The sequence below is a fragment of the Aspergillus thermomutatus genome (assembly GCF_002237265.1).
Source record: "Aspergillus thermomutatus strain HMR AF 39 chromosome Unknown NODE_9, whole genome shotgun sequence".
Classification (NCBI taxonomy): domain Eukaryota; kingdom Fungi; phylum Ascomycota; class Eurotiomycetes; order Eurotiales; family Aspergillaceae; genus Aspergillus; species Aspergillus thermomutatus.
Genome location: NW_020798057.1, coordinates 1,307 through 135,549, shown reverse-complemented (window position 1 = coordinate 135,549; position 134,243 = coordinate 1,307). Strand labels below are relative to the sequence as shown.

Below are 134,243 nucleotides of genomic sequence, written 5' to 3'. Positions count from 1 at the left end.
ATAGGCTAAGCTGAGTTCATCCAACCATAATGAAGAAGTCCACAAAGGACCAGTTTTCTGGTAACAGATCTCAATTTTATGTTCCTGAGAGTCCTGCGCAAGTCTCGCTTCTCACGTCTCTGTCCGAAATCCTACCTCGAAGCTCTGTATTTGCCAATATGCGGTGGTTGCTGCCATACTGGGCTGCAGTCTTGATAAGCTTTCGGGATGATGCTTAAGATCATGCACGGATTCTTAGTCTTGGGCAATCTGAGCTTCGAAGAGTTCAAATATTTGTTCCAGCATTGATATTCTACGCGATCATTCGATATTCTCGCTTCTGAACAGAAATCAGCCAGTACTGCCATAAAAAGCAAACAGAAGGCCAGTGCGGGACAGATCGTATACATCAAAATGGGCCCAAATGACGCCATAGCGTGGTGCGATTCACCATCTCGCCTTATTCAGTAGCCACAGAAAAGGGTATATTCTGCTCCTCCTCAGCATCCTCGAGCCATCGGCCACAGGACGAATGTTTAGTAGCATGCGCTGGACCACGCCCAACATGTGGAATAGATATTAAGCCGCTTCATCTTTGAACTTGCATGCCATATGCAATTTGCTGAGCAGATATGTGATCAATGACTTGTGGGACCACATTTTCCCCAGAAATCGAGTCCCATGAGTCCTTGTCAAATCCGCCATGGCCCTGACTGAAGCGCAACTTCACACTTTGACTACGGTCGAGCGTGTCGCTTCGGTGCTTTCCATCCTAGGGGTCATCACGATCATCGGCACCTTTGCCTTTTCGCGGCATTTTCGCAACCCAATGCACCGTCTGATCTTCATCAATGCGTTTTATAACTTGTCTGACTTTATTGCGACGATGATCGCCACGAGCGGGCCCGCGGCAGGCAACAGCTCGGCCTTGTGTCAGTTTCAGGGCTTTTCTCTCCAGATGTACGTTCCGATAGCTATTCTTGATTCGATGGACAACTGATAACGAAGGGCTGCTCTGACTTGATAAACAGGTCTCCTATGGCAGATGTCCTCTGGACGCTGGCGATGGCCTGTGATGTTTTCCTGGTAGTCTACTATCAATTCGATGTGCAGGCATTGCGCAAGCTTGAGATATGGTATATTGCTATCATCACATCCATTGTATCTATTCCGGCGATCGTCTTTCTATTCATCCATACACCGGAGAAAGGGCCCATGTATGGTGGCGTAACTGTAAGACCAATGTCCGTCTCTCCTGCCATTCAGCTGATATTAACAGTTACAGCTCTGGTGTTCGATATCTCCCAATTGGGTTGTCTTCCGAATCGTGTTCTACTACGGACCAATATGGTATATCCCTCTCTTCTAATAAGCCTATGGTTCCTACTGGGCTTGCTAACTCTGCCCTTCTTCCAGGTTCCTCATTCTGATCGTGTTACTTTTCTACATCCTCGTCGGCATCAAAGTAATCAAACTTCGGCACCAATTCAATCTCTCCCGTACAGACCACATCGCTCTGTCTTCCAATATTTCCTCCAACAACCACTCCTTTGACCAGCAGAAAAACACTGTCGCTGTCACTGTCCAAGTCGATATCCAATCCCAGCCCGCCGACCATGTTCATCCCTCTCCGACCGAGCACACGTCTCACTCATCGCGCGTCAACGCCTCCTCCCCCAACGTTCCCCTTGACCAGAAACGATCCAAGCATTCCAACGTATCTTTCAGACAATATATCCTCATGCCAATGGTCTTCTTCCTTGTCCTGCTGGTCACATGGGTCGCTCCGACGATCAATCGGATATCCGCCCTTGTGAACCCGAGCCATGCCTCGTATCCGTTGCTGCTGGCCGTCGGAGCAATGGGATCGCTGCGAGGGTTTTGGAACGGAGTCGTGTTTATCACACTTGGAATGAAGGGCTGGAAGAGAGAGATGAAGCTGAGGTTCATTGAAGCGTGACTGTTGTCGCGCTTATGGCAGGACAGGCTGTCCTCGTGTACTTATACTCATTTCATAGTGTATATATCATATTGGATGAACTCAATCACGAACGTAATAGGAAGATTCCTGTATACCGGATAAGTTAAAGATGATCGGCTCACATCTTGGGCGACAAAAAGTTTTTTTCGGGTTATCTTGGAAAGGTATTGGAGTCCAATAAGTATCGACATCTCGCAAATTGGGGCATATTATTTCCTGGATACCCAGCATCGACCCGAACTCATAATCAATTCTGGTTAATTTCGAATCATTCAGACCAGGAACTGGAAAAGTACAGCCACCAGGAGTTTTATTGAACTACAAAACACTCAGAATAGCCAGCTGAAATAATCAGTATAAGCACCGTACATGATTAGGGCATGAGGTTAGACCGCTTCGTGTGGATGGAAGTATTCCCCACAGCCAGACTAGATGTTAGACCCTGATCGGCTGCTCCAAGACCATTGCTCGGAGAATCAATGGCAGTAAACACCTTAACGCAGCGGCTGACTTGAACTCTAGTCATCAATATTGGACTCTATCATGGATTTGGCGTGGCAAGCACTATGTCCCGTGTGTACATTGCTGCCCTTAGCCTGTACTCGATTTACATTCCTCCCCTTGATCAAGCAGAAATGAAGCCTACGGACGTTCAATTCGTCATTGGCCTATCCGGCTACTTTGTCAAAGACCTCGAGGCCGTTCGCTGGAGTCCAGCGTATGATCCTTTGAGTGACAACATCTCACCATGCACATCTGGTTTCCGGAGCGTCGTACAAGCCGGGCAAGTTATTTCAATTATGCTGCATCTTCCCCGCGGCGAGATCGCAGTAGGTGACTGCGTCGATGTCATATTTTCCGGCGCTGCATCCCGAGACTCCCTCTTCATCGCAGAAGAACACCTCCCTATCCTCGAGTCCGTGGTGAAGCCATGGCTGCTCAGCTGCGACATCTCGAATTTCCGACAGAACGCAAAACAGGTTGGCTTTCCCTGGAAGAGATTGCAGGATCGCAGGCTTCACTCCGCGGTTCGGTATGGTCTCACGCAAGCGCTCCTTGCAGCCACCGCACTGGTCCAGCGCTGTACCATCGCCGAGGTGATATGTCGCGAGTGGAGTCTCGGCTCAATTGCAGATCGTCCCGTTGATATTCTCGCCTCCTGCCACCGCAATGACACGCTTCAGCTGGACCGGATGATTATGAAGAAGGCCCTGATGCTCCCTCACGCCTCGTTTGTACACGTCTCCGACATAGGTCCCCAGGGTACACTGTTGATGGACTACGTGAGCACCGTCGCCCGTCGAATCCAGCAACGCGCTCCTCCAGACTATCATCCCCGTCTACACTTCGACGTCTACGGTACTCTAGGCGACGTCTTTCCGGAGACGACGCAGCTGGCCGAGTTTCTAGGTCGGCTACGTCAACGCGCTCGACCCTACGCTCTCCTCATCGAATCTCCGATCATTGCGTCCTCCAGATCGGCGCAGATCCAGCGGTTGGCGGACCTTCGCGTGTGCCTAAAGCGGAAGGGCATTGATGTCAAAATCGTCGCGGACGAATGGTGCAATACGCTGCAGGATATACGGGATTTTGCGGACGCGGACGCGGTCGACTACGTGCAGATCAAAATGCCCGATCTGGGCGGGGTCGACCAGAGCATCGATGCGGTGCTGTACTGCCACGGCAAGAAGATCGGGTGCTGTCTGGGAGGATCTGCGAATGAGACAGATGTGTCCGCTCGCATCACGGCGCATGTGGCGTTGGCGACGAGGCCGGATTTCTTGCTGTCAAAGCCGGGGATCGGGGCTGATGAGGGGTTGATGATCCTTACGAATGAGATGCTGCGGGGGATCGCGTTGGCGAAGAGAGGGCATTGTAGACTGTAGATTGATGCAATCAATCTATCCCACGTATAATGGTATTGGTGAGGGATGATAGTGCGGCAGAACGTGCAGCTGGACTAATGCATTACCCCCCTTGGATAAATTCTGGCCCTCCACTTGATGAACCGGTCATCTTGTTCAGGCCATATGGCTTCGATCCACACTTAATAAGAGGGTCAACAGACTGTCGATTGTGGGATCTGACCCACGCCTTGAGTGCCCGGCCCATTACGTGCGTTGAGCATTCCTTTATCTGTAACTTGCGGAGCTGCCAACTCATCCGCCAGCACCTCTGTGCATTAGTCCGTAGACTCGCCCTTGATGGAATGCTAATATTCAGATGGTAAATGCAATAGCTCAATTAAACCCATCCACTCAAGCCGCTGTCGTCAACCAAGTCATTGCTCTGCCCCTCATTCTCGCAAGCAGCCTTGAAACCCAGCCAGAATCAATCATGAAAATGCTTCACACTAAACCCAGCCATAGAGGTCCCCTCGTTCGGGTCTGTCGGGGACCTGGTCCAATTCTTCTTGATCCGTGCCCTTGTCCACTCAGGCGCAGGGATGTTGATCTCATTGATCCCCTCCTTGTAGTAACCCAGTCTCCGCAGAAGTGGGCTGTCTACCGTCCTTAGATTCAGCCGATCACTCGGACGGACAAAGTACAGCAGTCCCAACCGATCCAAGTGTTGCTGATCATCAGGAGGGGTTATGACGCGGTACACCCCGCTCTTCAGATATCCATTCGAGAGAATGGTGAGCAGATCGGCAATATTGACCGCCATCGTCCCCGGAGGAATGCGCAGGTATTCCCACTCGCAGTCATTACACTTCTTGACCTGTAACCCCGCCACAGGCTGCTGGAAGACAAAGGTGATGGTGCCGTTGTCCGTGTGGCCTCGTGAATAGAGGCTCTTGTACTTCTCGTTCTCGTCAGCGGAGCGCGCACGGTAGCACATGTATCGCAGGCCACTGTCGCAGTTGGAATCATACATGTGGCCCTTTTCGAGTTCGTCTTCGGGAATCTCTAGAATAATTGCTAGCAGGCGGAATAGTCTGTACGCGATGTGTTCGTGCACATGGCGATGGAACCTCTCGATCTCCGCCCAGTGTCGCCAGATTACGTCGGGGTGGATTCGGTCATATTGCGGGAGGAACTTCATGGTGTTGTAGAATTCGATGTTATCGCGTAGGCCTGGGAGAATTTCGATCGAACCAAGAGGCCGATAGCCGTTATAGATCCCTTCTTCCAGTGCGGCCCGGAAACTGCGCCTTTCTTCCTCGGGGAGGGAGAAGAACTCTTTGGCGATGGCGAATTGGCGGTCCACTTCTCCTTCGGTGAGCCCAAAGTTGGTCACATAGAAGAAGCCTGGAGAGTCAGTAGTCAGTAAGAGACATTTAGGAAAGGAAACCTTACCAACTTCATGAAGCGCGTCCTTGAGCTGTGCAGCGAGCTTCTCCTTACCCCCTGGCTGATCGAATTCCGACAGATCAATGGTGACGAGATCCGCATACTTGACTGCAATACATTCAGATGCATATCCAGCACTCTTTGTATGAGACAACACTCACTGTTCTGCTTTGTCTCTGATGGATGAACATATTGCTCCAGAGCCTCGGTCGAGGCAGTCAGAGGGAAGTTCAGCTGCGCCGTCTGAGTGGCCATCTTTTTACAGAAGATACCTCGGTGCATGGCTTGGCTTGGCTCGCGGAGGGAGTGTGTCAGTTATAAATATGCGAATAGAATTGGCATCACATGAGTCTGACGCCCGTATAGTGTCCCTGGTGTCGTTGCCCCCACCTTTCATCCCCTCCTGTACCGTCCGGTCATAGTAAGCCTATCTCGGTCATCAATATCTAATGGGCAGCTTGAAGCCTATCGCCCTGGAAAACGACACTAGAACCAAATCCCCAGCCAGCATATTTCAAACACTCGGTGGATGAAGGCTGTACAGCTCAAGAGTTCTGGTCGACTTTGCCAGTCCAGATTCGAATCGCCAATCAAGGATCGGGATGACGAGAAGATGGAAGACGAAAAAAAAAAAGAAGAAGAAGAAGAAGAAGAAGAAGAACTGAACGAATTAGTAAAAATAAAAGAGGCGCCCAGGCGAGGAGTGCCAAACTTGACGATGGGCGGAGGGAAAAAAAAAAAGACAAAAAGATTCGTCCCCGGGAAGGCTCGAACTTCCAACCTCCTGATTAACAGTCAGACGCGCTAACCAATTGCGCCACGGAGACTTGTTTGTTGAAGAAGACGTTTCTAGAATGCTTTGTATATCAAATCAATCTTTTGCATGTACTCCAGAAGTTGCAACTCATTTGATTTCCAATAGAAGTCAAATCCACATAGCAGCCTGGCGTCACAGCCCCTCAAATACGTGCCTCTCCTAGGATCTTCATAGCCAAGGTATTATGCAGAGCAATCAATTCAAGTACACTAATTGTGTGCTCAGGCCCTCTAACCCCAGGTCAATAACAAACGTTTGTCACATCACCATTCCCCTGACAGAGTGCAAGAACCATGGTCTGTGACTTCAAAGGCTTGTCTATACACCACTAATATATTAACAGCTCTATGGAAGATGGAGAGAATAAGCAAAGATATAAAGCTGGCGTAAGCTTGAGTTAATTATAGTAGTAGTGACATTGGAAACATTTAGTGTCCGTTATCTGAAATATATATCTACTCTTAATCTCATACAGCGCTTATTGAAATTATTAAAATTCATATGCCTTATCTCTGCATCCTGTCTGCCCTGTTCATGGCCAGGCCAGGACTCCAAGATCCAGAACGCATAAGCTACCTACTACTTTACTGTTGAAACGGTCAACCAAGTCAGGAAGCACTTGGAAGCCACTGTAGTTCCCCCACGGGCTAGTAATAGTATATCTCTAGTTCTCTACTTGTGTTTCTTTCCCCCCATATCTTCATTCATCATTTCAGATCTCCCATGCGAGAAAATAGTTGAGCTTGACTGATACTATACACGAGACATACTTTATTTTAGCATCTAAGAACTCAGAGTCTGTAGCGAGACTTTGCTAAACAGACATGCCAGGCATACTTCTGCCCACTGCCAATAACAAACCAAGAGCATTTAATTTCGCAGACATTGTGCAAAGAAATGCAAAGATAAGGACAGTTTAGATGATATGCTAGCCTAATCACCACAAGCTAGTCTGCTAGGACACTAGGTGTAAACAGGAGTATGAGCAACCCATCCGCCAGTGGTGTATATCCACTCGCAGGTACTTCTCATCGTCTTAAGGATTATGTGCAAGAGATGGAAATGATCATGAGACATCCAGGCAGCAGCTGGGCTCATTTCCTGTTTGAAGCCTCCCTCCACATGCCTGAACTATAGAGGTATGCCTGTACCCTAGTACCAGCTTTATTTGCCCAAACATAGGCATAGAGTACTTTCCTACCGAGATCAAGGGCTGCCATTCGCGTATGTGATGTAGCAGTTTCAGTAAAGTCTTCTGACAATCCAACCCTGCTGAGGAGGACCAGGTCTGACTTCAATAATAATTCCATCGGGTATTATGGAACTCACGCCCATGGCATTGCTAAGCCATTGCGCGCCATTTTGCAAATCACCCATGAGGCCTTCGCCTCAGTTCGAGCCTGATTCTTGCTTTTCACATAGCACACCCTTCAACGGAGCTCTGATTCCGGACTGATGGGTTAACTGATTCTGCTGTTTGGAAGGACCATGATAGCACAACCTGGCACCGCCAGTTCCATCTTAGTCATTCACAATCCAATCAGCATTTTAAGCAGGTGTAAATTGAATCATGTGCAGCTTTGTGGCGAGTCACAATCCATCCTAAATAGAAATAGAGGTAATCGAGGGAGGGGAAAAAAGGATTTGCTGTGGAACTGGAAACCCCAAACTTTAGTACAATCTAGATCTACATTAGCATAGATCTCAGCTCTTTAGAATAAGTTTCATGACAAGCTTGTTGGCTGCTTGGTCATTACAGAAGAAGTCATTTGTTATATTAGTCCAAAAACCATTCCAGAACGAACTCTTACTATACTCCACTCGAACCCTTATAATATACATCACAATAACATCATAAACTGCAAATAAGGAAAAATAGTACAAGGTTTCAGATGTGGATTGTTATTGAAGATTAACTTCCTTGTAGGTTTTGGCTGAATCTTCCACCATTAAAAGCCTTTGTAAAAAATGTCATGTTCAATAATGGTCATAAGGCATGGCACTCTTTGTTACTGTTGAGGTCATTAGATCTATGAAACCTTGGTAGCTCACGATCTTATGGCCTGACATCTAGCCCAGTCTAACCTAAGTTCTACCCCAGATCCCGAAAACTTTGATTTCTTGTAAGATGCCGAGATGGGTCATCATCGAAACACGGCCCGATTCCGGGTCAGCGCAGTTTATGGTTAAGACTGCGATGGTATCTGATCATCTTCAATCCCCTAGCTTTCAATCCCTGATTAATGAAAGCATCCTTGGTGATGCTCTCGCAGTAGTTAGTCTTTAGCTAATCTAAGAATTACACCTCTGATAGCTGGATACTGCCGCCCCCAACTATCCCTATCGAAGAATTATTCAATATGGCGGTCCTAGAAACAAAAAAATGCCCATCCTATTCTATTATTCCATGCTAATATATTATATTCAAGCAAATATCTGCTTTAAAAAGTCTGTTTTCTCTTATAGTAATAGTCCTGGTTCCCCCACAGCCAGTGGAGGCCATGAGGTTCCCAGACCCAAGGTTCAACTATGAGTTTTTAAACTATATCAACTTTAATTCATGTTCTTGGAGCTGGAATTGCCATAGCTGCTGGCATCAGATGACTAGACTTAGCCTCTAATTATTCCTTATTGAAAGACCTAGATAGTATCATTCCAATTATAAGACCTGAAAGAGCCCCATATCAGTATATTGTTGTCACTCTCTCCCTGTGATTGGGTAATTTGCGCTCCTGCTGCCTTCCCTTGGCCGTCGTAGCCGTTTCTGATGCTCCCTCTCCGGAATCGAATCCTAATTCCATTTCCCATGCCATTGAAGTCCAAGACCAACTTGTCTATCAGTCTAGACCATGGATAACATCACTTGCCATGCCATTGAGATCCAAAGACCAACTGGTCTATCCAGTCTAGACTTTGGAGAAATGGCTATTTCTGCTGTATGCTAATACGTCAATATGAGACGTACTAACATGGCGGACTCCAGACCTGAAGTCTACTTAAGCAGGCAATAAGCCCTTCAGATTCCAGGGAAGCAAGCCTCTGAAAGATTATCATCTAGGTTCATTTTCATTGAGAAGACAAAATGCAACTCAAAACTATCCTCGCTGTCTTGGCCGTGGCCAGCTTGGCCTCTGCGGCTCCAGAACCCGAAGACTTGGAGAAAAGGGCCTGTACTGGAAGTCACAAATTCTGCTGTACTACGTGGGTCCCATTCAATTTCTGGTTCATTCGGGGACTGGGAAATGGATGCACCAGTATGTTGAACTATATAACCTTCAAGTGAAACATGACAAATTCAGACGCCGCTACCACTGCAACCAGCTGTACTCCTGCTACCAAAACACTGGTCTGCTGCAACAATAATCTTCCTCTTCAGGTAAGACATTCCCTCTACTGTCTGTTTTTGCATTGGCTACTGCTAACCATGTTAAAGTCTAATGGAGACCTTGTCTGCACTGCTTAAGTGCTTAGCTACAGTCCAAAAAATTTCCTAGTTGTTTGTGCCATTTAGGTTAGGGAAGTTGTACTTGCCATGAGTGAAGGAGAAAAAGATAAGTAAAGGAAATTAAAAGTTTGACTTTGTCATGTATCTCATGGAAATGAAACTTTTTGTAATATTAATATCTGGTTGAAAGTTTCCAAATTTATGTGTATTCCTAGTTAGGAAGACATGTTTAAATGTTGCAACGCCCAGCAGTGCATATATTTTATCCTAATCCTCCCAGATGAGCCCCTCTGATTCTTTGTTTTTAGCACTATATTCAGAAATTATTCAAAATGCTTTATTTAAGGTCGTGTAGTAACCAGGATAATATGGCACCTAGTCAGGCTAATCTCATTCCATTAACCTGGAGTTTATGATATGATGAAAAGTAATAAGCTTATTACAGCCTAAACAATCACAGATTCACGATGCTTTGGCTTGCTTAAGTCTATGCTTATTTAGTGGTGTGAAAGTGCCTTGCAATAAAGGCAGAAGACCGCGAAGTCTTATACTAAATATGGTTCAAGCTCTCTGTGATAATCTCCGTGTAAAACCTCATTTATACCTTGATAAGACGGGAGTGTAAGTGAAAACACTCAGCATTAGGTGTGCTTACTTTAAAGACTAATGCTCATTTAGATGCATTCATTTCCCTTTCTGTCTCTGATCAAGTTCTCCAAGCCTTCTGAAAGCACGCGATATCTCCAAAACACTTTGGTGGACATGATCTGTGAAGCATCAGTAACTGACAAGATACTGCAGGGATATAGTTGAGGGTCTACGAACAGGAGCCAATCGCAATCCAAATAAAGTTCATGAAGAAGTAGTAGAACCAAAAGTAATAGCCCTCTGGCCGACAGAACGACACACCGTGGAAATAGAGGTCGAACATACTCGTGGCGTAGTAAAGGACATCCCCATAGACCTGTCCGAGTGACAGAATGAGCTGGAGGGCATGGCGGAGGGGATGATTGACCGCAATGCAGTATGCGATGAAGAATGCGAGGGGTCCCCAGCAGAACTATGGGCAACTTAGTCGCGAGCTAGCTGACTTTTAGTGATCTCAGAACATACCGCCGTGACTGCCTCCATGGCGACGAGGAATGAATCTGAGGTCAAGTAACGCGAGTCAGAGAGGGAATATTCTTTCCACAGCTGGCCGAATAACTCCTGGGAGCCGGCGAGGGATTCATGGTGGACAACGAAGTATGCTTCAAAGACCAGATGAATAAATCCGGCTATTGAAATTCCATCTTCATCAGTACCAATTCAATATTGTCTAATTAGGATAACATACTTAAGCACATCCATATAAAAGCCAGTTGATCTGACCGACTCGCGGCAGGTCGCAATCGCCGAATGACAATGAAAGCTATCCCAAGCACAGCGGCCCAGAGGAAGCCAAATTGAGCAATCAATGACAAGACCGAAGCCTCGTTGGCTGCATAATGCGGCAGACGAATAGTAGGAGGGTAATAATGATGGGGAATTAAGTTCGTCATATTCGACCGGTTATGCAGTGTTTCCAGGCCAGTGAAATGGTGGACTAAGACAGGGGCATACTCCAGGTACTCCAATTGACTCTACCATTACCATGAAAGCAATATCTGTGGATTGCTTAAATATAACCTATATTAGGTGCTTGAACTTGGACCTCATCTGCAACCGTAGTCCGCGGAGCCCGAGGCTTGGGCTCGGATACTGAAACTGCCAGATCAGACCACTCAAGCATGAGCAAGAATAAGCTTGGCCCGGAAGGTAGACAGTGTATCCGGTCAGTATAGTTTGCCCCTTTTTTTAAGGTACCAACCAATACGTAAGATTTCAGATTCTGCAGTGTCTGGCAGTGCCTGCTGTCATCTGCTCTGTGCCTTGGTGATCTAATCTATCAGTAGCGCTCTTGGGTCAGATCAATTTTATATTCATGTAATCTCGTAGCTTCCCAAGCAAGCTGGGCCGCTAACTGAATGACGGATATCCCCTGGTGAGGCCTTCCTGTATGTCTCTTTCGATCTAGGTCAGCAGTAATATTGTTGAGGCTAAGACACAAAAGCTTTACGAAAGGAATACCATTCTACCTCGCATAACTCCTTCTCATCTAAGGTGGCGAAGCTGAAACAGTCTGTGGAGGGTAACGTAATCCACGGCCGAGCTACGCATACGGCCGAGCTACGCACTTTCGCCGTCGCGTCAAAATACTATACTACCAATATTTTTCAACGCGTCCTTCTTCTAGTTATACCCTATAAATGTCTCTTTCTCAAGAGAATCAAATGCAAATGGCTGTCTCAGCTATTAAAAACAAAAAAAATTCAATCAAAACGAGAAGCTGCTGGCATATTTGGTGTACCTGAAGCTACGCTTCGCAGTCGGCTGAGAGGAATCAAACCACGATCAGAGACACGCGCCAATGGCCATAAACTGACTGCTATTGAAGAAGAAACTCTTGTCAAGCGACTTCTAGATGCAGATAAACGAGGTTTTTCAATTCGGCCAGAGTTTCTGCGTGGAATGGCACAGATTTTACTTCGTGAACGTTCCCAAGATTCCACCGCAGTCCTTGGAGTCAACTGGGCCTATTCCTTTGTTAAACGCCGTCCTGAACTACGTACAAGATATAATCGAAGGATTACGTACCAGCGAGCAAAGCAGGAGGATCCAAAGGTTATACAGCGTTGGTTTGAAACTGTACATGAAGCTGTTCAGGAACATGGCATCCATGAAGATGATATCTGGAATTTTGATGAAACTGGCTTTGCAATGGGACTTTGTATAACATCCAAGGTTATCACTGCAGTGGATCGCAGTGAAAGACCCCGTACAGTTATTCAAGGGAATCGTGAATGGGTTACAATCATTGAATGTGTGAGCGCAAAGGGGGTTTCTATACCACCAGTTGTCATCTTGAAGGGGAAAGAGCAACAGGCTACCTGGTATCAAGAACCGGCAGTTCCTCAAAGCTGGTCAATTGCAAAGAGTGACAACGGCTGGACAACCGATATAATAGGCCTTCGCTGGCTTCAGGAGGTGTTTGAACCACACTCCAGGCGGAATTCAACTGGTGCAAAGAGATTGCTTATTCTTGATGGCCATTCTAGCCACCAGACTGCAGAATTTGATGCTTTCTGCAAGGAAAATGCCATTATCTGCCTTTGCATGCCACCTCATACCTCTCACCTTCTGCAACCACTGGATGTGGGTGTTTTTGGCCCGCTAAAACGCGCCTATGGGAAATTAGTTGAAGGAATGATGGTTGCTGGAAACAACCATATCGACAAGGAAGACTTTCTACATCTATATCCACCTGCGCGTGAGAAGGTCTTTAATCAAAAGAATATACGTAGTGGCTTTGCAGGCGCTGGTCTTAAACCTTTTAATCAAGACCGGGTGCTTGAGAAAATCACCTTTCAACTTCGTACGCCCACACCACCACTGCCTGTTGAAGGCTCAATCTCTTCTGCTTTTCAAACACCGCAGAATCCTCGGCAGCTAGATCACAAGATCCACAGCCTGCAAAGAAGTCTTCAGAAAAGGAAGCTTTCCAGCAGTCCAGTATCACATATCCAACATCTTGAAAAGGCAGCACAAATGGCAATGAATATGAACCTTCTTCTGAAACACGAAATTAAGGTTCTACAGGCTGAAAACGAGCGGAAAATGAAAAAGAAGGCAAAGAGGTGTGCTAATCTCGGTGATGAAACTCTTTTATCTGTACAAGAAGGTCAAAATCGCGTTCAGCAGCTTGATATACCGCGAAATGAGCAGGTTTCCGAGTCTGCACCTATGCCTCGCCAGCGAGCTCCACCACGCTGTAGTGGCTGTTGGTCTATTGGACATACAATAAGAAGTTGCCCTATTAAATAGCTATTTATTTCATATTCCAGATAGTTTAATTTATTGGTGTTGATAGTTGAAGAGCTTTAAAAAACGTAGTGGGAGCGGCGAAAGTGCGTAGCTCGGCCGTATGCGTAGCTCGGCCGTGGATTACGTTACCTAATCTGTCAGATAAAGAATGTCAGATACTAGTAGGTTTCAGCCCACTAGAAATACACATTCGCCACAGTATAGAGGTGAGCTAGAACAACCCTTACATGCAAGCTTGGCAGTACACAGGTTTTCCAAACTTGCTCGGCTTTTACCAATTGGACGCAATTGTATTTACATTGGAAGCTACAGCCGTAAGAATTGGAGAGGAGCATAACGGAACTACTCTGCGGAGCACCACAACTGACATATCCATTAATTTCACCATATACCCCCTATTTGAGATGAATAGCAGAATACACCGTTTAGGAGCTAGCTAGCTAGTATCTCTCAAGGCCATAGGAAGGTCCCACAACTTCAATTTCTCTAGGTAGTCATCGAGTCCAGCCAAAATCAACTAGAGACCTGTTCCACTCTTCATGGTAATCTAGTCGGCGATATTATCCAACTGCTCGGGAGCCGGTCTGAGCACGTAAATATTCCCACTTGGTGGTGGGGGGAGCTGAGGCACAACTGCCTGGGCTTCACTGTCTCCTGCATCAGCTGCTGCTTGTACATTATCAGTCGCCGCGTACGGCTTAAAGTCCAGTTCCTCGAATGGCCACGCGCTCTCCCCTTCTACCGCCGCCTTCAACAGGAAATCCGTTGCTCCAAACAGACTCTGTCCATCAGGCCCCTCATAACGGTATAGGTCTACGCCGACCTTCTTGGCCACAAGCGCAAAGCGAAGGTGTGCGCCAAGGTTGAAATTGGAGTAGTGCCAGCTGCGCGTCCTCGCCAGTTCCATTGGTTGGGAGCCATTAGGCCGGATCTGAGCATCAATGAGAGATTTTGCTACTTGGGATGTCTCTTCCGAGAGAGCCGCATTCCCCATGAAGAGAGCGAGAGCCGCAATCTGCATGTTGGCGAAAGTCCCGTGGTTATTCTCTTCGGCTGCCTCTTCCTTCCCAAAGGGCGAGTTGACCAGCCAGTCTAGAAACTGACGGTTCCAGGTCATGAACGCTCGCTGATTTGCTCCTGTCCAGCCTGGAGCATTAGTCGAGGCAAGGATTGCGGCCGCATCCACAACGTTGGTATACTCCATGCTGAAGTCGATGATGCCGATTGCGCGGCCGGTATTGCGGCAAGGGATGATCTGTGCGTGGTTCAGCTGAGGCGTCATGGCCGTAGCGGGGTCAATGAACCAGGTCTGCAGAATAAGTGAGGCATGTTTGGCGTATTTGACCTGGCCTGTGTAGTACCATGCGAGGGATAGTATATAGCTGGATCTAAACATCTGATCACGTCCGCTGTGGTCGGGGTATTTGTCGACTTCGGGGTTGCGTTCGCCATCCCGTTGTACGTAGGGACAGCCATCAGTGGTATTGCTGGGCCACCAGTACGGTGCTTGGGATGCGTAGTCGTGTATCGTGCCGTTAGGTGGTGCCTGCGTTTTGGAGGTCACAGTCCACGGGCCCTGGCCTAGCCAGCTATCTGCTTCGGTGGTGAGGTGACCAAGAGCGGCTTTGAGTGACGCGTCGCCGGCTTGGATGCGCTTTTTATTCTCAACGAGGCGGAAGCCGTCCATCACAACGGTGTTTGGGACGAGGTCCTGACGCCAGTGGCCATTGGGAAGGTTGAGGGAGCTAGAGAGCGATATGAAGAGGTTGAGACAGGAGATCCAAAGGAGCTTCATCTTGGACGATGGCAAGGAGTAGACGTGTCAAGAGGTGAATCTGAAGAACTGATGAGCTGAGTCTCATTCTCTGAGACTTTCTGACATACAGCTCCAGTAAATCTTGCGTCTGGAGCTCTATAAGTATAGCCAGCCCTGCATCTTTCTCCAGCTCGTAGTGTACATGCTTATGGTTGGTGGAACAGGATAGGTTATTCTGGGACCTGACCGATGATGGAAATACTACATTTTTCCACTACTTGAATCACGGCAGAGAAACGACAACTAGACATAGCGTGGTAAGCAACTCGAAGGATGTTGCATCGAAACTTTGAGGCTATTAGAGGCTAGCTGTCGGTATGTGCGGAGAAACTAGGGTTCTCTATGGGGAAGCAGGGGAGATGTGCTGACCCAAACAGGTAGTCCTTTAGCCCCATTAATGCCCAGACATCGCGCAGGAACATTGAACTTAGCTGAGTGGTTCAATTGCTTCTAGTGCAAAGATCATCGGCACCCCCGCAAGCAAATGTTACTCTACTATGCGGCTAACAGAAGCTTCGTAGATTCAGCGTTCTCTCTGTTGGTGGAATATATATCCCCGGGCGAGAACTCGAATATGTTCGCAGATGGTTTGTGGCACTAATGGTGTCATCACATAATCCTATCTAAATGCTCTTTCTTCATTGATGTAAACGAGATCATCAGTATGATAGGTACTGTCCCACCTGTGATATCTCTCCCGCGATGCTCGGGTTTCAGAGCCGCTGAGGAAACGATGCTCCCTTCCTTCCAGAATATTGCTGCCTCAGGGAAGTCTCCCTTAATCTTAAGTACTGTCTCACGATGAAGACATTAGAAATTTTAAATTCTGGGACGAGACTTGGGGATACAGATATAGCGGGCCTATGCCATACTATTTAAGGCCTCTATATAACTCGACTCCTTGAGTCGGATCTTTTCAGCACTACACTCACTGCTTGTCTTTTTCAGTAATTCTCTGAAACAAACACCATGGCGATTAAGAACCTACTACCTCTCGCTTTCTTGGCTCTTGCCAACTATTCAACGATGATAATGGCGCAAGGCTCAGATTGCGCTCCTGGCGGCACTTTCGATCTATCCAAATGGAAACTGCAGCTTCCGATTGGCTCGAATGGATCGCCAGACTCTGTCTCTGCTTCCGATCTTCAGGGCTGCGACGGTTATAAGTCCGAGTACTTCTTTACCAGCCTTGACGATGGTTCCCTCGTTATGAAGGTCCCGGGTTCTACGGCAACCTCTGCTTGTGTCACTACCCCCAACAGCGAACACTGCCGCACAGAGCTTCGTGAGGATAGCCCTTCTAAGTGGAGTCCTTCTGACCCTACCAACCGGCTGTTTGGCGACTTGATCGTGAAGCAAATCAAGGACGACCGAGTTGTGGTGGGCCAGATCCACATCGATGGCTCCATCTCCACGAAGCCCGTTTGCGAGCTTTACTACAGCTCCAAAGGGGATCTAACGATGGGTGTCAACCGATGCCGCACTTGCGGGCAGAATACATTCAAAATCGGCCACATCCCTGTAGGCCAGAGATTCACCTACGAAATCCGGTACGAGAGCAATACTCTATCTGTCAGCATCAATGGCCAGGATTTCCAGAAACTCGACACTTTTGACCTTGGTAGCCCTGATAGCTACTTCAAGGCCGGCAACTATAACCAGGGCGATTGTCCTACAGAGGTTCACTTCTTTGGTATTCGCGTTTCTCACTAGAGCGACGTCCGCCATATGTCGGATTTCGGATTGTGTGGGATACTTATTGAGCCGCCAACCGACGAAACTGTTCTTCGTCTGATCCTCTGAAATTGGTCAGGACTACTGGAAAGTATGTCAAGATTGTTGTCATGTGGGATAGCTGGTTAGCAAGGGTTTCAATTCTAGCTATCATCAAGCCTTTGGTATTGTTGGTCCTCCTGTAAACTACAACCAAACATGATTCCCAAACTTGAGTAACCAGAAGAGGACTCTTGAGAGAGCTAATTGTCGCAAGAAGTAGCCCACCAGACCAGTAAGCGTGATCTGGCCGGGTCAGAGAGAGTGATATCTTCCGAATTAACTGACATATCAGATTTACACCTCAGGATTCAAATTTCGCCGAGTCAGGTCGTCTACGGCAGCGACGTCGCAACCCTTATCAATGGTTCATAGAAGATGCATCTCTACATAATCTGTTTAAAGCCATGCTTTGAAGTTGCGTAACCGCCCTACCAAGTTCATATATAACTCAACAGGACTTGGAAATCATCGACATGCCTTTGGGGTTTTCTGGCCTGTGCATCAAACACGTCGCTCTTTCGATCCTCCCCCCCAGTATCTGTCGCATGGGTTAGATGACGTGAACAGCAAAAAGCCCCCCTGATCCCTGCAGCCGCCATCTAGTCGAAACCTTTCCATTTATCACTTGACGACGGCGTCATTTTTAAACCTATGTACTTTGTTTATTGTTACTATCTGGTGATATTATAACAAAACACCAAATGCATATGCGGATGGTGTTTCAGAATAATGAGGTATCATCTCAACGAAAGCACGAGTTGCCATCACGGAAGTTGATATCAGCAGATGCATCGATTTTATAGGCTCTTGAGTTAAAGGTTAACTCTAACATCCATAAGTGGTAGTAGTACTATGTAGGCTACTAAGTTAACCCGACCCCACGGTCCCGGCCTCTTTTAGGATCCTCGGCCTGAACACTATCTAACTCTGCCTATTCTGAATTATTACTAACTTTCCCCAGGGATTATGGTCGCAAGGCTGAAACTTAAAGAAATTGAGGCGCGGCGGTGGATGCAGAAGCGACCAAAGTTCATAGAACTCTATCTAGGGTCCGGAAGGTTGTTGGTTAATCAAAGATTTCCGCTTGCAGCCAAAGCTAGAGTGATGGTTGTCCAATGTTTGCGGCCTTGACGTCCGTATACTGGCCCACACATACTGAGCGAACAGCATGGTAGGACTAATGCGCCATAAAGTCTACCCTGCTCCTGCTCTGTACAACTTAGCTTGTTTAGTTCATCATAGAAGTCAGGCAACCAACCCACATGACAGCATGTGGGGATGAATGCACTTGCTTGGCCTACGCAAGTAGTAAAGATCAGTTATATATTCATATTTCAGAGTCGGCAAAACCTGGGGTTCTTAAGAGGTTCTTGAGAGCCATTTTCCTTCGGCGTATTCTTTTTACCAAACAGCCGACTGCTAGCCTCTGTTTCTTCTGACATGACTATCAAGTTGTGGAATCCTACAGTGCCGAGCAGATTCGGCTTTCGCAGTATCAATACCCCTTGGTTCATTCTTAGCATCACTTTCGTGATCTAATCCATCTGAAGCAGAGATCGTAGTTGAGCGAAGCTTACTGCTACACAAGAGATTGGCAGCATTCAGAAGTCTAGACTCTTCAGGTAGATTTACAGATTATTCTCTGTCCATACAATGGTCCTGGGTCAGTTACCCAGACATCATCAGATACAATAACTTCTAGCACAGGTGCACATGACAGTATCAAGGCATAATTATGACACCCATCACTTTTGTGTTTGGTTCCAGTTGAGTAATGAGACATAAGTAGCACCATAACCTTGCTGCAAAAGCTTTCATGGTATATACTAAGTACTTTGACATGTAGGCCTCTTAGAACTCATGACTGGATATACATTCAAAACTCATGGAAACGCGGCAGACCTTCATGCCAATACCACCACCCTTACCATCACTCATCCAGAATGGGGTGTGCATATAACGAAAGCGTCCGGTGACACCCAAGGATGGGTGAATGTTCCAATGATGATTCTGATATAACTGGATGGGAAGAGACTGAAACTCAGCAAAGTCAAGGTCACATATGCCACAGGGTGGAAACCATATTTGATGCCATTCAAGCCTATATGGGACAAACCAAGATACTCGATAAAAGCGATTTCAGTCTTGTGAGCGAGAAGGTGACCACGGTAGAGTTCGAAGTTCCTGGGTCTCGGCAGATTAAACAAGGATTTGAAATTTCGTTGCTTATCACTATACCCAGTGGGAAAGATGGACATGGACGCTGGGCGACAATTGCTTCTGTCGGAGCCTACCTTTCCCCTGTATAAGCTGCCTAATAACTATATTCATACTTCCCGATCGATAACAACAGTTCATAGCACACAGCAGTACTTATCGAGCTATTCCTACCAACTATTCATGTAGGTTTCTGGCGCTATCTCTTCAGGTCAGCTGATAATCATGTAATGTCGTAGCTAAGGTAGGGTAGAGAGAGCCTGGGAGTTGAAATAGGAGGCTTATTAGAGGCGGGAGAAGACGTATCAAATGCGCAGGAGAAACAGTGGCATTCTCGGCATGACTACCAAACGTCTTGATAGCACCGACACCCTTCATCAAGGCGTAGTTACCTCCTCTAGAGACAGAGTCGCCTCAAGGCAGTTACAAATATCTCCAGATCACTATTGGGAGATGCTTGTATCATCCACGAGTAGAATAAATCCAGCCCGTTTGGTTCTCTAATTGCTGGACAGTCAGCAGGATTAAAGATATTTCCTTCATTATGACTGACATGAAGGGCTTCCCATCCCCAGACCCCAGTTTTGATCAGACATAGCTATTATGTCCAAGATATCACCCACCAATGCAGCCGTTGATGCAGCTTGATGAGAGCTGAAGTTAGGTGAGCAGAGCAGAAATAAAACCTTAATCTTTATTAATATTGATATTAATGACTTACACGATGCCTTGCTCATCACCAGTTCCATAGAGCGTAGCATAGTAGAGGACAACAGAGGCATCTGCATCTAGGTAAGATCTTCGCTGTGAAAACAAGTACAATATCATCACCATCCGCCAGATAAGGTACTTCGAAGGGATTTTGATGTCTACACTGCAGATGACAAATGCGTGGCTGAATGAGCGCCGAGGTTCGTGGAATTAGATGATACGTAGTGGTACAAACCAGTGTATAACCTTGTCAATGATTGCCCCTCTACGCGATTGGGCCATAAAAGCTAAACTTGCCCGCCGGGTCATACTTCTTCTTCAAGGCCCGCAGGCGATCCTGACGCCACTGTTCACTCCCGTACCACTGCTGTGGCGTCTCATCCCCATAGGCATAGTTGACATAGGCGCCAATCTCCTTCAGCCCACTGGCCTGGTAAAGGATCTGACGGAGCTGATTACCCAACTGGGCGGCCTGATTGTCGATCTCTGGACCGGCGGGCGCATAGGTGATGAGCGGGGCGGCAAGGAGGTTCTCATTCCGGAAGGCAAAGGCACTGGATTTGCTGTTGATGGCCCGGACACCCTGCATGGAATAACCCTCGAACATAAAGATGGAGTTGTTGAAAGCCGAGGACCCGCGGGTGGCGGAGGCGAAGATGTCGTACGCCTTCTTCTGGGCAGGGACATCGTATCCTTGGAGGTAGATGGGGAAGCGGGGGTTGACGAGCCCGGCCTTTTGGCATGGCGGGGAGGTCGTGGCAATGCCGGTCCATCCAGCAAGATCAGTGTAGCTTCCTCCGAGAGATTCGGCGGACAGCGGGCCGATGTCGTGGAAGGGCTTTGTGTAGGCTGGGTCGACTGTCTGCACTCCTTCCTGGATGATGTAGAATAGGATGACGGGCTAGAGGCTGTGTGAGAGACAAGGCAACAACTCAGTATGCGCGGATATGGATTGAGAGTATACTTACGTTGTTCGGGTCAGCGGTCGGGATGTTGAGCCAGTACGACCAGTTGATGAGATCCACGGGCTGCGTGCCGTTCTTGAGGAGATGTTCGTTGGCGGCTTGGTAGACGGCCTCGACTTTATCACCACTGAAGATGAGCGTGTCGATTGCCCAGTCGGAGTGCTGGATATCATAGATCTTTGTGGTCACAGAGGTCACAATGCCAAAGTTATGACCCGCACCCTTGAGCGCCCACCAGAGGTCGGACTTTGCGTCGATCGTCCTCAAGCTGCCGTTGGCCAGGACAATGTTTGCGGAGACGAACTGATCTGCAACAAGCCCATGGTGTCCCTGAAGCCATCCGTGCCCACCTCCAAGGGCAGGTCCAAGATAGCTGACGCATTCGCATGTGCCCGTCACAGTCTGCTTTCCCGCGGCCCAAAGCTCGTCGGTGACGGTTTTGGACATGGTGCCGCCTCCGATCTTTGCTGTTTTCGCATCCTTGGAGATTTCCACGCTGCTCAACTGATTCAGGTAGATCTCGATGCCATGGTCCATCTTGCCGAGGGTGGTAATAGCTCCATGCACGCCATTGTACGCCAGGAAGGGCAAGTTCTTCTTGTTGGCGAATTTCACCTAAAATCACCCCAATTAGCAAACTATACCCATTGCCGATGGAAACCTCGGTATAGAAGCACAAAAAAGAGAAAGCAGCAGGGGCGAAAGGACAGCTCACCGTCTCAACAACATCGTTCTCCGTCCCAGGAACCACGACAACATTAACTTTGGGGGCCTCCAGAACAGACCACCGTGTGGTCGCCTGTTCAAACTCAGCCGACCCTGGGAAATAGATCTTGCCGGTGCTCGAGAGCTTCGCTCCCAGCTCCTTCAAGTCGGCATCTCCGCGCGGGCAAATGCCCCCGAGCCCATCGCGGGCAACGGGCACGGTTAGGCAGGTTGCGGTTATAGCCCAGGCAGCCACCGCTGCGAGGGCCTCTATCTTGACATGCATTGGACTGGCAGGGGAAAAAAGAAAGTTTAGATGAATGATGAGCGAGGGCCAAAAAATGAGAAGAATTTCAGATAAACAAGGTGCACGACTGATTGGCCTCGATCGAGCAGCGATGTGACGTTAAGTACAGGGGCATGTCGCACTTTAAACCTTCGTAGGGATGCAGTACATCCTTGGCACATCCTGGTGGCATGAGGGCGCAGGCACCAATTAATAACGCTTCATCTATTCCGCGCAACGGATTGGTACAACTATGTTAAACCCTGTCATATCCCTGCTAGCCTGATGCTAGATCTTGAACAACCTAACGATATCGGGTATCGCGATAGACTGGATGCTGGCTACTCATCCGTCTATCGCCGACACCCCTGCACTTCTCTTGGCTTTGGATGAACTCGGCAATGACCACGAGCCACAAGGGCTGGGCAGAAGTTTATTCATGACCGGGATACTACGATGAGCTAAACATACTTTTTCTATTTTTTTTAACTCTTTTTTGCTTGTTTTATACATAGGGGAGGCTAGATCCAATGTTGTCACTCTGCGTTCTTGTTAACCCGCCAGTTCGCCATGCTGACCCCAAGGCTTCTTTCCTTCAATGTCGACCAGTTCTGCAGCAGACGACGCTGCTCAAGCAGCCTTGCACGAGTCCACGGTTGAATCATGGACGCTCTATGCAATTGGCGTTACTGTGACGCTGATCCGAACGTATTCCCGGGTGAGAGCCGCGGGATTCAGACACTTACAAGCCGAAGACTTCCTTGTGTGGGTTGCAATTGTTCGTGGCTCACTCATGAATGTATAAATACTTCATTACCTTGCTAATGCCTAAGTCTGAGCAGCTATTCTACACGGCGCAGACGGCTCTTGCGTACAGCGTGGGCCATGACGCGCATGGCCTCGCGAATAATGGCATGACCGACGCTCAACGGGCTGCCTTGTCCCATGATGATCCAGAATACCGATTGAGGTGTGTCTAAAATTGGCGACAGGAGAAATGCGATGTTATGAGGGACGATCTCACACGTATTCAGGGTAATCGGCTCGAAAATTCAAGTCGCTGGTTGGACTACATATTCGGTGTTGATCTGGTCGCTCAAGCTGTCCATGTTGGCATTCTATCTTCGACTTACAGTAAGCCTTTCAAAGTCCATTCTGATCACCCTTGCTCACTGCGCTCGACAGGAGGGCCTTGGCAAGCGTTATCGCAACCCCATCTATGTTGGGTTTGCTCTTGTCGTCGGAACCTTTCTCGTCAGCGTAATCACGATCTTCGCGGCATGCCGGCCGTTCCACAAGTACTGGCAGATCAAACCAGATCCTGGCAGTAAGTCTTTCGCCTGATTGTGGACTCGTCCGACCAATCCCTCTCTGACAAATCCACTCGCAGACGTCTGCCAGGCTGCCGTCTCCAAGCCTATCATCTGGGCCACCTTTGCCTCCAATGTTTCAACTGATATCTATCTCATCTTGATCCCCATTCCCATGCTCTGGAAATCCAGACTGAAGCTCTTGAAAAAGGTGGCGGCGACCATCGTATTTAGCGCTGGTTTGTTCGTTCTTGTGTGTGCTATCCTTAAGAGTGTCTTTGTCCTAGTGGTGAGTCGTGATGTCACCTTGCCACCCCCGGCCGCGAGCTAACATCCCTAGGACCCCGTCAATGGCGCACAGCTCGCCGGCGCATGGGGAACCCGGGAGACCTTCGTCGCAGTGGTGACAACGAATCTGCCCATGGTGTTCCACCTTTTCAAATCCTGGCTCTCCCGACTATTCGGCAGCGCGTTCGGCAGCTCGCAGAAGACATACAAGTCGCCGATTGGCTTTCAGACAATCGGCGGTGGTGCTGGTGAATCCTCCACGCGGAATCGTCGAGGTCCTCAGACCGTTCATCCTATTACCGCCAACTTGACATTCAGCGAGAGTGAGGAACGGATGATTGACGATGTTAAGTTGAACAACCTGGACGCATTTGGCTCACCCGGCACTGGCAGCGAACGTCGTTCAGGCGGCATTGTAGTCTCCAATCAGGTTGAGATCACCCATGAGGATAGAAGCAGCCCTCTCAGTGGGCATGAGCAGCGCCGTAGGGGGGATTGGTAGCCAAAGTCTTTACTCCGTACAATAGAGGATATCAATATAGCCTTGCATTTCAATCAGCAAAGCTATCTCACTCGTTATCGGCGCTTGGGCTGATCGACTAACATCCCATCCTTTATCGCAATGGGTCTGTTCTTTCCACAGGCTGGCTTGCCTTGACGATAACTTCGTCATGTCGGATTGACCAGTAAGATACAAGTTAGAATCCCCCTGTGGTCCTTTCAGCAACCTTTGTTGTTTATTACTCATTGCATCTGACGGTGGACTATCCTGGCCTGCCATTTCTTCGTCGTTCCGTTCCACTATCAGGGGATGTCAACACATAGGACAGTTCTTCACCAGGAGAACAGAGTGAAACTGTACCCAGTAATGCATCGTCATCGCCTGTAGTTTGCCCGGGCAAATCCATGCTCCCACCGTCGCAAGGGGCGGCTTTCCGAGACACTGGTCATTGCATTCGCTAATGTATTCAGTGTTGATGGCCAGCCCTACAGCTTGGGACTTTGGGACACTTGGAACGATGATGAAAGGAACCGGATTCGCCGACTTTCGTATCCCAATACCGACATCTTTCTCATTTGCTTCTCTGTCGTCAACCGACAGTCCTTCTCCAGCGTGGAATACTACTGGTGTGATGAACTGCGGAGTTACTGTTCTGGGGTTCCATGGCTGCTAGTTGGGACCCAGATCGACGCAAGGGACGGCAATGCTGCTTCACAAGTCAAGAAAGACAGGATAAGACGTGTAACGCGTAGAGAGGGTGAGAAGATGGCTGGGAAATTAGGAGCTGCTAAATACATTGAGTGCTCTGTTCAGAATCAAATCAATGTTAAGGAGCTCTTTTAAGAGGTACGCAGTTCTCAATCATGTTGACGCATCCAACTCATTGTTAAAGCATGCATGAACTGATAATACTTGCCTTGGACCAGGCAATCCATGTTTCCCAAGAGCCAGTGACTCCTGCAAAGGAAAAGAGCAAATGCGTGATAGTCTAAAGGATATACTTCTGCAAGGGAAGAGCCGGATCGTCAAACTCTTGTTAGTCCCATTTGTTCAATAATTTCACTGTTACTTTACCACCAATCTCATGCAACCTTCATTCAATCCCATTTCTCCTGCGCAATCCGCCAAAAGGTGCGCCACCCGGGACACCATAGACCCAGCCTGACAACTGCAACGTCCCCAGCAGCAAGAAATCCTTTGACAGATTAAATGTCGTTGTTTCCACCAGAGATACATTTATCAAAAGGCAGGCCGACAGCACAGTACGCGTTCTCGTTAAAGCTGCTGACCGAGCCCAGCTTCAACCATCCATCCCAGGTGCCGCCGTGATTCAGACGCAAGCACTGGGTGCCGCAGATTTTCCCATTCTCCGCGTTCTGGATGTACTTCGCAACAGCATCTTGAATAGTAGCTTGCTGGGCCGCCGTATCGCAGTGCTGGCCAGTAGCAGAGAACGACCACTTGACATTATCAAAGGTGCCAGTCATATGTCGACAACTGTGCTGCTGATCCGAAAGGCCCTTGATCACGCCTGCAAGTCCCGGGGAATAGTCGATAACGTGGCTCAGGATGCCCAGACATGCTACCGTGACGAGGACAGCCTGACCCACATTGCTGGGGGTGCGCTTGTCAAGGGCTCGTCTTTGATGCCGGGCGAAGGCAAGGAAGGCGCAAATTTCGAGATTGGCACGAAGTAGGTGATTAGGAACACAGTCTTCGCGAGTAACGTAGTAATGGAGGGCGTTGAGAACGATAAGAGTGTATAGGAGGATCGGGGGAAGAGTTCGGATGCAAAAGATATGGAAGTCCTGGAAGCTAGGCATTTGGGGAGAAGATTTTGCTGCTTTCAATGTGAGGAATTCTGAATGTGTTTCGTTTTAAGATGCGAGAAGCTCTGAGTTGGTGATGAGATGGTCCACCGGTGCACTAGTCATTCGCTGAAGTTTGAGTGGATCAGAGTCGACTGCTGAAAAGAGAATAAGAGTGTCTTGAGTATTCGATGTCCCTACTGAGTATTTAATATCCTTAGAGAGGTATATGCTGTTTAATATTTGTGGAGGTAGTGGCAGTAGGTAATACGTGCGGTGAACAGTAAAAAAAGTGATGTGTCCTTTTTGTATAAATAGTCCGCCATAAAGATAGACCGTCGACTTTTGTCTCACTCTTAGTCTGTCCAGGCCTCCAGGGGTGAATCTAGGGCGGACACTGGTATCTTGTTTCCTACTTTTACTACGCCGTATATAGTTCTCTGGACAGACTGAAAATGTCTAATTAAGCCTCGTCTAATATCCATTAGCCACCCTGCCATGGGTTCTTTGAGAAAATGCTCGGCTCATTATAACTCAAACTGTGGAGGCTACCAAGATTCAGATGCCAACTCCAATGTTTCTCCTGCCCAGGCACCCCCTCGTTAATACCACGACCAGTAGAGGTACCTCCACTGAGACTGATAATCCGATACGAATGTAAGAGAAAGTATCTCCTTCTCAGTCGAGTGATTGGCATCCTTGGGTGGTGATCATGGCTATCATCTAGAGGCATTTCACTTTGATCTTTTATTAGAAAAACTGCTTATTGCTTTTATTTTTACACTCCAGGGCAGCACTAGACTTATGTGCTCCTGAACAGGTTTGTGATCATCACTTCACAAAGTGTAATACTGACTTCTTCGGGCTAGTCACTTTTCCCAGCTTCTTCACACTGGGGACTATGGGATTAAGCGGAATGCAATGGTCACCATGATTAACCCGTCAAACAGCAGATAGAAGAAGACAGCGGCGAGGCATGCGGTCTACCGATAATCAGGGCTCTGCCACGTAGTGGCGTACACCTCCCCGATGCCCATGGCACCAAATATCCTTCTCATGTCGCATCCCAACTGTCAGTCTAGGTAGGTCCATGATGTCCAAGGCGACAATGGGATAGAATTCTTTTAAAAGGCTCTCAACTGCGACATTGAAGTAGCCTTTGAAATCCCGACCAAAAACATCTTCATCTTCTTCTCCAGGCGTGAGCTCAGATCGTGGATAATGAGCAGCCCTCGAGACCGCAACCACAAAGGGGAGCTGCTCCCGATCTCTCAAGGGCGCCGACGAGGGAAGTGGTGAGTTGAAGACCGACTCCAGAGCCGCAGGAGTGACCATAAGACAGGCCGTGGTGGCAAGTCCACACGGAAGCTCCCTCCACATCTCGTCGAAGCGCCTTTGATGGTAATCACATTCCTGTCAGCTGAAATACTCTGACCAGAAAGAAAGACTAGCTCTTACCGAGCAACCTCAACCGGCGACGCGCAGTCCAATGAGGGATCCTCCACCCAACGAAACCGCAGCAATTCAATAGCCCGATCTGACTTGGGATGAAACCCGCGCTCGTCCGCATAATCATCCTCAATGATCTGGTCCCAGCGCCGGCGATATTCGGCCCACCGGGCATCATGCTCGGGCCCGTACGGTGTAGCGCGGAATATCACAAACCCCCATTCCGACCATCCACCTTGGTGGAATTTGAAGACATTCTTCAGGGTGTCGATGTAGGGAGCCCAGATTTCGCGATCTGCAAGTTTCTGCTCGTCTGTTTTGGTGGCTTCTTCCGCCAGCCGTTGGGCCTCTAGGGCCTCCCTGACTCCCTTGTGCACTTTATCTGCGAAAGCCTGGTATAGGCCTGCCTCCTTGAGGCCGTTCAACAGGGTGGTGTGTTGTTCCTCGGTGAGAGTCTCGAAATCCTCGGCCGCGCAGTTCATCACGCGCTCGTAGTCCCAGCCAGGAGGATAGAATGACATGGTTAAGATGCCTTGTCAAGTCGTGGTTGAGAGACTGTCGGACTGAGCGATATCGGATTGACGGAGGGGCAAATCCAGTGCGGACACTAGAGTCAATCCAGTCAAGACTCAAGGCGCTATTGGGCGATAATCAAGAGTCAAGACTCCAGAGTCATCCTCTAGATGCCGAATATCTTTATCAATGCTTCATCTCAAACAACCACCCATCATAAATTTACTCATCTTCAGAGGGCAGCTCATCCAATGGCCAAAGCAGAGCAAATGATGCAGAGGGATTGGGGACGGAGAATGTAAGTCCTAAATATTGATTTACTAGTTATTCTCAAAGCAAGGGAATCTTTTCTCTGGCTGTCTCTTTAATATCTGTATCCAAGAGGAGTACTATACTCCGCATTCTCTGGGGGAAAATTGCCTGATTCGAGTGAGGGGACAAACCCCGCATACCCTATCCGTAAAGAGGGATAAATGCCCGTCGATAATTTGCTACATGGTCTCTGCTATCCACACCTCTATACAGAATAGCAGTCTGAGAACGCGTTTCTGCATACGAATAGCAGGAAGAACAGCATGTCAGCCCCGCACGCAGCCACAACAGCTTATAAAAGCTCAATGCTCCCAACCAGCACTGCCCCAAGACAATCCTCACTCTTCTCAGCTCAATAATCGAGTCTTCCGCCACCATCACAAACACAACATGACTGTCACAGCACCCAAAAAGCTCAAAGTCGCCATTGCTGGCCTGGGCCGGATGGGCGCCCGACACGCCCACCATTTCTACGCCTTGACCCCCCGCGCCGAGGTCATAGCCGTCTCCACGCCCAAGCAGGAGGAACTCGACTGGGCAGCTACCAACATCGAAGGGGCAAGACGGTACCTCAGCTACGATGAGATGCTAGACAGTGAGAAAGATCTCCAGGCTGTGGTGATTGCCTCGGCGACAAGCGTGCATGCCGAACAGGCGATCAAGGCGATCGAACGCGGTCTGCATGTTCTCTGCGAAAAGCCGTTGAGTATCAGTGTTGAGCAGGTAATGCATCCCCCTTTCAGCACTTGAAGAGGTCACTTGAGTTGATGGCGGTTGATCGGATGTATAGTCCCAAGCCGTCGTCGACGCGTACAACAAGTCCAAGAAGAGGTACCCCTCGCAAAAGGTCATCTGCGGTTTCTCCCGCCGCTTCGATGCCTCCTACCGTGACGCCTTCCAGAAGGTTCAAGAGGGCCTGATCGGTCGGCCTAGTGTGTTCCGCTCGCAAACATGCGACAAGCTCGACCCCACTGGCTTCTTTGTCGAGTATGCGCAGTTCTCCGGGGGAATCTTCGTCGAGGACTCGGTGGTCAAGTCCGTTTCTGCGGTGGGTATCACGGCTGTATCGCCGGAGCTGAGAAAGTATAATGATCGGGATAATGCGTTTGGGATACTGGAGTTCTATGATGGGAAGATCGCGCAGTTGTTCTGCAGTCGGATGATGGCTGCGGGACAGGAGGATAGTAAGTTCTTTTCTTGGCCCTCGACTCGAATCTCTGAACTTTACGAGGCAGTATCTGACCCGGGATAGGTACCGAAATCACCGGCACCACGGGCAAGCTCGCGGTCAATACTCAGCCTGCCCTGAATCTCGTCAACATCTTCGAGCCGACGGGTATCCGACGAGAGATTCCCCCACACTATTACGGTCGCTTCCGGGATGCATTCATCACAGAAGCAAACGAGTTCACAGCCTGCTGTCTGGATGATACCGAGCCGCCAATGAAGCTCGAGGGAGCGGTTTCGGCCGTGAGGATAGGGGCCGCATTGCAGGAGAGTCTCATCACTAGGAAGAAGATTGAGTTTGACGAGCAGGGGCAGCGAATTTAATGCATTTGATGGCTTGTAGTCAGTTTCAGGTACACGTCGCTTGATAGAACACACGAAACTTTAGTCTCATTTAGAGTGGACCAAGAGGCCAAGCTGCCTTCATCGTAGCATTGAAGCCAAGAAGAACAGCACCGATGAGTCAAAGGGATCCTGGGTTTATGGATCTCACTATTTGTCTTGTGTATCGTCATTGGTGGGATGCCGATGGAGCTCGTATTCGCCCAATATAGTGTTGCCTGGATTCATCAACGACAATCTCATCAAGTAGTTATGCTTATCTCGACGCCTTCATCAATCCATCGGTATCATCGTCACATTCACGGGGAACTTGGTTTGATCTCTAGTATATGCTCAATGGATATCCAAGCGCAAGGGGAGTCCAGGTCTTCCGCGTTGCGTCTTCCAGACCTCGAGGCTTCAAATAAGGCCAAGTTCCCATCTCGGCAGAAGTTACAAATACAATCGGAAGAACAAGGAAAAATCATGACTAATCAGAGACACAAACGACCGCATACCAAGTCTCGCTGGGGTTGCTACAACTGCAGAGCGAGGAGGGTGAAGGTACGTTTGATCCACAGAGTTCGGGAACGATGTTCATGTAATGAGTGCAGTGTCAAGAAACCAAGCCGGCATGCGAGAACTGCATGTACCGAGACATGGAATGTGTATATCCATCCAAAGTCCGGGAATGGGTTGGTGCAGGGAAGCAAACGGCCTCGCGACGGGATGCTTTGGTGGTATCTTCACAGGTTGGCAAGCAGGTGTCGCTCTCTCAAGGACTCTCTGTCAGTCCATTCAGTGGTGATGACCTGCGATACTTCCATCATTTCCTCGTCGTTGCGCGCCCCCATCTGCCCTTCGGGAGCGAGGGTACATGGACGACCGAAGTACCCAGATATGCGCATGAGGTGATTATCTTGCCGAGGTCTCATGAGCTCATAACTGATGCTTCCACGGTAGTATCCCCATCTGATGCACGCGATCCTCTCCCTAGGAGCTACTCACTACTCCCTCGTCTCGCCTAATGGATCGGAATACTCCCCTACGGCGATCGTCCACAGAGGAAAGGCACTGAAAGCGTTATCCGCGGCGATAGCAGAAGGGCCAGAATGCACAAAAACCGACATGGACGTCATATTGGCCACATGCTATGCCCTTGTATTCCAAGCATATCACATGAACGACGGCCTAGTCGACTTCGCCGTGATGGTCCGCGGCTGTGGACTCATCACCTACTGCATCCTTGACAAATACAAAACAAGCCAGCTATTCCGTCTCCAGACAGAGGATGAGGCTCTCGAGATGGTCTCGGGACTTGCCGACGAACCCGTCAGCAGTCCCCTCATGATCAACAGCCTTCTCGTCGCAATAGACATGGTACAACCGCTCCTGCAAAGCACCACACATCACCACTTCTTTCGAGCGTTGCGGGAGACACTTGCAGCCCTAGGAGTCTCCAACAGGACAGCGTTTATCAACCTCACCAAGATCTATGCCGTGTGGTACCAAGCCGAGAACCGAGAATTTCTCACGTTCATCGCGCCCGTGAACCACGTCTCGCGTGCGTTGTTCATGTATTTCCTTGCCATAGAGCTCATGATGCAGCCGGTTTATGGCAGGCTGCGTGAGCTGAGCGGCACCACGTTCCTGACAACTGACACGGTCGTACATCAGTGGGCTGATAGCATATACCGCGAGCTGCCAGCTTCGATACGCGAATTGGTAAAGTTACCGATGCAGATCATAGCTGCAGATGGAAACTCTACGAGGAGTGGCGGCGGTACGCGGTCTGAAGGTGCATTCCGCAATCTGCATGCTGAATTCTTTGACATGGAGACGAGTGCGTGGCTAGGGTGCGTAAACCCTGCAGGTGTTTCGGCAGTAGAATGAACTCCGTTGATGCAGCAGTATTGAGCAGTACATGTCATCTAGTAACAGCTTCTAAACAAACAACACAATAATCAGTCGAATATCATAGACATCATTGCATAGTTGCCCTCCATATGAACCCAAGGCATGAGATCTACAGTCAGAGTCCTACACCATGCCTTCAAGCTAGAGATTGCTCTTCGGTGTCTCGTCGTCTGCCAGACTTGCGCAGGGAATATGTTTGCCCCTCCTCCAGCCGAGGCATTGTCAACCATCGTGCCGGGTGGAACCAGCCCAAGACCATCAAGGCGACGAGCATGGGAACAGCCTCGAGCACATACAACGGCCATTCATGCGTAAACGTGTACGAATCGATGCCAAACGCAAACTCAAAGATTCGATAGATAGAGCGGACCTTTGACCGTCAGCATGTGCACCATACCAAAATGGCCTTGCCTGGCTAGCATTAAACCCAGCACTCACCATGATGAAGAACCCAGCAATATAAATCCCCACCATCACCATCCTAACACCATGCAGCAGCTGCTCACCCTCCACCACCGCCCTCCAATGAAACCAGCCCACAATAACCAGGTACACGGCAAACGTAACAACCTGCAACACCAACCCCCCAATCAACACCCCAATCCCCGCATCCTTCGTCGACCCTTCCCAGTTCCCCGAGGACGCAATCCCACTCCCCGATCCCTGCGTGAGTACACTGACAATGTCCAACGTCACAAAGATCCGCGGTAGCCATCTCACCGGAAACCCACCCAGGAAGCTCGCGGGTTTCTTGCTGCTCCCGTCCGCGGAGCTGGTCTCCAGCTTCCCAAGGAGCATGTAGAGACTCGCGCAGACGAAGACCGGTGCGATGACGATGATGGTATTGGAGACGGCGTACAGGCCGATATCCTCTGGTTTCCGGATGCTGGCGCATCGGAGCGCGTACCCTGCTACTTCGAGCGCGGCGCCGATGACGGCGGGGATGAAGTAGTTGGTCCGTGGAGATTGCGCTTTCCGCGGGAGGATGAATGTCATGTACGACTGATAGATGAGTGGGATGATGTAGATGATTGTGAAGAGGATGGATGCGCCGAGGGAGGGATCGTAGAAGTAGATTTTGTTTCCCTTGTCCGAGGCCATGGCGATACGGGGTTTTCCTTGTGACTGAGAGAAGACGATGAAGCTGAAATAATTGACAATCTCGTAAGAGCCCTGCCCTGAGCTGGATTTTATTTCTTGAAGCGTTTATGGACATGGAATTGAGGCAAATATATGTAGCGAAATCTTCCAGCCATTTCACCTGGTTCCGGTCTAATAACAAACGGCATACTCAATGCTGCTGCCTTGGGACATCCAATTCAAGTCGTTCAATACACGTACTCGCATTCGCTCTCATTCTTGAGATTTCACCCCCGTTCAGGGCGATTCCGCTCCCTACTGCGCTGGATTCCTTCATCCGCGACAAGGCGGAGCGCAGAAAACACGAGGGATGCGAAAAACTGTAATATACAGTAACAAGATCAGCCTAGCTGTATTGCTTAGCAAGTAATCATTGGCTGTAGAGGAATAAGCTCATGCAGCTATGCCAAATCAAGCTCGACTTATATCTTGGCATACCGTCAGGGCTCTGGCCTATATTTACCTACTCTTGGCATAGAGCCAATGTAGCAGTCGAGTCAGGCTGGCTTGTGATTAGGCAGTAATGTTTTCTTGCCTCGCCTAGCATACTGGTGTGTCGATTGATAGATGGTTCCAAGCAAGTCAGGCCTGGGCCTCATGAAGCGCACAAAGTGGACCTTAATGTCATGTCTCTTACTGTCTTACCTGTCTGTAGAACAGAGCAGTATGCTGCTAGTTGTGGACAATATGCCGAAGAAAAGACTCAGCAAGTGCTTATAGATGGCTAGGCCATCTAGGAAAAATGAGTGAGGATATCTGCTAAGTGGGACATGGGAGTAGGCCGAGGAAGCGAACTATAGATGGCCTAAGCCATCTCGAAGGCAAGCTTTGTTCGGTCTTCTTAAGATGCGGCGTAAGAGTCTCGGCTAGAATTGGTGTTCTTGCGGCAGTTATCCCTCTCCACTGTCGTCCCGTTTGCCTGATGGAAAAGTCAGGAAATATCCCCGAAGTGCTTGGATGGAGTCAAACTCGCAGGCTGCATGTGTTGCCTCGGCGCGAAGCACCACCTTCATTGTCAATTCTCATTGATCGATAAAGGGGTCAATCAATGGTTTCTAGCTATCCTCGTCGTTGATGTTTCAATTCGTTGGTTTGACGCATTTATCTGTTCGTCATCGCTGCCAGTGACAGGTGGATTTGCGATCAACCTGGAGAGAAGTGGAAACAAGACAACAAAATATCCGAACTCAGCTATTCTCCCAGTACCATGGGCGATTTGCTTCTTGGAGGCAAGCGCACCGCAATCATGTGTTGATTTGACCTTCATGTGTCTTGATGATTACCATGTCACTCATCTGACCAGTTTAATCATCTTCACGTCTTTATCGTCGATCAAGGGGCCCTAGAAGGACCTTCCTGCCTCCTGCGTAGAGGAGCGAGTGTTGCTAGAAGAGAAATGCCGTGATTTTTGCATGGTGACGAGGAAAGTAGACTGTGTGTTTATATTCCTTGCCGAGGATTATGTTTACAAAGAGTACTTGATAGCCACACACATTGCAGTAACAAGATAACGATACTACGGTGAGCTCCTTTACTGTTTTATCTATGCCAATAGAAGGCTGCATGGTTGACTGTTTTCAGGCATGGTGCATAGCTGACAACTGCTCATCCAATTCCAGGACTAGATAGATAACCGGTTAGCAGAACAGATTGCCGGTCGAAGAACATCATGCAGGAACTAATTTCCATGATAACCTGTTTCGTCCGAGGTGGTGCACCAAGGCTAAATCTGATCGGGGTCGCCGTAATTTTCAAAACACGAATGCAAATCCTACTCAGAGGGGATGGGCTCAAAGTGTAAACTCCTACTGCAGAACCAGGAAAAGAGCGATTGCCAGGTATCCATTCTTTCCAGTCGATCCGGTAGGGTCTGAATTTCTCTATGATTGTTAATAACCATGGGTTCCTGTAACCACTCTTCTAAGCAACCGCGTCCTTTTTTTCTGTACATTGCAGTTTTCCATAGCAGTCAGTCATGGGGCTTGATTATCTATTTGTGTGAGTATCTCGAGATTTGCCAGTTGCAATCAATTGATACTGACAGACATCTCCATATCAGACATGTCAAATTCAACCTTCCACCGGCACTGGTGATGACCGGTCTGTACTGGCCATTCTTCACCCGACTAGACTTTTGCAGGATTACCTTCTTAATATCGGTGTGTCCTTCACTGGGGACATTCGAATGATATCTGGGAGTAACTGACTTGAACAGGTTGCGCTCATAGCCACCACTCCATGGGACTCGTATCTCATCCGTCACAATGTCTGGACCTACCCGTCTACCGCAGTAATAGGAAAGACAATATTCTCCGTCCCGGTTGAGGAAGTCTTCTTCTTTATCATTCAGACCTACAATACCAGCCTGCTTTATGTGATCCTGACCAAGCGCTTCGTCCTGCCAATGTACCTGCGAGAGGCGGGCACCAAGTTTTCGATCCGGGTGCGCAATTCAGGCATGCTCGTCTTGGGTGTGATGCTCGGTCTCGGTATGGCGTGTACGTGGTTGCAGGGGAGATACACCTATCTCGGTTTGATCCTGACTTGGGTTATGCCCGTTGTGATGCTTCAATGGCGAGTCTCGTTCACGTTGGCCGCTTACACCGACTGACGGGATTCAGGGTCATCGCATATCAGTTTATGGTTGCACTGCCTCGGAGAGAGATCCTGCTGTCCATCGGTATCCCTACATTGTACCTGTGGTATGTGGATCGGTTGTCACTGCAGCGTGGGACATGGGTCATTGAGAGCGGCACAAAGCTCGGAATTCAACTATGGGATCACCTCGACGTAGAGTATGTATCACAATTCTCCCCATTATCGGCATCACTGACCACTGGCCTGCACAGGGAGGCGCTCTTCTTCCTCCTCACAAACACCATGATCGTTCTGGGCCTTGTGGCGGTCGACCATGCCGTTGCAATTGCGCAGTACGAGATTGCCAGTGGATCTACGTCGTCGAGCGAAATGCCGTCGTTTCAGAAACTGTTCTCCATGTACATGATTGACAGACGCATGGAGCACGACGAGCGTTTTCTGGAGTCCCTGGCCGATGCTGTGCAGCGCGTCGCGTCTCGCAGCCAGAGTATGTACATGGGCAGCGCCATGTTCCAGGGTCAATTGCGGATTGACCTGATCTTCCTGTATGTGTTGCCTGCATTCCTGCATCGTGCAATGTGCTCATGACAACCAGGTACTCCTTCTGTCGCATCATCGACGACCTGGTCGACGAAGCGCCAGACCGGGAGACTGCCCGTCGCTCCATCCAAGAGTGTTCGCGTCTGCTCCATCTCCGCTTCAACCAGGTCTCCCTATCCGACAAAGAACCAGCATCCACGGGATCGCTGGTCTCCTCCATCGAGCTGCTACCTGTCTCGCGCCTCTCCATCCAACCGCTCCTCGGTCTCCTCCAAGGCATGCGAACCGATCTCACCTTCGACAGCGACAAGAACGTCCACCCGATCGCGACCGAAGCCGACCTCGAGACCTACGCCTACCACGTCGCCGGCACCGTCGCCGCCTCCGTTTTCGAACTGATCTTCAGCCACTACGGCTACCAATCCGGCACCGATCCCGCATCCAGTCGCCAGATCATCGCCGCCGGCGAGCGCATGGGCCAGGCCCTGCAATACGTCAACATCGCCCGCGACGTCGACCGCGACGCGCAGATCGGCCGCGTCTACCTCCCCACAACCTGGCTAGGCGAATTCGGCCTGACCCCCGCAGATGTTCTCGCCGACCCGACGAACCCCGCCCTCGATCACCTGAAGCGCCGGCTGCTAGATAAAGCCGACGACTACTACCGCGACACGGTGGATGCGATCGACCGGCTGCCGAACGAGGTCCGGGGTCCGATCAAGACCACGCTGCAGAGCTACATGGGGATCGGGCGCGCTATCCGCGAGGGGCGATACAGACACCGGGGGAAGAAGCTCAAGGTCCCTCTGTGGAGGCGCCTGGTGATTGCTTATTCGGCTATGTCGTGAGGACTCCGTTGTCAGGCTTTGCGATAGATAGATAGATAGCATTGTATGCTTGTCATGTTAGGCTGTGCAATCAGACTTCCATTGCATAGTAGCTTCATCGATCGATCTATGACTCCAATTCTCTGTTGATATGATTGTTATCGCAAGACGCGACAATGACGTATTCGCGCGGGAACGCCCTTGATGGCGCGACTGATTTCTGGTTCGAGTGCACAACCGAGAGTCAATCTCAGCGATCGCGCAGTGCCAATGGACGATCGGGATCGAGGTGGTGGAATATAGACATTGTAGTGCACGTAATTTTCAATCGTTGAGGCGCAGTCATGACGTATTGACCGATTGCACCGATCTTGAGGTCGATCACTGCGTAGACACATTCGATCGCCAATGAACTCTGTGTATTTAGCTGTCCATCTCGATCTTCATCTTTGTACTGTATCCACGACCCACGTGCTGATTCCACTTGGGTCTCTCACGCCTCCAAACCCCGATCATACCGATCTCCATTCCCCAATCCCCAGCATATTTGGCATGGACAACCATGCCACCACAGCTGTAGCTCGATCTGCTGCCCTTATACTATACGACCATAGACTACTCCCGTCGAGGATCAGACAAATGCATAGGTTGTTCTGGATGGAGAGAAAGTCTTCCCGTCCCCGAATGAACTCTGGATTGCACAGGTCTAGACCACCAGTGCTGACTCGGTGAGCTGTCGGCGTAAACCTGGTTTTGATATTCGAAAACTTTATTAGCAGTGTAGGATGCAATGCCTCGAACCCTTGCGCTGGTTGGATCATATACAGATCTTCGAGCGTGCAAGGCACAGTACTAGATCAAGGGTTGGGTTTGGAATAAGACTTGCTAGAACTACCTTTTTGGATCGATTGGACTTTTCGTCTATATGATAATATGACTATGGGGCGCATAAAATACCCATTGATCAAGTTGATGTGCTGGATGCTGCAAGCGGCAGGTTGTAGAGATTGGGTAGAGATTGGAACCACCAGGCCGTAATTTATAATTCCATTCTGCAGATGTTGAAATTTGCAATCAAGAGCTACCTACAGCCATTTCCACTTTCAGTTGATCGATTGCAACTAGCTGCGCTGGAATTATCTGCTTGCATGCGATGCTCGTTCTGATAAAATGTCAGGGACCCATCTTCTCAGCTTTCTTTCTCTTCCTCGGAGTGAGAGTGCGTGGATTAACGCGAGACTGGAATATAACTATTGATCTGGACTGTCAGAAATATCCAGACTCTCCATAGCGGCCGGAAATATGCCCCCCTCCGTCATTGTCATCGGTTGGTAGCAGTCCGATATCCATATGGCCATCACTGAATTCTCTAGGCGCCGGCGCAGGAGGCATCACCACCGCCGCCCACCTCGCAAAGCACGGCTTCAAAGTCACCGTCGTCGAAAAGTGCAGCGATGTCGGGGGCCGGTGTTCCCTCATTTACAACAATGGCTACGTCTGTCCATGCGATTCGCCTCGCAGTGAGAAGCAAAGTTAACAGCTGGTAGAGATTCGACCAAGGCCCCTCCCTCCTCCTGATGCCCGAAGTCTTCATCAAAACCTTCCACGATCTCGGCACATGCCTCGAGGCCGAGGGCGTCAACCTCCTCAAATGCGCCCCCAACTACCGCATCTGGTTCTCCGACGGCGACAGCTTCCAGCAGTCCACCGACCTGGCGCAGATGAAATCCGAGATCGAGCGCTACGAGGGCAAGGAGGGGTTCCTGCGCTTCCTGGCGTTCATGCAGGAGGCCGGGAGACACTACGAGTCCTCGCTGACGCATGTGCTGCGGAAGAATTTCCCCGGCTTTGCGAGTATGCTGCGGCCGGAGTTGCTGGCTGCGTTCCTGCGGATGCATCCGTTTGAGAGTATCTGGGCCCGAGTGAGTCGGTACTTCGAGTCCGATAAGCTGCGGCGGGTGTTTACCTTTGCGAGTATGTATCTGGGGATGAATCCGTTTGAGGCGCCGGGGACGTATTCGCTGCTGCAGTATTCGGAGGTGGCGGATGGGATTTGGTATCCTGAGGGGGGGTTTCAGAAGGTCTGCTGCATCCGTCTAGGATTTACAACAGTTGGCTGACCTCTCAGGTCCTGGCAGCATTAGCGACGGTAGGTAAACGTTTAGGCGTCGACTACCGGCTCAACTCGCCCGTCGATAAAGTCCTGCTGTCAGAAAGACAAGACAGAGTAACAGGCGTCCGACTCGCCTCGGGAGAGGAGCTCCACGCCGATATCGTCGTCGTCAACGCGGACCTCATCTACGCCTACAACAACCTCCTCCCGCAGACATCCTACGCCCGCAGTCTCCAGAAACGCCCCGCCTCATGCAGCAGCATCTCCTTCTTCTGGTCGTTCGACCGCATCATCCCGGAACTACAGCAGCACAACATCTTTCTCGCAGACGAGTACCAAGAGAGCTTCGACGCGATCTTCAAGCGCCAGGAGTTACCCAAGGATCCATCCTTCTACGTCAACGTGCCGAGTCGGCTGGATCCCACGGCGGCACCGGAGGGCAAAGACTCGGTGATCGTGCTGGTGCCCATTGGCCATTTGACGCAGGGCCCTGCCTCGGCTCTGAGCACCAGCCCCGAGAATCTGGATGCGCTGGTGCATCGCGCGAGGGAGTGCGTCTTCGCCACGATCGAGGCGCGGACGGGCGCGAAGAATCTGAGAGAGCGCCTGGTGCACGAGTACGTCGAGACCCCGCTGACCTGGAAGTCCAAGTTCAATCTCGACCGCGGCGCGATTCTCGGGCTGTCGCATTCGTTCTTTAATGTGCTGAGCTTCCGGCCGAAGACGAAGCATGTTGATATTCATGGGCTGTACTTTGTGGGGGCGAGTACGCATCCCGGGACGGGTGTGCCGGTTTGTCTTTCTGGTGGGAAGGTAGTGAGTGATCAGATTGTTGGCGAGTGGGCTGAGGGGAAGAGGTCACGGCTGTTGTCGCATCTGGAATCGATACTGTTCCTTCTGATGCCGTTGCTGTTGTGTGGCGGGTTGTACCTGATGCAGTTGTCTTCCTGACCTCCTACAGTTGATGTAATCTACCTCTAGAAGATATATCCTGGACTTGAATTCAAAGTAACTGTAACCATTTTCACGAATGTATACAATGCTATAAAGATAGCATCGGGTACTTGGCGTCGAAGTATGATACAGTCCAAACGACGTGAAGCTATCTACATTTGATGCCCGTCAACTGAACAACTCGGAGCACCAACACGCCCATACCTAATCACCCAGAGGATAACAATGCAAAATCTGTCCATCTGTACGAGAGTGAGTACTGGTAACACGCTTCCAAGTGAGGAACTTTCAAACTTACAATAAAGCGAAGCATCCGCACTCGCCAGGAAAACGAAGCTCGTCGCTACCTCGCTGGGCTCGCCCGGACGACCCAGGGGATGCTGCGAACCCCATCCCTCCATCTGGTCTGCGTCTCGAGTATCAACCTGAATCGGGGTATAGATAGCCCCGGGACTATTCAATCAGCACCGTCACCGCGCAGGTAGAAGGCTACTCACGCGACAGCATTCACTCTGATGCCCTTGGGGATCAACTGCGCCGCCAATGACCTGGTAAACCCGACAATCGCGCCCTTGGTCGCGGCGTAGTCGACCATACTGCTCGAGCCGCGGAATGTCGTCACGGAGGTATTGTTGATAATCCTAGAAACCTTCAGCTCCATCTTGGTGCCATTGTAGCTGTAGACGTACGAATCACCCTTGGCCATATGCGGCAGCGCAAACTTCGTCACCGCAATCATCTGAATGATGTTACTCTTGAACACGTCCTCGACTTGATCCAGGTCGATCTGCGCAAAGTCCTTGCACATGTATTGCTTCGAGGCGTTGTTCACGAGCACATGGATGTGTCCGTATCTGTCCCTATTAGTCTGGATCCCACAGAGCCGCAGAGCACAACATACCGCTGGACATGCGCCTCCACAGCCCTGCGACACGTCTCGCGGTCCCTCAAGTCCCCGGAAAACAACACGCACTCCTTGTTCTCGCCTTCGACCAGCCTCTTGGTCTCCTGGGCGTCCTCTTCCTCCTCTGGTAGGTAGACGATGGTGATGTTGGCGCCTTCGCGGGCCATGAGCGCCGCCACGGCGCGGCCGATGCCTGAACTGTTTGCGTTTACCGTGAGATTCGTGATGGATTTCCTGCCAGGAGGTGGATGCATACTCTCCGCCAGTGATCAAGACCGACTTGCCCTTGAGTTTCCCGGAGCCGACGTACTCTTTGAAGCCACCCTGTGATTCGAGCTTGGTGGGTTCGCTGGGTGGCATCATCTCTTTTTCAAGCCTGGCGTCGTAAATGTACTTCAATTCAACATACTGGACTTGCATACCCCGGTTTCTCCTGGCTTTGAGCCTTGTCCGGGGCTCGGAAGGTGGTGTCTTTGCCCATTTGTGACATTTTGGTGAGCTTTGAATTCAATTGAGTTGAGGATGATTGAACTTGGATTATAGACACTAATTGATTGTGAGATATATACAACGACGACGACAATGGCTGTGTATCCAGAGATGTACCTCTCTATAAAACAGGGTCAGAACATGCATACATCATCGTGTGGTAAGCCCATCTTCACCGAATTGAGTTCAGTCGCAAGTGGCGAGTTGTTCGTCCATGCTCTTGCAGTGACATCACTTTCCTTACATGATCCACATTATTCTTTGCTGTTGATTAATATTGACTCTTGGAGGGCGTTGCCCATTCTTCTGCTATTACTGCCGTCGGCAAGGGCCAATAAGCGTACACAATTCCTTACAAGGATGTTCCTGAGTACCAGACAGTGGCTGACAGCAGAAGACTTGCATATGATGAAAGCGCTCATCCTGATAAAGCTGAAGACAGACAGGCTTCGACTCAGCGAGGACAGCGCAAGCATGATTAAATATTATGTAAAATTTCTATAAACACATGGTCATACCCTCGTTGAACTCCGGACATCAAGTCACATGCGGAAAGACCCAGCGAGGAACTCATGACAAATCTATATGCAAAATGTCGTATCTATACAGGAAGCATGTATATGCAGAGATGCCAACAACAAACAGGAACAGTGTGATGGGAATCGTTAAGGAGTGATGGTGGTTTGGGTTAGGGCTTGGAGAGTTGCTCTCTGCGGAAGAAGAGGAGGAATCCAGCACTGCAACGATAATCAGTCATGACTCGCAGGGAGAGAGATAGACCGAGAAGAGAAACTTACCAGATGAGCAGCTGGAAGATCAGGGCGATCCAGAACCACGCGTTCGCCACGGCACTCGCGCCGAAGGTGGGATCGGGCGAGATAGGGCCCGGCCCGACGTTGTTTGGCGCAAAGGCTCGGGCGCAGATGGTGGCGATGGAACCCAGCACTTGGCACACGATGAGGGTGAAGCACATGTGCATGCGGGTCAGGGTCTGCAGCAGGATCATACCGAAGCCCAGGCCCTGGATTGCGTCCAGAACGCCCAGCCACAGCCAGACGCTGCGGGATGCCAGGGCGCCGCCCGTGTACCCGCCTCCGACCCAGGGGAGGTAGTAGCCGATGCCAGAGATGCCCCACCAGATCTGGGCCCAGCGAGGGGCTCCGAGACCGCAGGCGAACACGGGGAGGATCCAGCTGTGTTGTTTGGAGAGGTGGCTGAGGATGAAGAGGAAGGCAGCCCAGACGAAACCGAAGAAGACGACGCAGAGAATGACGATTTGCCAGGTCTTCGCGTGGGATGAACTCCAGAGAACTGCAAGAGGCATCAGTACAATTCACTGGGATGGATAAAGGAGGTTGACTTACAACTCCAGTTACGACCGTACGGAGCACTGAGGAAGAAGTTCTGGATGATGACGACGGCAAAGTTCCAGAGGACAATCTTGCGGCGGAACACCGAGCGATAGAAGGACGGGACCTTGCCAGGGCTCTGGCGATAGTAGTTGGGAAGGCCAAAGAACATGAGAAGACCGACGGCCCACAGGAACACGGCAATGGGCACACAGATGGCGGTCATCTTCCAGGTGTTGGCGATGTTGGTCTCGGAGGTGAGCATGCCCTGGCTCGAGGCCTTGGTGAGCGTCGAACCCCAGTACCATAGCGCAATGACATATGCTTGCTGCGTGCCTTGGATGACACAGGCACGGAAGACCCATTCTTTGACCGGCGCACCGCTTTCATCCCCAAAGTTGAGGGCGAAGAAAATCGAACCGCTGGACGAAGCGGCGGCATAGAAGCCACTGCCGACGTTCTGGATCCAGCCCCGGCTGAACTCATTGTGCTCGAAATGGGCGAAGCCAATGAGCAGAAATGCCAGGCCGTAGAAGAACCAGGGGACCGAAAGACAGACGACCGACTTGAAGTAACGGAAGACAAACCACCACAGAATCGAGGTAATCAGGTACGTGGTCGCGATTCCGTACAGCTTCTCCGCGGTTTGACCAACCTCGCCAGTCAGCAAGGTGATCTGGTACGAATTGGCCGCAATGATCTGGCCCAGACCCAGGAAGAGGGAGTAGACCGGCCAGTCTCCGATGCGCAGCTGCATCCACTTGCGCAGACCGGTCGGAGGGACGTAGTCCTTGCCCAGGAGAAATTCGTCATCCTCCTGGGACTGCTCATCGTCGGGACTCATGCGCGACGAGGCGTCATCCCCGTAGTAGGAATCCACAGGCGAAGGACCACGCTTACCGCGGAAGACAGATGGAGCGGGCGAGGCCAGACGGCCCAGCTTGGCATCACGGAACTTGTCGAACCATTCCTTTTCACTCTTGACCAGGAACTCCTCGATGCAGAGCTGCGACTCGGAGTTGGACCCGTTCAGGATTTCCAGACTCTTTTCGAATGAGCGAGCGTAGTCGCCATGGCTATCAGTGAAGAAAGGATCCACCTTTTGCAGCTTGAAGTCCTTCTTGTCACCAACGATGGAATCGACGGACAGCACCGAGGCACTGCTCATACGATTGCCAGCTTCCAAGAATGGGCGGGTGGGGGGAGCCAGGCCCATATCGGAATGAATCGAGGGGCTCGAGGGGAATTGCGCGGAGCGGGTAAGTTCTCTCGGAGTGGCGCGTCCGCTTTGGGACAGGGGATTGTTCTGAAGACGACGACCTTCCTCGGCCTGTTCGGGAGTGAGAGTGTATTCATCCTCGCCATAGTAGGCGTCAATGTAGTCATCGTCACTCTCCTCCTCGATGTCGGAAACATCACCGCCGTCTCTGCGATCGGGGACAGCGAGGTCCTGTTGTCCATGCCGACCAGGCCGGTTGAGGTGACCAGGACCGGAACGGACACCAAGCGACAGTTTACGGCTCAATCCCGGAGCAGGTTTCTCAGTCATCTCCCGGCCCGTGTTGGTGTTGTTGCTGTAGGAAATGATGGTGTCCCGCTGCTGTGGGCCAATCTCTGCCAATTGCTTCAGGTTCACGTAGCTGGCTTCGCGAGAGTGCATGCCAACTGGAGTCTGGGTTCCACTGGCGGGTAGAGATGGGCTCATGGCACCCAGTCCACGAGGAGTCATGGGGCCGCTAGGGGTCATGGGACGATTATGAGACTTGGCAGCCTCCTTGTTGTGGATACGGATTGAGGTAGACTGCAGGATCTCAAGATCCTCGATCCACTGAGCGACAGGGAACCGCTGCTTGGCTGAACGAGCGCGCATCTTAGCGCGGACCTCTGGCTTTGAGTTCAAGGCACCCTCGATCGCAAGCTTAAATTGATGGAGCAGATGAGCAGTGGTCATTGACTCCACGTTAAACCACCAACCAGGCATCTGACCGAGACCACCGACGCGTGCACCGATACCAAGAGCACCCTTACGGCCGAACTCGACAGCGACCAGACCGAACGGTTCGTCACGGGACGGAATGAGGGCGAACTCGGCACCGGAGAAAATGTAGGGGGGCAAAGCAGTGAACTGCGGACGAGAGAAGACACGGCCGGGATAGACCTTCATCATACGATCCAGCTTGAGGGCGGCAAACTTGCCGTACAGATCGATGACAGGGCCGACACAGATCAGTTGGACGTTAGGGCGAGCCTCAAGAACAGCGGGCATGACATCCGCAATCAGATCCACACCCTTCTGCATGGACCATCTACCAACAAACACGAGGAGATCAGCGTCCGGGTTTTGCTCCAGGCCAGCCCATTCTTGAGCCTGGCGTTTGAGCTCCGCACGACCAGCTTCGAATTCCGCATCGACAGGAGGGTCTTCACCCTTGGCGAGGGCCTGCTCCCTGTTCCACTCGCCAATATCCGATGGATCCGGGTTGGGCAAATTGCCGACCTTCTTGAGACCCCAGAAGATGGGGTAGCGAGCGTACGACCGTTTACCGTATTTCTTGGACACACCGACGGCACCAAATCCTTGCTGGTGGACACGCAGATAACTGGCACCGGCGTGGAGCAGATTGAAAACCTCACCGAACTGAACGTAGCGACGGGTGGTTTCCTTGTCCAGGTTGAAGACGGAGCAAACCTCTTCCTTTTCCTTCTCGGTCCGCATAGGCCAGAGACCCTGGAACTCGGCGTTGTGGAGAGACAGACAGGCGGGGATTGTTTGCGGTAGGAGGTAGAGAGGCGCCAGGGATCCGTGGTAGTCATTGATATGGTACAGGTCGATGGGGAACCGCTTGATAGTCTGCGCAATGCACTGGTTCCACGCGGAATAGTAGATGGCACTGTCCAGGTCATCCATGCGCGCTGGGTAGGGTTCCGACTTGGACTGCTGGCGGAAAACAGGGGCGTCCAGCAAGACGTAAGTGATATTCTGCAAGGTGTGGTATTGCACCTGGACTTCATACGGCTTGCCCAGAATGGTGACGATCATGGGTTCCGCTGGCCGGTCGACGGGGTAGTCCACTCCGCCGACGCAGGGAACGACCCAGATGAGATCCTGATGCCCGAGGGTCTTGCCCATCAATTGTGCCATGACACCGAGACCACCGATCTTGATCTTGATGGCCCAGTCTTCGATATCATATTCCATGGTGGCAATGAGCACCATGCGTCGTTTGGAAGTCGCAGCGGCGCCCGCCAGATCCGTCGAGCTCTGGATGAAACCGGACTTGTTGGCCAGACGCATCAGGGGGTTCAATGCCTCACCGTCGCCATTGCGAGCACGCTTCAGCTTCCGGCGGAGGGCCAGGGGAATGACGGAGCGCTTCTCGCTGACGCCGACCTGGTTGAACTTGATCTGGTAGAAGGATTTCATGAAGACATAGACGCATGCCGCGCCTGTGAGCAGGGGCACAATCCAGAAGAGAATGTACATGGCCATCTGCGTGGCTTGATTCCCGGCGGGGATCAGCTCATACCGCATGGTCGCGTCGTTGATGGAGATAATCCAGGAGAGGTGAGGTGAGGGCGGAGGTTCGGTAAAATTGATCATGGTCGCAGACAGAGACGACGGGGGCATGCGGTCCAAGACATGGTCACCGTCGACGTCGCCCAGGACCCAGCTCTGGTCCGGCTTGCCATCGGGGTTGATCCCCCAGACGTTGATCTGTCCCTGAGCGGGCCACTCGTAGGTGAAGTGGTGCTTCCAGAATCCACTGCTGGTGTCTAGCTTGGCCTTATTGTCGAGGCCGCCATCGTAACCGAACTGGTTGTAAGGACCGTTGAAATGGATATGCGGGAATCGTCGGGGCACCTTGTGGTTCCAGCCCACATCGCCTTCCTGGTAGTAGTCGCTGCTACCGGTCAAGCCGCTCCAGTATTCCACGCGGACGTGTTTGCCTTGCCAGCGTTGGTCTTTGGTTCCGTGCCACTCCAGTTCCTGGATGGTGTCGTTACCGCCATTGTATGTAGTCCAGCTCGACCAGGTCGTGCCCCAGTTGGTCGAGTAGCGGTATTTATCCGCGCCTGCGGCGTGGTGCTGGATGAACAGCGTCCCGTTGTCATTTTCATGGAGCAAACTAGTCGAGTAGTTGGCAGTGGTAAAGATCATCGGATTGTCGACCTGGCCAATGCGGAACAGGAAGTGGTCCGTGGCGTTGGTTGAGGCGTTTCCATTCACAGTCTTGACATCCTTCACGGTAACTCGGTGGACGCCGTTGTAGACGTTGGTCAAAGTGGCTGCCCACATCCATGCGCTGGGGATCTGAGCCGTCCACGAGGTGGTGGCGTTGGAAATGGATTTGCAAGAGACGGAGCCAGAGGCGATGGACGGGACTTTGCGCGACTCGGTGGAGGACGTCAGGGAAATAGAATTGGTGACCCCATCGCAATCCATCTCCTCAGAGAAATACAGCTCAATGGGCACGTTCTCAGAGGCATCAGGTGCAACAGTAGAAGCAATTGGACGGTCGTGCCCAGGGGTGAAGCCGGTGATCATCGGGCGGGGCATGACATGCAACTCCTTGGGTACGTAGGCCTTGAACTCGAACGCATTGAGGGTCAGATTGGGATAACAGCCCACGGCTGATGTGGCATTCCCAAAAGTTCGTTCAGACGGGCCGGCGGTCAGTTCCAACTCATCGAAGGGGTAAAACAAGTTCTTGACGCGCGTGTTGGCAGGGAAGGGAGCGATCAAAGCCTTCTTGGAGTCGGTGCAAGTGAATTTGTAATCGACCGTGTGGTTGTTATTCTGATAGACCATCCAGACAGGCGAGTTCTTCGCATCGGACCCGAAATCCTGCACATCGAGATCGACTTCTCGACTGACAGACCACATTCCCGTCTCGGTGGCGGTTTCGTTGGAACCCGGGTAGTAGACGTCAACGGTGGACTTGGACAGGTTGTTCAGGGTATACCCGTCATTGAGAACAGGGAATTGCTCACGCAACTGATACATGTGCTTGAAGACATTGCGCACCGGGTGCGAAGGGTCCCGGTGGTCATAGGCGACTGTATCATCGTGACAACCGTTCCTGCCATCGACAATCGGCCAATTGTAGTACTGGGAGGAATTCAAAGCAAAGCAGCCGTGGTCTCTCCAGGCAGTTGCCGGGGACATGGCCTGACGACCGTAAATATAGTTGGAAGCGGTGGCATCAAGCACATAGAAGGCCTGCTCCTCACCCCAGAGCATTAGAGGGATACCGGGCAGCAGCAGCGTCGTGATATAACTACCCAACAGCTGCCGCTCAACTCCCCATTGCACAGTTGGCCAACGGAAGACATCCTGGTTGGTCGCACCGTACATGTGCCGGGGGTCGAATTTGCCCGTGTTAGCATTGACGAGGTCGTTCGACCGCAGCATCTGCCGCCACATGTCGACCCAATCCAGGGGGACATCGTAACCCGCGGCGAGATTACCATCCATCCCCAGGAAACGGGTCAGGGTTCGGTAAACGGAATAGTGGAACGCAGCACTATCCAGGGCTTCATGACCCGCCTCGCGCAGGAAATTCTGGGCGCTGGACTCGTTCGTCATCTTGGGCCCGTCGGCCGGGTTAGAGAGCCACTGGTTCTGCTGCCTGCCTCGTCCCAGGTAGATCGAGCCGAAATAATCACCACCCGTGATTTCTCCGGAGATGAAGAAGTTGTCCTTACCCACGGCGCGCGCGCATTCCCGGTAGGCCATGGACATCTCGCCGAGAGCATCGACCGTCGCCTGGGTGGCTTTATCGTACCGGAATCCGTCAATATCGAGGGAGGCGATGATCATGCACGAGTGACGGATCAGCCGCTCTCGCACGCTGGGGTACCATTCTCGCAGACGATCCTGCACGGACGCGAACTTGGCCAGCTGACGTTGCCAGTCAGGGAACACACCGAACGCTTCAATGTCTCCGTACTGGTCAAAATCGCTGTTGTAGCAGCCCACCAGCTGATCGGCATACTCCGCGGCAAGCGGGAGACCGTCTTCGTACCAGAAACGGGGGTAATCGCACGTCGCGTTGTAGTCATTGCCGATGTCAAAGTCAACATACCGACGATCGGTTTTCCACAACGCCTGGTGCTCCTTGACCGAGAATGGGGTGGTGGTGTTGAGGTAGCCGTCGAACCCAATGAGATCACCGAGGCTTGTATCGTGTCAGTCCGGATGCAGGAACTTTCAGATCCAGGAAGAAGATCCAGGAAGACTTACGTAGCGATAGTGTTATCGAATATCACATACATCCCCCGGTTGTGTATTTCAGTGATGGCGTCACGCCAGACTTGAAGGTCACCAAAATGCTGGTCCAGGAGAGTTGTATCCAACGCAGAGTAACCATCCGCGCCCCAGGGCTGGTTCATGAGGATCGTTCCAGCAAGATAGATGCCCTGTCGACGTCAGCATCTCTCGTCCCGCCAGCTATCACATTCTAGCAGGAAAACCCACCTTGATCCCCATTCCCTGTAAATAGTCCAAAGTAGCGACCAACCCGGCGACATCACCGCCATGGCGCATCTGGTTGGAACTGATATCATGCTCGAATTGCGTCCCGTTGATATTATCATTCTCCGGGTCACCGTTTACGAATCGATCCAAAAACAGTGTATATACAGGAAACCGCCAGTTCTTGGGGGAGGGGAAGTATTTGCCCTTATGGTCCGGCCATTCTCCCCAGTACTCCGCCGGGTTTGTCGCGGCTTTATTCTCGTTGAGGTTGTACCTGACCAGACTCTCGTCGTATGGCCAGCATGATGCGGTTGTCGTCAACCAGGCCAGCAACGCCCCGGTCCATCCCCACTTCATCGTGGGTGGTGGATTCTGTTCGCTGCTTCTGAGGAATGCGGTGGATAAGGATATGTGGGAATCGACTCATGCACAGGAGGCGGGGGATCGCGATATGGATATCGTTATATACGTAATGTGGTTTTTTCTTCTCTTGTGACCTTCAGTTCTGATCTTGTCGAATTTCTCCTGCGATTTTTCTGTCTTTTTCCGTTTGGATCGTGGAGGTCGGATGAGCTGCTTATTGTACTGATAACGAGCGATCGACAAGGCGATAACGGCGGGTTTAGCAAGGCAGCGAAAATGGACAACCGACGGAACGAAAGGCTGGATGGGAAGCGAGTGAGTATTCCTCTCCAAAAGACAGAAACAACAGAAAACGAGAGACAGAAAACAACGAGGGTTAGGAGACGGAGGAGGGGAGCTGAGGAGGATGAGGGATAGGAATGGGAGAAGAAACGGAGAGACGAGGTTTCTAAAAAAGAAAGCGATCAAACAAATAATCGGGATTTCAATGGGGAAATAATAATAAAACAAAACAGACAGACAGAAGACACACTGACCAAGCGAAATTGCTTTCAATAGACTATTAATATCATCGCGAACTAAGATGGTGATGGGATTAGTGTAGCTGGTAGTAGTATCTCGTCGTATTGCGACTACACTATCTCTCCTATTACTCTGATCCCCCCAGTGGCTACGACTTTGTCTCTCCAGCGAACTGGGTCTTGGAGCCGTTATCAACTTGGAAGTAGGAGTAGCAAAGAAAGAATCAAGAAGAAGAGGGGGTTCAGGCTTCAGCACATGGTTATGGTGTCTTACTTGTATGAGCTGTCCTGCTCCATATAAGATCCCCTGGACCTTCTCTTCTGCTCTTCGCATCGTTACAGTCTTTTCAGTTTTCAGCCTCGTTGGGTCCCTCTTTTTCTCACTCCCACGTTTACTTTTTCTTTTTTCTTTTTTTTTTCCTCTCTAACTTGAATCCTGTAGGGTGGGTGCGAGCGGCTCCAACCGTCTATCGGTTCAAGGTTGATAGAGGTCGTGGACCATGAAAGCCACAAGGCAGAGCCCCAGCAGACAACCAATCCGACTGTTCGGACTTCTGGAGACTATCTTACAAGAGAGGACAGAGGCTGAGAGCTGAACGCTCAATCCAAAGAAACAGAGCTGCCAAGGACCAAACAAGCCAGAAACCACAAAAAGCAATCCAGAAACCCACCCGGAGAGCTCAGCCTTTTTTAGCGAGGACGGAGCCAGTCAATCTCGTAAATCTTACCACATCCACAGACCCTTCGATGGGCTCTTCCTTGGGTCAGTGTGGGTATGGAGTGGAGCCCAACGGTGATATCTTCGAGTATGGTCCGAGATTTGGCTCTAGGTTCATGGGTTGTGTCCAATGAGCTCAAGCCACTTATAAGGCGCAGAATCGCTTCTCAATACCGCTCCGTACGGATACTAAAAATACTTTTTCTACCTATTCAAGGTCGTCGAGGGTTTTTTCCCTTTTGTGATGTGATGAGTGATCGCTGAATCTTCGGTGATGGCTGTTCCGGCCGATCCGTTGTGTAACTTTTTCCGGGAGAGAACCCTTCGTTTAGCTGAGCTGAGTTGCGTCCATTTTTCGTTCAGATTACAGCATGTGGACTATTTCCTCAGATCGTCGATGTTGATTGAGAGTGAAGGAATAGATTCTCTACTATGTCCATGACAGAGAACATTGGGGACTTTGAGTCCGAAAGATTGAAATGAATGTCTTACAGTAATGTCCTGGAAGATATGACGGGCTTTCCTATTGGACTTTGACGTACGAGTCTGCAATGACAGCGCACATATCTTGGAAGATGGATGTCCGCTTGTCTCATTATCAGGTCCATAACCACGAATCATGGTGAGAGGTGAGGTTGAACAGCAGCTTCGGGTTTCAATCAGGGGTAATGCTGGTCTGGCAGTCCAATGAGATGGGGAGAACAAGGGCTGCCAAGCCTGTTATCTTGTCATCGTTGCATCCTCTGTATCATATTATTGAGTCGATTATCCAGATACATTCAGGGGTACCTCAGCTTTGCAAGAGATGCGTTTTATATTGAGTCTTTCCTGAGCATACCTTGGAAATGGACTGCCTTCTGGGAGGCATGTTTTCATGAGACATCTGGAGCAATAATTGTTTATCAACCGGATCTCCGTGTCCAAGTCGTCTAGGGCCTACAATACAATTGTTATCAGGGACCACATTGACTAATTCACTAATTGGTTGTGGCGTGACGGTGGCGTCAGAGTCGGTCAATGTGTCAACTCCAGACCCTAGCTCTCATAGTCTGTTCGTATCTTGAGTTCGATGGGTGCCACAGACTACTATCTCGGCTACTTTTCCTCCGTACAGTATTCTAGGCTAAGGAACCTTTGCAGGTTTAATTTCCCATGACTGTCGACATTTGAACCATACAAACTTTCTATGGGATCTCAAAGACTCAAATACAAGATCTGGATCCTCTGTGGAACCGAGAAAGCCGAGCTTCGGTCCGAAGTGGATCCTGGTGAATCATTTCTCAGACATTTGTAAATAGTTGCAGAATTTTTCCAAAGTTGACCTGGTCATAGGAACACTAGGACAGGATGGGAAAGAGGTAATCTTGTAACTTACCATACACCCAGCACACATATCAAGATGTCACCTAAATGGTTGGTTCATCGGCTGATACTGGAGTATCTCATTGTATTGTATCAGATGGTTTCGACTTGTCATCATACAGTACAGGAACAAGAGGATTGACTATGCTTGACTGAGCTTAGCCTAGTAATTTTGTCTTGACTATTAATAACATAAATTAAGAGCAGTTCCTCCCTTGCTGGGGGTAAACTCCTCCTCTCAGCAATTATTATGCACATTCTTTGGGGATAGATGACAGAGATGATGCATCATGATGACGAGCACTCTGGAGATGTAGAAAAAATTCAGGAGAGCCAGCAGAAGATATATATTCCTCATAGTTAACACCAGGATTGACTTCATGGCCCAAAAGAACTCGCTATGACTAATCATCTGAGACATTGTTTCTTGTCTTAAGACTCAATGTCTGATGAGATACTTTTAACTGCCAACTCCTTCCAGGTTATCATGCTTCTCTCCTCTTTCTAGCCAAGATTTATGTTCCTGAACATCCCATCCATACTGGTGCGCTTAGGCTCAGTGTGATGATGTGATTACTTATGTGACACGACAGTAGAGCCTTCTCTGATTGACTGACAGATAAACAAACAGCCAGGTACGGATACTCAGGTTAGAGTCAGGTACCAAGTAGTTTTTGCCACAGTGGACATCACGGACTTCAGCCACTGACATGCTCTATGTAGTATGTACGGAGTAGTAGACTAAGGTATCATTCGACCACTGAGTGAGAATGACTTGGATGTGATCGAATGAGGTGACTTGCGGGAATTGCTAGCCACAAGAGGAAATGTGGGCGTGGGACTCGAGCCATCTGGAGACGGAGAACTCGCCTTGGATTCATAAGGTATGATCTCCTGATGCGGATAGGATCTGCTATTGGACAATCAGTGGTTCATGAACACCCGACTGTCAGGAAACAAGAGTACAAGACGGACAAACGGAGTACCCCGTCACGAGCACAATCAACGATCAGGTTATCCAACATTCTTAAACAATCTTCCACTGCTTCTCTCTAGTTTCTTCAGGTGCTCTAAATTGAAATAACTACACTACTCTGCGGAGGTGCTCCGAGTCAACATAGCTTAAGACTATATTAAGAAATCGAATTCTGGTCCGGGTATGCGGGTTTCTCCCGGCAGACCCAAGACATGTTTTGGCAGGACTCAGGTACCACTGTCCAGGCACCGAGCGTGCTTTGATCGTCCTCTCCTCTGCATCAATAGTGGATAGATATGATAGAGCTCAAATTGAATACACACCAGTCCTCCGTACTATGTAAAGGAAGTCTGAAGAGGCAATACAACATCCTCAACTCTGGCAAAAAGATCACATGTCCATCATCGGCCCAGTGCGCCATGGACCAAGAATCCTGGAGAAAAATCGATAGTCATAGAGGGTTCTGATGGGTTCCCCCACAATTCCACTCTTTTAATCTAAAGTTTCTGCAGACAAGCAAGCAAGCAAGCAGGAAATACTCCCGTCCGACTCTCCTTTCCGTTTCCTCCCCCTCTTTCGCTCCCTTCAATCCTGCGTTCGAGACCCTCTTTTGCCCTGTTATCTCTCTTTCTTCTTCTACCTACCATCGTCGTTCGTTCTGTATCCTGCCTGTGATCAGGCCTGTCGTTCTTTACTCTATCGTCCCTCGTTATTTGAGTCTATTCTTACAAGTTCTTCTTTCGCCTTTTCTTCTAATTTTCTAGCCTTCATAGCCATATCCGTCTGCGCCAGTGGTCCTGGGACATCTCGACGAAAATCACCGATTGATTCAACATTATTGCATCCAACGTGTCTGGAACTTGCCAAATAGGGGAGGATCTGATTTTATTGTGGGACTTTTGGATTTCAATCGAAACGAGACACTGTCGCGCCAAGGCTCAGAACATCGCCATTCGTTGCATGATACCCCATCACTGAGTCAGCCTTCAGATTAATGTTCCGATCATGAGTTCGCTTTCGGTATCACGGCGGTGCATGCACCTCCTCTCTCTTACTCTCCTGGTCGCCTCGTCGCTCGCAGCAAACACGGCGCAATGGAAACCCAGAGCCATCTATCAGACCATGACGGATCGGTTCGCCCGCACTGATGGGTCGACGACGTCGCCATGCGATCCGCGCGAGAACCTCTTTTGCGGTGGGTCATGGCGAGGAACGATTAACCATCTGGATTACATCCAGGGGATGGGCTTTGATGCTATCATGATCTCGCCGGTCATTAAGAATGTGGAGGGCCGGGTGTGGTACGGCGAAGCCTACCACGGATATTGGCCGCAGGACATCAACAGCCTCAACCCGCATTTCGGCACGCAGCAGGATCTGCTGGACCTGAGTGCAGAAGTGCATAAGCGAGGCATGTTCCTCATGATGGACACGGTCATCAACAACATGGCCTACATCACGAACGGCAGCGACCCGGCCACCCATATCGACTACTCGACGCTGACGCCGTTCGACAGCTCCAGCTACTACCACCCCTACTGTAAAATCATCAACTGGAATAATTTCACCGAAGCGCAACTGTGTCAGACTGGTGATGAATTTGTGGCGCTGCCCGATCTCTTCACCGAACATGATGAGGTCCAGAGCATGCTTGAGAAGTGGGCGCAAGACATGATATCAACCTACTCGATTGACGGACTGCGCATCGACGCGGCCAAGCACGTCAACACGGGCTTCCTGGCCAACTTCGGCAAGGCCCTCAACAACACCTTCATGACCGGGGAGGTGTACCAGAAAGAAGTGGACATCATCTGCGACTACAAGAACAACTACATCACCAGCGTTCCCAACTTCCCTGTCTACTATTCCGCACTGAAGACCTTCACCGACGGCAACACGAGTGCCCTGGCAAACACAGTAGAAGTGATGAAGAACAGCTGTAACGACGTCACATCCATGACCACCTTCATTGAGAGCCACGACGTAAGCCGTTTTGCCAATTTCACCGAAGACATGGCGGTAGGGACCGACCCATCCCCCCAAAGACCCCGCCCTCCCAGCTGATGGACTGAACCCTCTGTTTAGCTCGCAAAGAACGCGCTCACGTTCAACATTCTCTTTGACGGCATCCCGATCGTGTACCAGGGGCAGGAGCAGCACTTTCACGGAAACTATAACAACAACAACAGCAACCGCGAAGCCGTCTGGCTGTCCGGGTACAACACCGACGCCGAGCTGTACAAGCTGGCCGGCAAACTCAACCGGATCCGCAAACACGCATACAACCTGGACAACGGCTATGTCGATATACAGTCCTACCCGATCTACCAGAGCGACCGCGAGCTCGCCTTCCGCAAGGGCGTCGAGGGCCGCCAGACCATCATGCTCCTCACCGCGCAGGGCTCCAACAGCAATTTTTTCAACATGACCATGCCCGTAAGCTATAACCCCGGCGTAGTGGCGATGGATGTCCTCAACTGCGTCAACTACACCGTTGACGGGGCCGGCCAGCTCACCGTCTCCATGGACAAGGGCGAGCCCCGCGTTTTCTTCCCCGCGAACCTCATGGCCGGCAGTGGACTGTGCGGCTACGCCGAGTCCAACATCAGCTATGTACAGCTGAAGACGGGCAAGCCGGCAGCGTCGGTATCGTCCGGTTCTGCAGGTGTGTTGTCGATGGTGACGGCGGGGACGCCTCTGACGATCCTGTTCTCTGTTTTTGTGTCAATAGTCACTGGGTTGGGGTTCTTGGGATGATTTCAGCATTTGATTGTGCATACCTTGTCTATTTATTCTTTTTCTCAGGGCAGTGTAGTATGGTAATGTTCTGTAAATGCATGTTTCTATCTTATTTAAAGGAACATACGGAGGTATATCCACAAATCCTTTCAGCCGCACCCTCGTTGCCTATCTATTGGACAAATCCCTCACCGAACCTCGTATAGATACTTTCACTCGCAGCCTCATCTGGCCCAGGCTCACAATCAATGTGCTGAGGGCTTGGTCACCCTCGTGTTCCAGCGGCCCGGATTCAATCTCGCCGAGAAGGATCCGACTTCGACTAGATTGCCTGATCAGGCTCCATCAGGGCCGTCGAATCACAGCAGAGTGATACTGTCTTGCATGTTGGCCAATCACTGGCATCTACCTACTCGTATCGTATCTATACCATACCAGCTCGTACATGTAATACCGTGTCGGGTATCTCACCCGCTCCGTCCTTGCTTATTGGATCCCTGCAAGCCTCTCGTATTCAAGCAATACCTACCTATCATTATCTGTCCTCTTATGAATATGATACCGACCTAGCCGCACAAATAGTTTTATCGCACCCGGTTAGATAATGATTACGTAGCTGACAATGGTGCTGAATCTACTCCGTGACAGACAACTAAGGTATCTAGGTACCAGGTACACCCCTGCATAAGGTAACTCCTTGCATGACCTCGAAACAGGAGTCGTACAGTCTGTGCCCAGGACAAGGGGCCCGAGGACCGTAGTACAATACAATACAAGACAATACATCAGTGAGATGGTCGACGAATCCATCACTTCGGCTAGTCTATCACCGGACCGGATTGGACCGCGCAAGGGCAAGCGAATATTGCACTGCATTAATTATGTGGATGGTAGGGACAGACAGTCTAATGCGAATTGCAGATCCTCATATACGTACAAAGCAGGTACGGTACACGGTACACTTCCAGTCAGGGAGCTGTGTTCTTATCTACTGCAGCTACTGCAGCTACTGCAGCTACTGCAGGCGACTAGGCGTAGTATGTAGCTGCCAATCTGAAATCAACGTTCACAGCGCCAGAATAGCGAGACCCATGAGCAGAGAGCCGGCGGGGATGGCGAGCGAGCCGGCACCGTTGGAGAGGGTGGTGCTGGGGCTGCTGGTTCCCGAGGCGGTGGAGGAGGCGTTCTCCTTGCTCGTGGTGGAAGACTTGGTGATGGAAGCTGCGGAATGAGAATGTTAGCAGAGTCGTAGGAAGAAGGGCAGGCGACTAACCAGTACCGGAGGCGGAGGTGGTCATGGTGGAGGCGGTCGCGGAGGTGCTGGAGGCATTGGAGGTGGTGGTAGAGGCCTTACCGGTGCTAGAGGAAGAGGATGAAGTCGAGGTCTCGGTAGCGGTGGTGGTAGAAGCAGAGCTGGAGGAGGTCGAGGAGCCGGAGGACTCGACGGTGAACTGCTGGGACTGGGCGAGGATGCCGGTGTTCTGGGGGTCCTTGGAGACAAAGTTGACCTGGTAGCCGGAGCTGATGAAGATCAGTATTTGGAGGGTGTATGGTGAGGAGGAGAGACGTACCCGCTGTCCACGGAGAGACCGTCAATGGTGTAGGAGCCGTCGCTGGTCTTGACGTTCTCGGCGACCAGCTTGTTCACTGGCGGGTAGGAGTTCATCTTGACGAGGTAGATGTCGAAGGAGGAGGGATCGGAGCTAATCCTTGTGAGTATCCAACCCGGGATAACAATGGAGATTTGACCTACCTGACAGAGCTCCATTCGACGGTGGTCTTCTCGCTCAGGTCAACATCCTGATCCTTCTTGGGAGAGGTGATGGACAGAGCGGCAGCAGAGCCGACCAAGGCAGTGAGAGTCAGAGCGAAACGCATTGTGATGGTGGTGTGTGGTTGAAGAAAGTCTATCCGGATGTATTAAAATTAGATATAGCTGTGGTAGACAAACGAGTGACTGGTGGTGAAGTGGTGAAGTGGTGAAGAAACTGAGAGAGCCGAGGACAAAGGGAATTTGATATGTTATATCCAGCATCGAGTGGTAGCACCGTAGCAGTATCCAAATTTATAAATAGCAGAGACACCCATGATTATCTAGCCATGTCTTACTCCTACGACTCTGCAAGCCCTATCACAGCATCAGGAACCAAGGGTGAGTCAAGCTGTGAACCACTCCTCTTATCGAGGGAGGTATCCATCCATTGTGATAGTTGAGATGCAATCGTTGGATCTGATGGAAATCAATCAGAGGTCTGTTTTCAGTATGTTTAATTTGCATACAGAAAGCCAACTCATGCTTACAGAACCTCCATCATATGTCCGATTAGTAGACCCTGAATGTATCCACAGGGCGTTTATCCATCAAGATCCTTGCTTAATGACCCTCGTCCCCTTCAACATCCTTCGATTGCATCATAATCGCCGGCAAAAAACCCTCGCGTGTACTAGGGCACTACAGGATTCCTCCATGCTGTCGACAAATTTCCGAACCTCCGGCCACGAACTAACAGCAGCTGCAGGATTTCGCGTAACAAGGGGTCGGGTTACCGCGTCTTGCCTCTTCAATCAAGAGCAGTGCATCAAACAATGTCTTACAATGACTACTATCAACAAGGGCTGTCAGCGAACACCTGGCTCCAATGCTCCACTCTATCCTGTGTCCTGTTCTGCCCGGACTGTCAGTGGGGATTGGATCCTGATTAAATGATGTTCCACAACGGATTACCAGATTGGTACAGAGTATACTAGGGCTCAAGGGTCTGTGGGATATGCGACAATAATAAGGCAATCATCGATTTGCTTGGTTCCTTTTTGAGGACTATTATCCTTTCGGACAGTGAGACAAGACCAATGAAAAACCTAGTCCTGCCCAGTTTTGGGCTGCCAAGAGCCAGCTATTTTCCGACCCACACTTTGCAGTTAGCAATGATCGAGATGCAGAGATTTCTTCGAAGATACAGAGTCTTGAGTATGAGAGAATACTGACGGACTAATCCGTACAGTTTCCAAGGTCGTAATCATAGCTCTAAGCCTCTAAGGAGTAAGCACTGTTTATCATGCTTATGCAGGGTATCTTGATTGAGTTGCTCGATATCAAGTATCCGTTGAACTACGATTGTGTCTTGGTTTAACCATTATTATTGCGCTATTGATGATCAATAAACTGATAATTCTTACATCGAGGCAGTAGTGTGTAGAAAAACTTGGATAAACTGAGAGCCCTGCGATAGTGCATAGGGCACACAATGCGACCTATTTATGGAGGCGATCTTCTGGTACTCCGTACGTTCCGAAGATTGAAACCCTTCAGTGGCTCAGTATTATTATTACGATTGGATGCTCCACCAGTCAATTTTCAGGTGCAAAGTGCAAACAGTAGTTTCCAGGTACATCCGCAGTTCTTCGGGCTATCCGTGTGGCAACTGCCAACTTGCGAATTTCGAACACCTTTTCTGTGGCGGTTCCTTTCGGCTTATTCCGCCTTCAATCGATATCTCCTGTAGGACCTGTCCAGTCAACTGTTTGAGGCTGAGATGGAATTTTCGGAGTAGACTCGGCCGCGTGCTTGCTCAAAATGGATACCGAAATAGCTGTATAAGCAACTAGAGTTGGCTTCTTTGCCACGATGACATTCTTCGGACAGAGGGGTGTTACTGCAAAGTGAGAGATCAAGTCAGGGACTGTGCAAATCCCCGGTCTATGCTGGTTGATTATAGAGTTGTTGACGAAGACTGGACTAATGACTACCGAACATGGCCATGCCTGTCATGGAACTGCGGAACAAGTATTCTAGAAACTGATACTCGCCTGCTCACCATGATTTGATGCCATTCTTCCATGCTCACTTCACTGACTGGCCAGTGAGCCAGATCTCAATATAGTATTGGATTATGCCGTTCCAGCTGCTGTAATGATAAAAGAACCAGAGATTCGAGATATTGCGACTTTTTTGATAAGAAAAGTTGTGGCTATTGAGCTGTATTCCTGCTACTGATGCTATGGGATGAAATATATATTGATGCATCTTTCAAGACGCTTTCCAAGGATGCTCAAAGCATTTGCACCCATGGCCATTCAAGAGGACATTGACATGATAAATTAAATGCATATGCTGGTAACCATGTCTCTATGCGACAGAGGACAAAATTCATTATTCTATCTGACGCACGCGAAGGCATTCCCAGGTGTATAATGAGGGGTTTTGACAGTCCTCTAGAGGATCTCGGACCAGTCGGTTATCTTGGCACTGATTGATGGTGTGCTGCCTGTTGTCCTCGTACCATTACAATGAGCAACACTCATCAAAGAGTCCGGAGTACATGATTCAAACCACTGTCCCTTTTGAAAACAGGAATCAAGAATCACAATGTCTTCGTCCATTCCACCACTCCCTCCAAACTATCATCTCCATGACGGCTACCCCGCAGTCCCAGATTATCTCCACCTCCGCGCCGCTTCAGGCCTCACCCCCAAGACCATGGCACAAGGGACCGCTGCTGTCCAGGGCAGCTGGTACGGCTGCTACGTGACATTTGAAGATGAATCATCAGGAACCTCGACTCCCGTGGGGATGGGCCGCATTATCGGTGATGGCGGGTGGTATTTCCACATCGCCGACATGGCCGTCCTGCCTGATCATCAGCGGAAAGGATTGGGAGATATCATTCTCAAGACGCTTCTGGCGAAGATCCGCAGTGAAGCACCCGAGGGGAAGCCATATGTGAACCTGCTTGCTGATCCACCGGGGAGAAAGTTGTACGCGAAGAATGGGTTTGTGGAGTCGGCGCCGAAGGAGGTCGGGATGATGATGGTTATGGAGAGGAATGAACTATCGAAGTGATTGAGAGCTCTTGCATGTGGGTAACTGCCTATAAATGAAATGGCAATGTTTGCTGATCCCGAAAGGTCTCTTTGGTCTCCCCATTTCGAGCTCATTGTAGAGATCGTGGACGTTGTGAATCTGTTTTGTTTCCAACTGGCTAGCCCAAGGGAAAATGTCAATATCTCAATACTAGAAGCCGATTAGCTGTTATATTCTGTCCACGTTCTGGGAAATTATGGACGGCTTGCTGTCAAATTGGCCAGTGATGAGTAGATACAAGAATCCAAATCGACACCGTCAAGTGCCAGGGGTTAGGACAGCAATCTATGCTCCAGGAAGAGGTGACCGACACAAAGGTGGCAATGGTTTGGAAAGCATACCATAGACAACACAGCGGTCGCCCAGTGGGAGGTCAACAGCCTTAAATCGAAAGGCTTCACGCAGGCATGGGACTCCATACTCACGCCCAGTTCAGCAAATTTGGCAACCCTGACGTCCCAAAAAAACAGTCTGAAGCTGCACCTCTTCCGGCTATTCGTGATGCTACCGACCACCCGTGAATCTGTCTTGCTGCTCATGTTCCTCTCCACAGCACTAGATGCACTTTGCTTCATTGGCCGAGGAGGCCACATGTCCCACGCTGTAGATATCTCCGTTCCTTTCCTAGATAGCTTCGCAATCCAGAGGACACTCGCTCCGTTTGTTTTTCCCTGCATAATGCAATCGATGATATATTCAGCGCTGATTCAGCCATTCAGCACCCGCCCGCTCCAGTCAACTCTCGATTGGTGATCTGAGAAGCGCATTCCATGTGCTCTACACAAAGCAAACCGATGCACCGTTTCCCGGCAGCTCAGTAAACGAGCAGGATAATCTCGCCTGCAGCGAGTTGCAATCCACACAAGACGCAGGTCCAACAAATCTGACGATCTGTCGGCAAACATATACACCTATACCCCCTAGAGTATGCGATACTCACCGCGGCCAACCGCGCCATCCATGACCCCCCGGAACGTAACGCTAATATTTGTTTTGGCGGCTCCAGGATTTCCTCCCAGCAGTCAATAGAGATTATTTCGAGGCCCAAGTTAGTGAAAGTTGAACCATGCACACATTTCTTGCCTCCAGTCCTCGAACCTCCAGCTGCGGGCCCGCTAAACCCCGCAATATATCAAGATCAGCAACCCATTCTCCCTCATCAATCATGGCTACTTTGGTCTCTAGGTAGTACGCCTCCATCTCACGATAACTGGAGGATTCAAGTGTGGTGCTAGAGCGAGGTTCGCTTCACCTACTGCATGGACTGCTGCTGCTGCGATGCGCTGGATAGAGGCCGACATGTTGAATAGAGTGGGGTGTTGAGCTTGACGACGGAAGATTTCGATCGAGAGCATTTTACGGCGACCTGATGTTATTTGGCGACTTGTGGCTGTGCTCATTCCAGCGCTTAGCGGAGCAGGGACAGAAAGCATTCTGATGCTGATAGACAAGGCTGACATAAATTGGCTACACATATAGCAATATCATTAGTCTTCATTTTGGGCGCTATACTACTATTCATGAGTAATTCATCCATAACTTCACAACAAAGAACTGGGACTTTGCATAGGCATAGGGTTATCAATGATCACTAGGAAGACGTCTTTAGCATTTTAGTTATTTAATCGTTCCATGTTTAGAATGGTGGCTATCGCCCCAAAAGCCCTGCTAGTGTTCATGATAGAGCTTTGATCAACCTACAGGATGTGTAGTAGGAAATATATACCCAACACCACGTCACCTTGGCTGTATTACTCAAGAGAGAACCAATATCTAGCCACTTTGGGTCACCAATCCAAGAAGTATACAGCTCTTTATCCTCACAGCAGAAGCTATACAGGCTCTCAAGGCACGCCAAGTGGGTTGACGTAGTATCTATGATCAGGGATATATACCTTATTAAGGAATCTTGCTGCGTAGCCTGAGCTAACAGGCAAAGCCGCCTTTCCACAGTAGATCCAGTTTTCTGCACTAGATCAAGGACTACATAGTTGAACATCATATGAAGATAGAGGCGGCTTGTGGGGCCGACTATAGTGCCAGACTACTGGCTGTCGGCCCTGACTTGGCCTCAATTGGGCACTGTAGTCTGTGGCAGTGTAGCCTGTAGGGATTTAAGAGGGCCTGATAGTGTGGGCACTGTTACATAGAAGAGTCATTACCCCATCGGCTCTACTCCGTACATCTAGTGAATTTACCTCTGTTTAGTGAGTTTTGTAGTATTACTCCACAGTGAGGATCATGGTGCCATTTTCACATGATTGTCTACTCTACTAACCCTGATCTAAGCATACTCTGGTTTGACCACACATACACAAATGTATTTCTGTTGTATCAAGAATGCCGTTAGGTAGTTGTCTGGTCTCTAGATCTTATAGTTATATAGAGTGATCTTAAGACATGCTTGACATTTCCTCTATGGCATAAAGGTCATGATTCTTAGAAGTAAATCAAACATAAGCTTCGTGATCCTGGTCTCACTATGGTTGTCAGCCTCATGCATCTAAAATTTGATCCCCCTAGAACCAATCTGCTAAATCATGATCATTAGTACTAGCTGGCTGCTGCTGCATGCTACTTGAGCTAGGACAAGGCAGCAAAGCCAACTACTACTAGGTCAACATGCTGCCAAGCAATAGATGAGATAACGCAACTATCCTATATCTCCACTCCTGATTATACTTAAGCACTTATAATCTCTCTAACAGATACTACTATATACTAAGGATATTAAATACCATATAGTATCGATATCAAATACTATATAGTAAGGATATTGAATACCATAGTATCGATATCGAATTCTCATATAGTATTGATATTGAATTCTTATATAGTAGGGATATCGAATGCTATATAGTTAGAATTTATTGATTTATCTATAGAAAGAAAGGGGGGGAACCCCACCATAGGTACTGCGTATTTAATATATATATATTAATATCCCTACTACATAGCATTTAATATCGCTACTAAGTATTGGATATCCTTACTATATAGTATTTGATATCCCTACTATATGGGAATTTGATATTGATACTATGGTATTCAATATCCTTACTATACCGTCCCAAATCACCTGACGAACGGTATCACCTGACGAACGTTTTTCATCTATACACCGACTTTTTCGATAGATTTAGATAGACCACAATACCATCAATATGGACTCAATTGAAGCAGCTCTGGCAGAGATAGAATCCTTGAAAGCAGGAGAAAGATCAATTACACGAAAATAGCGGAAAAGCATGGCGTCAGCCGGGCGACATTTTCAAAACGTCACCGCGGTGTACAGGGCTCTCGTCAAAACCAGTATGAAAAGCAACGAGTTCTCAACAACCAGCAGTCAAAAGAGCTGATTAAATGGATCAATAATCTTACTGAGCGTGGCTTACCACCATCTCAATCAATGTTGCGAAATTTCACAAAAGAAATTACTGGAAATAAGCCTGGAAAATGCTGGCCGAACCGCTTTATCACGAAACATCATGATGAGCTTGTTTATTCCTATACAACTGGAATTGATGTTTCGCGCAAAAGGGCTGATTCTGCCTACAAGTACGCACTATACTTCAAGCTTATGGCCAAAAAGATTGAGGAGTACGAGATTGAACCTAGAGATATGTACAATATGGATGAGAAGGGTTTTCTCATTGGAGTACTATCAAAAGGCAAAAGAATCTTTTCACGACGCTGGTATGAGAAAGGGGGATCCCAACAACGAATCCAGGATGGAAATAGGGAATGGATTACTACAGTTGCCTGTATTTGTGCAGATGGGACAGCTCTTCCACCTAGTTTGATTTACCAGGCTGTTTCTCAAGATATGCAAGATACGTGGCTTCAGGATTTTAACCCTGATGACCATTACTGCTTTTTTACATCTTCTCCTAGTGGCTGGACCAACGATGAGCTAGGATATGCGTGGCTTACAACTTTATTCGATCCGCAAACAAAAGAGAAGGCGCGAAGGCGTTGGCGACTTCTAATTCTTGATGGCCATGGCTCCCACGTCAGTATGAAGTTTATTAACTTCTGTGATGCCAACAAGATCCTTCTGGCTATCTATCCACCTCATTCAACGCATAGTTTGCAGCCTCTTGATGTCAGTCTTTTCAGCCCTCTTTCTCGAGCATACAGCGACGAATTGGAGCAATTTATGCATCAATGTCAAGGATTAAGTCATATTACAAAGCGAGATTTCTTTCGGCTGTTTTGGCCAAGCTGGAATAAGGCTTTTTCAAGCAAAAATATCAACAGTGCATGGGAATCTGTTGGTTTAAACCCTTGGAACCCAGAGGTTGTTTTAGCGCGCTTCACCAGGAAACAAGATGAAAGACCCTCTTCTAGTGAGTCTACGCAATCTGTCTTGAAGGCAGAAGACTGGCGTCGCATTGAGAAGCTTCTGGAGCAAGTTGTTTCTAATGTTTATGATGTCAAAGTGCGGAAACTGAATGATACAATAATGCATCTTTCCACGGAGAACATCCTTGTCAAAACACGCTGTAAAGGCCTAGAAAATGCTCTACGAAATGAGCAGAAGAGGCGACAGCGTGGGAAGCCTTTACAGCTTCAACTTCAAGCACCAGAAGATGGTAATGCCATCTTTTACAGCCCTAAGAAGATTCAACAAGCGCGGGGCCTTCAAGCAGAGAAGGAGGAAACAGCACGCCTTGCCAAGGTTGCCAAGGAGGAGGATAAGATACGCAGGCAGCAGGAGAAGGAAGAGAAACAACGCTTAATTGAAGAACGAAAAAGAACTAGGGCTTTTATTAAGAGTGTGCGGATACAGGAAGCAGAGGAAAAGAGACGCCAGAAAGAAGAGGAGAAGGCCACAAAACAAGCTGCTATGCAGCTTCAAAATGATATCAGGCATGCTAATAAAGAGATGAAGAAGGCCGCAGTGCCCAATACAGCAAATAAAAAAGAAGATATTAATAAGAAAAATGTGGAAGAAGTGGAAGAGGCACCTATTGCTGTAAACAGTCGTGGAAGGCAAATACGGCTTCCCCAGCGGTTTCGCAACACCAAAAATTAGCTAGATAGCTTTTTCATATATTGTATTTTATTCCATCAAAAAATTCAATCATTTTATCATTTCGTTGTGGCTGTATGGCTTTATTTCTATACTCTAGTTGACCTTGAAAAACGTTCGTCAGGTGAGACCGTTCGTCAGGTGATCGGGGACGGTATAGTATTTGATATCGATACTATATGGTATTTAATATCCTTAGTATATAGTATTCGATGTCCCTACTGAGTATTTAATATCCTTAGAGAGGTATATGCTGTTTAATATTTGTGGAGGTAGTGGCAGTAGGTAATACGTGCGGTGAACAGTAAAAAAAGTGATGTGTCCTTTTTGTATAAATAGTCCGCCGTAATCTTGGCAACAAGCCGGTCTTTTTGTACTTTCTGTCGCCTACGCGCTTTTTCAAAAGGCTCGCCAATAAGTCTGCCACCTTTATCATCGTCTCAATGTAAATATGGATCCATTCCAGAGACTCCCGAACGAGATTGTCGTTCAGATCCTAAAGTCATGCTGTGATTTCACCAGCCTCGACGGTCTCCTGCAAATGTCCCCTGTGCTCAACAATGTGTTCAACCTTTTCTATGCGGATATCACAGAGGCAGTCTTAAAGTCTTGTCCAATGACCGGGCATGGGATTGAGGAAAACTTCTAGTTCCTCGTTGCTATTTACTCAACCACCCCCTTCAGACCTTCGACAATTCTCGACTTTGTTCAACGCGATCCAGGAGATCCCTTTCCTCCTGCCTTGGAGGCATTCCAATCATTCCGATCACTGGACTCAGTCGCGGCACTCAGGCAAGCCGTATCGACAGCGGCCAAGATCCATCGTCTAGCTTGTGCCTGTCTTGACACATTTATCCACCGCATCCAGACAACGACGCCATCCCACGCAACCGTGTCCGATGGTAAACTTTGGGATTGGCTATGGGGTAAAGCGCCCGACCCTCCAGGAGAGCCATTCCAATCCAAAGGCACCCATCACCCACACTGGGTCGAGCAATACCGCGTCCATCGCGTCTTGTGGGCCATTCAAATCTACACCGAACTTTGTGCCGCGGCAGAGACGCGCTGGTCCTGGTTGCAGGAAGACATAGATCGACTATTCGACAAGTCCGTAACGATGGCCCATTCAATTCCTCTGCGCGACGACGAAGTTCCCGCAATCACCGAGTGCTTAGACGATTTATCCCAGACCCCCTTATCACCGGTCCACGTCAAGTTTCCGGCACTGACTCGGCTACCCTCTCCGGAAAGTCTGGCTGTAAAGTCATGCTGGGCTTTGCCTGGTTTCCCCCAAGAAACAACAAGAATATCTCGTCAAAAAACAACAACAATTTCTCCAGAAAGGTATTCCTGGGGAAGGTCGATAGCCGCTGCGGGGAATCGCGGCTATGGAATGATGTTTTATGGCCGGATTGGCGGCTCATGGAATAATCCGCAGAGTGCTCTTTGGCGATGCGATACCCGGGCCTTTAGGCGTCTGGGGATTATCTTTTGGGACCAGTGGCGATTGTATCAGATGGAGTTGATCCACCAGCCAAGTAGAGTCCTTTCTCCCGAAGGCGAGTACGTCGGGGGGAAGGATGAGAGATCCAGTCTAGCCATCGCGTACGTATGGTTTAGTCTGGCGAAGAACGGGTATTTGAGGGAGCATCCTATCAATCCTTTTGCTAGCGATCCACTGAATAAATGGCTGTGTTGATTCCAAAGCGAGTAAGTAGAACTGACAAATCCATGAAGTTTTTAGTCAAGCTCATGCATCATCAACAAATAAAAGATGACAATGTGACTAGTGTTGACTTTCTAAATCAGGATAATGACGATCAACTAGAGTTGAGTGGCAAAGAGGCCTGCAGGTGAGCCGTTTAGTGACTGAGGCCTTTATTTTGGCATGTATATCAGCTTGGGAGGATACAAGTCTATCTCTTGAGAAGTCCTGCATCCTCCTGTAGAACCCGATTCAGGCCATCCCTCTTCACACATTTCTCAAAAGAAAATGACCGAGCCAGCTCCTCCAGCTCCTCCTCCGTTTTACCCCGGAACAGCTCTGCAAACTCCCATCCCAGATACTCACTCAGCAGACATTCCCTGACCACTCGCTCGACCTGCCGGTCAAACGTCCAGACAGGCGGATACTTCTTCTGCAGCAGCTCGGCCCCAACCATTTCCCGCAAGCCCCGGAGAAACGGCTCATAGACGTCCTTGACACCGTCTTTATCCGTACATCCCCAAAAGTCCAGCCCGAGACGCTGCTTCTTCGCCACAAACGGCGCAATGAGCTTCCTATACGGCGACTCGGGATCAACATACACCATCCCCTGGTACCCGATATCCTTGTACAGCCAGATACTCCAGCTAATCCGGCTCTCCCCATATATCCTCAGCTGCTCCCTCAGCACGCCCAACCTCGCCTTATTCGTCGCCTCAGCACCATCTTCCCGCGCATCAGGATACACAGGCCCAAACTCGCCGTTCCAAATCGGCACCCCGCGCTCCCGCATAAACCGCACCTTGCGCTCAAACTGCCTCCGCAATTTGGCCTTTTGCTCGTCCGTCCCGGCATACACCTCCTGCCCGGGGAACCCCATCTTCGCATAATCATGGCACGCATAGACGGTGTTGGGGAGGACGGCGGCGAACAGCGAGAAGTCCATCGCGTAGGTATTCCCGTCCACGAAGAGGATATGGTCCGGATCCACCGCGCGGATGGCCCGCTCGACGCGCTCGTACCACGCTATCAGCCGCGTGTGCTCGGGGTCTGCGGGCTCGTTGAGCGGGTTGTACCCCGCTATCACCGGATCCCCCGCGTAATGCTTCGCGATCTCGACCCACAGCTCGACCATCTGGTCCTGGAAGACCTTGAAGTCCCAGAAGAGGGCTCGGGCGAGCCCGCTGTCGCTGTGCCAGTCTTGGTTCTGGCCGCCGGGGACGGCGTGGAGGTCGAGGATGACGTACAGGTTGAACTGGCGGCAGATGCCGACTATGCGGTCGAGGAGGGCGAAGCCGGATTTCTTGAGGACGGTGGGGTTGGTGTCGTCGATGAAGTGGCGGTAGTTGAAGGGGAGGCGGAGGCAGTTGAGGCCTAGCGAGGCGTAGAAGGCGGCGTCGGACTCGGTGAAGGAGTAGTGGATCAAGCGGTCGAAGAAGAATTGGGCCTTTTTGGGGCCGAGCACGGCGCTCATCTGGGCGCGGTGCTCGTGTTCGTGGCCGCTGTAGCCGGTGATGAAGTTTTCCATGTTGAGGTAGCCGCCCAGAGCTGCGCCCTTGAGAACGACCGGGTTGCCGCATGCATCGACGATGGATGTGCCGGAGACATGGAGGAGGCTGCCTTTGAAGACGGGATTAGTATGCGTGGTTGAGTCGTTGGCGTGGGGAGACATGGCTTATAGACTGAAGGTAGAGTAGTAAGTTAGTGATGGTCACTTTGGGAAAGGGAGAGAATGGGAATCTGGCTTGCTTTGAGATGTCGAGTCGAGGGAAGCTTTAACTATCCCTTAATGGCGATTCACGTCACCCATACGGTCTTTTCATCTTGTATACTTCCCTCATCCTTAAGAGCGATACTCCGCGATGCTGTGGGGTAAACGGCAACCACAGTCATGCGACATTCTTTTCCAACACAGTTTGATTTTCAGTTGTCTGAAAGACTTCTGGATAAATGAGTCCGGGATGAATCCACGGCTAAAGCGCTCTGGAGTCGGTAAGTCTATCATGCTCTGGACAGTGAGCTATCGTCCGAACCAGTCTTGATTAAACCCGAATGCTCGGCTGGCTACACAACATACAGATCTCATTGATGATGCTATGAAGAGAAAAATATTATAAATCGTCCAAAAACTGTACTCGCGCCCACAGTAACTCCAATATCGGCCGCATAGCCCTGCAGTCCGCGGACTCTCCCTCCCAAAACCGGTTCAGATCGATCGCCAGCGCAACCGCATGTTTCCAGTTCTCAGGCAGTGTCAAAGGCGATGGCACTCCCTGTTCCAAAGAACACTGTACCACTGAAGCTGCAGCTAGCAGGATCGTGGCGCTCCGATTACAGGACCGAATCAGACACACTGTGCCATGGTGCCGATGGTAGAACCCCGGCTGATTTACATACATTCTCTCCGCATGGCGGTGGAGTCCTTTCTGGAGGAGGCTGCGCACTAAGGGACTCCATTCAGGGGTATGCTGATAGTCTGTCCGATTGATCGCAGCGTCTACGAAAGGCCAGTACATCGTCTCGTAGAGGTTGAGGAGGTGTCCCCTCAGGATGAATCGGCAGATATCGTCGTCTTCAGGAGGAGCCTGGAGTGAGAGGATAGCCGGCAAGGCAGTAACCCATTCCTGAGCCTGTTTCTCGTGCTCCTCCGTCGCCTTCGCCAATTCCTCCAGTATATCAGATTCCGGTGGAACTGGCATGTGGAGCATGGAACTGGCGACGCGGAAGTGCAATCGCCGAAGCGAGATCTCGGACAAGTAGAAGTACCAGGCAAGACGCTCGCGCTGTGCAATCTCATCGATGGCCGTCGCGGTAGGATCAGAAGCAGGAATCACCTCGTGCGATTCCGGCGGGGTAGGGAAGAACGACGGGTAAATCGCCAGTTCTGCCTGCGAGAGAGAAAAGTCTGGCGCTTGCAGATCAAGGCGAATCTCTCGTTCAGATTTCCAGGCAGACCAGTAGATGGCTTGCTCGGCAATGCGGTCGCTCTGCTGTGGCAGGCCGGATCGTTTACTCGGGCGAAGAAAAGAAAACTGTTGACAGCACGCCAGCGCCTGTAGGAAGTATCTCCACGCATGCTCCCGCTGGAACATACTCATCATGTAGACCCCGGATAAAAACAGACATTGAGCCTCCCTCAAGCCTCCGGAGCAGAGGATGCTGCCGATGCGTTTCCGGGCGGCCGCGTACAGCGATTGTGCGGTCTGGTAGACCTCGGTACCCGGGTGAGTCTGGCACTGGTCCTCGCCGAATGGAGTGGCTAGTGTCCCTAATGCGCAGACTAGCAAGGCCAGGCACGAGTCGGGCGACCAGTCGATCCCGTGCATGGAGATGCGGGTAATGAGACGGCGGGTCTCGCGTTCGTTGAGGATCGGGTTCTTGACGTGGACATGCGTGAAGAATCGGTCCACGGCTGATCCGGTAAATTGCGCATTGAGATCAACCGCCGGGAGATTGGTGGTGTCGGACCATGCCTGCGATAGCTGCTCCTGCGTTCCGGGGGTGGTAGGATCGAGCCCGAGACATTGCCACTGAAGGACGTTCTCCAGCGGTTGAACAAGCACCCGCGCCGGGTCTACCGGCTCGACTTTCGATGTTACCGTCGAGGTGAGCCGCACGTTCTGTGGCGATTTCGGAGGGAAATCAGTAACATCGTGCTGGGAGCGCAGGATGTGCTGTTCGATCTCATCCAACCGCTCGAGAATCCTGAGACTTGCCGGGTCATAGCTGGAAAGATCCACGGGCGATTGGATGCATTTCGCCCCGACCTTTAGGCAGAATGAACAGGATGGCTTGAGGTTGTCACATTTGGTGCGTCGAGCACGGCAGACTTGACAGGCTGTGACGGCGCGCTTCCGAGGATACGCGGCAGTGCCTCTGGGGGCGGGTCTTTTGGACGTCCTAGCTGGGGTTGGATCTGGACTCTGCGGGGAAGATGGCATGTTGGTGAGAGTAGTCTATTTGCGTGTCTGGTAAGGAAGAAATAGCGGAGGAAGAGACCATCGCGGAGTATCGTTCTGGACGGACTCTTATATCGTGGCCGACTATCGTGGCCGACTTAAGGTTCGGTGGAGAATCGCTTTCTGGGGGACAGCAATAGCCACGAATCAGCCACACGGAGGAAGCGGGACAGCGCGGAATGTCGCTCTTTGGATGGTCTGATTCTCTGGAACTCTGGATCGCATAAGAACTTGGCAGATCGGGCGTTCTTTTGCTGGATATTTGGAGTAATCCTGTAAACGAAGGACTTTGACTCATTGGAAGGAGGGATATATCCTCGCCCTGAGGTTTGTCTGGGCTCACATATAGTTTAAACTGTTCAGATTAAGACTGTCCACAGTAGTCCCCTCAATGCCATTGATATCCTATAAGCATAGGCTGCACAGTTCGTTGGAGCCTATATCATTACCAAGTCGACGACTTTAACTACTACACCATAGATAGTCTATATCCTACAGAGGATGGAGGGTCCTTGTTCAAAACCAGCCATGGGCCATCAGCCACCATCCTCCTGGATAGGGTTAAGCGGCATTTTGTCTAGCCGAAAATGAGAGTTCCAGCTGATTCTTTTTGTAAGGCAAAGTTTGATGCTTGACTTTCTCGGTTTTTCCCCACATGGACAACCCCAGATCATCCGGGGCATCATGCATGCATCTGGCCATCTCCGTTGCCCTTAATTACCCGGAGAGGGTGCAGTAAGTTTACCAATTGACGGCTGCTTAGTTGGAATGGTTCCAATGACATCTTGAGGGCATTTGACCGGCTATTCCCTTGACGCCATGCGCAACATTTCCTGCATAAAGAGACGGTATCTCTCCCCATTCTGCTGCTGAAGATCTGTTTCATGCCCACCAGAACTTGATATCACAAAGACAACATGGAAGAAAAAGATCTCTCTGTTCAGCATGACGAGGCTATTGGTCCGTCTTCAATTGCCGAGAAGAAAATGCGGACCACAGCCGACAATGACCACGAGCACTCTCTGACTCTCCGGGATGTCTGGAAGCACCATAAACCACTGATCGGCTGGTCATTCTACTGGGCCATGTGTGCTATCGGCTGGTATGCCATACCTATATACATGCACTTAAGGGAAAGACTGACCATGACACCAGGGGCTTCGACGCTCAAATCAACGGCGCCATGATCTCAGTCCCATCCTTCCGGCGCGACTTTGGCTACATCTTCGACAATGAGCCGGTCTTGCCTGCTGATTGGCAGACTGCCTTCAATGTCATCAGCTCGGTGGGAGGGTTCTTCGGTGGCTTCATCTGCAGCTGGCTAGCCGATCTTGTGGGAAGAAAACCTGCCCTGCTGGCCGCCATCCTCCTCTGCGCCGGTGGCTGTCTTGGAGAAGTGTTCTCGGTCACCCGAGTCGCCTTCCTCATGTCCAAGCTCATCCTCGGAGTCGGTCTCGGCTTTTACCTTACCCTCGGGCCCCTAGTATGCAGCGAGATCGCCCCCGTTGCGATACGCGGCCTTTCCACTGCAGGCATCAACCTCGGCATCGCTATCGGTCAGCTCCTCTCCAACAGTGTCATCAAGGCTTTTGGCTCGCGGACCGATCGCTGGGCGTATGCAGCCCCCTTCGCCATCCAGATGATCTTCACCGTCACTCTACTTGTCGGGTTGCCGTTCGTGCCTGAAAGCCCATGGTACCATGCTCGCAAGAATCAATCCGAAAAGGCGCTCAAATCTCTCCAACGCCTCTGGGGCAAGGACTTCGATGCACAGACGAAGCTTGCCGCGTTGCAGACTACCATAGAGGAGGAAGCGCTGCAGAAGAAGGCCAGCTTCGCGGACTGCTTCCGCGGCACCAATCGTCTGCGCACGGGCATATCTGTGGGGGTCTTTGCGTGCCAGCATCTTGTCGGCATCATCTTTGTCCTGGGCTACTCGACCTACTTCTTCCAACTCGCGGGCCTGGACGAGACGCACTCTTTCGATCTTGGTGTGGGTGTTACGGCCTGCGGAGTCGCAGGTAACATCACCAGCTGGTTTGTAGTGGAGCGCGTGGGCCGACGCCGGATCTTCGTCGGCGGCATGGCGGTCCTGACGCTCGTCCTCTTACTGATCGGCATCATGGATGTTGTTCCTACCGGCGCCGCCAAGTGGGTGCAGGCATCCTGCACCGTCATCTACGCGTTCGTCTACTTCCTCACCATTGGCGCCATCGCGTTCGTCTTGCTAGGCGAAACCTCGAGTCCGACTTTGCGTGCGCGCACCACTGCCTTGGCTACCGCGACTCAGGCTGTGTTTGGAATCGCGATGAACTTTGCTGTCCCGTATATGGTCAATCCGGACGAGGGCAACTTGAAGGGTAAGGTGGGGTTTGTGTTTGGTGGGTTGGCTGCTGTTGCTACCCTGGGCAGCTATCTCTACATCCCGGAGTTGAAGGGCCGGACGTTCATTGAGATTGACACCATGTTTGCGAGACGTATTCCGCCACGCAAGATGGGTGGTACCGTGTTGGAATGAACGCAGATGCCACGATGTATAAATGCTATGGCCATGGCAGAACTGTGTGTCCTTTGTGGATTCAAGAGAGGTCTCTTATCTTTGCTCTGAATATCACACCCTCTGTATGTTAGTTCCGTGCTACTCTCGAATAGGATGCCACTGATTAAAATGTAGATCCGGAGCGTTGATGCGTAATCTCCTCATCCACGTGGTAGTGGTAAGGATGCTTGACTCGATTTTGAATGGCAGCTCAAGTACAATGAAAGCCTGTTGATAGCATTGCCTGCCTGTTCAAGTCGCCATACTTGAGCACAACCTTTTGCAATGAATGTTCTTAACCATAAAGGTCTGTCTGAAATACTTGTGAAGAGCGTGGTCGACACCCAATTTGAATGAGCAAATTGATGACGAAATAAGCATGTAAAAGCTGTCTTCTGACCAGCTTGGTGCATCGTATTAGCGACTCGAAGATGCGCATTACACTGTCCAGTATGGTCGTCTGTCAATGAGATGAGTCAACAGTAGCCCTCGTACTCTTGAACTTGCGCGGAATTTCCATCCCCAGTATCGTCTCCTGCTGGTTTGCATATAATATATCTATATCGGGTACTCTGCGGCCTTTGATCAGGGAACATGCGATCCGATAAACCGAACAATGGAAACTAGCTCGCGTTTCCCACTGGGAATTACATGACCTCCCGAGTGCCAGATAATCATCTGTTCAGTCACTCCGGAACAGCTCTGAACCAGCTTCATTGCTGTCTCCTCCTCAACCACTGAATCCAAACTTCCCAGGACATGTAATGACGGAGTTTTGATTGCTGGCTCATAGAACGCCCGATACGCCGGGTGCTCTGCTCTGTAGCCAGCCACACTGACGACAAATTTCAACGGTGGATGACCTCGAATCTTCTCCCGGACTGTCTCCAAATCCATACCTCCCTCTGTCTGAGCTTGGTCTAAGGCTTCTTGCCTCCCCTCTAGCAACGACGCCATCATAACAGCTGCCGCTCCACCCTGACTGAATCCAATCATTCCATCGACTGGCCCTTCTGCTTCAAGTACGGATGCAAGCACGTCCAGTCCCAGCTCTAGGTCGGTATACAACCCATCAAAGGAATCAGGTTGATTCCACCACGTCCACTCACCATATTCAGCGCGGAGCTTGGTGGCGGCGCTGGTGACGACCTTTTCCGGCGATTTCTCTAACCTGAACGGAGCAGTCGGATAGAGGAGTTCAATGCCCGGATATGCCTTTCGGAGGAGTCGCTCCAGGGGTTGACACTTTGTACGGAATAGCTCTCCGGACTGCTTGGATCCTGAGCATGTTAAGGCCGATCGATAACGCTGAAGTTTCCTTGGTGTCTTACCGTGGACCATCAGGACCTTCATTGTGCATTTAGCTTCGTGGAAGATTTAGGTTATATATGACCAGGGGCTGATGAACTGTTTTGTGTCCGTGTTAAAGCGAGGTATGAGTAAGTAATTGAGCACTGCTAATAAGGGCAATTGAGGGTTTAAGGCTAGAACCGATGGCGTGGGATAGTTGACATCGGCGACCTATTTGGGTATAATGCGGCGTGGGATTCATGCAGATAATCTCAAGGCCGAGTCGCTAAAACGCACTTATATCGATCTGCATTGTCTAATAAGTATTTTTCCATGCAGGTCAGTTGCATAGGAATCCAGGTGGCCTCAAGATAGTTGAAAGGTCTCCAATATCCCGATTCAGAACTCCGAGACAACGCCGGACTAGATGAATTCTACTGCTTATGCTTGCCATAGAGAGAGCCCTATTTTCGGAAAGTAGAGAATATTCTGATCAACGTGGTCCGTTATCAATTATTTGCCGGTATGAACAACGCAGCCAAGCGAGACGTAAGCCAGAAGGATGTAAGCAGTACAGGCAGGGGGTCCGTCATTCGAGCTTTCCTGTTTCTTCAGCGTGACCTATGCGAGCCCAACCAGACGTGAATATTTCCATCTCGCCACTCTTGGGTCTGAGTCGAAGAGAGTGAATAATTTAAATGATTCAACCTTTGACCGACCTGTACAACTCATCCGATGCCATCCCTGCAGGTGCCACGTCAATGCACCACTAGTACTAAATCTCCAGATACCCAACGATCATCGCGATTATCAACCGCGCAACAGTGATCCCGCCATGGAAGTCGACGCAGAAACCCTCTTCAACGCCCTCGGAAAGCGCCACGAAGACGCCTATGCTGATAGCCCCGGGCTTGTCCAAGTCACTGAATATGTGTTGAGCAAGCTTTCACGCGGTAGCCATGTCCTTGACGTGGGTTGCGGAACCGGCAAACCGGTCGCTGCAGCGCTCGCATCCGCTGGTCACGCCGTCTACGGCATTGACGTTGCTGAGAACATGGTGAAAATAGCAGGCAGTCAAGTTCCAGGAACGTTTTCGAAAGCCGATATGCGAACGTATACTCCTCCAGTCAAAATGGACGCTGTCTTTGCCGTCTACTCGCTCTTCCAGATCTCACCAAGCGATGTCCATAAAGTGGTGTATCGGTTCGCCGAGTGGTTGAAGGAGGATGGGATACTGGTACTTGGTGTGGCGCCTTCCTCGGCCCTTACGGCAAGAAATGGCGTACATGACCCCGTCTGGGATTGTGTGAGAACTGAACAGACGTGGATGGAGAGGCCGGTGTACGAGCTGTACTTTTCCCAGACGGCTTGGCTGAATGTGCTGCGCGAAGCAGGTTTTGTCATTGAGTTGGAGAGGATGTTCGACTACATACCTAACGATCCCAAGCATACGCGGCTTGAGACTCATTATTTGATTGTCGGGAGGAAATGGGAGCCACACCCGTTGCTGGGACCGTATCCTTTGCCTGATGGCCGTCGAGGGAAATCAATGCGCAACGAGTCGGCTTGGGGACAGCTGCAGGGGCATCTACGCGTGACGAATGATGAGAGGACAAAGCTGTCCTCTGTGCTGGAGGTCCATCAAAGGGTATTGGATATTGGTGGTGCACTGAAAGGTGAGCTATGCATGCATTCTTTTCTCGATATATGCTGACTTCAGACCATCACAGACTTCCTTGGTCAGGAATCAGCAAGGAACAAGTTGGTGGAGACTTTGCCTAGCGCTTTGATTAATTTGCTATACCCAGATGCCCGATTTGAAGCGGTCATTGCAACCTTGATTCTCGACTACATTGATGATCTCCGCGGTTTCTTGCTAGAAGTGGTCCGCGTGGTTAACAAGTCCTCATCGAATGCGCGGGTCATTCTGATCCAAGGGGCACCATATAATGAGGTCCACAAATTGATGAATACAATGTGTACTCCATTGAGCGGGAAGAACGCAGGACCTGCGCATCAAGGATTGCTCCTCCATTCCGCCAGCAAGATACTGGCCGAGATGGGATTCGGAAGGACTTCCCTCCACCCTCTCAGCACTTCGTATTCCTTTAACGAGGATAGTTCATCCGATCGGAGCAACAAACTCGCCGAGATGTTCCAAAATGTCTGGTTCACTGGCGAGGAAAAGTACGAGCAGATGAAGCAGCAGCTGGTCTTTCCGATAGAGAATCTCCTGCATGACCATCCCGGCTTCATCCAGAACGATTTAGTGATCATGGAAGCCGTACCGGATGGCAACTAAGTTTATAGGGGCACGATTGAAAAAAAATACCTCGATTATCTTTTGAGGGGGACTGCTTAATTTTCCAAGGCAACATTCGAACCACGGGATTCATCCATGAAGGTTGCAATTTGTCTTCAAATTTGTAAAATCAGGGGCATTGCTAGTAGCCATTCTGAGAGTCGAGACAATAAAACATAGTGCTGACACAGGTCAAATCAATCAGCTCTTTCATAGGGTATCATAAAACAGATTCGTCAACTTCTCTTAAGCGATCGAGCAAGGGTCCATTCCATAAGCATCATTCACAGACAGGCAACCGGGCCAAATCTTCACAAAGATAACAGACAAGGTCAAGGCATGATGTGTCGTCAATATGAAATCAAGTTAACAAGCAACTAAACTCAGTTCTCAAAAGCAAGCTCTATACGGTGTCTGCAAAGTGAAGACATCTTTCAACTGGTCGGAAAGCTTCTTCGTCCCCTAAGGAGTATTAGTTGGGCCGCCTTCGTCTAAAGACGACTGCAGCTCCTTTTACCAGCTCGGCTTCTGTGGAGCCGGTTCTGATCGTCAAGACACATCACTATGAACTGTGACGACAACATTCTCTCAACAGAAGACAGATTTCATCATGGCCAAAGGGCGCATGTTGACCAGGTATCCACAAAGCGCACTCGACCGTACTGCTTCCCCTGTAGATCGATTCGTCTTGACAAGACGCTCGAGAATCTCATTTTCCCCTAACAAGTAAGCAAAGAGCAACGGGGTGTGCCCATCCCAATTCTCAGCGCGTGGATTAGCCCCTGACTCCACAAGCAGGCGGGCCAAAGACTCTGAGCGCATCTCGACAGCAACATGCAGAGGGGTGAGTCCTTCCTTGTCTTGGATGTTCACATTTACACCCCTCTTGATGAGGAGACGCACCATACCCTCTTGTCCTGCTTGTACAGCGGCGTGGAGTGGAGTGCGCCCTCTCGCGTCTACAGCATTTACATCGTCTCCGTGTTCGATGAACGTGATGGCAAAGTTGGGATATCCAAACTCGGCTGCATCGTGGAGTGCAGTGCGCTGTTGGCGATTGATCTGCTTCAGAGGCTTTTCGGGCTTTTCGGGCTCTTCAGCGCTGGTTTCGTGGTTGAGCTTGTTCTGCTTCATGGACTCTTCGAGCTCTTGAGGGTCGGTCTGGTGGAAGAACATTTCCTTGAATCTGGACTCCATGGTGGAAGATTCGATCCATTGACTGTGTGAGAAACTCTTTGTGGTTATCACGGTGGAGAAGATCGAGGAGAGAGAAGATTGTGAAGAGGGGAGTCATCTCTTCCTGAGGATGTAGGACTAATAGTGACGTATATTGGACTTGGTCTCAACGTCATGTGATATCATTTACCCTATATCAGAATTCCCAGCCATAACAGATACTCGAGATGTCATAATAACGTCTTAGACAGGACAAGAACATAATGTACACATCGAGATTGAAGCTGTAGACTGGAACCCTCCACTTGGCGCGGGCCATCGTTGCTCCAACGTGGCCTTTTCACCCACACCGCAGAACAAGTCACGTGTGGCTCGCGTTTGTCAGCAAAATACGAGAACATCTACGGATTTCTACATCTGGAAATTGACATTACAAATCATGTTTTGAATTGTCAACGGAAATTCTATGGCTTTGTAATTCGGATGGATTGAAAGCATCTGAGCGGGGCGGATCTCCTACTGATGGCGTGGCTGTGATGTCGGTGAGCATTCGGGATAAGTATAAATAACGCTGGAAGCTTCCTGCATTTAAACAAAGACAACAACGATAAGGTCTCCAGTCTCAAGGAAATTCAATCACTACTTCCTCCACTTCAAGATCGAAGCAAAATGACCGCCTCTCTCTATACCTACACCGTCCCCACCTACCTCAAGGGCCTGGAAACCCTCACCCTCCTCCTTAAAAAGGCCGAAGACTACGCCAAGGAAAAGAACATCCCCCTCTCCGACTTCGTCGAGGCCCGTCTCTACCCAGACATGAAGCCTTTGAGCTTCCAAGTCCAATCCGTCAGCAACACTGCCAAGAACTCCGTCTCCCGACTCGCCGGCACCGAAGGCGTGCCTATGGAAGACAACGAGACTACCTTTGAGGAATTCTACGCTCGCATCGACAGGACTATCGAGGTGATCAAAGCGGTTGATCCTAAGCTCTTCGAGGGCAGGGATCATGCCGAGATCCATGTGAAGTTTGGCACGTATGAGGCGACCTTTACCGGGGAGTCGTACGTGAATCGGTTTGGGCTGCCGAATTTCTTTTTCCACTTGAACATTGCGTATGCGATCTTGAGAAGCAAGGGGGTGCCGATTGGGAAACTTGATTATCTCAAGTATTTTAACGCTTGATCTACCATGGTGTTTTGACTTTTGAGCAACTGGAGTAGGCGGGATGAATCATGAGTCGTTATACATTATTGCTAGATTCTGAAACGAATATGGTATAGTACATTGCTTGGACAAAGATCAAATGACCGCTAGATTCTCCCGTCAGTAGACCACTGATGTTTGATCAGACATGGCCTGTCCTCGTTAGTGGCAATGGCATGAACAAGGTCAAGAGTCAAGACTTACGTCCAAGAGGCTTAGCTCTCTTCGAGATGGACCTAGCCTCATGCTGCTTATGCTTCGCCCGTCGCGCCCTGTCAAAGCCAATCAGTGCTCGCCTCCTGAATACATACCCAGCAAGCAACTTACTCTTCAGCCGCCTCGCTCTCCAGTCGTTTCACATGGTCCCTGGCTTCGCGCACCGCCATCCGGGATTCCCGCAGGGCCCGATCGGCCGCTTTCTCTGCGGACTCAGCTCGGAGAACCTGCTCCTTGGCTGCCGCGATGGATGGGTCTTCCTGGTGTCGGCCGAGCAGACTGCGACGGTGGGTGCGTCCGCTCGAGTAGCTACCCGAGGATCGGCGAGAGGAGTGGCTGGAATGCGAGTTACGACCGCCAAATAATCCGTGGCTGCGTTGGTTGGGCTCCTCGATGCTACGAGCCGAGGAGGAGCTGGAGACTGAATCGCGGTGGAAGAGAGGCATGTTGTTCTTACTGGGTGAGGTGGAGGGCTCGGTTGGATATGATTGTTTTTCGTTGACTTGATGATAGAGAAGGACGAAAGCTTCATTTTCATGATGAACAGATTGTGCGATATCTATATAGACAATTTGCATCCGGTGTGACGTCAAACCGATGATCGCACAACAGCCACCATCATCATCCCTGTATGTGTAGTGGTGTATTGCTATGACCACTGTGAGGGCGACGAAACACATATGCGCTTCGTCAATTTGACAGCTGTGAACTTATCATCGAGACTTCCTCATCAAATCCCTCCATTGCTCGATCGTCTCCGATCTTTTGCTTTCCTGCCTGACATCATGACTGTTGGCCTTGGGGTGCTCTTTCCAAACAACCGCCGGGTCGTATACCGAGTAAGTTCACTATTCATGGCGCGGCTTCGACAACGAATTCGATGCAAGGAGACTGTATATGTTTGATGGATCGATCCTAGCAACAAGGGCCATTATCAGTCATTGTCGACGATGACGGGACCGTGGGGGTGGCGAGTGTCACGGTGATCGACAAAGATGCCGTCACTGACAACGCAGCGATCAATCGATTGTCAGCAACGGACCATCATAACCTATCAGAAGGATAATTAGTTGAGATGAGCGAGCAATAAGAGTTGAGAGTGATGAGGCTGTGACCTCGAAGTTTCCTGTTGTTTTGATGTTGACGAGTGCAAACTGTGCAATGTCGGTGAGTCATGTGAGCGAAACGCCTTGCAAGGCTTATTCACGTGATATTGTGCCTGGATAGTCTGCCTGACAGCCTGAGGAAGACCAACTCGGGAAATCAACTCGTCAAGGTAGACACCGTAGCCTTATGTGCGACATCCCCAAAGGACCAAGAGTGACCCACATACGAGCCTTCAGACCTACTTAAGACCATTGGACTCGAATCACAATGGCTTCAATACCATCTTCATCTCATCGCTCACTTTTATCATGGCCTCCAACAGCGCCCTCTCTCAGACTATTCAATCGCTGACTCTCAGCAAGATCCGCGAGTTGGAGAAACTGCGTAACACTTATCAGTCGCGTAAATTTGAAATCCTCAAATCGTCTGCAGCGTGTGACGATCAATTCGATAGATTGAAGCATTTACTCGCTGGCGCCAAGGAGCTCTATCCCGGCGCATCTCGGGATGTTACGATCGGTCATATCGAACGATGGCTCGATCAAGCCAGATACGACTCATCAATCCCCTCGAAGATGATAGAGGGGTTTGAAGAGACCTTGATTGCAAAATTGGACGCCCACAGTCGAAAATTGGGTCTTGCCGATCTCTATGCGCGCTTGCTGACCGAGTGGATGAATCCTTCTTCAGACGATACGAGCAACCCAAAAGCCAGGGATGATCCTGACGATGAGGATTTTCTCGTTGTGGAAGAACGACAAAAACAACGTCTTCAGCAACTATGCGACCAGTTCGAAGCGGTCGTCTTCAAGCCACTTGAGACCAACGAACAGGAGATCCACACCTTCCTAGAAGACCTCTTCCTCGGGGATGAGCAGGAGGTTGCGCTGAAAAAACTACGGCATCTTGTTAAGGACCAATGCGAAACAATGTGGACAGCTGAGGAGCCCTTCAACCACACTTCTTTGTCCAATTGCATTCATGGCCTGCTGACTGCTGACTTGCTGCCTGACGCTAAGCGAGCCGTGCTCAAAGACTTCCTGAGCAACAAAGTCGCTATGACTGAGATCGCAGATGTCCTGAACATGCGATTCGCAGACTTGAAGAACTGGGACTGGCACGCAGGCGAAAAGGGCATTCCAGTCTTACCGCGTCAGCAAACGAACGGCAAATATCGCGTCTGGGTCGACGAGGATGTGCTGCAGACCATCTTCGCCGAGTTCATCGCGATCAAGTTCTGCAGCGCACTCAAGCAGTTGCTTAAAGGTGTTGTTACACATAAGGGAGTCTGGAAATTCTCTCCAAGTCCGCAGATGACCGAACGGGACTTCCTACGCCGACGTTACTACCTCAATTCCCCTCTCAGAGTCCATAGCGTGGACAAGCAACGTGAAGCGGAATATCAGGAGACGTACTTCCTCTCATACTTGCCCAGCTCGGACACATCACTCTTTGAGAACGGTCCTACATATGACGAAGGAAGCAACGATGAAGACGCTGGCGCAACCCCGGCACACAAGGCCGCGCCCGAGAAAAACATCAAGCAGCGGATACTGCGCAAGGTTGCGACGGAGACTCTCCTCCACCAGCATCTGTACGGTGAGGCAGCTGTCATTCAGTCCGATATGAAATGGTACGGGACCGGTCTTCCGCACAGCACCCTCTTTGCCATTTTGAGATTTGTCGGATTTTCCGAAGAGTGGATCAATTTCTTCACTAAATACCTTCAGTCGCCCTTGAACATGGATCGGGCCTGTGATGGTCGGACCCCTACCGGCCCTCGACTGCGCCAACGCGGCGTGCCTCTGGCTGGCGGAATGGCGAAGCTCATGGGAGAGCTTGTCCTCTTCTTCATGGATATGACCGTGAACCGCGAATGTGGCATGTTGCTGTACCGACTGCACGACGACCTGTGGCTCTGCGGAATTCCAGCCAAATGCGCCCAGGCATGGGAAGCCATGCAAAGATACGCCCGAGTCACCGGGCTGGAGTTCAATTTGGCTAAAACCGGCTCCGTCTACCTCGCCGAGTCCAGAGACGCCAGCATCGCTGCTCGACTACCCAAAGGGCCCGTCACGATTGGATTGCTCGTGCTCGATCCCGACTCTGGTAACTGGGTGATCGATCAGACACAAGTGGATGCGCATGTTCAGCAATTGAAGAAACAGCTTGACTGCTGTGATAGCGTCATCTCCTGGATCCGCACCTGGAACAGCTGCATCGGCCGCTTCTTCACCAGCAATTTCGGCCAGCCGGGCTTCTGCTTCGGACGTGACCACGTCGATCTCATCCTTGCGACATACGAAAAGGTGCAGAACACGCTCTTTAACACCGATGGCCGCGCATCAACGGTCATGGAGCACCTTCGGCACATGATCGAGGCACTTTTCGGCGTCTCCGACATCCCGGACGCATTCTTCTTCTTCCCGGAGCAATTGGGCGGACTCGGTCTGCGGAATCCATTCGTCTCAACGCTCTTGGTCCGCGATGAGCTCCGCTCTACCCCGATCCAGCTTATAAATGACTACAAGGAAAACGAGAGAAAGGCATACCTCGACGTCAAGAAGGAGTTTGAAGAGCTGCCCGAACGCGAGCGCTTGCGCCGGTACAAGCTGATGCAGCCAGATGCGGAGGCTCGAGCAACCGCGGACATAGATAGAAGCTTGAGTACCTTCATGTCGTTTGACGAATACGTTCGCTTCAGGGAATTCACCGACACCCACCTGGCAGCTCTGTACAAGAAGTTGATGGATGTTCCGGAGGAGATTGATATCGAGCTTACGGAAGAGGTCTCGACTGCGCTGAGGAAGGTGCAGTCTCAGATCGATTATCCGGTAGAGGATAATGAACTTAAATGGCTGCTGCAGCTATATGCCGAAGAGCCGCTGAGACGGCTTGGGGGGTTGAGTCTGGTGGACAAGCGGTTCTTGCCTGTGGGGGTGTTGGCGATGGTCAAGGGGAAAAGGGTCACCTGGCAGATGGCACTGTAATCTTTCACTGACTGTGATCGATACTTGCTTAATGGACTATTTGTACCCTGTATTTCCCCGCGTCTGTAGAAGCTTTGCCTCATTCTCGCCTTTCATGCGAAGGTGGTAGCATAAGGCGCCATTCACCCTATACTTTCCCATTCCCCAATGCTCTCTCCGAATACCATGCGCATAGCCCAAAATGCCTGTTTACACCTTAACCAAACCTCCATTCTCCGAAGCTATCTCCGGGAAACTGTCCTCACTCTCATGCTCTGTGGTTTCGGATAGCTTGGCAGCTCTACAGCAGAGATTAGCACAATTACTCCTCACCACAAGAGTCACTCACTTTTCAGCCCTTTCCCTCTTGTCCAGTCTAACCGTCACAAAAGTCGATATAATAAGTATAGCTGACAGAACCGTCACCGTGATGAACCCCTTCCGGTACCTCGGCGCCTCGACCTGCTGCCACACAACCTGCGGCAACCACGCCTGAAACACATACGCCATCTCATTCATGCTGCCTACCACCAGTGCCCGTTCCTCGTTGTCCTCGGAGCAGATCTCATGTGCCCATCTACTTTCTTCAGTTTGGTAGATAAGCATAGAGACCCGGGGAACGTACGCCATCAGAAGACCACTGAGCCCATACCCTGCGCCGGCAATAATGTAGCAGGTCCATCTCCACCCGGTGGGAATATCCCATATAGCGAGGGAGGTGTACGAGACAATGTTTATTATCTGCATAGTCAGTGACTGGAGTTATGTACATCAGTGGGAGCTTACCGCGCCGAATATGACCGGTGGCCATCGTTTGCCGCCGAGGATGGAGTCAGACATCCCTATCCAGTCAGAGGTTATCAAAAAGAGAGAAGGGAGTCTGCCTACAAGCGTAGATTAGGGTCGTCACAACTTGAACGGCCCCGGTAGTTGTCGGATAGGCATTAATCTGGCCGACGGAATACCTGGGGTCTTTCGAGGATTTGAGGTATCTGTTTACTTGATCGGTATATGTATGTATTGAAGCGGGCATAATTGCACTCACTGCTGGAATACAGGCTGGCTCCCTGCAGCACCGTTGTTGAAGCACCTGGCCGTGTCAGCGCCATTCCGACTCGGTCGATATAGACGTACAAATATAGCAGTGTCAGTAGATAGATATGCCACGACGAAAAGATCTTCTTCAACTTCTTCCTGGTCAACGGCCCTCTATTCTTGCGTCCTTCAAGCTGCATACGATTCTGTGAAAGGGCGATTTCCTGGAACACGTTAGCATGTCTCAAGCTCTTATGTCGGTTACTCACCTCCTTGGTCAAGTACCACGGGTTCGAAATCTCCGGGACGTCGGGCAGAATGAAAAATCCACTCAGCGCGACGGGGAGAGAGATCACACCGTCGATGATAAACAACCTGAAACATCAGCTTGGCTTCGTGGGAATGAGTTGCAAACATACCATTGCCAACCCTTGAACCCGCCCCTGCCACCAAGATGATACACACCTGCCATCAGGTAGCCAGAAAACATACTCGCGATCCCACCACTAGTATGGAAAATGCACGATCGCTTCGCCAGCTCGTCTTTGCGGTACCACGAGCCAATGATGTACTGCATGCCGGGGTAGAATGTGCTCTCTGCCAGGCCTGTTGCTGTCACTATCATCCGCCCCTGCCAAAGGCAGATATCACGTACCAACAAAAAAGCGCAGGACATATAATTGAGTCACGGTGTTGCAGCGTGCCATTGCGAAGGTCAGAACCGTCCATAGCAGCTGTCCAGCGTGAGTACCGAGCAGTCTACGAATGCGTAGGAGAGGAGATAATACCTCCATAGCCGGAATCCAATATCGGGGCCGGATGCGCGTCAGGAGCAAATTGCTTGGAATCTCGCCAATCACATAGCCAACCGTCCAGCAGGTCTGCATGTAATTGAGCTGGTTGCCATACAGGCTGAGATCTTCTTTCCTGCGCTCGGTCAACGGATGGTCATCGAGGTTGGAGATAGCACCAACATACATCCCAGAGACAAACGCATTGTTGATGTTGACTTGATCGAGATACTTGATGAAGTACCCTTGCACCCTCCCGTCAGCTTGATCACATCATTCACGGTTTGGTGTACTAACCAAGGGAAGCGAAAGTCAATATCGCCGTATCCAGCTTGAACAGCAGCTTGCGCTCTTCGGGCGACTTGTCGAATGTGTCCCAGAGGTAACTGACCCATTTCCTCTTGGGGAGTTTCTGCAAAACGTCGACGACGACTCTTTCGTCGACGACCGCTGGTGAGGGAGCCATGGTATGTGGACGGCTGTAGAGCAGTCTTGTGTGGCTCTTACAAGTAGCAGAAAAATGGTTCTTCAATCTTACTTTGAGGAATCAACGCATTTTTAACGGTCACTGTCTGCTGAACAAGCTTTGGCACTCGTTGAGCACCCACCTTTTATTACGTCCAGTCGATGAGCTTGATTCTATCTCGACTCTACTAGGTAGGCCAAGGTGGGGATGTTGTAGCTAGGTAGATTCCTCATTGTCATTAGGGCTTGCGCAATTGGAGCTGCGATAGGCATAGACACGTTGAGAGTATTCATGTCAAGGAGAAGGCCGCGAGAGGGTTGTTGACTGACTCGTGGTAAGTGGCGAGTGGCCAGTCCGTCAAAGCTCGCCATATGATTGTTGGATGATGCCAACCACACCAATGCAAATCGCTCCTTAGGTTCGAACTACGTGCATGTGGGTTCTGGGAAAGTAGGCAGGAGGTTTGGGGATGGATAAATACTAAACTTGATGTATATGCCCTCCATGACTGGATAATCTACGGCAGATGGTTAGAGAAAGCTTCCTGGTCTCAGGAAGGAAGCGACTACCCTCGGCTGTCTAAATACAAGTGATAATGATACCATGTGGCCTCAGGGTCCATTCTGTAGCTCTGTACCTCATTCCTTGCAACTCAGCTACACACCTCTAACGCCGGGAACTCGCCCACCCCACTATCTCTCCTCGCTCCACTCCCAAAGAGCTGCTTTAGTCGCTCCCTCTGTGCTTCCTTCGCCTCCTTCCATGTCTTAGTATGTCCCTCAATGGCTGCTAGTCCGCGAGAAGCCCGAGCCTTATTCACCCACTCCAAGATATCGGTTACGTAGTGCTCCTCCACATCCTTGAGCGAGTGGAATCCCCGCCCGCTCCCCTTCGCCTTGATGCGACCAAGATATTCCGCCCTCATCTCTTCGGCGGGAGGCAGCTGAGCAATGCCAGAGAAGACGGCTGCGACAGCGATGGCTTGGAACTCAAACAACGTGAATGTTGCGGTGTAGTACGGAACGCCTACGAACACCAATGTCGGGTCGGGAATGTAGAAGATGTCCTTGTGAAGGTTATGCACCTGTGTACCGTCCGTCACAAGGACTGTTTCATTTGCATCCACGGGAGATGTGTCATCGTCGTGGTATTCCTGAAGAAAGGGCAGAGTAATGTGGTAGCCAGTGCAGATAATTATGCCGTGAATACCGCATAGCTTCTCACCAGATTTGAGGTGGACAATCAATGGCAAATGCTCATCGTCCAGTAATGCCTTGTCGCTTTGCAACTCAAATCTGGCAATCTCGCTGATTCTTACTCCGTTCTCAGGAAGGACTGAAGCAGCCAGGTCAAATTCACCGTTGCGGGTGCTTTGATATACGCTATTGGCAACTGGGCCTATCTCGCGAGCAATATCTGCCGAGGATACCCCACCGCCGATAAGGAGGATGTTCTGTAAAATCTCAGCATCTTTGGGAATTTTCACGTAACCACGTAGCCTGACAGGCTCACCTTGCTTTCAAACTCGTCGGGCCTTCTGTATCCCTTTGAATGAAGGATTCGAGACGGCCATAGTGCCTTCGCCTCCGGTAAGCCAGGAAACTCGGGAATACGTGGAGCGTGGTAGTGGCCAGAGGCGACGACGACTGCGTCAAATGCCTGCAACAGTCAGCCCAGTCTACAATGCAGCTCTGACATGATAGCTCTTACTTCGCTTTGCTCCTCCTCTTGCACGACTTCACTTCTCTCATCTTCACGAAGCGTGGACCAAGTGACCTCCCATCGGTCCTGCTCCTTGCGCAGCTTTTTCACCCTTGCACCATAGATAGTAGCACCGTCAACGCCGGCCTTCTTTGACGTATCTTGAATGTATTCCTTCATGACAACGTGACTTACAAAGTCGGGTGTGCCTCTTGGCCAGGCGTTAAGCTTTGTGCGCATCAAGGGTGTGGAGACATTGTTCCTGAGCCCTTCGTAGCATGGACTACCCAAGATCAACTAATATTCTCTGATAAATACGGGTCGAACCTACCCAGGAGGCGCGTGTTCCCGGACACTCTTATCCCTAACATCTGATGCGGCATCCGCATATTGTTCAGCCCGGGAAGGTTGGACGGACGGGTAGACAGGCTCAAGGGGCTTGCGCTCGTCGTACAACCTGTAGTCTCCTGTCAAAATGGCAGGACGGCAAGCTCACGATGATACATACCAGACTCCCCCTGCGGCATGATTCCTCTCAAACACTGTAACCTCAATTCCAGCAGCGAGCAGATGCCCGGCCGAGACAACGCCGCTGATTCCTGCTCCAATCACGGCCACGTGATGAATTTGACGGCGAGTCATTGTATAGACTGTGCTTCAATGTTGCTTCATCGGCGAGTCCTCGACAGAAACCCCTTATGTGTGCGCCTCTAAGCAATGGCAGGTGATTTATTCTCGATTGCACCATTGGTGATGCGAATAACGATTGCGCAGACTCCGCTGAAACGGGGAATTCGGAAGTAGATTGCCGTGCAAGTCAAGCCTATCTCCTATCCGATGGGCAGGAAGTTGAGTTGCTTTGAAATCCACTTTTCTCAACGCAATCGTATCCCTGAATGAGGATATTCGGATCTTGTCCGCATGACGGTCGAGACTGATGCGATTTGAGGGGCTCGGGAAGATAGGGCAGGATGATAAGACGAAGTGAGGGGAAGACAAAGCCACGAGCGTGTTAAATATCGCGGATGATACATGGTGTGAAAGGCGTAATGGGTGGTGATGATGATGTGATCGCATATACAAGGATTGCCCGAAAACGCACTTGCTAATCAACTCAAGCAGGGATGGATTCAGTGTGTATAATTAAGCAGGAATCGGCACTGTCTTGCACCAGTATTCGTCCGATCTCGAGACTTGTTACGCTCAACAAAGACCGGCGTCATGGCTCCTACCGCAATTGACCCCCGTATTGTCGACGTCGCAGAGCCAAGAAAGGAGACTCTTCCTCTCCCTCCCAACGCTCGGCAAAGACTCGAAAAGGCTGGCATTGATCTGTCAGCCGGATATCCGTACCGGCCTGCACGGCCTCTCTACATAGATGATGTCTACAGCATCCGAAACTATGATCGCCCGCACGTTGACGTGGGATCCCGCGCCGATCCCGAGAAGAAGGCTCTGCTGTCAGCAGCGAAGGAGGTCATTCACCTCACCAAGCACATCGGAACCGAGATCGTGGGACTGCAACTCAAGGATCTCAACGACAAACAAAAAGACGAGCTGGGCCTCCTGATTGCGGAAAGGAGCGTTGTCTTCTTCCGAGACCAAGATATCTCCCCACAGCAGCAGAAGGAGCTGGGCGAATGGTTCGGTGAGATCGAGGTCCATGTACGTCGTTGCATCATCTTTAGCAAGTAGCCAGGGGACTGTACTAATCCTTGTTTAGCCGCAAGTACCACATGTTCCAGGAGTACCCGGTGTCACTGTATTGTGGCCGGCCCTGCAGGCAGCGGAAACTCCGGCTTCATTCCGCCGGCCCGGAGGTGCTTCCCGCTGGCATACAGATCTTGTGCATGAGCGACAGCCAGCGGGTGTCACCCATCTGCACAACGATACGGTGCCCAGCACTGGAGGGGACACACTATGGGCGAGCGGTTACGCAGCTTACGAGAAGTTATCACCATCGTTCCGTCAATTCATCGACGGCAAGACAGCCATTTATCGCTCGGCCCATCCTTATTTGGACCGCAAGCATCCGGAAAAGGGCCCCATTTATGTCGAGCGAGAGCACCCTCTTGTCCGAGTTCACCCTGCAACGGGTTGGAAGACTCTTTGGGTAAACCGAGCCATGACATATCGTATCGTAGGCCTAGACAAAGCAGAAAGCGACGTCATCCTCGGATATCTGTGCGATGTATATGAAAAAAACATTGATATCCAAGTTCGGTTCAAGTGGACACCAAGGACAAGCGCTTTGTGGGATAACAGGTAAGTTACGAATAAGCTTCCTGCCATGTATGGCCTTTGATGACTGATTGTACAAGGATCACCATCCACAACGCCAGCTGGGATTACGAGGGAAAGGAGCCGCGGCATGGCACTAGGGTGACCGCTCTGGCAGAGAAGCCGTTCTTTGACCCTAAAGCGCCGACAAGACGAGAAAAGTTGGGTCTTCTGGGACCAGACGAGATCGAAGAATTGGCCAATCGCTTAGCCGGACAGTAGTGTAGGCAGAAACTTACTTTAACGCTCGGATGAATTTTGACGCCTTTTGGGGCTGTGTGATGCCCTGAAACTGTTGATGCTGAAACGCTGGAGTAAATCACTTCGCGCGTAGAATTGATTAAGGCCTACTGAGACTGCTGTCTGTGCTGGTTTTCTGCGTAGCCGTAGCAAATGCTCGTTGCGTGCACTGACTGGTCAGACCGGTCTATCGGTAGACACAGTCAGCACAAGCGAGTTTATAAGCTTAGTTCCGCCGGAGGACATAAGCCCAATGAAAGACTTCAGGGCTGTGTGCAAAAGAGAACGTCTGGCCTTGTGGTGCTTTTATAGAGGTGTGTGACACGATGGTCCAATATTTCCCAGCATAACCGAGATTGTCAAAGCGAATGTTTGAATATGAAAGCGCAACCCAGGTACTGCCCTTCTGCGTCAGCGGGACAAGGTGCAAAGCCAACAGCTCCACTGGAGATACCGTGAGTTCTCCAGTCTCGTTCAAGACCTCGCTTATGGTCGGGCAGATTGATGATGTATCGGATTCAGTTAAGAGGCTCACAGATGGCGACGTCGCAATGGCATCGCTCGTGCTTTTATCGACGAGAACATCAAACGGCGCATAGCGTGCCAACTTAGCAACGTCGCTCCACGATCTCAGGTCAATTTGAAGCCAATGCATTGCCTGGTCTGCGTTCTTGCGACTCTCAAGTTCCTGGCCGAGGCGGACAGCTTCTGCTGAGAAATCCACATTCTAATCGGAGACGGTGGAATATTAGTGCAATTCTCCAAAAGTTTACCAAGGCAGAGGACGCACCACAATGCAACTTCCCGGCCATTTCCGCTTATGAAAGGCCTCACATAATCTAATGCCCAGCTTGGAGATGCCTGGACCAATATGCAAAGCACGCGGGATGGCATGGGGTTGAGGACGACGCTCCAATTCGGACAGGGTAGTCTCGATCAGGATTTCACCCGAGTTCAGCCATTCTCCGACATCTTTTCCAGTCGCGAATTTAACGTCCCAGTATGCGGCCTCATCATAGTCCGGAGCGCCTGTGATTCTGGGATGCTCTCTTCGTGTTGACGGTGTCGTCATTCTCTGACGTGGATAAGGAAACACGGTCGCGTTGCCGGAGTAAGATGTCTGCCAAGAGGGTATTATCACGTGACTACATCAATATCCTTCACACTCTTCAAAGTTCTCTTACGGTTGCTACAAAAAAACAAAGATCGATGAATCTATCAGGCACTTGGATATATGTGGGCTCAATTCTTCAAACTTCGGAAGATTTCCCCAGACTTACTTTCTGTCCACATCTGGTCTAACTTAATGTTGCAAAAGTGCTGAGCTCTTCCGGATGGAGATATATCTTTGAGCCCTATATATACTCATATCGACGATCGTCCATATATCAACCGCATCATCAGCGCCGTTTTTGTAGACATGACTTTAAACTACCCCCACGGTTCCAGTGTTCCGAACAGTCTTGTGCTAGTTTATATGAGGGTCGAAACTTACTCACCTCGATAAGTTGTCATTTTCAAACTGCCACCAGATACTCGAAGTGAAGCATGACGATGCCCCCTTTCCCATCTGATTTGGATCCGTGCAATATGAGCTTGTCATTCCAACTACATTTCATTGAGCGATGGTATCACCGGAGATAAAAACATCAATCAGCCTGATCGATCGTTGAGTGGAGGGTGAATGCAGTCAAGATCATATAGAGTACGCCTGTATGCCGAGTCTTGCTGTAGCTTGAATGCTCTTGGGAGAACTGCATCGTCATTACACCAGACCTGACGAAGAATTCTGCTGTCATCTGACCGCAAAAGGTGTCTCGATCACCACGGCCTACAATCCGGTATTTGATAGACCATTACATAGTTGAGTATCCCAACAATGGTTTCACTAGTACTGCTAAGATGAAGGATAGGACTCGAGAATCATTCTTTAATCCTGATTCATAGAATTACTGTCTTCCGGAACAGATCTTAACTGTCAAGGACAGCGAAGCAGACCGGTCTGAAGGGCCCATGGGGGTGTAGCATGATACCTGAGTGAAAATCTGCTAGATTCTTGACTAGAATGTGCATTCCATGCCACTCCGGCAATGACGACATTTCCAGAAGAGCCCGTATTGACTCTGAGCGGCCTTTTGTGTGGAAAGGAAGGTGGAGATGCTCTTACCATGATGATACATTTACGCCAATCTTCTGGGTTGAGCTGTCGCTGCATTTCCGAAACTAATGAGCAATCATTGATGCTGGTGCTCTTGCAGGATTCCTCCCAGGACGACGATCAAGGAGTAATCGACAGACAGGAAGAATGTTCATTATTTCCACTATGAAAGCTCACTCGAACAATACCTGCAGCGGGATTCACAATTTGACTCAACTGTGCTGTTGACCCAAGGTAGCAGCGGTGATTTAGCCACTTTATTATTGACAAAAGGAATGATCATGGCCCTACGCCACGGCTGCGACATCTTCTCTTATTTTGGTAAGCCGAAGATAGGTACACTCATATGTTCTATTATAGTGTATCTACACGCTGAAGATCACCACTCAATGAGTTAACCATAACTCTTCTCAACACCAGTGTTTAATTGATTGCATTGGGAGACTCTGGCCAGGGCAGTGCTTAATCTGTGGCAATATGATACTGGGCCCTTGGACGATGAGTAACCGTTATATCCTATTGGCATGTTACTGTCTCACACATATATTAGGTTTACAGATGGGCGCCTCTGCATCACACACCTCTTGTCCTACCCCGGATTGCCACCAGCGATCAAGAACAATGCCCAATCATTGCCATCACAAGGGAGGCGTAGCCGTCGTAAGAGGACAGGGATATCCTGATAACCATGGCCGATGCCTACGAGTCAAAAGCTACCAGCCAGAATCGTGTACGTCGACTCTTGTACTACCTAGTAGCCCCTGTCGTGTGACTACCCCGCATCAGGATGGCGAGGAAAGAGTATATATAGTCTGGAGGATTCTCATACACCTTCTCAAGAACAAGGAATCCCGTGTCTTCTGAGTCCGTGACATTCTTCTACCAGTACACACCTGCAAATTGATCCCACCATCCAACCTATTATCACAAAATGTCAGCAACTCCGATCCTCCAGAACCTTTCCTCACTCTCCTCCTCCGTCTCTGCTTATTCCAGACAACAGCTTGGGACTCTACGAAGCAGACTCTTCCAGAAAGGTATGTACTCGAATTTTCCTTTTCAACAAGAAGTAAAACTGTCGTCCTATGACCAGACGACTAAAGGGTGAACTTTGCAGAGACCAGGACTAGAGCAGGACTTGTGCAGACCTCCTTTGCGCTGCATAAGCCGGTCTGGGTGACAGCCGGGGGCGCCATGTACACAACTATGGGCGCAGTCTACCTCACACTCCGTTACATGAGCCGACTTAGATGATTGAGCGGTTACTTCATGATGATTCGTACTCCTGGAGAGATGGGATTATTACATTCGACATTATATACGATCTGCAGCTAGACAGTGTCTCGCTTCTACTTCTTATGATCACTTTCCTTTGTTTGGGCACCACGGCTTGGATGGTCTGATTATTGCAGCCAAACACTGGCAGGGATGGAGTTTCATGTATGTGATTTGTCGATTTTCTATTATCTACATAACGAATATTATTTACCCGTCATGAAGGGGTTAAATATTTCTGGGCTGTTGCTGAATCTAGGTGCCCTCGTAAATTACGTGGTTGTCAACTGGTGAAAGTACAATGCAGTAGAAGAAGGGGGGGAGCACTAGTAGTTTTGGGCAAGGAGGTGGAACTTACATCAAGCCACATAATCATCACACCACACGCAGTTCAAAGAAGTACAAGCCAAAGTATTCTTCCTTCTCCCATACAATAATTATAAATCATGCAACGTGGGCTCTCAGATGGTATATTTGATACTGTTCTATCACTATCACCTACCTCTCGGTATTTAGTCCATGACAGCTGTCTATCTCCAGGAACATCACGGTCGAGGCGGGTCACATCCCCAGATCCACCATAGCTTCTCACCGGATCTCCCTGGCTTAGTGACTTTGTATGTACTTCTCTGAGCCCAGTCGTTTCAAGAATGTGCTGATAATAGTGTGGACCACGGCTATTGGATGGCTGGATGCAACCTTGACAGGCGAAGTGTCAACCCCGCCCGAGAATAAGCCAATCACACCCCTTTGCACAGTCCCCCGGATCCCTGGCCGACTAACCCCCGCACAACTCTAACCAGTCAGATCCACTTGCCCCCCACCCTGGTGGCGATTCTGAAACCTTGCATGATTGCTCTCTCTTTCAGATTCATTTCAACATTATTTTGCTTTCCGTTTTCATTCTAATGCCTTTGGTCTGGATTCAAGGATAAAAAGTTGCGTTTCTGGGCCGACTAGATATCTACTCCACTCTGCCATCACTCCTCCCCCACAATACTAAAATAGTCGCATTCTTTCTTTGACCCACTCGGTTCTACTAGGAGTCTAGGTAGGAGTCTAGGACATTGCTTAAGCTGAGACTGCGAGAACTACCTACCTGGCGATGAGGTCTATGGACGATAAGAGCTTGATGCACCAAACGTGATTCCACTTGATTTGTAATCCGCGAGCCTGCAGTGGCAGCGGCAATGTCGGCTCCTCCAAATCGAGATGACCAATGTCTGCAGCCCTAGGGTGTTTGATACAGCATCATTGTCACGCAAAATTGCTCACCAAAGAACTAATCGTTATCAGTGAACTTGGTTGACATTTCTCCAACTGACCCATCTATTTCCTTCTATGATCAATAACTGACAAACATTCGCACTGATCTGATAAACTATTCATGAGTCGCAGTTCCTCTAGAGACATCCCCTCAATCAACACTATTAGATTACCCCATACTCATGTCCAGCGCCTGCGTGTGTGTGCGCCGGGTGGAATGCTGGATGACGCCTGGATGCCACACTCCCCACAACGCCATAGCAGCGACCATCGGCACCGAGTCGAAGATGTACATGGTCCACTCGTGACCGAGCAGATACCCGTCCTGACCCCCGGCGTACTCGATTACCCTGAACACCGATCGAATCAATATCAAAGCACTGACGGCATCTAGAACGTGCAAGTGAGTCTTCCACGGCACTTCTGCATCAAATACATGGCCACTCGGAGCATGGTTCATACGCCGCTCAAATACAAACGACGTGATCATGAACAGTCCAAACATGAGCACCTGAATCACGAGTCCCGCGATGACGATGTTGTTTCCCATGTCTGCACTCGACCCATTTGCCATGAGACCCGCCCCGGAGCCCTGGACGAGGAAGGAGAGGACGTCACTCGCGACAAATATCTTTGTGAGCCAGTTGACGCGAATAACTGAGTGCTTTTCTGCTTGAATGCTGCGGATGAGGCGTCCGAGGACCATGTATACCGAAGCCGCGAAGAGGACCGGTCCAAGAAGAATAAAGACACTCTGAATGATATAGGGTCCAAGCTTTCCGGTCTTCCCGTGCGAGTCGATTCGACCTATATAGCCGATAATTTCAACTGAGATATCGGGCGGTCATTAGAGCCAATCCTGTACGCGCACAGCGAATAGGTATACAGCACTTACACAATCCTCCAATGGCAAAGGGGATGCAGAACCGCGCTCGCGTCTTCCATATTTTCCAGAAATGGAAAGCAGTCGTGCATACGAAGAGCAGGAGAAAGATGACAGCTGCTGGAATCGATGGCACATATTTCCAAAGGTAGTAATCGCCCACGTATGGCTCTAACTTTGCCATTGCAGGAACACTCCGTTGCTGAGAATAGTTTCGGCACTGCGTCTCAGTATGAGCTGGGGTGATGAGTAGAAAGACATGGCGGAGGTGGATATGAATCCTTATATGAGTTGAGCACAGTAGATACAATTCAAGTCAAATAGGCAGCCTCTTTTGCAACAATAGAACTAAGAATAAAACTCTTCTGCGGTAGAGAAGTCGTGTTGCTGCGGACATTTATTTGCTAGGCCGAAGCTATACGCGTATAGAACTGAACGGTGGATCATCTTGGCGGATAAACCTCCGGTGGTCTGTGCATACGCGGATTCGAGTTCTTCCGATTCGTGGCCCATTCGGAGGCAGTGTTGTTTCGTCCCAGTCGTTGAACTTTTTGAGTTTTTTGGGCCAGGGACGGCGCACTTTTTGGCTTAAATTGCAGTTGTACTGCGAATCGTCTCTTCCTGACCCTTGAGTATCGGCCCTTTGGTTCCGCGTATTTGGAGGGCTTGTCTGCCTTCCTGCAGGCCCGAGCCGAAGACAACGGCCGTCCCTCGAATGATATTTCGTCGTCTCGTTAGTCTTGGTAGGCTTGAAGCACACAACTTGGCTTGTCATTCACGATGCCGCGCAGAGCTCATAAAAAGTCCCGGAACGGTTGTCTGGAGTGCAAGCGCCGCCATATTAAAGTATTTTGTCCCGATTTCCGACGTGTCGCGATCTGGCGCATGACTAATCCTTCCTACAGTGCAACGAGAACCGTCCAATATGTTCCAATTGCACCGTCTCGGAGCGGGTGTGCGAGTATGGAATCAACGTGTTCAAGGTCATACGGCCTGTAGACTCACCAATTCACTCGGCGGCTTCTACGTCTCTCTCACCAGCGACCAACTTGCCATCGGGCCGCTCCAGTCTCAGTCCGAATCCAGGAACTCTTCAAGATCCGCCTGTGAATATGCTTCACATGGAGCTTTTCTACCATTTATCTACCGACACATTTCTGGTGTTTGACAGCAGGAAGAGTGCAGACCAGTTCTTTAGTATTATGCCGCACCTCTTACAATCACCCTACATGGTGAATGAGCTGCTCGCCTTCAGTGCGTTACACCTCAGCACCAAGCATCCGGAGCGACGGGAGTACTACCGGAATCATGCTGCTCAGCTCCAGACACATGCGCTGGCAATTTTCAATGAAACAGAGTTGGAGGTGAATCAAGAGACGTGTGTTCCCCTGTTCTTCTTCTCGGCTATTCTTGGGCTTCACACGCTCTGCGATGTACTCGTATACAGGGAGAACGATTTCGAGCAGGTTGTCGACAAGTTCGTGCATTGTTTTCGACTCTACCGGGGTGTCAGAGCAATCTGCGGAAAAGCCTGGGATATGCTACACCAATCGGTCCTCAAGCCGATGCTAGTGGATGGTCAGTCCCTTTATCGGTTCGACGGTCGACTGGGAGCGGGATGCGATAAGCTTCTTAACCTGGTTCGAGCGGCGAAGCTCGGAGCTACCTTGACAAATATCTACAAGCAAGCCATAGAGTACCTACAGTCCTCGACGAATGCGTTGATGGCTGCTGGATCTCTTGCCGGAAATATTCATGGCACCACCGGATGGCCTGTACTTGTTTCCCAGGAATACATTGACCTACTGATGCAGCGGCGACCAGAGGCGCTTGTGATCCTAGCTCATTATGCCATTTTACTTCATTCCTGCCGTGATTCGTGGATGTTCGGTGATGGTGGCCAATTTCTGATCGAGTCTATTCGTGATTTCCTGGGCCTGGATTGGGCTGAGTGGTTGGAATGGCCGATCAAAGCTCTGAATAGCCCCATCGAGCCCTTGCTACGTGAATTCGGGTAATGGAAAATGGCCTTCGGCTGATTATTGGAGCACGATCACGCGTTGCTCGCATTCTCGCTCGTGTTATCAAATTTAGGGTGCTCTGACAATGGCTATGGGAGACTATCACATCTCCTCAAAAATGAGAGGATCGCGGAACCTCTGAATCCAGATGACCTTTCCACTTGTTGGATCCATGACTGCTGCGAAATGTGTCATCTCGTTCGTTGTTGGATATGTTGCCGTCCATTGTATTATTTCCTTAGGCGTTGCGGTGACCTCATAGATCTCAGATGCCTCTGCGTTCTCTTTACCCACAGAGATAGCTCCCGAACCGACTGGGCAATGTGCTGCTCGACTTCTAGAGGAGCGTGTGCGACGCAAAGGATCATGACGTGCAGCTGGGCTGGTCCGCTTCCGACCGTGAGCCGACCTTCCAGCCTGCACCACCTTTTTGTCCCAGTGCGCTTGCATGCATGCTCTTCGCTCCTTACTATCTTGGATGAACTCGGCCAGTGTGATGGCCTCTCCAGAGCCCAGCGCTGCGCCAAAGGGTACATCGGTGGCTTTGTCGTTCGAAAGAAGCTCAGGACCGAGAATATCGCTATTTGTTGCAACGATGAAGGATGGACTGGAGTCCATCACTGCAGTCCGATGATCCTTTTCAATCACAGTGGCTTCTGCGCCGTCACACAGAACCAGATACGCTGCTGTGGATGGGGTGCGCATCATCTCCTGACAGATACTGCGCAGTGTAGGTTTTTCAACAGTCTGACGTCTCTCCTTGACCAATGCGGCCAGAGTGCGACCAAGCCAAGTCTCCCGTGGGGTGTCCCCCGGAATGATATACTGCCTCAGCATTGACGAAACGGATCTCCTCAAGCCAAGCATAACTAGAATATGGCTGCCATAGAAGCGCAAATCACCCAACCACCCGCTCGAATCGTGATTCGGTCGAAAATTCAACGAAACGCTCAGCCCCTCCCTGACACCGGTCAACACGCCCACAAACCCAACGTAGGTGATATTCGTCGCCAGTACTGTATCATAATCCGGACCGCGGACATACTCAAACTGCACAAGCACCCGCCGCAACGCATCCATCCCCCAGTCCAGCGTGCGAAAATGAAGCATGCGAGGCGTCGTGTCTTTGCCCCGTGACCGCGCCGCGCCACTCGTGCAACCCATCAATACGTCAAGGAGAACATTCAGCGAGACAATCAGATACATCTCGATCCCGGTGGCCTGGCTGATACCGCGGATCTCCTCTGTTTCCTCCCCGGAATACAACCGACGGAAGAACAAGCGCGCAACGCGCTTGACCCACTGCAGCGATATATCGGGTGCGATGCTCTCAACCAAGCCATCAAATAGGGTGGTGAGCGATATGAGCTCGTTGCGATGCTTCTTGGCGACTTGAACGTATCGCTCTGCTGGGGGGAGAGAGAAGTCGATCTTGTAGATTGGAGGGACATCGCCCAGCTCTATGGTGGACCCCATGCTTGGCCTTATACTGGGTGCTTTTGCTGCAGCTACGTGTTATGAGCTCTCTCATACATCCCTGTGTTCTTATATCCTTTTCAAGTGGTATCAAGAGTATTTGGAATAAGCCCAGCTCTTCAAGGATTGTTGATGCCTGGGCGCCTGGCTAGTGGCTGACGAGTCGACATCCCCGCAGACGGATAGAGTCACGTGTCCGTATGGCAAACACAAACACAGGACGTCCAAATAGAATACAGATCGCAAGACAAAATAATTCCCTCAAGGACTCATTTATCATCCTATTGAATCATCGTATAACTAACGGTATTCCCGTCCAGGACCATAGAAAATAGAATACATAAAGCACCCGAGGTCCTACCAGCCAGACCATGCTATCTATACTGACATTGATCACGTAATCATCAGCCATCATTTAATGGTTCAAAGACAAGTTCTCAACCGACTGAAGCAAATCTTCAACACTCCGTAAACTTGTTTGCGTATCATAGGTAATAGAATACTGGCTCTGCAAGGTCTCAAGCAGAGACCTTTTCCACACATTGCGCGCAAAATATCGTAGGATCTGGGTAACTTCCGGACAAAGGTCTGTATCTGCGAACCCCGCCGCGACGAGCGCGTGCTGGATCGCGCGGAGCAGGTACCTGCAGACGGGGAATGAAAAGGAAATGTACCAGAGGCCGCTGATGCATGTCTCTAGGGACTGGCGCCAACGGGGATCACCGTCCTTGGCGAAGGGCATGGCGTTGAAGGCGCCGTAGCAGAGGGCGTGGTTGAGGAAGTTGGAGGCGGATTTCCAGCCGAAGGTCTGCTTGAAGAGAAATATGATCTCGCGAGTAGCGAGCTTGGCGTTGCCGGAAATGCTTAGAACGGAGGGGCTGGATTCTCCTCCCGAGGCAAGAATGGGCTTGCAGAGGCCGACCACGCTGAGGTGGAAGTGGAGACTGATGGTTGTAAGCAACAAGGATTGGTGTGTGTGTTAATGCGATTGGCACTTACTGCATGATGAAGACGTGTGGTGGCGCGTGTTTTGAGGGATGAAGCGCTGGTTTTAGTTTGACAAACCAGTTTGTGAGTCTTTTGTGGATTAACATAAAGGTCTCGACAGTAGAAGCGACATGATGGGAATCCAAAATGAATTTGGTCACGTCGTTGATAACTACACTCAGCTCCATCCTGGCCCTGGCCGTCGAAAAGATGCCCGACGGATAAAGGGGACTGCTAAAAGGATAGGGGTGCCAGCGTCGATTATGATCGAGAAACTCGGCGTCTGAATATGGTACTTCATAGAAAGGCGGATGCTCCAAACGCGGAGCATCATCCACCACGCTTGCGGCGAGTCTGTGGCGAGATCAGATATGGTGCAAACGAACTTCAACAGAGACTGATAATTACGCTTGCCACTCAAAAAGCCCCCACGCTGTGACCGCATGTGCTCTATTCCAAACAGATTCAAAGCACCCTGCGCTGTCGACGACAGACAACGGCTCATACAGTTTTAACTGGTTTGCCATGTAGATCGCTGCCGCCAAGCAAGACCAGCCGATTTTGTCCTTACCCAGGCAGTTGTAGGTCAGATTCATGACAATCAGTGCCTGAACTGTGGTCAAGGTAGGCTGTGGATGGGATATCCAGAGCTGCTGGGCTTCCGACAGGAAGCGGATACACATATCCATCTCCTTAAAACGATCCCACGGTCTTCGGAGACTATAGGAGTATAGCTGCGAAGTCCGTCAGGAAATTAAAGGTTGAGGGACTGAAAGGTTCATCTTACACAAGCATGAGCTAATACAGCATTTACAAGGAGTGGTGAACAAAACCTCGACTGACCAGCTATCATATCAGCCAAGAACAACTGTTGATCAAACCAGGTATAGCAGGGATAATCCCAGGTAAAATATAGAGAGAGCAGATGTGACACTAGCCGGTCACTGTCTGTGATGGTCGTCCATGGCTTCGCAGGAGCGGAAAAGATCGGCTCTTCGCACAAGGCCGGAAGCCTCGGTGAGCTCATCAACTTATACTCCGTTGCTAAATTCGATAAGCCGACGTGAGCATCAGCGAGTTGACCAAGGGAGATTAGTTGCAAATACTGCGCCGCTAGTATCGGATCTGAGCTACTGCGGATGGCATTGACTACCTTGAAGAGGTCTGCAGGGGCACAGTCGCGGACTCTCTCATATATAGCCCAGAGGCTGTTCCAGTCCTCTGTCGACCGGCCGGAAGAGCTATCCTTGGGCATAGAGACTAAATCAGTGCCGGCCTTTTCGACCGGATCTGACGAGGCCCAGGCATGCGTCCTTGACGAAACGGGCAAATGGCATCTTAACGACTGAATCTCACTCTCCAGCGAATGTACCCTTTTCTTCAAAGTCGAGTTCTTACTCTCCATCTCAGCGACTCGTCGCTTCGCCCCGACTAAGCGGCGGTGACTGCTCTCCGCGTCAAGCAGGCATTCTATGCCTAGCGACACGCATGCCACGCACGGACTTTTGCCGCTACACTGATGGCGGAAAGAAAAGTCAACACCGCAGGGTGGGTGGGTACATCACTCCGAAACCTACTTTACGTTTCTTGGCGCGACATTCCGAGCAAGCAGTCACAGCGATGTGATGACGACGTTGGAAAGCCGACACTTTCACGGCTCGCGGCGTACCAACCGAGGCGGGGGCAATCACCGGCAACCTTTGTGCGTCGCGCATGGCGCCAGTGCTGCGGCCAGGCCTGAGCTCTAGAGCGTCAAGTATGGGGACCTCAGATGGGATGAGCCAACTCGGCATGGATTGTCCCCATCGGTCCCAGTGCGTGCCGTGTAAAGAGCTTGATCCGCGACAGAGTGGCGTAAGGTGCTCGCATGAAGTTTCGATGTGAAGCGATTTGAGGATCGATCGAGAGATCGAAGTTGTTGCGAAGGGGGCCGAAGGCACGTGCTATTTTAGCGCGCGCTACTATTGGCTCGCTTACCAACGCCACAGAACGGCCACCCGCGCGGGTTTTGGAAAGGTGAGAATCACCCTTTGTGATTCGCCAGACATTCCATGGAGACTCGGATTTACATCCCGGAGGCGAGACTATTTTTTATTCAAGTCTGGATTGAGTAGTCAGGAGTGTTCAAGAAACAACTGTAGGGACGAGCGGAAGGCGTAGGGTTACTTGTGGTTGGAGCAGTGGAAGCTGGAAGAAACCGAGGAAGAGCGCCAGGAGCGCATCGGTAAGGTCACGTGGTCCTTTCTCTCGCCTTCGGTACTTAGGCTGTAACATCAAGCTGTACGAGATAGAACTGAAGAGATTATTTTCATAGTGATACTTCCTTGCGACTTGAATCAACGCCACTACGAGCCTGGAAGAGCTCTCAATGGAAGGCTACGATCAGTTTCAGCGCCCAAAATAGAGGACGTGGCATGGGCCCATCAGCAATATGACTCGTGAAAGAAGGGCAGCATATTCTCTTGAACTATAGTTTGGGAGACAAAGCCATGCCTCAGAGATCCGACATACATCGTGGCTATATTCGATCGTCCACTGACTGTTTAGGCCCTATGCCCGTCCCCACAGCATCGCTTCCCCCCTCCGTGTGCACAGTTACTTCTGTCGTGCGCAGTATTCTCGAGGATGACAGACGCTGAAGACGCGGATGAGACGCTAGATTCTCCTCACTACCCCCCTCAGACGCTGACAAGGATGTTCGAAGCGCATCGATATGCACATTGTGCTTCTGCGCTTCATGCTCTAACCGGCTGCGTCTCATGGAGCCCATTGCATGGCTCGAGGACTGTGCGTAATAAGCGTTGTTTGTTCGCTTCCGCGAGCGGGAGCCGCTGGCCAAACTCCAAGTGGTTCCGATGATGGACTTGACGAGTGGTTTGATCGTGGGGAAACAGGCGGCTACGATGCCAACGTTGAGCTCAACACTACAGAACCTGTCAATTCGCTGATCAATGTCGCAGAAAAGTGGTAAACATACCAGTTCCATATGAGGAATTCAGAATCACTGAGCCGCGAAACGCGAGTTAGCTCTACAAGGCACTGAAACTGGATGGTCAACCTACCGCCATGCGTTCTTCTCCTCGAACACTCGACTTTGGTAAACTGTCTTGGCGATAGCTGCGGCGCATGCACTGACATTCTATGAGTTCTCTATTCTATAACTTTTGGAATGGAAACGACTCACAAGTACCCAAGACTAAGAATGCCCATTAGAGAGGCTCGAGTGCGCTTGTTGACCTGGATATTATAAAACATGAAGACCGGCAGAGTCGCAAAAACAAAGTCAGTGACGATATTGATGGCTGTTTGTGGAGGCGACTGTCAATTACTTTCTTTTTTCCCTAAAAAGAAGAAGAACCTACCACTGTTGAATTCACCAATGGCGAGGTAGGTCTTATTCGAATAACACTTTGCTGTAGCCCTTAGGCTATAATCCCACGCTGCGCTGACGGGATAGCATTGGAATACCAGGGTTAGAACACAGGCAATGGTGAAAACTATGAGAAAGACTTTGGACTGTCAGCAGTCCGTTTAAGTATTTTTATGACATCATTTCGAACATACCCAGCGCCCCGATGATGAACTTCCTGAGAAACTTGTTCTGCGAGGCGAATCGCAGCAGAAAGAAAGCAAGCGACATCTTGACTGAGCTTATCCCAAGCACGATGACAATGGCATGGAAAAACATCCACTTGGACAGTGGCATAAGATCTTCCAAGCCAATATCACTGGTGTAATGGCCCAGTCCACGGTGTGACTCTCCAATGAAACATGCAAGGACACCAAACGCGCATGCCTATCAGCGATGGATATGGTTAGTACTGACCGCCAATGACAGGTTACGACACTGGGTCTTATGAGCGCAATCTACCTGGGCTATAAGGATGATCCCATCCTCAATGTCAAATCTTCGCAGAATGAACAATCGCGCGTAGTAGCGCAGCACAACCAACAAGGCCGATAAACCAGTCAAAACGCCCACAATGGCGAGAATTCGAGGCGCATTGGTAGGGCCTCTTGTGTGGATGAGGACTTCGTATGTGGACGTCGATTGCCGAGGAACCAGGGCTTCGAAAGGCTGCTGAATTGGACCTTTCATCTCCACTGCACCGATAAAGATCGGGCTGCCTTTCAGTTCTTTGGTCGTGTCGATCTTTGTCGGGATCCGTTCATCGCAACAGAAGACGAGAACGACATATATCCACGTTAGGACGACAACCGCGTGGGGAACGGGTGCAAGACAGTACGATGCGTTTTGAGTTTTTGACCTCTCCAGCACAGAAGGCTTTCTAGAGTCTGGGATACTCCCCTCTTATGGAGGAAATGGGATTTCGTTGGTCTAGTCAATATGCAGGTACAATCGCCAGCAACATCGCTTACCCTTGGCACTATGGGCTTAGCTGCCAATGCGCAAAAGATGAATCAGGATTTAAGTTTTGAACCCATGTAAAGACCAACACAACAACCCAAGCGTTTGAATACGAGGGATTCGAGGGCCAGATTTCATAAACTACATGTCTCGCCCCGTATTGCCACACAGGCACTGTAAACTGTCGGACATAAGGATATATTTCAATAATTAAGACTCAGAAGTAGTCAGCCTACTCTGCAGACGAAGCGGTGCTTTCAGGATAGCTGAGATAGCAGAGGCTCTCGGTCCTTCTTCTTCTCTTTCCCCTGGAAATTCTACCAAGGAGGCAACCTGGACAGGGATTATCCAGGAAGCCAAAGTCAGGTTATTATACTGCTTCTTGGCATGAATCCGACTAGTGTTATGGCCAATATACGTAGGATATCATGTCGCCAGCTGTGCTTCTAGCCTTCTTCGAGCCGGCAGGAAAAATCTGGCCTGTTGCTTTTTCCAGAGAGACGACTACTGGACGCGGAAAAATTACACTCTCCTTTGGAGCCCATGAATATGATTCTTGAATCCCGTCATTTGGACACAGGATTTGTTCCATAGCTCATACCATGTAGCGAGGAACGGCTGGGTAGCCTCATAAAAGCGGATTGACAAAGGCAAAAGACTTTTTTATCACTTCTCTTACGGAGAAAATTAGCTCTTCTCCGGTAAAATGAAAGGCAGACCAGCCTACACCGGACACGATAATTGAGTAATTTCCGCGGCGTGCACCAAGCTGGCTCGGACACGTAATAATAATAATAGCAGCATTGTACTCCGTAGTCTGTAGCCGGACTAGTCGCAGTAGTCAAGTTTGAGATAGAAGCATAGTCACGATTTGTTCTTATGCGGAAAGGTCGATTTTATTCCAGACTGCAATACCAATGCTGAGCTGGCAGCCCTCGCTTGACATAAACTCAACTGGAGTAGTCCACCGAGCCAGAGCCGTTGGCCCCGATGCCAGTTTCGATCCATTCATCGTCGATGATCATTATAGGTCAGGTTTCACAAACCTTGTCGATGAGATGTCGGCTAAATAGAGCCGGAGATATTACGGAGTATTCTCCACTAGCAGCGGGTGATTTGCCTCGAAGGAGAATAGCAACCGTCAAGGGTTGATAGAGGGCACGGGAAAATCTACCACTACGTTCATCATTCTAGGCTTAGTGCCAATAGAGAACCCTGTCAATCAGGGTTCGTTGGTCCATTAGGCGAATGCTATACGGAGTACGTCCGGGGCAAATGGTCTGTATGGAAAGGTGCCACACGCCGCTACTAGAGTCGTCCTCGAGGCTAGTGTGCCGTGCCTCACCTTGGCAAGTCGTAACTTGAAGGTCCGGACTCCGGAGGCATTGGAAAGCATTTGGAATTCAAGCCCAAGCTCTCTCTCCGGGATAAGGACTTGTTCTGGAAATGTGTTGCCATTCTGAGATAGTCCCATCGTTGAACTCTCTTTCCCCGTCATTGGGCGGGTCTATGCTCGAGAACAATAGAGGAAAGAGGAACGAGTCAGTGCGATCAAAGAGCCCGAAATACCTAGTAGGAACTAAGAAGTCGGAAAGCGGAAGATGTACCCCCGTAAATTGTGGATTGTCTTGCCTCTACTTGATTGTCGTTACATTCAATTGCTAACAGTGGCAAGTCGGCCGCAACCCTAAAAAGACAGGGGAGTCCATCCTCTTCAATCTCAAAAATTGAACTATCTACCTTGACTGCTGTAACTGCCGTAAGCATCTGGCATTCTCATGGTTGCAGGTTCAATGCAATAGACGGATAATCAAGATCGAAGAACAAGGCTTCTATGCATATCTCGTACGGAGTATGCAGTACGTAGCAATTCAGCTTCCCACGTGCACTTATCGTACGCTAAATATGTCTGCTTGCCAATAGCTTCTAGATCTATGTCTCTAGTCTTGGACCCATTCAACAGTGCTAATTTCCCCTTAGGCTGCGTCCAAGCTGACATTCGTATGCTTCGGTGCCAACTAATGCACGCTGGCCAGCATGGTTTTCTCCCAGCGATACGTTTAAATAGGAGCCTGGAATCAAGCGAAAGTTTTCCTCTTTTTCTTCTTTCTTGATCATCCGCTTCAACCTTTTTTGACCTGTCCTTGTCAATCAGAGGAGCTTCGGTATGCGGTTCATAATCCTCTCAGCAATTGCGGCTTTGGCTGCAGTAACGCCCACTGCAGCTTTTGACATTGACCAGTGGGATGTCCTCGCTGGAAAGGCTCTCGTCAACCAGGTCCTCTATCACTACTCCAACCCGGACGCCAGCAAGACATGCACTCCGCTTACCGCTACGGTGCGCAGAGAATGGTAGGTATCCACCTGTTGCAGTATTTGGACTCGACTCACTGACGCTGGATTGATAGGGGGTCTCTATCGAGATTCGAACGCAAAGAGTACATTGATGCTGTGCTCTGCCTCGCTTCCAAGCCCTCGAAATTAGCTCAGCTGGATCCCGCATTTGCTCCTGGCGCGCGGAATCGCTACGATGACTTTGTCGCTGTCCACATCAACCAGACATGGTTTATCCACGGCACTGTAGGTTTCGAAACGTCCAGATAAAATGCCGGAGACTAATTTCAGACGTCTAGGGCAACTTTCTGACATGGCACCGTTACTTTACCTGGGCCTACGAGCAAGCCCTGCGCAATGAATGCGGTTACACCGGCTACCAGCCATACTGGGCCTGGAACAAATACGCTGATGACCCGCTCAGCTCTCCGATCTTCGACGGCTCTGCCTACAGTATGTCCGGAGACGGCTCATACGTCCCGCACAATGGTACCGAGGCTGCTCCCGGTATCGTTCTGACTCCAGGAAATGGAGGTGGCTGTGTCTTCTCCGGCCCATTCACGAAGTAAGGCATCGGAATACCCAGTGACACAGGACTACAAGCTAACAATCGGGATTTCCAGCTGGACCGTCAACCTCGGCCCCGTCTTTCCCAGTCTCAAGGTCCCCGGAATCGTCGCTCAGAACGGCTCCGGACTGAACTACAACCCCCGCTGTCTCCGTCGTGATATCTCCAAGGAAGCAGCGCAATGGACGACAACCGAGCAGGTGGTCGATCTGATCGTCAACGAGACCAACATCTGGGACTATGAGACTACCATGCAGGGCGATTTCCCCAAGGGCTTTCTGGGTGTCCACAGCGGTGGCCACTATACCATTGGCGGTGATCCTGGTGGTGTATGTATTCGGCTTTCCTCCATTCCGGTCGAACACGACAAGCTAACTAGTGTATGCAATAGGACTTCTTCGCTTCCCCGGGTGACCCTGCTTTCTTCCTCCACCACGCCGCCATCGACCGTGCCTTCTGGACGTGGCAGAATCAGGACCCCGCGAAGCGGACTTACGTGGTGCAGGGACCGACTGTTCTTGCTGGTCTGGTGGAGAACCCGCCCAACGCTACCCTCAATGATATCGTCGATATGAGCAGTGCGCTGGCTCCACCAAAGACTATCCGGCAGCTGTTGGATACGACTGGTGGGCCCTTCTGCTATGTTTATCTCTGAGTGAGATATTTGAAAGCAGGAAATGGAGGGGAAATATTGTAATAAGCGAGGTATATAGCATTTAATCATATGTCGGTCAATGTAATGCACAGAGATGTGCTTGTACTGATGTGGCTGTGTTAGGAAACCACTTGAAAACTCGACCATATCGCGAAGAAGAGAGGATTAAAAATGATTATCCTGCAAAGTAGCGATTTTAGAAGTCTCTATGATATTAGACAATTATTGAAGCCATAGTCATTAGTGTGGTGCAACATTCCCTTGCTTTGGGAGATCGACATCTCGGCCCGGTTTATAAATAGACGGGTGGACAATGCAGGACAGAGTTGGAGTTTTAGATAGAAAAGAGATAGCATCTATTTCAGGTAGCACTCTTATATTCTAATGGGCAGATCAGTCTGAAATTAATAAACTTCAACACCCTTTCCAAGTGACGAATCCCCGGATTTTCAGGCCGATGACGTGTGGACGCCCCCACACGCAAGGCCCGTTGTGCGACCCGTGGATGATCGTCTGGGTCAAGGCTGGTCCTCGATCCTTATCTGAACGTTGAGAGTTACACATCCCTGCTTTGAACGACCTCATCACAGCATGTCCCAGATAAATATGCCAGGCGATTTCAAAGATGGAGTTAGCGACAGAGATAGAGATGCCGCTACCCCACCTTCAGATCCAGGACCAACGGGACCAGTCCAGAGGCTCGATGCTGGTAGAAATCGCACGAAACCAGCCTCTCAAGCTACCGCAGGAACTCTAACGCTGGGACTGTCAGATGAAGACCTGTGGATGCTCATCCGACGGTTCAACAAAGTAAGTCATTGACAGTCTGTGCGATCGCGATGTGTTGACCCCGAAAGCAAATATATCATGTCAAAACAGCAGCCAACACCGCCTCGGAAGATCTCGATCTGAACAGGGCGCAGGATGAGCAGTTTCCTCCGGAGAAGCTCCGGATCACAATCGAGCGTTTCTATACGTCGGTGGTGATTGGGATCGTGTGTTTCTGCGGCCATATCGCCCGGCTACGGTCGTGGAAAGAGCCGCGACGGACGGGGATTTTGTGTGCAGTAAGCGATGACGCAAATTTGTCCAGGATGTAATTGAATCTGATGCTTGCAGGGTTATTTTATTGCCTGGCTGTTTGACGTCGTCATTTTTACCATATCAGGACTTTTGATTGCCTTGATTTTGTGTGCGCCACTCCGTCAGGCGCTGTTCCCGTCTTCCGACTTAGAGGATTTGGCAACTGGAGAGCCCAGAAAACAGGACAGCGCCACTGAGACCTCGGAAAGGCACAAAGGAGAAGCTGATGAGCAGGAGGCGCACAATCTTGTCAATAGAGTCGCGACCATTGCCATGAAAAGTGCTACAGGTAAATACGGACAGGCTGTGCCTGAAGATGCTGTGAAGGTCGCCGAACCGGAGAGTCTCGAAGATGTTGCCGATGCGACAGAGACGCTGGGTGAGAGCGTTGCAGAGGCGACGCAGCAGCCGATAAAGAGGAAGGTAGCCAATGCTACAGACCAGATGATGCGGATGATGAGCGACCTTACGGATACGTATGAGAAGTTCTGCAAGTACGTTCTCCTCATGAGTAGCATAGGGTAGCACTGATAGAATGTGCACAGTCTCCTTTCACCCACGCCTCCATTCGCCACATACACCCCTCGTCTACGTCTGGTGGGAATCATGGCCTCTGTTTGTCTGCTATCGCTTGTCGTGTCGAGCAATTTCATGATCAAGGCTACTTCCTTTGCACTCGGTCTGGGCTTCTTTGGAGACCCCGTCATTGATTACAGCGTAGATTACCTCAATCGCACGATCCCCAACTGGAGGGAATACCTCGACCTGCGAAAGTATGTCCAGTGTTCTTAGAAATCGCTCCCTGCTAATAAAGCATAGAACACTCCTCAAAGGAGTCCCAACCAACGCGCAATTGACACTAACCCTGCTACGCCTCGGAGAAATCCACTCCTCTCCTCTCCCTGCACCACCAGACGCCGAAGACAAGGAATCCTCATGGCTCATCCGCCGCAAACCACGCAACGTCATCGCCTCCAACGGAATTTTGACCAACCAAGAAGCCACCGACTCGGCAAACTTACACACCGACCAGCAGATCGAGCCAAGAAAAGGGTTCTTCAAAGTCCTCCGATTCGTCCGCCGCACAATCGCAACCGCAATCAAAAGCCACGGTGCATTCGACCGCGCCATGCGCATCGCCAACTCGGCACACACGCGAACCCTCCTCGAACTCCTGGCAAAGAAGGATTGGTTCGCGGCGCCTACGGGTCCCCTCAAATTCGAAGCAAAGTTCCAGCGAAAGCGCGGGACGGCTGTGATTGACTCGACTCAGGAACCGCCCGTGCTGTATTTCACGACGACGCAATCTGCGTCGATCGATGATTTGAGGTTGGAAAGCCAGAAGAAGGGATCTGTTTTGTTTCAGATCCGTGTCAGTGATATTACAGAGCTCAAGAAGACGGAAGGGCTGGGTTGGAAGGGGAAGCTGATTGTTGAGTTGACGGCGGGGAGTAAAGAGGCTGCGGATGGGTTGGTTATTTCAGGGAGCGAAAGTGAGCAGGCTTATCATTTGACGGGGATGAAAGCGAGAGATCAGTTGTTTAATCGCTTGATTGCCATTGATGCGCACTGTTGGGAGAGCCGTTAACATTGTACTTGACGCGATTAACAATATAATGAATGTCTTCTCCAGAGTTGATGTTGCTTGGTGAGATTAGGCAACCGCAGGCTCCCATCAGGCTGCGATGGCCTTTAGGCTTTCCCCACATTATCCCAAAAGCTTAAAAGCGCTGTCAAATCCTTGGAATTCTTGTCCATATCACACCCTACCATCATCGCAATGGCTGAACCAGATATCCATCCTCCCAATTTCGCGTCATACCTGGATCAAAACCAAAGCTTACTATTCTCGATATTACCCCCGGAAATCCGCCGGGAAATCTTCGCCTTCGCTTTCGCCGCCTTCGAGGACACTAACCGCCCATACAGCAAAGACACGTATTGGACACGGCCGGGCTATGATGCCCCTCACCGCACTTACACAGAGCTCCTCCGTACCTGTAAACGGGTCTACCAGGAAGCCTGGTTCATGCCGTTCGCATACGCAGAGCACTCCTTCTACCTAACATCGCAAGACCGAGCGCCGGGACAACTCTCCCCAACGGCATTCCAGAAATGCCTAGACCTAATCCACCAGACGCACGGCAAGATCGAGGCCGGTAGGATCAGAATCTTCGCGCAGCTTTGGGCGCTCGAGGAGGGCCACCAGATGAAGGGGTTGTTTGACATGACGCATTTCTACCCCAAGAGCATCACGCTGACGATCCGGTACACGGATTTCTGGTGGTGGGAGAATAACTTTCCTCTTTACATTGATGCGCGGTGGGTGGATCAGATCTGCTTTCCGGAAAGTGTCACGCGCTTCAGCATGGACTTTGAGAGTATCGAGCGTCGCAAGGGCGAGATTGAGTACATTGCCAACGAGGCGGCCGAGAAGTGGTTCTTCCGGCGGAAGGATGGGAAGTTCCTGACGGCTGATAAAGCTGATATGTCGGTGTCGAGGTGGACAGGGAGTTCTATTCTAAATGGACAGCGATGGCTGAGGGATGAGGTTCGACCGGGTCAATTGGACTATCATGTCGTCACGGTCGTGTGGAGGGTTTCCCCCGGATTAGCGGAGGCGCCGTTACCCACGCCGTGTCCGAAAATCGAGATACCAAGGAATTTCCAGCGGCCGGCGCCTCCCCTCACTCCAAGGGCGTATGTGACTGTTCCGGAATTGCAACAAGCCAATATAGCGCTGGATACACCGGCCGAGGAGACCTGCGCTGCGCTTGAGGCGCACCAAAGAGTGATGCAGGAGGCAGCCAGGGAACGCAGACGAAGACGTCGAGGTTCGAGGGCAAGGCCTGCGGGTGAGTGACCAAAAGCATATCATAACATGTAAGGAGTGGTCAAGTGATCTATGAGTGGGGACAGGCTCCTGTTCTCGTTGATTAGCATTGTTATGTTATGAGGGTGTGAGGGCGAATCACGGATCCACTGAGATTGTTAGAGCAAGGGCAACTACGTGAATCATGCGAGTCAGCAAGTGTCATACCGTTTTAGGATAATAAAGCTTCACTTCGACATCCATCCTTCACAGACCTGTCATTTAATATTCTGACAATTGAGCCCAATGGTATCAATCGAACCTGGGGGCTGTCTCGGTAGTAGGAGCTAGCTCTGATAAGACCTCATTGAGGCTCACTTAGTAGGTGAATGCGCTTTGCTTCTTCCTCCTGTCTTTTTCTTAGATAGCAGCAATTCAAGCATCGAAGGTGGCTCCTTTCTTGTCTGTCAGGGCCAGCACCAACAAAACTTTTGAACACTCAAACGTGGGTTCATGATTTACCTCGGCTCGTAGCCTTCACGAGCCTACACCGGGAATTGACCAGTTCCAGCATTGTCTCAGACATATTCCTAGCATCGTTCTCCACCGTCACTATCCAGGAACTACACGGAATTGACAAAAGCAAGGAACAGTTTGTGAGATCGATCTACAGCCACACACCGGTAGATCACAACCTAATCTTGCATGGGGCTGAAAGCTCACGCCACATCAAGTTCCCTTTGTCCGAGAACGCTATCGTTGGATTTGCATGTCGGCTATCGAACGCGTCATCCGCAAGTTCAGGGATACTATCGATCAACATGCAATCCGATTTTCAGCCGAGACTATGCTTGATAAGTTGGAAGTGGTGGATGGCTTCGCCTAGATTGCCTAGTAAGGATTAGCATGCTGCATGAATGTTATAGTTCGTGTCCTTTCCAGTATTTCCTAAGACCGCATCAATAAGATCATCAGTTTCCTTTTCCTTCCAGCTGCTAAAACGTGTCCATGACGCTGGCTTGCAGGCTTGCAGCCACAATCGAGGCTTGAGAGATTCAGCCACACCATGCCGCTCAGCCACACTATTGATACAATTCCAAATATGCAAGGAGTGATCGACAGTCCAATATGCTGAATGTTTCATTCTGGCCTACTCCGTGCAGCGTGCGTTCATGGACAAATGTGGCTGGTTGACAATAATGGGGTTCATGATGGGGCAATCGTAGATCCATAACACTCACCAGCCTCAACTAGCGTCCTCGATATATGATTATGACGCTTTGGGTGAGTTGATCAGAGCTTTCTTCAATGCCTGAACTAGGAGATACTAAAGCCTTTTTGAATGACCTGCTTCTGTACGCGTAATGTTGCCATTGATATCTGGCTAACATGGGATCGGGGTCGGGATCTGCACCGACTCGGGATTTAGGCATCTGGAAGGTTGTCATTTTCGAAATATAGATACTATCCATAGATAGATAGGCTACAGAGTACATCCACGGGCCAAGACTCTCCTACTCTCCAACATAGGTCGTCATAGAGAAGAGATAGTTCCATTGGTGGACTATTTGTGGATCTCAGCTAATGAGCCTCTTTACTATTTTGGTAGGAGGCAATCGATGATCATCTATTGTGTTGCCAATCTAGGGTTTGTTATGCTGTATGCATCTCATTCTCCACAGCATGTACTTTTGCGGTTATTATGTAGTCCCGGATTCCTTTCCCGCAAGTCGATAGGGCTGCAAATGCAATGGCGACATCCATTCATTCTTAGAATGACTTGAAATTCCTATTCATAGTAAAGAATGTGGTACCTGAGTCATGGATGCTGTCCTCGTCAATACTCCCCTGATAGTGAAAAGTGATATATCTCAAGCCCACCAATTACGTGAATGACAAAGGTACGGAGTACAACTTCCTATTCAGAAGAGCCTTAGCAACTTACTGCCAAGAGAAAAACGGCCGAATTGAGACACCCCTAATGGCATGATTACCGGGAAACCCCCCATTCCATGAGGGATGCGCCATAAGGTACCTTGAGAGCCTAAGATTATCACATTGGTCACATCCACTACCATGTCGAGGAGAAGGCGCGAGAGGAAAATCCTCAGGCCCCAAGCGCTAGAATCAGAGATCGACATCCGCCTACAATCGCCATGAATCATGAGTTCCACCTCATTATGGACTAGTGTGCGTGAGCTGGGCTCTAGACTCGCTCGATATCTCCAGAAGTCCAGATGCGTCATGCTGCATGAACTAGCATGTGTAGACTCGACCAACGGTTCGAGATTGATTGTTGTCTCTCGGCCCATTTGCCAATTCTTCAAAAGTTAGTCCCACTTGAGGCAGCGCAGGATTCGACATAATCGCGCTGGTCGCACCCGCTGGGCCGATTTGACTTCCTTGCTTGATAGATCGCCGTGCGGCTTGATGGACTGATCCAAAACAAAGTCAATATAGGACTTCTTGTTGACTGTACTCTTTCCTAAAAGGATTGACTTTCCACTGGTATGAGCCTCCGTAGTTTCATTGGTGGGACCGTTACCCGGAACTGTCAAAGACGGAGTAGAAAATTGACAGCAGACCTAGATATCCAAACTGAAGGCAGATCTTTGGCTGTGGAAGAGATACCAAAAGGAGATCTGTGATAGAGGAGAGAAGGTGTTCCCTCCTCGCACTTTGGCTGATGAGGCCAACTTTCTTTGCCTGCATATATTCCCGACTCTGGAATATTCTCGTTCACTAGAGAATATCCATCTCCAAATTTGTCCGCCGCATAGATCATCAGGGACGAAAAGATAGAATATAGACATAGTCCGTTATGTGTCATTAAATATACAGGGTCCAACATACCCAGGATGCTCAACACTTTGCTCGAGCCCGAGCGCCTGTCTTCTAAAAAGCTTTTACACTCCAATCGCGCATCTGCTGCCTAAGGAATAAGGAAGCATGCTTTTCTCTGCAAATTGCACATGCTTCCATTGGCCCATGTTTTAGTCGCCACCATACCGGTGTGGCTTCAGCGGGGCATTCCTGAGATAAGATACCTCACACTTCTGGGGAATCATTGAGAATACCCCTGTATTCCCGTAGCCTTAGCTGCCTTGCCTTGCACACTGCAAAATACCTTGTCGTGACCATGCATGCTCTAGTTAGTGGCTGTTCTATCAGATCCCTCCGTCGATGATCCCGTCGAGATGCAAAAGTACCAAAGGGCGTCCGACTGACAGCTGTCGACTTCCCCTGCTCTGATCATTATTAAACGTTGATTCTTCCCTGATCTTCAGGAATTTGTTTCCGACCACTCAGTTTAGTACCATGGAAATGATACCGATGATGCTCCGGACTAGCTTAAGGAAGTTCAAGTGCCCCTGGCCGCACTGTGGCAAGGTCAATATCATCATCTCTCCAACCACACAAGATAAACAACATCAAAACTCACAGCAGTAAGCCTTATAGTCCTTCAATCGCAAGTCCGACCTCTGCCGACATCATCGCATCCATACCAACGAGCGACCGTACCACTGCACCGTCAAGGGCTGCAACAAGAGCTTCGTCCAGCGCAGCGCGCTGACCGTCCACTTCCGCACGCACACGGGCGAACGTCCCCACGTCTGTAACTTCGCCGGTTGCGAGAAGGCCTTCTCAGACGTATGTTCTATTCCAAGATATCATGCCCACGTCCTAACATTCGCAGTCATCGAGTCTAGCCCGCCACCGGCGAACCCATACAGGCACGAAACTGTACAAGTGTCCCGAGAGAACGTGTCACAAGAGGTAGAAAGCATCCTCCCGTCATATCAAGGAAGAACGGAAGGATGAAGACTAAATGATACCCGGGGTCGCATGGACAGCTTCTCCCGCAGAGAGACACTAGCGAACCATCAACACCGCCATCATCCTGCGATCAGGGAGCTGACGCAAACGCATCCTGAAGACGCATCTTTTACGGAATCTCCGTACCAGAGTACACTGCCACTGTCGACGAGCGGGGATTTCTTCCCCGGCGCGGACTACACGTTCTACCTGCAGCACAACCTCCCCATGAGCTACGCCCCGATCCAGCCGAGTATCCCGCTTCCGTCCGCCGTCCCCGTCATGGCAATGCATCAGATGCAGTACTCGCTATCCGACGAGCATCCTCTACAGCAGTTTCATGGCCAGGGGCTCGTAGGGTTTGGAACGCAGGCTTCGTTTCGATCACCGATCACCGCGTATCAGGGTCTGGACAGGGGTTCGAGCGGTGGTTATCAGTTCTGTGGGTGAACTTTGGCATATGGTGGCACAATCGAACTCGGATTTGGGCGTTCTCGCGAGGACTCGGGTCTTTTGGTTAGCTGGGTGGCTTTACTCCGTATTGGGTGTTATAACTGGATGATGCACAGCGAGCAGATATAATGATGAGAAAAGAAAAAGAAAATGGAATAAAGTGGAGCATCCCTCCAAAAAGGAGGCCGAGCTGCGTTTGATTTGACGTATTGGAGACTGGGGAGCTCCAGCTTCGATCTTGTCATGAGGAGTAAGCAATACTCAACCCTTCCGGAAATCGGCTAAAGTCAAGGGAAAAAAGCTTAATCGCTGTAATCACGTTTCATTCTCTCGTGGTCGAGATATTCATTGTGTTTGAAAAGCCTTGTAATTTTATAACCCATCTAACTCCATTCCGATTGTATCGCTCTATATATCATAAAACATTTACTCCATTTCAATGGTGGCAGGAGGCTTGCTGGAAATGTCGTAGAGAACACGAGAGACTGTAGCATATCAGCTTGCGTTTGAAGAACTATCAAGAAGAATGGAACTTACCACCGTGGACCTCGTTGATGATGCGGGTAGCGCATTTGCTCAAGAACTCATTCTCGAAGGGGAAGGCCCGAGCAGTCATGACTGATATACCTTAGTACAAAATCTTCATCGATTCCAAATGTCAACTTACAGTCAGTGGTCTCAACAGCGCGCAGAATGATGATTTCGGCGTAGACGCGCTTGTCACCCTGCAAAATGGGTCAGAATGAATCCCAATTCAAGGAATGCAACTATACGCACCATGACACCGACGGCCTTGCTGGGATCCAGGGCAGCGTAAGCCTGAGAGATCTTGTCATACAGACCGGCTTCCCGGATCATGGAGATGAAGATGTGATCGGCCTTTCTGGCGATGTCGACACGCTCGGGCGTAACTTCACCCAGGACGCTGCCGTTTCGTTAGATCTAGCGAACCTTTGTAGATCATCGAAAGAACCGAGGGACCTACCGAATGGCAATACCAGGGCCAGGGAAAGGGTGCTTTGACACCGTCAGCAATTTTGCGAAGTACATACGAATGGTGGACAACTCACTCTCATAACAAGCTCGTGGGCAATGCCGAGCTCTCTTCCAAGCTGGCGAACCTCGTCCTTGAAGAGTTCGCGGAGCGGCTCAATGAGCTTCATTCCTTGTCCCTCAATCATACGCTCTGTAACAAGTCAGTAAATGACGTCAGGCAATTGAACATGCTAGTGGCCCTTACTAGGCAGTGCACCGACGTTGTGGTGCGTCTAGAAAAACGTATGAGCAATAGACTTCCTAAACGAGGGAGAGCGTCAAACCTTGATGGTCGCAGAAGGACCCTTGAATGAGATACTCTCAATCACATCGGGGTAGAGAGTACCCTGGAGGAACCACTTGACCTTGGCACCAGAGTGCTCGGCCAAGGCCTCAATCTTCTCCGCCTCCTCCTCAAAGACGTCAATGAAGGTACCACCGATGAACATGCGCTTCTTCTCTGGGTCAGTGACTCCCTTGAGGCCATCCAAGAAGCGCTTGCAGGCATCAACGACAGTCAGGTTGATACCAAGATGCTTGTTCAGTGTTTCAGCAACAGTCTCGCACTCGTTCAAACGCATGCATCCGTTGTTGACAAGGACGGCGTGGAAACGGTCACCGATAGCCTCCTTCATGAGCTTGGCGGCAACGGTGGAGTCGACACCACCGCTAACGGCACCAAGAACGTGATCTGTCTCACCGACCAGCTTCCGAATGCGAAGGATTTCCTGGTCGACGAACTTGGACATGGTCCAGTTGGGGTTGGCACCACAGATGTTGACGGCGAAGTTGCGGAGGAGCTTAGCTCCATCAGGGGTGTGCTGTTCTTTGTCAGAAATGCGTTCACTTCGGCGACTAATGAGCGAATGGATCATACTGTAACTTCGGGGTGGAACTGAATGCCTGTGACTTCATCAATATATTGTTGAGGGGTGCGCGCCGATTGGGGAATTACCATAAACAGGCTTGGTCTCGTGTGCGATACCGGCATACTCCGAATTGGCGGTAGTAGCGATGGTGTGGAAACCCTCTGGCAACTTGACGAGCTTGTCACCGTGACTCATCCATACCTTGACGTGCTCCTCCAGACCAGCGAACAGCTTGTCGACGTGTCCCTGGCTGTCGAGTCTCTTGGCGTTCAGGTCGGCATGGCCGTATTCGCGAGCAGTACCGGCAACAACGTTGTCCTTTCCAAGTCGGTAGGCAATTTCCTGAAGACCGTAGCAGATTCCAAGAACAGGAACACCGAGTTCGAAGACCGCAGGGTCAGCGTGGGGGGCACCTAAAGGTCGTTAGGTTAACTTAGTCATGCTGTCGCATTGTGTCGCATACCGTCCTCGTATACACTGTAGGGGCCACCGGAAAGGATCTTGAGAAAACTTCGTCAGTGAATGTCCCTCGCCCGCATCGGACTGAGGTATGACTCACAATTCCCTTGGGCTTGAAAGGAAGGTCGGCCAGCTTCTGAGTACATGGCAGCATCTCACTGTATACTCCAATCTCACGCAGTCTTCTGGTAATGAGATGGGTCTAATCTATTAGCGCAGATCCCCGTGTATGCTGCAACCCTCATCTTACATATTGCGATCCGAAATCCAGAGTAAGGATCGTGTCGAACGTGGCCGACGGAATCTGTTCTTGGGCCATTGTGACGGCGTTTGACCGAATGGTACGGGTTGAGACTGTCAATATCAAATGATGATGGGGTGATGGAGGTAAAAGGAAATCGCAATTGACTAATCTCAAGACCAATTGCCCGGAGCACAGCTGGTGACTGCTGGTACCCAGCAGCGAGAAGGTTTGCGATGCAACGACTCGGCGGAAATTTTTCTGTAGGCGGGGGGCGGTGAAACACGCGGGGTGAGCGATATGCGGCAGAAAATTCTTCTATTTTGAGACATCAGCAATGGACCAATCATGTGACTCGGATAAGCAAGTATGACCTAACCTCAAATGGTATAGCTCAACTGTCACTTGGTCTTATCGCAGACACGTGGACCAACCCAAGCAATAGCCCCAGTGCTCAACCTTCATCATTAGAAGTGTCCACCATGCACCAGCTCAACAAGGCTTACTTGCCAAATGTAAGTAACTATTGTGTTTCTTGCTGCGCACCGCCGCAGCCATTCGGGTATTAGCCTAGCCTTGTGGCTCCAAGACAGTCCATCTTTCAATTCTCACAGTCGCTGAGCAACAAAATCAAACATCGTCAAACAGAAAATGGCCACAACTCAAAGATCTCACGCGGATTATACTATCGGATGGATATGCGCGCTGCCGGTGGAGATGGCAGCATGCAAAGTGATGTTAGAGACGATACATCCTCGTCTGCCTCAGTCCCCAAACGATCACAATGTCTATACCTTGGGAGAACTCTATGGTCATAATATAGTGATTGCCTGTCTGCCGCTCGGCATTTATGGCATCTGTTCTGCGACTCTGGTTGCAACCCACATGCTTCACACGTTCCCCGAACTCCGGTTCACCCTTTTAGTAGGTATTGGGGGCGGGGTACCGAGCGACAGAGATCTAGATATCAGACTTGGTGACGTTGTGGTCAGCAAGCCAACAAGTACCTTTGGTGGAGTTGTGCAGTATGACCATGGTAAAGCCACCAGTGGCAATCGGTTTCAGCGTACCGGTGCTCTGAACAAACCACCATCCATTCTACTAGCAGCAATCTCGCATCTGGAAGCAGACCGTATGATCGGCGACACTCGTATTCCGCTCCATCTGGCAAAGATTACGGCGCGGTTTACCAGAAGGACCAGACCCTCTTACCCAGGTTCGGAGTATGACGTTCTTTTTGAACCAGAGTATCAACATATGGGGGATCCAGACGAGACATGCCTTAATTGCAGCAGAGAACACATAGTTCCTCGTCCACCCCGTTCATCAAACAATCCTCGCATCCACTATGGCTTGATCGCCTCAGGAAATCAAGTAATCAAAGAGGGCTTGATGAGAGACCGTGTCGTGGGCGACCTCGGTGGTGACATTCTGTGCTTTGAGATGGAGGCGGCAGGACTTATGAACGACTTCAAATGCTTGGTAATACGCGGTATCTGCGACTATGCAGACTCGCATAAGAACAAACTGTGGCAGCCCTATGCAGCAGCGGTAGCAGCTGCCTATGCAAAGGAGCTACTGTCCATTATTCCTGTGGTCCAAATACAGACGAGTCCAAAAGCATACACCGAGTGAGTTTATTGCCCCTATATCCTTATATCAATTGATTTCTTGAATCCAATCTTAGCGTGCAGAGTGGGACCTTGGGCGAACTGAGCTTGGAAGATATACTGAAGCTTCCCAGGGTTGAGCCAACGCCATCGCAAAATGATATTATGCAGATGGGGGAAAGTGGACTTATTCGCCGAGCACAATTCCTTGCTCAAGCAGGACCGTGGTATGCCTCGTTGATGTGCATAACCTGTGAGCCTTTGGAAATCGACTTTGATTGCAAAGATATCCTATGGATTTGTTGTCAATGTGGGATTGGACCAATGAGTCTCAGCCTTTGTGACAATTGTGTGCAATGTGGTCATGCCTTATGTTCTCTCTAGGCACTCACTGTGCCAGACGCGGGCTAATTGAGCAGACAAAGACAGCCAGATCGAAAGTGGTGCCACGATGGTTGCGATTGAGCGTTCTTATATATGCTTACCTCATCTGAGGAATCATAATATAAGGGTCAGGTAGAGAGTTGCTAAGCTTTTGCTCCTTTTAATGGAATCAGCCTGGACCGCCAGCTTGTCAGGTACCTCCTCAAGAATACACAGAGATAGTAGGTAATGAATAAACCAGATATCACAGCGACAGTACAGCAATTTGATTACCACTAAGTTTCAGAGAAAATAGCTATTCCATGTCCTTTCCAACTACAGCTTAGCCTTAGGCTTCCAGAGACTCTCCAGGAGTATAAACATTTGCGCCGTTTTTGTAACCAGCTGTATCTAGCCCTTAAAGCTTTCCCCTTCTATTGCTGTTCGGTCACGATCTTGTGCTAGCTACCGACACTGACCGGATAATCGGCATCGATGAATCGGACAACCCCCGCCCACATTGGGGTAAAAGTGTGCACAAACCCTGATAATGAATCGTCCGGCCTTTTAATCTTTGCCATAACTTGTTCTTGAACCAATGGCTTTGTAGGGATTAAAATACTATACCACTCATCCAGGTGGGTATCGGTTGATTCCGCACTGGGGAAAAGGCGGGGGAGGAGATGGTCAACAGCGGGGACAGATTTATAAGCGTCGTTGTCATGGGATTGACAAGATGTCCGTCTTGATTTCTATGCTCGCTACATTACAATGAATAAAGCTGTATGAGTTTCCAGATTTTACTTCCTTGTGGACACGTTGTGCTTTTCTCCCATAGATTGACACTGCCTCATCTTGTCACTTACCCGAAAAAGACCTCGGCTGTGTATACTGGATCGATATAGTGCCCAATGCACTGGCCAAAGTGAGAGCGTGCAATGAGCAGCGAAAAGTCAACCAGTTCTTCCGATCTGGAAAAGAACCTGGTTGTGCAACGTGAAAATCCGCCATCAGATTGCTTCGTAACACAACTTGTCACCTCGCATTTAGTCGACTGGGACGGGCCCGATGACCTTGCCAGACCAGTCAACTGGCACAAGAAGCGGAAATGGCTGAATGTGACTAGCGTTGCTTTCCTTACTTTCCTTACCCCGTTGGCTTCCTCGATAGTAGCACCCGCCCAGGGGCTGGTCATCGAGAGCTTCCATATCACCAGCGAGTCGTTGGCCAGCTTTGTTGTATCGATCTACCTGGTTGGATTTGCTGTTGGGCCTCTTGTCCTCGGACCCTTATCCGAGATCTACGGTCGTCTTCGGATCTATCAAGCTTGCAATGTCGTCTTCATCGTTTGGAATATAGCGTGTGCGGTTGCCCCAAATATTGGTTCCTTACTGGCTTTCCGGCTTTTTGCTGGAATAGCTGGCAGTTGTCCGCTTACACTGGGTGCTGGCTCAATTGCAGATCTATTTATTCCAGAGGAACGAGGTGCAGCCATGTCGATCTATTCAATGGGTCCATTGATGGGGCCGGTGGTTGGTCCTATTGCCGGGGGATATCTGGCCGAAGCCGCGGGGTGGAGGTGGATATTCTGGGTCATTTCCATGGCAGTTAGTATCCTCTCTGATATAGAAGCAAAGGATCATCTAATCGTTGCCAAGGCCGGTGCGGTCTTTGCACTCTCGCTCCTCTTTCAAACCGAGAGCTACGAGCCGGTTCTTCTCCAACGACGCGTCGACCAGCTCAGGAAAGAGACGGGTAACATGGAGCTACGGTCTAAACTCGCTCGGAACATCAGCGCCAGAGACGACTTCATCCGGTCAATTGTCCGACCAACGAAAATGCTTTTTCTCTCTCCCATCGTGGCGATCTTCTCCATCTACATCGGTATGTACGCTCATCCACTCAGACTCACACTCCTAACCGAACCAGGAATCGTCTACGGTTATCTCTACCTCCTCTTCACGACCATTACCTCCGTCTACCAGACCACCTACCACTTCTCCCAAGGCGCCGCCGGCCTCACCTACCTCGGCATCGGCGTCGGCTCCCTTATCGGCCTCCTCATCTTCGGCACCATCTCAGACAAAATCCTCATCTACCTTACGAAAAGAAACAACGGCGTACGCGAGCCTAAATTTCGCATGCCCCCTCTCATCCCGGGAAGCCTTTTTGTCCCTATCGGGCTGTTCTGGTACGGCTGGTCCGCCGAGAAACAGCTACACTGGATGATGCCTATTGTCGGGACTGGATGGGTAGGATTTGGCATGCTAGCGTCCTTCCTGCCTATCCAGACATACCTCGTCGATGCGTTCAGTGAACATGCGGCTTCTGTGACGGCTTCAATGACGGTGGTTAGATCGTTGGTAGGGGCGTTTTTGCCGCTGGCGGGGCCGGCGATGTATACGAGACTAGGGCTGGGATGGGGGAATTCGATGCTGGGCTTCATTGCGTTGGCGATGCTGCCGCTCCCTGTGGTGTTTTACTACCATGGAAAGAGGATTCGGATGCATCCGATGTTCAAAGTGACTTTTTAGCGTTTATTCGAATTGAGCAACTGGTGGAGCCTGTCGCATGTATTAGAAGAATGAGATTTGCGCCATTATCGAATGAATGTCTGTCATAGAGGATATCTATCTAGACTCCTCGTCTGACCCAATACACTGCGACCAAGGCTGAGCACTTTTCACTACAAGGTCAACAGCATCCTGTTTACCACTCACCACTCCCTGTTCACCTCATAATTGTCGTGCGTAAATTATGGGTTATGAGCCCTCTATCTATTCCACTCGTGTACGCATTACCTATGTCCGCAACAGCATGACTGGAGGCGGCGCAAAGGGCTATTATCGGATGCTCAACGGGCACCAAAACTTGCGCGGCTGGTGCTCGATGAGACTGACGGATAGCCCATGTCTCCAACTGATGCGCTGTATTTGAGAGGAGAGCCGATGGATAACAGCGCACATGCAAGGCTGTTGTACAACGCGGTATATTCTCGTTGAGCGAGGGATTGAGAGACTCTGAATACTGTGTTGAAAAAAATCTACTGTGCTCGATGGGATCAAATAGTCGTAAACCAATGTATTCGTTCATCGCAGTCTTAAATAAGAACTGCAGGTGATCCTAATGATCATGACACCATCTCCAATGATTCCAAGTTTCAACTACATTATCCAGATCACATCCTACCACGTCCCGTGTCAACGACTCACTGAGTGTAAGCCTTGATAGCAGCACCAAACAATCCCTGAACCCACTTTTCTCCACCCTTGATCAACTCCGCATCTTTAGCATCCACCTTCTCCCCAAGAGCATCAGGAAGCTCCGCAGAGAGAACGCTCAGCTTGTTGAGAATGCGCAGCATATCACCTTTCTTGCCAACCTGGTTGACCTGGGGTTTCTATTCCAAACATCAGTCTCATCCCATCATGTATATCATAATGATAGTCCAAACGGCGACTCACCTTGGCGACGATATCACCAAGCAGCTTGCCCATGAACTCGGGGTAAGGCTTCGCAAGAGCCTGCATCACAAACTTGCTGTCTTCGTCGGAAAGAGGAAGGGTGGCATGAGCGGCGTCGATGGCGCGCTGAACGGATGCTTCAACGGCAGCCTCGTTGTTGGTGATGGCGGCGTACTGGGCAGCCTGTCCGTTGAAGGCCTTGACTGCGTTGTGCAGGTGGTCGTAGTTGGTTGCTGCGACGTTGAGGGTGTCCACGACGTCTCCGATGGCCTCCGGGGCTGGAAGGGCGTTGGTGCCGCTGATGAGGGCGGTGGCCAGGAGGGCGTTGAAGAGATTCTTGATAGCAACCATCTTGGCTGTTGTTTGTGGAATAGGTTTGTTGTTTTGAGAAGTGATGAACGAAGATTGACTCTGAGGAGAAGCTTGATAGTGAGAGTGCTTATGGATGGATGGAGGAGAAGGGGAGAGAAGGAGGGAGATGAGAAGGGGTATTTATATCTCGCGATGTGATGAGATGCGAGGCTAAGTTCTCGCTTAGAGAGCAACGTGAATACAGGAGAATGAAGATGAGGTGATGATCTTGATAGCATGTCCGTGAATATTCATGTCACATTCCCGGAGGGTGGAGTAAGATCATGCCTGCCAGTTCCACCAGCGTTAATATTGAGATGAAGACGTAGAGGATCACTTAATGATATTCACGGAAGGTTCCTGATTATAGTAGACCGTCACTACATAGATGACACCATCGCCATGGCGATAGTGAAGCAGAACCAAAACATCAAGACTCCTGTTTTCAACTCACTCTGTTTACAAAACGTGAATTTAACCCTGTATACCAACGTGAATATCAACGCTTTCAGTGGTCAAGCTGAGTTATAAATATCCATCCGGCCACCCTTAGACATCTTCCTCTTTCTCTGTCATGCTCTTCTCTCTGCCGATCAGAACACCGGATTGCTTGAGACGCCTACTTCGACAGTTGGGACCGGTTGGACTTGCTGCTTCAATCCACGCTCCACCAAATCGCTGCAAGGCTGAGTGCACTGCACTGGGGCAGTTACCTGCGGAAAAACCGGTCAGGACGCAGAAGCAGCTGTTGGATCGGCAGCCTTAGCAGAAGCCCAATGTGGACACCTTGGACAAGGAAACCTCCGTCTGAAAAGGATCATTTTTTGATTGCAGGTGAGAAGGCCTCGCCTTGTTGTGTTTAATGTCATTGAGGCTTACACAAACACGCAGCGTCTGCTGGAAAACTGAGCGTGCTGTACAGCACCCAGTATTGACTGAATGTGATCAAGTATCAAGGTTGTTTCGGTATGGACTATTGCACGCTTTTCTTCACTTGAAGCTGACTTGATTTTCAGATCTGTCCTGGTTTGGTCTCCGCGTGGTGGAAAAAGAAAAAAAAAAAAGGAAAATCCCAAAAAAAGGGAAAGAAACAAAAGAAAGGTAAGACGCCCTCCACACCAGAGAAGGACACGCTGAGATATGTTGTTTTAGGCTCGCAGACGAAGCAATCGTGCCCTTGACGGACGAGCAACCTTCGATTCCGTCAATCGACCCCAGAGTCCTCCTACGCTACGACCTGCTGGCCGGTTTCCAACGCTACTATTCGTACCATTCAGTTATGGTCATCAAGCATGCGCCGCTTCTCACACCGAGCATGGCCCAGGTGGCGTTGGCCTGGTCGTGGAGAGTCATGGTGCAGTTGGTGATCCCCCGCGGATCATCGATGCTTTCTACCGGATCTTTTTTTTCTCTTCATTTATTTTCAGTTTCGAGAAGCTCAAGATGGCATTGTGATTGTACTCAGTACTACGCCATACATCGCATCTTGCGTTCTACCCTCCATGGCTGCATCAAGGATCCATTTACGGTTCTCATCAAGTGACTCACCATCGACATTTAGCTGGGGCTATTTGCGCTGTTTAGTTCATTTCGCTGGAGCAATGCGAGGAAATTTGCCATACCAGGCCAGCAGATATCGACCGCTGACGCCAACGCCAACGAGCTCATTAAAGGCCCCTGTAAGTCAGCAGTCAGGGGCACCGACAATACCAATGTCGCAGCAGCAGCGGATGCCTCAATGGAGTCAACCCCCCTAAGTTGGCCTCCAGCAACTCCGCCAAAGCCCGCTCCAGCTATCACTGAACAAGCAGCGACGCTCTAGCCAATGTGTCTTCTTCATGCTTGCAATCGTTACTCGTTCAAATTGTTGGTCAGAAACTGGCTATCGACACCAAAGAAAGCCCGTTGGAGAAAGCGAAGCAACCCAGCCCAAACGTCGGTGGTCGTCATCAAGCGCCTCGACACCAGAAGGGGAAAGATCCAAACATCAAACTCCACGGATCTTCCTGATGCCGAAGACGAAGCAACGCCCAGCGCCGCACTGATGGTCTTCCTGTGTTGGAATAAGATACCACTATGACTATGGATATGAAACCCTAGACTGATGAGTACATCGTCCGGACGCCTTTTTGGCCTAGTGGTATTATTATTCAATATCCTGCATCGTCTGGAGCTGATAGTCGGCCTACCAATCGAGTGTCCTCAACAGGAAGTATCTCCTCTACTCGGCACAACTCGTGAAGTTTGTGCATAACCTCTTCCGACAAGGATAGACGCGCAAACCATCAATGCTCACATAACGATGCTGGGCATTGCATCGAGTATATCTCAGCATGTATGGGATGTCGATAATCCATCCGCCTATAACCGAGATTGCGGCAGAGCTTTGCAGACGGCGGAATGGAGTCAAGCATGAACGGGACAGATGCTTCTGACAATTTCTCTGAACGAACCGAAATTCAGCTACCTTGGAGTGTGCTTCGAGGCTGGCCAACTTCTGGAGGCACGGTGTGCTCTTCTAGTTCTGGGCCTGGAATTGGCTAAAAGGTCTTGATTCACAAGCGTTGATTACGACGCCTACTGTTCCATGGTTCCATGATCAACTATGCTGCGGCATTTGAAACGCTCACGGAGTGTCGAATTTGATCGCGTCCGGAAGCATCAAATAAAGAACAATGTCACTCAGCAATAACAAGTTCGGAATATTGATTATGCTGCTGCGGAGTCAAGAGGATGCCCCGAATGCATCGGCATAGAATCATGGATGAAGAGCAAAAGGACCTCCTCAGCGGATTCGTCGGGATGCAAAGACATGTGAAGGCAGACATCGATGGAAACAGCATTGGTACTTATTGACTGCTGGACTCGACGGACTCGACGGCCATCGCTGGAGCAGTTTTGCTCAGCAGTCAGTTTCCAGCTGAATAGAACGGCCATCAAGAGGCGGAATTAGGTATACCGATCCACATCCCATTGTGGGTGGCACAGAGTTTGGAGTTGATTCCATTCATATGGCGAACTCTACGGTGCGAGACCGCATGCTAGCAGCGCTTCATTGAGTTTCGTCCTACTTCTCCATGTCGTGTTTGACAACATGTTCTGTCAAAACGAAGCTCATTGCCACTATTGAATGCTCTGGAGAGGCTCACCTTTATATTTCCACTCCTGTCATGGCCAGCCCGTTATCAACAATGGCGCTACAATCTAAGGATGTTAGAGTATTGCGATTACTATCAGATTCGCCTTCAGATTGCACAAAGAATTGGAAAGAAAACAGGCTTCATCACTATTGTTCTTGCGTCTGTGCTATCTATTCGATGATGATTTGCACCACCTATTTTACGTATCTTACAGGATGGGCTTACACTCTTGATACCTTTCCCAATCAACACTGAGGGTATTGTCCACCAAAAGACAGCCTCAAATCCTCGACCATGACACTGCGGAGTCCGGGAATGTACTTGATGCATCCTCGATTTGAGGCATCTGGCGAAGCGTCCGCTAAAAGTCGAATGCGAGAGAAGGAGACTCGCGACTATTTCACCCACATGGATAACAGACTGCGCCTACTAAATCTCAGGATTGGAGAGTCAGAGTGCGCCAGTTGACTGGTCTGGGCTCTCAAGAACAAGGGATACAAGCGTCGAACAGTCAAGGCCAACGGCTTTTGCAGATGGACTCTTCACTGCGTTCAGCGTCGATACGCGGCAATGTAGAATCCTATGATTCTTCGACTTTATGGCAACTCGCTCGATATATGGACGATCATTAGCAGATTCTATGTGCTCATCGGGTGATTGCACACTCGACTGATTGGGGTCGCCTACGTCTAGTCTCGACTTCCAGGAGCTGGCAGTCGTAATCAAGATACGACAGAGATAGAGCCATGGCAGCTTCTAGTATCCCTGGTCGTACTTCTGCACTGCAATGCAGAACCCCATGAAGTCTTTCTCTGCATGTTCAACTGGCAACCGTGCAAGGGTGCACTCGAATGACACTCGAGGGTTGTGCTCTTTTTGAACAGCTTCACAACACTGCCGGAAGCATATCTTGACTTCACGCGCCCAGCATGACAAGTCACCGATGATTGGTGGTTTCCTGCATACTAGATAATGAAGGAACAACCATGGACGCGAGCCTTCGGGACCCATCAGGAGGAGAGATTGTGCACAGACGCATCACATCCCTACCTTTAGAGAGCATGACCATGTGCCCTGCGAATTCATTGATGATTCATTGCTGCTGTTGGAACTTTGTTAGCTGAACTCATCACTGTGAAGAATAGCCTCAAGTCACCATATCGGCGATCCGAGGAGGCTTACTATGCCCAATACTAGGAAAGGTCGGCAATCGCATCTCAGCAAGCATGCCACCTGATCTACCGACACACTGATTTCCTATCGCTTTGAATTGACACTGAGTTGAACAGTTCAAATGACATCATTAGGCTGGATAAAGAGAGACTCTGCCTGGAACAACTACGCTGCGATGGCGTTCCCCGAGATATACCCTTGGCTTTCAGCTCTGCAATTGCAATTCCAGTCGAGTATGGTAGGATCTTAACACAATCCAACGGAGACTTTTACCGGGAAGTCATGATGCCAACGGGTCGAACTGATGTTAAACCATCCGAGCATGCTGGGGCAGCAGATGGCAACGTGCCTTCTCGTCACAACAAGGAGGATCAAACATGGGAAGCTACGCAGTCATAAAGCCATGAATCAGCACTTTTACCTAGACCGTGTGGTCTATGGCAAGCCATCGGCTACAGAAGCGGATGTTTGAGTCTATTGGTTTCAACTGCGAACTCAACTGACGCCGAACATCATCCGAGGCGCCACAAATCGACATTTGCTAAGCCAGGCAACATATTTCGACCTACAAGAGCGAAGCCTTTACCGACGCTGAGTGTGCAGATTGTTTCATCCACTTTGCGCAACTGCTACAGAATCCACGCTACTCACGCGAGTTTTTCACTTGCAAGACACATGGATGAACAACACTACCATAACCTGACGGGTTGTTTTTGACATGCAAGAATGGCATCGGCCTCCGCTCTACATTGTGATCAGGTACGACACCAGACACCCTCGAAAAGCGTATGTCCCGTGGGTCACTTTCGCTGAGTCGATATCCATTCTTGTTGGAATAAGATACCACTATGACTATGGATATGAAACCCTAGACTGATGAGTACATGTTCCGGACGCCTTTTTGGCCTAGTGGTATTATTATTCGAGAATTCTCAACTGCTGGAGTTTGAGCAAAGACCTCGTTTTTTTGCATGTTCGTATCTTTTTTCATCAGGAGTTTCACTCTGATTGATCACACTGTTGAACTGCGTTCTGAGGTTTTTTTCCTTTCGCTCTCATTTCCACCGAGGCAGATTAAAATTTCAAGTCTCCTGAGAGCATCTGAGGAATGCATGGTCTTGCTGTTGTTCGCATTTTCGTTGGACTGGAAAGGTGCCACAACGATTCTTCTTCTCGTTTTTGAAGCTATTCGCTTGTATATCTTATAGTAGTTGCTAATACCTACGTTCTAATCAAAAGTATTGAGTCACCACTAAAACATTCAACCGCTGTGGGCGAAAATTAGGCTTCTCTGTCCTTGCTTTGAGATATTCTCCGCTGATTTTTCGGTATCCTGGCAGATACACTTCCATTTCTAGTTATATTCACCAGATTAGAAATTATAGTCTATATCATGGCTTCTGCAGCTCAAGAGTCAGGTTCTGGATTTCTTGCCACCATTGCTGAGGTTCTGTATGGCATTCATATGACCTCGAACAGAGTAAGTCTGTGATATTCACCCATAATAAAGCTCAACAGCTCAACATTGTCTCCTCCTCACTGCACACGCTTCTTCAGTGAAAGTGTCTTATGGTTCAGAAGTAGTCAGCCTTTGCTCATGAGTAGCAAGTGTCACAGCATTGTGGAGACGGTGCTGAAGCACAGTTATCAGTACATGCAGATCAGAATGGATGTGGCAGTGAGAAGAGAACTGAAATCTACCTTAGGTTTGATGCGACTGAGCCAAACCATAGATTATTTTGCATTCCTTTACCATCTTCTTATCATACTTACACTCGGGCTAACTAGCGGAATTAACTCAACAGAGTGTATGCTGAATGCGATGCATGGCTATTGTCACTCAATCAAGTTCCTCGTCCGGATTTACTCCTTCCAGACTCTCGTCATCCCTGTAGCACAGACAGACGATACTTCGGCCTCTGCGGACCGGACCATTCGCCCGCCTATCGGCCTCTGAGGCTGTACTCCATGGTGCGAGCCTTGCAGTGGCGTAGTCGGTTGTTAATGGCGACTAGAAAAGGCTAGGCCACATGGAATTCGTCGATCCTACTATACTACATATCGTAGCCTAATCTGACAAGCGCCGGAACAATCAAAAGGAAATGGTATTGCATCTCAGCGCAATGTAACACAATGTGCTGTCTTCGGGGATTCCCTTGTCTGCATTAGGCAGAATGGTTCCCGATGCTCACATCCCACACATAAGAAGAGCGCATTGCGCAGTCGGCTTTGACATTCATTACTGCCTAGCCCAGAAATTCAGCTACAATTGCTCACAATCTGCTCAATCAAACTGCCCATGATGCACTCTGCTTTTATCCTCCTCGCGGGTCTGGCTGCCACTGTTTCCGCGCAGACGACCGAAGTCCAAGTCTTCAACGCCGGCCCTACAACCCTTCCTCTGCACGCCGTCGAGGCCAGCATCGTCGATGCCAATGCCGTCGCCACCACTCTCGCCATAAGGTGTGAGGGAAACATATATCCCCCCAATGCTCACTGCGCCCTCTGCAGCCCTTTCACCATCACCCAGGGCCCATCCACCTACACCGTGAGCGCAGTCTACTCAGCCTCGGCGGGTGGAGTCGAGGAAACCTACACTGTCGTACAAGACTGCGACATCACCTCCTCCACCCAGTTGGCCGTATGCTCAATGTCCGCCAGGGTGGAGGTCTCGGCACTCGGAGCAAAAACCTTCACCACATCCTCGGCGACGCTTACCTTTTCCTCCCATGACATTTGGTATACGCCTATTGTGGTGACTGCTGGCGTGGAGAAGTTGACGGCGTCTAAAGCGACGCAGACGCCTGCGAGTGATGCCGGTGTGAACGCTGCCGCTGTGAACGCTGCTTCGGGGAATATGGGACTCGGTCAGGCTGCTGCTGCGGCTGTCGCTGCCGCTGCACTGGGGCTTTTGTAGGTGATTCAAGGGGTTAAGCTTTCTGCAAATCCTGGAGTACACATTGCTTACCTTTGCCTCTAAACTTTCGCACGGTGGAAGAGGGACTAAAGATACTTGGACTGGAGGCTTTCCACATTTCCTGAATCTTCAATTCTGCCATATTATCTCTGAAACCAGCGAATAGGTCTAGCTGTGGCACTTGATATTGTCCCTGGCGACGATCAAGCTCTATAGTCATGCAGTGGAATTCATCCCATACTATCACAGTTGATAGACCTTGGTAATCCTTTTGGCATTAGAAGGTAGTCCTAGCCTCTATGATTCTTGAGTAAAGCGCTCTATGGAAATCTGCCAATGAGCATTCCGCAGCTATAGAGTTCTCTCCGGCTCATACTGCCTGGTCCACGCTCACCACTAACAACAATGAATGGCTTATGTGGAAACGTCATTTCCTTCTCTGGACTCTTTCAGAGTATCGTCATACTCCTCATAACAATGTCATGGTTCTTCCGCCGTCTTCCTCACTCTGCATCAATTTTCTGACAATGAGTTCGGAGCTGGACCCAGAGGTTGGCCAATAGCTCGGTGCAGTGAATTGATTGGAGACACAAAATTGATGAGCCAGTGTTCGCGACGTGGAGGGCCTGAACGACAAGGTAATTAGAGGAGACCAGCATCGTCGTTGCAATATCTTACATCCATCTAGATAGAGAAGAGAGCTAGGCGACAGCCTCTAGCGACGAAACTCAATAAATGATACTGCATCTGAAGAAGCACTGTAGTGAAGCCTGCCTCACACATCAGCGACATTTTCCAAGAATGAACCAAAGATGTAGTGTTCTAACACCGCAGATATACTCTTTGGAGTCCGAGTCTCCAGCAAGCTATGCCATCTTTGGGACGGTAGTTGCTGAGAGGACGAAAGAAGCAAAGCGTACCAGTTGGCCCCATCCCGTCAAGAAGCGTGCGCGTACATGATTTGCTACTTTCAAGGATTCTTATATTAAGCGATTCACCCTACAGAGGAGAAACTGCAAGTTGCTGACAGTGACCCCGCAACTAGATCATGATGCATGCGGTTGATTGACGGTTATATATGGAGTATGACTTCTAAGGTGGACAGCACGATTACTCTATTGTTATATAGATTATCTCTCGAATCACAACGCCAGGGTTAACCACTAAAGATGACAAAACTATGGTTCGAGATATGGTACCTGGTTATATGAAAAACCCTTGGTTGATCATGCTCATAGTTATCCTAGCAAACGTTGATATTGCAACGCAAGAGATTATTAAGATGGCTTGTGAACTTGATCCAAATAGCGAGAGGACACTTAGAGTTATAATAAAGCCAGACTTAGTTGACAAGGGCGCTGAGACCAAAGTTATTAATCTTATTAAAGGAAGAGAGATGGAAATAAAGCTAGGATGGGTGGTTCTTAGTAACCTAGGGCAGAAGGAACTACAGGATTGAAATGTGAATTAAGACAACCTTAAAGGAGAAGCTCTGTTCAGAGCACCCCTGGAATACTGTCTCCCACGATAAGTTCAGAATAAACACATTGCATATCCACCTTCAAGAGACAGTGACTGCAAACACACGGCGAGCTTTTCTATTAGTGACTTAAATCGCCCTACAACATATACCTATACTTGGCATTAACAAAGTCGCAGGTACAGTCTGAGATTAGCAAAAAACTAAGGACCTCACTGGAAGCTCTCTAAGCCTTAGGAGTAGAGTAGGAAACACCAGAGCAGCAAGCAAGCTATTTACTTGACATTATTTTATTATTTCTAGCCATCATATCTGACACACTCAGTTCAAACTTGTCGAAGCACTATATCTTTAGTACTAGATTATATATTTTACACTTGCTTATCTTGCCTATTCTAGTTAGTCTTAGTTAACTAGAATATATATAACTTCTAGTCTTGTTGCTCCTTATATAGAAAAACATATATATTTATAGATATAGTATAAATATATCCTAGT

The 134,243-nt window shown here is 50.0% G+C and overlaps 46 protein-coding genes across 46 annotated transcripts; 23 read left to right on the top strand and 23 right to left on the bottom strand.

Annotated features, from left to right (window-relative positions):
- Positions 1-682: 682 nt before the first annotated feature.
- On the top strand, positions 683-1,939 carry gprI (putative cAMP receptor (Car4); the record flags this gene model as incomplete). Its single annotated transcript, XM_026762541.1, has 4 exons — positions 683-939; positions 1,011-1,212; positions 1,265-1,329; positions 1,396-1,939. The coding sequence occupies 4 exons, from the start codon at positions 683-685 to the stop codon at positions 1,937-1,939; spliced, it is 1,068 nt and encodes a 355-aa protein (XP_026618358.1).
- Positions 1,940-2,595: 656 nt separating this feature from the next.
- On the top strand, positions 2,596-3,846 carry CDV56_108897 (putative methylaspartate ammonia-lyase; the record flags this gene model as incomplete). The annotated part of the gene is made up of 1 exon (XM_026762516.1): positions 2,596-3,846. The coding sequence occupies one exon, from the start codon at positions 2,596-2,598 to the stop codon at positions 3,844-3,846; it is 1,251 nt and encodes a 416-aa protein (XP_026618357.1).
- A 445-nt stretch (positions 3,847-4,291) lies between these two features.
- Positions 4,292-5,508, bottom strand: CDV56_108869 (putative oxidoreductase, 2OG-Fe(II) oxygenase family; the record flags this gene model as incomplete). Its single annotated transcript, XM_026762488.1, has 3 exons — positions 4,292-5,211; positions 5,260-5,361; positions 5,415-5,508. 3 exons carry the CDS (start codon positions 5,506-5,508, stop codon positions 4,292-4,294), a joined length of 1,116 nt encoding a protein of 371 aa, XP_026618356.1.
- Positions 5,509-10,332: 4,824 nt separating this feature from the next.
- Positions 10,333-11,056, bottom strand: CDV56_108780 (EXPERA domain-containing protein; the record flags this gene model as incomplete). Its single annotated transcript, XM_026762399.1, has 3 exons — positions 10,333-10,575; positions 10,629-10,792; positions 10,852-11,056. 3 exons carry the CDS (start codon positions 11,054-11,056, stop codon positions 10,333-10,335), a joined length of 612 nt encoding a protein of 203 aa, XP_026618355.1.
- Positions 11,057-13,965: 2,909 nt separating this feature from the next.
- CDV56_108691 (alginate lyase family protein) lies at positions 13,966-15,213 on the bottom strand (the record flags this gene model as incomplete). Its single annotated transcript, XM_026762310.1, has 1 exon — positions 13,966-15,213. The coding sequence occupies one exon, from the start codon at positions 15,211-15,213 to the stop codon at positions 13,966-13,968; it is 1,248 nt and encodes a 415-aa protein (XP_026618354.1).
- A 990-nt stretch (positions 15,214-16,203) lies between these two features.
- Positions 16,204-16,947, top strand: CDV56_108652 (polysaccharide lyase family 7 protein; the record flags this gene model as incomplete). The annotated part of the gene is made up of 1 exon (XM_026762271.1): positions 16,204-16,947. The coding sequence occupies one exon, from the start codon at positions 16,204-16,206 to the stop codon at positions 16,945-16,947; it is 744 nt and encodes a 247-aa protein (XP_026618353.1).
- Positions 16,948-20,203: 3,256 nt separating this feature from the next.
- CDV56_108536 (putative FAD-dependent oxygenase) lies at positions 20,204-21,894 on the bottom strand (the record flags this gene model as incomplete). The annotated part of the gene is made up of 3 exons (XM_026762155.1): positions 20,204-20,839; positions 20,907-21,518; positions 21,619-21,894. The coding sequence occupies 3 exons, from the start codon at positions 21,892-21,894 to the stop codon at positions 20,204-20,206; spliced, it is 1,524 nt and encodes a 507-aa protein (XP_026618352.1).
- A 598-nt stretch (positions 21,895-22,492) lies between these two features.
- CDV56_108480 (uncharacterized protein) lies at positions 22,493-23,994 on the top strand (the record flags this gene model as incomplete). The annotated part of the gene is made up of 6 exons (XM_026762099.1): positions 22,493-22,672; positions 22,737-22,864; positions 22,929-23,028; positions 23,080-23,221; positions 23,285-23,493; positions 23,545-23,994. 6 exons carry the CDS (start codon positions 22,493-22,495, stop codon positions 23,992-23,994), a joined length of 1,209 nt encoding a protein of 402 aa, XP_026618351.1.
- A 1,205-nt stretch (positions 23,995-25,199) lies between these two features.
- CDV56_108439 (uncharacterized protein) lies at positions 25,200-25,817 on the bottom strand (the record flags this gene model as incomplete). Its single annotated transcript, XM_026762058.1, has 1 exon — positions 25,200-25,817. The coding sequence occupies one exon, from the start codon at positions 25,815-25,817 to the stop codon at positions 25,200-25,202; it is 618 nt and encodes a 205-aa protein (XP_026618350.1).
- A 978-nt stretch (positions 25,818-26,795) lies between these two features.
- On the bottom strand, positions 26,796-27,772 carry CDV56_108386 (uncharacterized protein; the record flags this gene model as incomplete). Its single annotated transcript, XM_026762005.1, has 2 exons — positions 26,796-27,195; positions 27,261-27,772. 2 exons carry the CDS (start codon positions 27,770-27,772, stop codon positions 26,796-26,798), a joined length of 912 nt encoding a protein of 303 aa, XP_026618349.1.
- Positions 27,773-28,466: 694 nt separating this feature from the next.
- CDV56_108339 (Gfo/Idh/MocA family protein) lies at positions 28,467-29,627 on the top strand (the record flags this gene model as incomplete). The annotated part of the gene is made up of 3 exons (XM_026761958.1): positions 28,467-28,799; positions 28,867-29,260; positions 29,329-29,627. The coding sequence occupies 3 exons, from the start codon at positions 28,467-28,469 to the stop codon at positions 29,625-29,627; spliced, it is 1,026 nt and encodes a 341-aa protein (XP_026618348.1).
- Positions 29,628-29,981: 354 nt separating this feature from the next.
- CDV56_108294 (Zn(II)2Cys6 transcription factor) lies at positions 29,982-31,517 on the top strand (the record flags this gene model as incomplete). Its single annotated transcript, XM_026761913.1, has 3 exons — positions 29,982-30,188; positions 30,239-30,535; positions 30,588-31,517. 3 exons carry the CDS (start codon positions 29,982-29,984, stop codon positions 31,515-31,517), a joined length of 1,434 nt encoding a protein of 477 aa, XP_026618347.1.
- A 160-nt stretch (positions 31,518-31,677) lies between these two features.
- Positions 31,678-32,642, bottom strand: CDV56_108261 (RTA1 domain-containing protein; the record flags this gene model as incomplete). Its single annotated transcript, XM_026761880.1, has 2 exons — positions 31,678-31,911; positions 31,980-32,642. The coding sequence occupies 2 exons, from the start codon at positions 32,640-32,642 to the stop codon at positions 31,678-31,680; spliced, it is 897 nt and encodes a 298-aa protein (XP_026618346.1).
- A 2,014-nt stretch (positions 32,643-34,656) lies between these two features.
- CDV56_108150 (uncharacterized protein) lies at positions 34,657-36,667 on the top strand (the record flags this gene model as incomplete). Its single annotated transcript, XM_026761769.1, has 6 exons — positions 34,657-34,679; positions 34,741-34,840; positions 34,897-35,186; positions 35,303-35,476; positions 35,531-35,824; positions 35,875-36,667. The coding sequence occupies 6 exons, from the start codon at positions 34,657-34,659 to the stop codon at positions 36,665-36,667; spliced, it is 1,674 nt and encodes a 557-aa protein (XP_026618345.1).
- Positions 36,668-37,948: 1,281 nt separating this feature from the next.
- On the top strand, positions 37,949-39,710 carry CDV56_108053 (phytoene desaturase family protein; the record flags this gene model as incomplete). Its single annotated transcript, XM_026761672.1, has 4 exons — positions 37,949-37,973; positions 38,020-38,141; positions 38,194-38,727; positions 38,775-39,710. The coding sequence occupies 4 exons, from the start codon at positions 37,949-37,951 to the stop codon at positions 39,708-39,710; spliced, it is 1,617 nt and encodes a 538-aa protein (XP_026618344.1).
- A 207-nt stretch (positions 39,711-39,917) lies between these two features.
- CDV56_108005 (uncharacterized protein) lies at positions 39,918-41,107 on the bottom strand (the record flags this gene model as incomplete). The annotated part of the gene is made up of 6 exons (XM_026761624.1): positions 39,918-39,955; positions 40,012-40,166; positions 40,211-40,567; positions 40,615-40,815; positions 40,874-40,993; positions 41,040-41,107. 6 exons carry the CDS (start codon positions 41,105-41,107, stop codon positions 39,918-39,920), a joined length of 939 nt encoding a protein of 312 aa, XP_026618343.1.
- A 687-nt stretch (positions 41,108-41,794) lies between these two features.
- On the bottom strand, positions 41,795-49,290 carry ags1 (alpha-1,3-glucan synthase Ags1; the record flags this gene model as incomplete). Its single annotated transcript, XM_026761344.1, has 5 exons — positions 41,795-41,843; positions 41,904-42,417; positions 42,471-48,634; positions 48,700-48,875; positions 48,934-49,290. 5 exons carry the CDS (start codon positions 49,288-49,290, stop codon positions 41,795-41,797), a joined length of 7,260 nt encoding a protein of 2,419 aa, XP_026618342.1.
- A 4,618-nt stretch (positions 49,291-53,908) lies between these two features.
- On the top strand, positions 53,909-55,630 carry CDV56_107459 (alpha-amylase; the record flags this gene model as incomplete). Its single annotated transcript, XM_026761078.1, has 2 exons — positions 53,909-54,892; positions 54,959-55,630. 2 exons carry the CDS (start codon positions 53,909-53,911, stop codon positions 55,628-55,630), a joined length of 1,656 nt encoding a protein of 551 aa, XP_026618341.1.
- A 1,048-nt stretch (positions 55,631-56,678) lies between these two features.
- Positions 56,679-57,490, bottom strand: CDV56_107372 (GPI anchored serine-threonine rich family protein; the record flags this gene model as incomplete). The annotated part of the gene is made up of 4 exons (XM_026760991.1): positions 56,679-56,833; positions 56,886-57,133; positions 57,184-57,315; positions 57,366-57,490. 4 exons carry the CDS (start codon positions 57,488-57,490, stop codon positions 56,679-56,681), a joined length of 660 nt encoding a protein of 219 aa, XP_026618340.1.
- A 2,488-nt stretch (positions 57,491-59,978) lies between these two features.
- On the top strand, positions 59,979-60,452 carry CDV56_107231 (GNAT family N-acetyltransferase; the record flags this gene model as incomplete). Its single annotated transcript, XM_026760850.1, has 1 exon — positions 59,979-60,452. The coding sequence occupies one exon, from the start codon at positions 59,979-59,981 to the stop codon at positions 60,450-60,452; it is 474 nt and encodes a 157-aa protein (XP_026618339.1).
- Positions 60,453-67,424: 6,972 nt separating this feature from the next.
- Positions 67,425-68,885, bottom strand: CDV56_106810 (glycoside hydrolase family 5 protein; the record flags this gene model as incomplete). Its single annotated transcript, XM_026760429.1, has 1 exon — positions 67,425-68,885. The coding sequence occupies one exon, from the start codon at positions 68,883-68,885 to the stop codon at positions 67,425-67,427; it is 1,461 nt and encodes a 486-aa protein (XP_026618338.1).
- A 439-nt stretch (positions 68,886-69,324) lies between these two features.
- On the bottom strand, positions 69,325-71,154 carry CDV56_106694 (transcription factor domain-containing protein; the record flags this gene model as incomplete). The annotated part of the gene is made up of 1 exon (XM_026760313.1): positions 69,325-71,154. The coding sequence occupies one exon, from the start codon at positions 71,152-71,154 to the stop codon at positions 69,325-69,327; it is 1,830 nt and encodes a 609-aa protein (XP_026618337.1).
- A 935-nt stretch (positions 71,155-72,089) lies between these two features.
- On the top strand, positions 72,090-73,690 carry CDV56_106545 (putative MFS alpha-glucoside transporter; the record flags this gene model as incomplete). Its single annotated transcript, XM_026760164.1, has 2 exons — positions 72,090-72,274; positions 72,328-73,690. The coding sequence occupies 2 exons, from the start codon at positions 72,090-72,092 to the stop codon at positions 73,688-73,690; spliced, it is 1,548 nt and encodes a 515-aa protein (XP_026618336.1).
- A 606-nt stretch (positions 73,691-74,296) lies between these two features.
- CDV56_106448 (alpha/beta hydrolase) lies at positions 74,297-75,064 on the bottom strand (the record flags this gene model as incomplete). The annotated part of the gene is made up of 2 exons (XM_026760067.1): positions 74,297-74,991; positions 75,043-75,064. 2 exons carry the CDS (start codon positions 75,062-75,064, stop codon positions 74,297-74,299), a joined length of 717 nt encoding a protein of 238 aa, XP_026618335.1.
- A 772-nt stretch (positions 75,065-75,836) lies between these two features.
- CDV56_106315 (uncharacterized protein) lies at positions 75,837-77,303 on the top strand (the record flags this gene model as incomplete). The annotated part of the gene is made up of 2 exons (XM_026759934.1): positions 75,837-76,677; positions 76,732-77,303. The coding sequence occupies 2 exons, from the start codon at positions 75,837-75,839 to the stop codon at positions 77,301-77,303; spliced, it is 1,413 nt and encodes a 470-aa protein (XP_026618334.1).
- Positions 77,304-77,891: 588 nt separating this feature from the next.
- CDV56_106227 (ankyrin repeat domain-containing protein) lies at positions 77,892-78,500 on the bottom strand (the record flags this gene model as incomplete). The annotated part of the gene is made up of 1 exon (XM_026759846.1): positions 77,892-78,500. The coding sequence occupies one exon, from the start codon at positions 78,498-78,500 to the stop codon at positions 77,892-77,894; it is 609 nt and encodes a 202-aa protein (XP_026618333.1).
- A 648-nt stretch (positions 78,501-79,148) lies between these two features.
- Positions 79,149-79,661, top strand: CDV56_106154 (DUF1993 domain-containing protein; the record flags this gene model as incomplete). Its single annotated transcript, XM_026759773.1, has 1 exon — positions 79,149-79,661. The coding sequence occupies one exon, from the start codon at positions 79,149-79,151 to the stop codon at positions 79,659-79,661; it is 513 nt and encodes a 170-aa protein (XP_026618332.1).
- Positions 79,662-79,824: 163 nt separating this feature from the next.
- Positions 79,825-80,344, bottom strand: CDV56_106110 (uncharacterized protein; the record flags this gene model as incomplete). Its single annotated transcript, XM_026759729.1, has 3 exons — positions 79,825-79,835; positions 79,887-79,954; positions 80,010-80,344. 3 exons carry the CDS (start codon positions 80,342-80,344, stop codon positions 79,825-79,827), a joined length of 414 nt encoding a protein of 137 aa, XP_026618331.1.
- A 969-nt stretch (positions 80,345-81,313) lies between these two features.
- On the top strand, positions 81,314-83,995 carry CDV56_105863 (uncharacterized protein; the record flags this gene model as incomplete). The annotated part of the gene is made up of 1 exon (XM_026759482.1): positions 81,314-83,995. One exon carries the CDS (start codon positions 81,314-81,316, stop codon positions 83,993-83,995), a length of 2,682 nt encoding a protein of 893 aa, XP_026618330.1.
- A 189-nt stretch (positions 83,996-84,184) lies between these two features.
- On the bottom strand, positions 84,185-86,266 carry CDV56_105701 (putative MFS transporter Liz1/Seo1; the record flags this gene model as incomplete). Its single annotated transcript, XM_026759320.1, has 12 exons — positions 84,185-84,275; positions 84,324-84,551; positions 84,600-84,715; positions 84,761-84,816; positions 84,863-84,966; positions 85,020-85,064; positions 85,109-85,233; positions 85,279-85,384; positions 85,429-85,615; positions 85,665-85,743; positions 85,798-86,045; positions 86,098-86,266. The coding sequence occupies 12 exons, from the start codon at positions 86,264-86,266 to the stop codon at positions 84,185-84,187; spliced, it is 1,554 nt and encodes a 517-aa protein (XP_026618329.1).
- A 652-nt stretch (positions 86,267-86,918) lies between these two features.
- CDV56_105519 (putative FAD dependent oxidoreductase) lies at positions 86,919-88,609 on the bottom strand (the record flags this gene model as incomplete). Its single annotated transcript, XM_026759138.1, has 5 exons — positions 86,919-87,719; positions 87,779-87,925; positions 87,977-88,229; positions 88,299-88,424; positions 88,476-88,609. The coding sequence occupies 5 exons, from the start codon at positions 88,607-88,609 to the stop codon at positions 86,919-86,921; spliced, it is 1,461 nt and encodes a 486-aa protein (XP_026618328.1).
- A 579-nt stretch (positions 88,610-89,188) lies between these two features.
- On the top strand, positions 89,189-90,469 carry CDV56_105384 (TauD/TfdA dioxygenase family protein; the record flags this gene model as incomplete). Its single annotated transcript, XM_026759003.1, has 3 exons — positions 89,189-89,632; positions 89,691-90,232; positions 90,289-90,469. The coding sequence occupies 3 exons, from the start codon at positions 89,189-89,191 to the stop codon at positions 90,467-90,469; spliced, it is 1,167 nt and encodes a 388-aa protein (XP_026618327.1).
- A 244-nt stretch (positions 90,470-90,713) lies between these two features.
- On the bottom strand, positions 90,714-91,559 carry CDV56_105287 (uncharacterized protein; the record flags this gene model as incomplete). Its single annotated transcript, XM_026758906.1, has 2 exons — positions 90,714-91,214; positions 91,278-91,559. 2 exons carry the CDS (start codon positions 91,557-91,559, stop codon positions 90,714-90,716), a joined length of 783 nt encoding a protein of 260 aa, XP_026618326.1.
- Positions 91,560-95,355: 3,796 nt separating this feature from the next.
- On the bottom strand, positions 95,356-96,253 carry CDV56_104918 (RTA1 domain-containing protein; the record flags this gene model as incomplete). The annotated part of the gene is made up of 2 exons (XM_026758537.1): positions 95,356-96,014; positions 96,082-96,253. The coding sequence occupies 2 exons, from the start codon at positions 96,251-96,253 to the stop codon at positions 95,356-95,358; spliced, it is 831 nt and encodes a 276-aa protein (XP_026618325.1).
- Positions 96,254-96,849: 596 nt separating this feature from the next.
- Positions 96,850-98,087, top strand: CDV56_104761 (uncharacterized protein; the record flags this gene model as incomplete). The annotated part of the gene is made up of 2 exons (XM_026758380.1): positions 96,850-96,915; positions 96,975-98,087. The coding sequence occupies 2 exons, from the start codon at positions 96,850-96,852 to the stop codon at positions 98,085-98,087; spliced, it is 1,179 nt and encodes a 392-aa protein (XP_026618324.1).
- Positions 98,088-98,192: 105 nt separating this feature from the next.
- CDV56_104644 (uncharacterized protein) lies at positions 98,193-99,566 on the bottom strand (the record flags this gene model as incomplete). Its single annotated transcript, XM_026758263.1, has 1 exon — positions 98,193-99,566. The coding sequence occupies one exon, from the start codon at positions 99,564-99,566 to the stop codon at positions 98,193-98,195; it is 1,374 nt and encodes a 457-aa protein (XP_026618323.1).
- Positions 99,567-99,981: 415 nt separating this feature from the next.
- Positions 99,982-104,652, bottom strand: CDV56_104163 (Zn(II)2Cys6 transcription factor; the record flags this gene model as incomplete). Its single annotated transcript, XM_026757782.1, has 12 exons — positions 99,982-100,510; positions 100,566-100,907; positions 100,962-101,287; positions 101,341-102,069; positions 102,131-102,290; positions 103,094-103,477; positions 103,531-103,557; positions 103,616-103,684; positions 103,738-103,855; positions 103,916-104,062; positions 104,118-104,349; positions 104,425-104,652. 12 exons carry the CDS (start codon positions 104,650-104,652, stop codon positions 99,982-99,984), a joined length of 3,291 nt encoding a protein of 1,096 aa, XP_026618322.1.
- Positions 104,653-107,089: 2,437 nt separating this feature from the next.
- Positions 107,090-108,479, top strand: CDV56_103774 (tyrosinase family protein; the record flags this gene model as incomplete). Its single annotated transcript, XM_026757393.1, has 5 exons — positions 107,090-107,274; positions 107,331-107,502; positions 107,556-107,821; positions 107,880-108,153; positions 108,216-108,479. The coding sequence occupies 5 exons, from the start codon at positions 107,090-107,092 to the stop codon at positions 108,477-108,479; spliced, it is 1,161 nt and encodes a 386-aa protein (XP_026618321.1).
- A 606-nt stretch (positions 108,480-109,085) lies between these two features.
- On the top strand, positions 109,086-111,150 carry CDV56_103492 (uncharacterized protein; the record flags this gene model as incomplete). Its single annotated transcript, XM_026757111.1, has 5 exons — positions 109,086-109,289; positions 109,337-109,546; positions 109,599-110,056; positions 110,108-110,335; positions 110,382-111,150. The coding sequence occupies 5 exons, from the start codon at positions 109,086-109,088 to the stop codon at positions 111,148-111,150; spliced, it is 1,869 nt and encodes a 622-aa protein (XP_026618320.1).
- A 192-nt stretch (positions 111,151-111,342) lies between these two features.
- CDV56_103372 (uncharacterized protein) lies at positions 111,343-112,425 on the top strand (the record flags this gene model as incomplete). Its single annotated transcript, XM_026756991.1, has 1 exon — positions 111,343-112,425. One exon carries the CDS (start codon positions 111,343-111,345, stop codon positions 112,423-112,425), a length of 1,083 nt encoding a protein of 360 aa, XP_026618319.1.
- A 3,267-nt stretch (positions 112,426-115,692) lies between these two features.
- Positions 115,693-116,640, top strand: CDV56_102884 (C2H2-type zinc finger protein; the record flags this gene model as incomplete). Its single annotated transcript, XM_026756503.1, has 4 exons — positions 115,693-115,764; positions 115,834-116,025; positions 116,072-116,151; positions 116,229-116,640. The coding sequence occupies 4 exons, from the start codon at positions 115,693-115,695 to the stop codon at positions 116,638-116,640; spliced, it is 756 nt and encodes a 251-aa protein (XP_026618318.1).
- A 429-nt stretch (positions 116,641-117,069) lies between these two features.
- gua1 (GMP synthase (glutamine-hydrolyzing)) lies at positions 117,070-119,325 on the bottom strand (the record flags this gene model as incomplete). The annotated part of the gene is made up of 13 exons (XM_026756165.1): positions 117,070-117,128; positions 117,181-117,261; positions 117,311-117,368; positions 117,421-117,568; positions 117,629-117,660; positions 117,714-117,829; positions 117,884-117,911; positions 117,963-118,499; positions 118,556-118,581; positions 118,634-118,960; positions 119,011-119,047; positions 119,107-119,208; positions 119,257-119,325. The coding sequence occupies 13 exons, from the start codon at positions 119,323-119,325 to the stop codon at positions 117,070-117,072; spliced, it is 1,620 nt and encodes a 539-aa protein (XP_026618317.1).
- A 573-nt stretch (positions 119,326-119,898) lies between these two features.
- Positions 119,899-120,882, top strand: CDV56_102344 (5'-methylthioadenosine/S-adenosylhomocysteine nucleosidase family protein; the record flags this gene model as incomplete). The annotated part of the gene is made up of 1 exon (XM_026755963.1): positions 119,899-120,882. The coding sequence occupies one exon, from the start codon at positions 119,899-119,901 to the stop codon at positions 120,880-120,882; it is 984 nt and encodes a 327-aa protein (XP_026618316.1).
- Positions 120,883-122,158: 1,276 nt separating this feature from the next.
- On the top strand, positions 122,159-123,754 carry CDV56_101954 (MFS transporter; the record flags this gene model as incomplete). The annotated part of the gene is made up of 2 exons (XM_026755573.1): positions 122,159-123,104; positions 123,150-123,754. The coding sequence occupies 2 exons, from the start codon at positions 122,159-122,161 to the stop codon at positions 123,752-123,754; spliced, it is 1,551 nt and encodes a 516-aa protein (XP_026618315.1).
- A 674-nt stretch (positions 123,755-124,428) lies between these two features.
- On the bottom strand, positions 124,429-125,035 carry CDV56_101769 (cell wall mannoprotein 1 family protein; the record flags this gene model as incomplete). Its single annotated transcript, XM_026755388.1, has 2 exons — positions 124,429-124,620; positions 124,685-125,035. 2 exons carry the CDS (start codon positions 125,033-125,035, stop codon positions 124,429-124,431), a joined length of 543 nt encoding a protein of 180 aa, XP_026618314.1.
- Positions 125,036-131,650: 6,615 nt separating this feature from the next.
- Positions 131,651-132,265, top strand: CDV56_100693 (putative GPI anchored cell wall protein; the record flags this gene model as incomplete). Its single annotated transcript, XM_026754312.1, has 2 exons — positions 131,651-131,811; positions 131,860-132,265. The coding sequence occupies 2 exons, from the start codon at positions 131,651-131,653 to the stop codon at positions 132,263-132,265; spliced, it is 567 nt and encodes a 188-aa protein (XP_026618313.1).
- Positions 132,266-134,243: the final 1,978 nt, after the last annotated feature.